This window comes from Mya arenaria, chromosome 17 (genome assembly GCF_026914265.1).
Source record: "Mya arenaria isolate MELC-2E11 chromosome 17, ASM2691426v1".
Taxonomy (NCBI): domain Eukaryota; kingdom Metazoa; phylum Mollusca; class Bivalvia; order Myida; family Myidae; genus Mya; species Mya arenaria.
The window spans coordinates 32097428-32241606 of NC_069138.1; the positions used below are offsets into that span (position 1 = coordinate 32097428).

At 34.3% G+C, this 144179-nt stretch overlaps 4 protein-coding genes across 11 annotated transcripts in view; all 4 read right to left on the reverse strand.

Annotated features, from left to right (window-relative positions):
* Positions 1-11034: 11034 nt before the first annotated feature.
* LOC128222973 (uncharacterized) lies at positions 11035-71733 on the reverse strand. Of its 3 annotated transcripts, none has more exons than XM_052932173.1 (48): positions 71717-71733; positions 67748-67832; positions 67156-67247; positions 65741-65825; positions 65437-65528; positions 63768-63862; positions 63297-63423; positions 62485-62607; positions 61703-62188; positions 60432-60515; positions 60031-60155; positions 59009-59150; positions 58624-58731; positions 56213-56410; positions 55887-55969; positions 55576-55750; positions 55240-55322; positions 54782-54965; positions 54264-54464; positions 53811-54068; positions 52063-52152; positions 51615-51710; positions 49851-50084; positions 49310-49498; positions 47914-48002; positions 47551-47677; positions 44982-45076; positions 43550-43664; positions 42320-42523; positions 41909-41991; positions 40581-40701; positions 38389-38480; positions 36193-36304; positions 34641-34723; positions 33682-33886; positions 33374-33456; positions 32091-32268; positions 31589-31773; positions 31214-31373; positions 29479-29643; positions 29020-29187; positions 27716-27906; positions 26283-26445; positions 21110-21274; positions 20655-20822; positions 19375-19565; positions 17941-18103; positions 11035-12934 (listed from the first exon to the last, which is right to left on the reverse strand). In XM_052932173.1, the coding sequence occupies exons 2-48, from the start codon at positions 67786-67788 to the stop codon at positions 12756-12758; spliced, it is 6876 nt and encodes a 2291-aa protein (XP_052788133.1). In that variant the 5' UTR covers positions 67789-67832; positions 71717-71733; the 3' UTR covers positions 11035-12755. The 3 variants fall into 3 exon arrangements, with proteins under 3 accessions (XP_052788133.1, XP_052788132.1, XP_052788130.1); XM_052932172.1 differs by lacking the exon at positions 71717-71733 and adding an exon at positions 68692-68808 and having other exon boundaries at positions 63339-63423; XM_052932170.1 differs by lacking the exon at positions 71717-71733 and adding an exon at positions 68692-68808.
* Positions 71734-78115: 6382 nt separating this feature from the next.
* Positions 78116-115516, reverse strand: LOC128222974 (uncharacterized). Of its 6 annotated transcripts, none has more exons than XM_052932175.1 (31): positions 115395-115516; positions 112746-112840; positions 110241-110349; positions 109155-109352; positions 108716-108798; positions 107881-108196; positions 107598-107680; positions 106411-106585; positions 105981-106181; positions 105540-105797; positions 104623-104712; positions 104121-104216; positions 103536-103631; positions 103239-103334; positions 102942-103037; positions 96532-96627; positions 94969-95064; positions 89268-89363; positions 87659-87826; positions 87254-87438; positions 86906-87050; positions 84731-84895; positions 84276-84440; positions 83823-83987; positions 83367-83531; positions 82914-83078; positions 82459-82623; positions 81994-82170; positions 80695-80885; positions 79679-79841; positions 78116-79063 (listed from the first exon to the last, which is right to left on the reverse strand). In XM_052932175.1, exons 1-31 carry the CDS (start codon positions 115456-115458, stop codon positions 78816-78818), a joined length of 4611 nt encoding a protein of 1536 aa, XP_052788135.1. In that variant the 5' UTR covers positions 115459-115516; the 3' UTR covers positions 78116-78815. The 6 variants fall into 6 exon arrangements, with proteins under 6 accessions (XP_052788135.1, XP_052788136.1, XP_052788134.1 ...); XM_052932176.1 differs by having other exon boundaries at positions 82003-82170; positions 105981-106184; XM_052932174.1 differs by having other exon boundaries at positions 105981-106184.
* Positions 115517-133969: 18453 nt separating this feature from the next.
* LOC128223387 (uncharacterized) overlaps positions 133970-144179 on the reverse strand; it is a 10784-nt gene continuing 574 nt past the window's right edge. Inside the window, exons 2-6 of the mRNA XM_052932668.1 lie at positions 140002-140169; positions 138996-139177; positions 138688-138844; positions 135479-135636; positions 133970-134026 (exon numbers count right to left, since the gene is read on the reverse strand). Coding sequence (XP_052788628.1) covers positions 133970-134026; positions 135479-135636; positions 138688-138844; positions 138996-139177; positions 140002-140169 — 722 coding nt within the window. The remainder of the gene's footprint in view (positions 134027-135478; positions 135637-138687; positions 138845-138995; positions 139178-140001; positions 140170-144179) is intronic.
* Positions 142501-144179, reverse strand: part of LOC128223388 (uncharacterized) — a 37423-nt gene continuing 35744 nt past the window's right edge. Inside the window, exons 37-39 of the mRNA XM_052932669.1 lie at positions 144082-144179; positions 142964-143053; positions 142501-142559 (exon numbers count right to left, since the gene is read on the reverse strand). The exon at positions 144082-144179 is cut by the window's right edge and continues 160 nt beyond it. The gene's annotated coding sequence lies outside the window, so the exon portion shown is untranslated. The remainder of the gene's footprint in view (positions 142560-142963; positions 143054-144081) is intronic.

Here is a 144179-nt window from a genome sequence, read left to right on the forward strand (position 1 = left end):
CCACAATTGATAGAATTGTTTAAATTTACCAAAAAGATGAATAAATATCGAATTTCCCATGAAGGATACCGTGTTTAATTTTAAAGGAAGGTACAGAAAACACGTAATTTCTACCAGATGATACGATAGTTACAAAATAAATACTTTAGGATCTACCAGTCATTGTGTAATTTGTGCTTTTTTAGCTATTAAATACACGATTACAAAACTCTTATCAGCAATTATAATTTTCCATAAATGCATAATTTAGTTTTTAGTGAAAGGTTTATTACTCACAACTTATGTTTGTTAAACAGGTGTATGTATTGATTTTAAATACGAGTGCTCCTTTAAACATTGTTGAAATTTAGTGATCGTACCCTCTGTATGTAAACTAACTCAATAACGTTTTTTAACGATTTTCGAAAAACATAGCACTTTCTTCCATATACTTTTGAATAATTATTAGACAAAGAGCTGTTATGTGGAAATAATGATAATATGTTATCCTTTAAAAATAACCATATCGTTCTCATTTCACACAAAATAAACGAAACATGTGCTGTTTTTATGTTTGACCGTTTAAAACAGATACAGAGAGAAATAAACTCTTGTTTCTTATTCAAAATAATTTCTCCACACATGTTGTAAAACCGTGTAAAACAAGTGTTTTCTAAATATGAAGGGATATCAATTAGTATGAAGTTGTTTTAATGTTAAGTGTTGTCGTTAAGTGGATAATCTTATGGAAGGGCTTATCCATTAGTATATCTAAGATCTGTCACGTGTCGTCATATAAAAAACAATTTTATTCAACGAGTACAGTTAATATGTGAGTAAGCGAGCCTATGATGACAAGTGTTAGATTTTTTATCACATGCTTTGCCAGTAAAGACGTAATTGTTTCACCTGCTCTAGCGATAAGCCGAATACCACCATGTCTTGCCATTTCCCGCGCTAAATGCAGAAATGTACTACCCGGAATAATTTCAAACCAAAGATACATCCGATTGTTTTAATTCTGTTAATAAGTTTAATGCATACATGATTATCCAGAAAGAACTATACTTTTAAAGAAATATGCTGCTTTTAAATCGTGAAATCATTTCTGATAAGTTGACGTCATTATGTGGTAAATGTCCATGACGTCAAATTATGATTCAACACATTTAGAACCGAATGCCATCAATATTTTTACGAAATAAAGACTAAAAATCACGCTTTCATCCTAAGATTTCAATGAAAAATGTACAAGTATATTCAAATGAATATTTGTTAATTTCAGAGTAATATCGTATTGTATTTCACGACCCATTATTAACGTTAAACGCCGGTGCGTTTCAAGAATAACGCTAATAGCCTATGGTTGGATCGTACCAACACTGACTATTCTTTATCGCCACAACCCCTTCGGATAAAAATAACTGTCGAGTTTTCTTTATCATATCAACTCAAGTTATTTGTCTAATTGGCAATTAGAGGTCAACGGCCTAAAATACATTGCATACAATATATATATACAGAGGAAGTCGTGTCACGGGAAGGATAAATACAGGCATATCATTTAATACATTTATCATAATTACTCCCCATACCTATTCAAGTTTCATGAAATATGATATACATAAAATGTTTATATGTGCACTGTTTCGGAAATGCTTGATTTCAAAAGCGTATCGATGGATTTTAAACATGTTCCACTAATTTATTCATGAGAGTATACATATACTGTCAATTACCTTTCTTTAAAGCATGACATTGGCAGCAAACATTGGTGTATATAGTAGTTCAACCAAATAAAATCTGGCATTAGTTCCAAACCGCGCCATATCGAAGGTCGTTAAAATTGTACTCCCTCGCCTAGTATTGGAAAACAACAACAGCTGTTGTGCGTATATATTTATATGTACCTTATGCCAGCCACATCAAAGACCTACGGATATAGGGCCCGGACTTTTTGCTTGTATCTATCTGTTTCTATTAAAAACAGTTGTCCTATTGTGATAGGGAAGTGAGGTTAATATTAACTCATTTTACTTATGGCATTTTAATTCACTTTATGTGTGATGGAACACGGGGCAAGTCAAAAAGCAACCAGACCTTTCATGGTAATCACTAAAAATAGCTCCTTTCTGTCATATTCAAATCGAACTCGAAATGTTTTAGATGGAATGGGACGGGACGGGACGGGACGGGTTTTAGATGTAAATATTGTAGATAAATCCAACCCAAATAAATGCAAAACAAAATCAAATCATGATGAGCACACCGTACGTCAGATAAGACTACATGTAGTAGGGATTTTAACAGGTTTTGTGTAACCTAATGTTTACACAACCGTAAATGGTATATGTTATTTCCGGTTACTCATGTCGAGTAACCGAGGTTATCAACAAATGAAATGTTAGTTGTTATTAACCGAAGTTCAAATTAGGGTCAATTCGCATGAGTTGTTTATTGCTCTTCTAAATTTATATTGGTCAAGTAAATTCTCGCTTTACAAGTATTAATCCTTTGTGGTAAAGCTTTCTTTCGAATCAAGCCATCGTCAATACAAGGGGTGTTAAAAGATATGGAATTAATTTCATCGTCATTAAAAAAAAAAAGATAATTTATATTACAACTATTTGATATAAATTATATTGCTTCGTCAAAATTAAGTTTATAAGTGATATGTCAGTATCAGCAAAATATTTATCGGCTTCACATTATTATTGGTTTTCATATGTCTAGTCATGATCGATATCTGCTCAGCTGTTTTTGACAGAGCGCACGTGGTCACCGGTATAATACGTAACTATACCTTGGTTTGTTATTGTAAAGCTGTATCTAAAACAGAATGGTAATGATAGCTCCCGCATAATTATCTGAGCTGAGACGACGCGTTCTGTCATTCGGGTTTTTGTTTTCAATACTTGACTTCAATATGCATCTTTTCAGCTCAGGGGAAATTAAAATTTATAACTGTGTGGGAGTAGTATAATTATTATACAATAGTGATTTAGTTGTTCCGGTCTGGTCATAAAATAAATATTAACTATAAGAACTGTAAGTGATATAAGCTGTGGTTAAAATAGATTTACTCGCTAATGGTTAATCATGCTGTCATTTCCTTGTTTACTTTTCTTTTTCCATTTATTGACATGTCTGAGACGGATCTTCGCGAAATCATACACGAGCTGCGGACAGCCAAGCGGGCCAGGTTCAAGACGGCCACGCCGGTAACAGGGACACAGTCCACGTGCACACAGGTGAACACCATGAACGCACCGCCAGCCAGCCATGTGGCTCAGCCGTCAGGAGTACCGACAAGCGCCGCGACATTTAGTGCCACATCATACAGCGACGCGTTACCCATGAGGTATTCGGACGTGCAGGCCGCCCAGAGCCAGAGTCCGAAGTTTACTACGCCCTTGGTGAATCCGGCACATTGTGAGGAAGGTATAACCCCCATAGTTAATGTACCTTTAGAGCAGGATGCAACCATGTATATGCCGCCAAGCATACACAGCCATTTGGGAGACTCAGTGTCGGCTTCCATTAAATCTAAGATTATTTCTGGTAGCTATGTCGATTTTGCTCCATTTATAGATCAAGAAAAACCCGTAAACGCTCAAGATGATGTGAAACCATTATCAATAGGCCCGAACGGCGAAATTGCGCTTAGAGCCAAACCAAATACATCCAAAATATCAAACATTGAACAATGGACCGACGCCTTTTTTGTTTATAGCTCTTTATTCTTAAACGCTCACCCTAATGTTACAATGTTACAACACAGCATGCAAATATCAACACCCTTGCCTGATATGTAACAATCATCACCCTTCTAGGTACTGTGCTTCGAATGGAAGAGGCTATATGTCATAACAGTGGCCCAGCACAGTTCCTTGGCGCAGCCTACCGCGCGCGGCCCGCTTTCAACCGCGGTTACTTCCGCTCCGCCTTTAAGCAGTACTCTCGCTTCCCCCAATCAGGCAGACCACGTTATTGAATACAAAAAGTTAAAATCCCCTTGCTACTCACCTACTAATGTTGAACAATTATCGGTTTTTCTTTTACAATACCCAAATAGAGAGCACGCACAGTTATTAGAAAATGGTTTTTAACATGGTTTCGAGCTAGGATACTATGCAGAGCGGAAATTCTTTGACTCAAAACATCTAAAGTCCGCTGAAGTTAATCCGGCAATTGTTAAGATGAAATTAATAAAGAAATTCAAGCAGGCAGAATGGCAGGGCCTTTCACTGAGCTACCCTTTTCAGATCTCCATATTTCGCCATTAGGGCTCGTCCCAAAATCGGACGGAGGGCACCGTCTTATTACCAATCTCAGCTTTCCGCGAAAAACCGGTGGAATAAATGGGGGTATTAAAGATGAAATCAAAACAGTGTCGTATACGTCATTCGATAAGGTGGTTGATATGATTCTCGATTTAGGCCCAGATTGCTTATTGGCTAAAAGAGACATAAAATCAGCATTTCGGCTATTGCCTATTAATCCATATGATTTTAACTTACTGGGAATGAAAGTACAAGGGGCAATATACATCGACCTTAATCTTCCGTTCGGTGTCAGCTGCGCCTCTTTCTATTTTGAGGTTTTCTCAACATTTATCCATTGGCTTGTAAAAACATTATCAGGACTACCATTTCTTGACCACTATCAAGACGATTTTATTTTCGGCAGGCCCGATGAAACAAACAATTGTGGTATATTACTAAAAACATTTCATACAATTTGCAACGGTATTGGTGTCCCGATAAATGAAGAGAAAAGCGTAGGACCCACAACTGTTTTAGTATTCCTTGGCCTTGAGATCGACTCTTGCAAAGTTATTATAAGGATCCCATTCGTTAAAATTGAGGAATTGAAGTCCTTGCTGTCACGTTATGTTAACAAGAAAAAAAAATCCCATTAGGTGATCTTCAGTCATTGGTAGGAAAATTGTGTTTCTTTGGCCAAGCTATTCGCTCGAGTAGAGCTTTTTTACGGCGCTTTTATGACTCTATGTCTGGATTGGAAATTCAATTTTACAAATTAAGGATAACGCAAGGCATGCGCGAAGACTTTCTTATGTGGCTTAGTTTTTTGTAAGAATTTAACGGCCTTTGTCCCATTTCTGAAAAGGATTTGTACGAGAATGAAAACTTGCGCCGAGTTGGGCTATGGGTGTTTTTTCAACGGCAAGTGGGCTTTCTTTCAATGGCCCAAGCACTGGATAAAAGATAATGTCATGAAGGACATCACATTTCTCGAAATGGTCCCAGTTGTTTTAGCCGTTTACTTGTGGGCGCCGCAGTTGGCAAATAAGCGAATTATTTTTCGTATAGATAATTTAGCGCTAGTCTCTATAATAAACAAGCAAACAGCAAAGTCAAAGCGGGTCATGAAGCTAGTGAAAAGATTTGTTTAGAAATGCATGCAGTTTAATATTTTCTTTAAGGCAATGCGCATTGATACACATGCAAATGAAATTACTGATTCTATTTCACGCAAACAGTGGCAGAGATTCCACCGGCTAGCACCAATAGCTAGTCACTCAGAAAAACTGCCAGAAAATTTTCTGTCACTGATCTCAGAAATGAAAGTAGACGACTTATATCGTCGTCATTGTCAGTTAACACCTGGAGTCATATAATGTAGGGCTTAAAAGGTTTCGGGATGTTCGATTTCTGTATCAATACCCGGATACTTGTCCTCCGGAGGTTGATCATATAGTTATGTTTTTGTCATACCTTTCTTTAGAAAAGCTAACATACAATACCATTAAGCTCTACAAATGTGCGGTCGGATGCTAATGCAAGCTTTTCGGTCACCAAGACGCCACAGAAAATTTCATTGTTAATCGTATACTTAATGGCATCCAAAAAGGCAAACCGCCTTCTAGAACAAGGCTACCTATAACGTTGGGCTTGCTAGAAAAAAAAATAATTGGAGTATTATCTTTTGTTACCACCAATCATTATGAAAGTTAGTTGCTATCCGCTGCTTTCAGCTTAGCTTTTTTTTTGCCTTTTTCCGGGTGGGTGAAATCAATATTACAAAACAAGAGCTAACAAATAGGGTAGTTGCAATTGATGACGTGTTTTTGGCCTCGCCAGAAAATGCGCTCATTGTGAATATAACTTAAGGGGTTCCAAAACAGACCAAACATACCAAGGCCATAGTATAAAATTCCCGAAGGCTACTAAGAATACATGCCCTGTGTTGGCCATGGACAGTTTATTGCTAGACGGCCTAAAATCAGAGGCCCCTTGCTCTGTCATCTGGATGGCAAACCATTGACACGCGGTCAATTTTCAGCTATATTGAAAAAGTGCCTCTTTATATTAAACATTGAGTATTCTAAATACAATACACATTCATTTAGAATAGGTGCAGCAACAACCGCCGCTTTGGTAGGCTGCCCTGTTGACATAATTAAGGCCGCAGGTCGATGGAAGTCAGAGGCTTATAACTCATACATCAAAACCGGCAACACACAATCATTGCCTTGTTTAAATTAACGTTTTAATTTAGTGCGTAGTAATAGCCGCCATTCCGTTAGGCTGCACTACTATCTGGCATGTGAAGAAGTTTAATGGGTTTTAATAGTATACTGTTTCATTACAATTCGCAGTACCTACGATTTTATCATTTCTCTCATACCGTTGATTACTTTCAATTGATCGATAACAATTTTTAAGTTTGTTTGTATATTCTTTCATATTTAGGTTCTCCTAAGCACGTATGGGTTGTGGGGTCATCAATCGTCAGGAACGCGTTCATGCATGCGTGGATGTCTGATCCTGACTTGAAAATGGAGTCATGCAAGTTGTGGTGGCAGCGTTTTGGGGGCTTAGACATTAAGTAAATGGAAAGAAAGATTAACCTTCTATAACGCGTAAACATGTACCATCCACCAGCCCTGATCATTATGCATTGCGGAGGAAATGATATTGGGAGGATAAAAATTTCTGCGTTTATAAAGCATTTTAAGATGCTTGTAGATAATATTGGCAACATCTTACCTGGAACCATAGTTGTGTTCTCGCAAATTTTACCTAGATTAACATGGCGCTATTCCAAAAATCACATTGCTATGTATAACGCTAAAAGGCGCCTGAACTGCAAAAAATATATTTCAAAGAAAGGGGGGGGGGGGGTGCTTCTTGGCCCACAATATTTCAATTAAGTATCTATTGCAAGATGGCGTCTATTTAACAGACGATGGCAACGAATTTTTCAATCAGAATTTGGCAATTTGTATCAGAAACACGCTTAGCTAAACTCACTTTGCCTGAAATATAACAGTCATATACGAACTGCTGCTTCGTAGGATAATGCTGATCATATTGAAAGCTACCATCTCGTATCAAGAGGGCGGGGCTCCCCTTGTGCTGCCGCCCCAAATTTGTTCTTTGGGGAGTTCAGCATAGATTATCTTCGCTTCACATTGGCGCTCGGCGGCACCTTTCTATCCAAATCTTAAGCAAATTTATCATTAACCATTTTAAAGTGCTTTCCGAACATTGCTTTTCCGTGACGGAATTCACTTACATTTGCTAAAGAATGAATACTTGTAATTGATATTTGATACTGATTTGCATATTTGCTGAGCTGAACTAAATTGTATTGTTTAACTGCTGCAATAAGTGATTGCAGTGCAATAATTGATTGCTTATTTTCAACCCGAGGCTTTGGGGTAGGTCGCCATGGAAGACGCCAATGTTTGGCAGGTGACCAGTTGGCCTTTAATCGGGTCAACATTTTCGGATCATTTTTTTTCAAAATTCATTTTGGGTCAAGTGGGCCCAAATTAGTTGTATTCGCTATGGCCATTTGGGCCTAAATAATTTATGCTGTGGTCAATTTGGGCCAGATATGTATATATGTGGAAGGGGAGTCTCGCCAAAGATTCCAAACCGTTTAAATGTAAATGAACAAATATAAATATAATGAAATGGACAGCTAAGTTGTTTTTCTTCCTTTAAGAAATTTAATGTGTAACATGGAAAAACAATTAAGAAAGCGTCGCCTTATTCAGGTTTAGGAAGAGTATGGTGTCAAGATTAAATTGGTTTTGGTCAACTTTGTTGATAAATACCAATAAAATAAATTTGTTTTACTATGAGTGTTAACGGTGATCTTGAACGTTTCTTCGGATTATTGCCACCCGTCCATTGGGGTTACAGTAGTGTTTAGTTCTAATCTTAATGAAAATTGGTAAAAACTAAGAACAGTTCTGTAAGTTAATGCAATCTTTAATTTCGAAACACAAACATCAGCCTATTACCAGCAGTCAATTTCGTTTCAAGGTATACAAGAACAATTAAGACAAAACAACCCACAGCATATACGCTATGCTCTATGTGTTTTGCAGGAGTGAAATGTTCTTTTTACATTTTTTCGTAAGGTTGTTTTAGTGTATACAAATGTTATCCAACGGTGATCTTCGGTTTTATCAACCATTTGATATACTTCGATGAATAGTTTGCACTTCATGAAATACTACTGTTTGCAGTCCAGATCGCAGATATATTTCGAGAAAAACCAGCCATATTCGCTTGGAACAATTTCTTCATGTTCTCAAGAACGTCCGTGTTTCCCGCTGAAAATATGTCTGAAACAAGCAAAACCGATGTCAAATCCCCGATCAACACTCCGATTTTAGCAAACATCTTTATATAGAAGCACCAATTGTGCATATGAATTGAGGGAAAAGGAAATATGTAAATTTACCTTTTACCGACCGTTCGAAGGCGGTACCTTGATAAACCTACCTAGCTTTTAATATTAGTATATGTGAGTGTGTTGTTTGTGGAGTTTTGTGCTGTTGTTCCATGTTTCGTGTTTGTGATTTTTTGTTTTTGTTTTTCTGTCTTTGGCGTTTACCCTCTGCCATAAAACCGGGTAAATGTTTAAACTTTTGGATACTGAGCTTTTTTCTGTAGTTTTTACATAAATAATCTGAGGTATGCGAATTTCTTTTGTCAGCCCTCAGTTGATGAATATTAGTTTCATAAATTAATAGTTAATGAAAACATAGTCACCGATTCAGAAGGACAAACTACATTTTAAGTATTTCATTAATTAAAGGACAATAACTCGGTGTTACTGACCCAGCCTAACGTAAAGGACTAATGTAAGTGATATCGAACTGAACGGGGTGGGCCAGGGATGATTCTCTCCTCCCATTTTCGTTTTTAAGAATTTCATTCACTGAAGGTGCAATTTGCCGTATATTTCAAGATAATTTGTGTATAAATTGATAAGCATATATATTTTACAGTCATAATATTTAAATATTTGCAATTTCAAAATGTGTAACTCATATCTAACTTAACAGCAACATGTGTTTCTTGAGGTCTACTGCAACAAGCACTATGTGATACTCGTGCAGGTCGTGCACTTATTCGCGCCCAAAAAAGAGGAAATAATTGAGCTTAAATGAATTGCTGTAAAGTTAAAGACACTTCATTCAAAATACCATCTGATAAGCCAGGACAACGTCTGCTACCAGCGATCGTCTGCCATAGTTCTCCGTTGCTTTGATGGCGTCACCGGGGACGTTGGGGCTGACGTCCGATTGTGATTGCTGACTTCTTTTCATAATTTGTTTGTGAAATAAGAATCCAAAGGACCTGAATTTACAACTTTTCGTTTCGAGTTTTGAAGGCGAATGGCCATTCCTCGCAAAACACCGACAGTTGCTCATATATTGTTGTTGCTGTTGTTGTTGTTGTTTATTAACAGCATTTTCTTAATTTCATATAAAGGTGTGTTTTTTTAACTTAATCAAAAGATCAGTAAGCAAAAAATCAACATTATTTGAATTAAGTTAAACACTTCCAAACCTATTTTTTCCCAAGTTTACATATGCTAATGGCACAAATTGTGCTAAATGTTCGATTAACACACCAATTGAATGGAGCACCAAGGATTTATCGGGTAACACCCCGATACTGATTTGAGAACAAACTTTAAGATCAGTTTCACAGATAATTGCATTACTTTTATGACATGTCTCGTGCCTGGAGTAGGCATGTTGGACCTATTAAAGCTTTAGGCATGTCGTAAATCCAGTCTTGAATGTAAAGTGAGGTCGGTACCGACACCCGATCAGGCTCTTAGGGAAATATCAATTCCATTTATTTTTCTTTAATATGTATGATGAAATGGCTTTAACAGAACACATTTATTTCAGTAATTATATGACAACAATTCTAGTGTAACTGATTCGATGCAAACGAAATCTGCGCATTCATTTCTATCTTTTTTCATTCATTTTATAGAAGTTTCAAACTATTAGTTATATCAAAATGGCATTTTGGGGCAGTAATAAGCGTTTTTATTAATTAAAGGGAATTAACTCGTTTGTATCTGAGGCGATGGAAGCGAAGCACGGACGGCCTACGCCAAAACTATTATCTCTTAAAATTGTTAAAAAAGGTTACTCTCCAATGAAGGTAGACGACAAACGTCTATAAATCATCAATTATTATTATTATTTAAAACGTATATCAAAAAGACTTATGTACTTATGTCTGTAGTTTTTTGTACTGAGATTATATTTATGTGCTGTAAGGTTTTGATATTGAATCACACTACTGCATCATATAAAAGTTGTCAGATGAGCAAGGTTGAGTTTAACACTTGGAAACAGCGGCAAAGTTTGCTTGTATAGAGGATGCATGTGGTGGAGATAAGTGCAACTTCACAGCATCATTAAAGCGTTAAGTGTATATATGTAGTTCCATGATTATGAAAATGTTATATATATATCAACCAGCAGTGCACATACTAACGAAATGCCAAATTAGGTGTTATTGATGCTATTTTCGTTCGCCGTCAAAGTAAAAATATGTGAAATTTTCATTTTGTGTATATACTATTGTATAAGGGTGTCCGGTGATGGGTGTGCACACGCCGAGATTCACTTTTGAACCCCAGCACCGATGGCAGTGCTCGCCCTCACGAAATGTAAGTGTTCTTGATATTTTCATTCGCCGTCAACGTCAAAATACGTATTTTTTTCACTCGCGTCATTTAATTATTTCTTCTTATTGTTAACCAAGTTTTAACATAGTCAGACGTACAAATGATTTAACTTGGTGTTACTATTTAGTGGTTCTATTTTTTTTTTTATAAAAACTGTTTTATTACGTAAACCAATAAATTGTTAAAAAACAACAACTCACAAACAAAGTTAAAGTGAAACAAATAATACTAAACACTTTTCGGTTGTTTTTATTATTTTATTTTTTTTTGAAATTCGAAATGGGCCATGAATGAGAGCGCCTCCAGGTGGTATGGCCTAGATGTGTATTAATATTGTTTATTTTCCAATATATTCGCATATGTGTACAATAAAAAGTAGATGCCAGTAACAAATGAATAATGAGTGGGGTTTTATTTCTCCAAAATTGGATTTTACGTCGATTGCCGTACATTTTTCAAACGCGATATCTACTGGATTTGTCTACAAAGTAAGTTTAAAAATAGCGTTGGTAAATTTATTGACATTCATTACGTTGCTTTCATATTCTTACCATACACACTTTATGGCTTTTCAAAAGGACGGGGAGTGCAAGAAAGCATAAACTGCTGCCAAAGAACGTAGACACAGATCATGACAGGCAAACTATTGCGCGCTTTTTTTAAAACGGGAGTCAGCGTGTGGGGCGATATGATCTTTAGTCATGTAAAAGGATGTTTATCGGCTTCCTACTTGCTCGTATTAACTATTCTAGGCTTGTTTTGAGGAGTACTGTATTTGCCGATTTTGGAACCATCGAGGTCTAGCCCCTTTAAATGGTGTTAAACATGATTAGTATACTCGAACAAAATATGCTGCTATTGCTACTGTAGGTCCTTCGAATACGGACATTTTTTAACATTGCTATCGTTGATGAGTGTTGAGAACGGTTGAATGAACATCTGTTTCTAGGCGGTAAACCCTTACTATTTTAACAAGTGTATGTTAGGCATTTACCTATTGCCTCTGTTTGGCTGATTGTCCCTGTAATCTCCATTGTGTTATGGAAGCAATTAGACACCATTATATTTACTTTTTTGTATTACCTAAAGAAATGACATCAATTACAAATAGCTATTGATTTACTTTTTAGAGTATTTAATAAAGCAGTCACAAGCATTTGTTTGATTAACCTAAATGAGCAAGAAGTATAAAGGAGGTCAATATCTCTCAGTCAAGCTAACAGACATGCTATATATGCACTTAAAGTATATCATTTTCAAAAATAATACGCGGTATTGACCTAAGTCATATATATCATAAATAAAGGTATCCAAAATGTTTTTTTTGTATTACTTTACTTACTAGATCGTTAAGTTTGTTACCAAATCACTAAATATGTCGGGTTAATTAGTTAATCATTTTCATGAGTTATCTGCACTTGGTACAGGCTGTCCGAAAAGAAAGGTAACACTTTCATACATCAATAACTTTTACTCGTAATAGTTAAAGGCAGTGACATATGTATCAACGAATTTCTAGAAGTATATCTTAGTCGCAAAAGCATATGCTTGAAACTATGAAATTAAACATTGTAAAAGGATATAAACCTAGAAGATTGACGCGACGTTCATTTGTTTAGTTCAGAGATGACACCACTATGGGCTGGACAATTTTCAGTACCATCTCTACATGTAAAGTTCAATGTTGCAATAACTATTACTATTGCATCTGTAATGATTAAAATACACCAATTTGTACGTATATACATTGTTCATTGTATCACAAGCGCCATTATATGTAATTCTAATTGTACTCAAAGCATATTACTTTGATTGCATGCGACATTAATCGTCCACCCCGTCGCAGTGCACTTCGTAGATGAAGAGTTTGGAATGTAACCTTTGGCACAGTTCGATGAATCCAGGTAGAGTGTGTCGTCGACTATGTAAAAAGGGTTTACATTTCTTAAGCCAGCAGGCGGACTACAGGAAGCTGAAAATATATGTCAAACCCATCTCTGTTTTAAAACATTGAGCATTCCTTTATCATAGTTCATTAAGGCATATATCTAATGTTACGTCTATTATATGTCCTTGGGAACAATTGTATATCTGAGATTAACAAATTTGAACTCACACATTGTATAGCATGGACATATAATCAGAAGAACAGCTTAAACTTAGACCTGTTTCGAGGACTAAAAACAAAGTCACGACGGCTTGTATTGAACTTTTAAAACTGCTGGACAATTTATCTCCAAACAGCGCTTCAGCCGGTGCGGTTTATAAATAGACAGTGTCATATAACATGTTCTGTGCTATTGCTCTTGCACGTGAGTTTTATCGAACATGTGTTTTTATCGTGCTATTTGACACAAGTCGAAAGTTGTACTTCAACTATTTTAAGCATTTATAGCAATGAAAAGTATTGGTTCATATTAAGATAATATTCGTCAAGCAATGGAAAAAGAGTCCGTACTACTGATACAAATTACTATTAACCATGCATGCCTAATTGAACTACTTATTTTATCGTATGTATGTATGCATTGCCATGATTCATACTATCTTTTCGTCATTGCTTTTCATTTATAGATGTACGTTTTGCTCTCCAATTAGGGAAAATAAAATTAACGGTCATCTAAACAACAGAATGGGATAACAGAACTTGTAACTATATCTTTGATAATATAACAATTGAAGTCCTTGCAAGTTGGCACTGAAGACATTTCAATACATGTAATACTAGCATCAATGAAACCTCATACTTAATTCATATTCACATAAATGGATGTTATTTGTTTCATGATCATTTCAGTAAGTTTTTCATGAAAACAGCAAACAAATTGACATCAACAACAAAAACAACAAGTACAATTACAACAACAATAAATACAACAACAAGAAGAACACATTATAACCTCATTTTTATTATAATTATTATTATTATTATTATAATTGTTTTATTGTTCTGTTTTTTTTTTTTGCAAAGTTGTTGTTAGATGATTTGTTTGCGTGGTTTTAATACGTAACAGGTACACGATACACTGTATAAGTTTAAAAGATGGCCTCAATACAAAATATATTTTGGGGCGAAACCATTTCCTAATCAAAATGGAAAAAGTGGCCCTATATCGCTCACCTGATTAAATGCCCATCAAGTCAGTGGTTAGGAAGCTGCTTCTTGCCAAGAAAGTAAGAGGTTGCCGAGAAAGGGGAAATAAATAGTGTTTCTAGGAAAGTCAAGGCATTTTCAGATAGTTGTTTCAAAGGACAATGGGTGTGATGGCAATGGAAGTCGTCTGTTGCTACGGAAGTCAATAGTTCTTAGGGAAGTCGTTAATAAATAAGGTGAAGGTAGTTGAAAAGGAAGAAAGAAGTTGCTAAGGAAGTCATTGGTTGAAAAAGATAATTGGTTGTCATGAATAAGGTAGAGGCTGAGGAACACATTTGTTGCTAAAAAGTCATTTGCTGCTAAGGAAATCATGTTTTTCTAAGGAATTCACTGGTCGTTATGGATGAAGGTTGTTGACAATGACCTCATTGCTTGGTTGCTAAGGAAGTACTTGGTTGCTAAGAAAGTAATGTGTTGCTAAAAAGTCATTCGTTGATGTAGTTGCTAAGTAAAAGAGTAAAAATGATGTCATTGGTTCCGAATAAACTAATTGGTTGTTAATTAGGTAATTAGGTAATACGTTGCTACGGAAGTTACTGATGGCTAAGGTAGTTTGTGGTTGGTAAGAAAGACATTGTTTGCTAAGACAGTTAATGCTTGCTAAGGAAGTCAATAGTTAAAAATGATGTCATTGGTTGTTATTGATGAAGGTTGCTGCCAATTATAATCATTGGTTGCTTAGGTAGTCATTCATCCCTAAGGAAGTCATTGGTTGCTATGTATGATTGTGGTTTGTAAGAAATGTATTGGTTGCAAAGAAAGTCAGTGGTTGACAAGGAAGTTTTTGCTCAAAAAGTAAGTGGTTGCTAAGGTTATCATAGAAGTAATAAATTTCCAAAGAATAATTGGTTTAAAATGGTGTAATGTGTTGCTTAAAGTAAGTGGTGTGCTATGGAAGTAGTTGGTTGATAAGGAAATAAGCATTGGTTGCTTAGGTAGTCATAAGTTCCTTAGGAAGTCACTGGTAGTTAGGAATAAATGTAGTTGCTTGCTTAGGAAGTCATTGATTTCTAAGAAAGCAAGTAGATGCCCAGGAATTACCCAGTTGCCAAGGACGTCATTGGTTGCTAAGGAAATAATCATTGGTAGATAGTCAATAGTCCCTAAGGGAAGAATGGTTGCTCTGGATGAAGTAGTTGGTAAGGAAGTTATTGGTTAGAAAGAAAGTAGTTAGTTGCATAGGAAGACATTACTTACTAGGGAAGTCATTGTGTACTATGAATGAAGGCAGATATTAAGGAATTCATGGTTGCAATGAAAGTCATTGGATGCTTAAAAAGTAAGGGTTTGATTAGGAGGCCAATGGTTGTTAAGTACGCCATTGGTTGCTAAGTATGTCAGTGATTTCTAAGAAAGTAATTACAAGGAAGCAAGTGATTGCTAAGGAAGTCATTGCTTGCTAAGCAAGTCATTGCATACTTAGGATATCGATGGTTGCTAAGGCAGTCAAAGACATGGTTGCTTTTTAAGGAGTCATTGGTAGCTAAGGAAATCATTAGTTGCGTTGGATGTTTGTTGTTACTCACCACTACACGAGGCTACAATTAACTTTGGTGATAGGCTACTACATGTGTCAAGATACCAAATATTAATTGCCTGGCACATGCAGTTTCAGAGAAGATTTTGAAAGACATTGACTCCAGTGATATAATTCAAACAATCTTGGTGAAGGCTTCATACCAAATATAAAGGGCATGTACCTTGCAGTTTCAAAGAAGAAGATTTTCAAAGGGTGTACTATAAGCAAATGCATAGAGAAAACATCAGACACCCGAGGCGGAGCCAGCTTGGACCCAAGGGTTATTATGTGAACACTGTTGGTGACGAACTACTACAAACAGCTGCAAACAAAAGTCATAGGTAAAGGCCATGACGTTTCAGAGAAGTTATAAAAAAATACTTAGTATAATGAACTCCTTGGACCCCAGGTTGGGTACAGAAAAGAACATAAGATTTTCTTAAATATAGAAAAACTGGGATCCCCAGGGCGATGTCAGCTTTGACCTCAAAGACATAATTAGGACAAATTGTGTTAAGTGCCACTACATGAGACTACAAATTAATATAATTATAGGTCTAGGATTTGCGGTTTCAGAGCAGATGTTCTTGTTCAATAATAATAATGAAGAGAACCTGAGACCCCTTTGACGGGGCCATCTTCGACATCATGGGACATTATCTGAACAATCTTGGTGAAGAACCACCACGTAAGGCTACAGACCAAAAAGGTCTGGGCCAAGCGGTTTCAAGGAAAACATTTTTTTTAAAATATATAAATATATAGAAAATCTTTGAATATCTGGGGTGGGGCCAGCTTCGCCCCAAGGACACGATACGAGCGAGTTTGGCAAAGGGCCACTCCAAGAGACAGCATATACATGTCAAAGGTATGGAATTAGCAGTTTTAAACAAAAGAATGTTCAAATGTATTACTATATATATAAAATTCTATAGTCATATTAAAAAAGCTAGTCTCCCCATGTCGGCAAAATTGTCAACGAACTACACGGCTTGAAGGAATTCGATAAAATGCCACTATAGAAATTCAACAATTCTGTAAAATAATAATTTGAAATCTGGCAAGCGCTTTCTGAGGAGAAGGTTTTCGAAGTTTTCCATATAGTCATATTGTGAAAACCAGCCCCTTCCCTTTCGACAAAGCCTTGAACGAACAAACATGACTTGAAGGAATTTTATACAGGAACACCTTAGAAGCATTCCTGTGAATTTTGTCTTAATTGGCCTGGCAGATTTGGAGGATAAATTGATTTAAGGAAATGTTGACGACGGACGATGGACGTCGGATATCTGACGACGGACGACGGACAGTCATCAATCACAACGGCTCACCCTTGAGCAATTCGACGATTATTCGAGAACAGCTTTGTCAAGTTATTGTTATATGCACTTCCGGTTGAGGAAAAATGCTCCCAAAATGTGTTTTATTTAAAGAAGAAAAAAAAAGAAAAATCTCCGAAAGTAAGCATAAAAGAAACAGACAGAACAATTGTTGATTTCAGTGCAAAATCGTTATTCGTTCCGCCACCCGTAAAATATTTTTTATCATTTTTCGTTAATGAAAATAATTTCCTACCCTAAAATCAACATAAATATACCACAAAAACTTGTGTTAATGGCGTCTAAAGTTCCGGTATGCTCGAACAATAACTAATATTCGATTTGGAGTCATAAATTTGTCTAGTCTGTAAAACAAGCAACATAGTTTTAAACAATGGTCACCCAAGAACAAATAGCTTTATCACACGATTAATGTTGATGTTTTATATCATCTATATATATTATGTTTATATTTTAATTTTCGTTATCGAACGTATGCAAAATGCCATTTAACTAGATACTTTATTACAGACGATATATAACATTTCCATTTTATCCAATGCAACTACACACTTAAAGTTGCAGAATCTCACATAAAAGCAGAAAAAACGTGTTTTTGTTTTCAAAATATGATCTAGTTAAGTTATGGCACATTGATTGTATAATTCACTTTTCGGGACGATTCATTTCAAACATTACGTTGCTATTTATGAATGATGTAAAACTGTGTTATAAAAACCTGTTTAAACTTAAAATGAAATCTTTAGTTAATCCTTTACTCCAATTTTCAGTGATATTATGTATTAATTATGTGTGTTTTGTAAACTTTCTATATTGTTCCTTTTTTGCCTTCCAACAATATCATATCAGCTTTTTTGGTACTGGACTTATCTTCTAAGTTCCGCCTTACTCTTTGCTGTTGTAGTCTAAAGGCTGCTGTATATTATTATACAAGTATTCATAATATTTAATATGGTTAAATATACCTTCTGGGTAAATGATTGTTGCGTTGTTGAGCAAGTATTCTTCCTTTGTGTATCGAAATACGTATAACTCGTCCGTGTCTTCAACATAAATTGTAACGTAATCTGGCTTCCATTTCTCTCGAACGTCAACGTTCCCATAGGCCTTCAGATGAATCTTCTCAATCTGAAAATCGCAAATGAGTGCCTATTTTTCAACAGAGAATTAAGAGGAATGCATCTTGTAAAAGATTACATATAGCATAAGTTATGCAGTAATTAAAAAGGAAATAGAATTGAACGTTTAGTAAAACATATTGCAATCTGACATTGGTTTTGTTTCTTGTAACTCATTCAATTTAATTCGAACATCGTTAAATTTGAAGTTGATAACGGCATACCAAAATAAACTGCTTTTATGGGAGGCACTGTGGCCACTTATAGTAACTCCCTATATGTCAAACACAGTTAGATTATGTTATTTTTCCTATTATGAGAAATTGTTTTGTAATTTCAATGTACCACCAAAAAGCATTAAGTGAATTCAATTTAGGGCAAAAATTCTTCGGTCGTTTATGCATTGAGCTGACGGAGTCTTGTAGTCGTCTTAAGTGTGCATCGTCAACGTCTTGGTGTGATCGAGAAAAAAAAAAACGTTTGCACATTTTAACAAACTTTGTTGATTTTTTTTTTCAGCAATATTTTTTCCGAAACATTTTCTCATTTTACATTATTGACTCTGCTCAACACTATTACGCCTATAGGGTAATCTGTCAGTTTTTGAATATTGGTTTCGGATGAAATCATTTCTTTGCGGGACGAAAACAATAAAGTTATGTTAAGCCTCAAACAAGTAATTAAACTTTAAAACGTTTCGTGCTTATACCATATATTTCCATGTGTGATATTGTAAGGTATTGGCATTTTTACTTGAAGTAACAGTAGCAGCAAAAATGCTCATTGGTGGCGTTGAAGTGTCACATGTTATGTGTACCTTTAAATTATAAAATGCAAAGGCCTAACTGCTAAAAGTTTTATGTGCATCTATAAATGAACCATAAACAAATATAAAACATTACGGAGACAACTTCTATGACTTAAGCATGAACTATTTCACTCGTTATTAAAATTGTGTATGCATATTCTTGATTTTTAGCTTCATATGAAGTTAATGACTCCCTTTTTGTACATATTGATAATAAGTGGAAAACTTAGTGATTGTCACATGTGTGATTGCATATAATAACATAAATACTTTCGATTTTAATAATGTTAATGATGCCTAATATATTATTGGTGTAACTGTTCTAACGTATTGCTTCTATAAACATAGTATTTATTTAGTGAATATTCGTTTGTGTCAGCTTAAGACGGCAATATTTCGTCAAATTAGCAAAAGCCACTTGTGAAATATAAAAACTGGTATACACGAGGTTAAATATATCATTATAGTATAACCTGTTCAATAGTATTGATTGAAAATCTCGTTTCCGATATTCGTCCTGGAAAAAAATCACGCCAAATAGGTATCCACGTGGTTTCTGCCTGTCTTCCTTGAATTTTTACACGAACATTCTGTCTTGTCCCACCCCAAGGGTCTTTATCATAATCGATGGTTTTTACACGGATTCTGTACGTTGACGTTGATTCTGTAAAATTGTTCGATGATATGTATACAGGAATCCAAATATTATATGATTAATTATTGGCGTGACCATAGAAAGTATATGTCATTCTTGTTATTGTTCATGTTCTTAATATTCAGGTAAATATTAAGATATAATTTAATAGATATTTTCTACAGCAATGAAGAGCAAAACATCCATGCAATACGCTTACCGGTATTACATAAATGAATCAAGTATATAATATGCACTTACAATTTCTATCAAAATATTAATGTCACAAACAAAAATACATTACAGCTTCGTCTGTATTTTGGCAACAACGAGCCTATCAATTATCAACTATCAATTCAGTTTCATGTCTTAAAGTATATCATAGTGTTGTTATGTCCTTAAATAAAGTTGTTGATTTGCAACAGCTAGTCCTATCAATTTATTACCATGTGAACAAGTATTTTGCAGTGTTGCAACAAATATTCGAAACAAATACTCTACCATGTCTTCCAGTAATTTGTATTGATGCAACAGCAAGTCATATTAATTCATTATCATATATACATGTATTTTACATTATGTAACACTTAGACTTATAAATACAGTATCATGTCTCTAACGATATTGCAGCGTTGTAACTGCTAGTCCTTTCAATTCAGCACCATCGCTTTAAGACATTTTAGACACCACTGAGGGCCATATGACATTATAAGGACCGGCCAGTCAGCCTCCGAAGTTGTATATGCTAATTGCCCGAAATGTTGTGTTATATTCCTTATATTATATCGAACACTTAATATTTCCATTCACTATATTCAAAGCACATATCCATATTTTGGCAAGGTCCGGTCCGGCAGAAAATATTATATAGTCCGCTGACGTCATTAAAAATGGAATTTCATTACAATAAAGTGATATACGGATCGATCAACTTTAAACGCACAAAGAAGTGACGTACTTAATATGCAAGGTATTATATACATGTATGCAGTGCAACAATTACTATTACTTATTCGTCTGTAATAATGATTAAAATACATCAACTCGTACGATTCGTACAATGCCCATTGTATCACACATGAGCCATTCTATGTAATCAGTATTGTATACTACGCATACTTCTTTGATTGCAGACGACATTAATCGTCCACCCAGATGCCGTGCACTTCGTAGATGAAGAGTTTGGAATGTAACCTTCCGCACAGTTAGATGAATCAAGGTAGAGTGTGTGGCCGTCTAAGTAAGATGGGTGTACATTTCTTAAGCCAGCAGGCGGACTACAGAAAACTGAAAATAAATGTCAAATCCATCTCATTTTTAAAACATTGATTATTCCTTTTTCAAAATTCATTAAGGCATATACCTAATATTACGTCTATTATGTTACCTTGGGAAATTGTATATCTGAGATGCTATCGATTCAGTACCATCTCTACATGTAAAGTTCAATGTTGCAATAACTATTACTATTGCATCTGTAATGATTAAAATACACCAATTTGTACGTATATACATTGTTCATTGTATCACAAGCGCCATTATATGTAATTCTAATTGTACTCAAAGCATATTACTTTGATTGCATGCGACATTAATCGTCCACCCCGTCGCAGTGCACTTCGTAGATGAAGAGTTTGGAATGTAACCTTTGGCACAGTTCGATGAATCCAGGTAGAGTGTGTCGTCGACTATGTAAAAAGGGTTTACATTTCTTAAGCCAGCAGGCGGACTACAGGAAGCTGAAAATATATGTCAAACCCATCTCTGTCTTAAAACATTGAGCATTCCTTTATCATAGTTCATTAAGGCATATATCTAATGTTACGTCTATTATATGTCCTTGGGAACAATTGTATATCTGAGATTAACAAATTTGAACTCACACATTGTATAGCATGGACATATAATCAGAAGAACAGCTTAAACTTAGACCTGTTTCGAGGACTAAAAACAAAGTCACGACGGCTTGTATTGAACTTTTAAAACTGCTGGACAATTTATCTCCAAACAGCGCTTCAGCCGGTGCGGTTTATAAATAGACAGTGTCATATAACATGTTCTGTGCTATTGCTCTTGCAAGTGAGTTTTATCGAACATGTGTTTTTATCGTGCTATTTGACACAAGTCGAAAGTTGTACTTCAACTATTTTAAGCATTTATAGCAATGAAAAGTATTGGTTCATATTAAGATAATATTCGTCAAGCAATGGAAAAAGAGTCCGTACTACTGATACAAATTACTATTAACCATGCATGCCTAATTGAACTACTTATTTTATCGTATGTATGTATGCATTGCCATGATTCATACTATCTTTTCGTCATTGCTTTTCATTTATAGATGTACGTTTTGCTCTCCAATTAGGGAAAATAAAATTAACGGTCATCTAAACAACAGAATGGGATAACGGAACTTGTAACTATATCTTTGATAATATAACAATTGAAGTCCTTGCAAGTTGGCACTGAAGACATTTCAATACATGTAATACTAGCATCAATGAAACCTCATACTTAATTCATATTCACATAAATGGATGTTATTTGTTTCATGATCATTTCAGTAAGTTTTTCATGAAAACAGCAAACAAATTGACATCAACAACAAAAACAACAAGTACAATTACAACAACAATAAATACAACAACAAGAAGAACACATTATAACCTCATTTTTATTATAATTATTATTATTATAATTGTTTTATTGTTCTGTTTTTTTTTTTTTGCAAAGTTGTTGTTAGATGATTTGTTTGCGTGGTTTTAATACGTAACAGGTACACGATACACTGTATAAGTTTAAAAGATGGCCTCAATACAAAATATATTTTGGGGCGAAACCATTTCCTAATCAAAATGGAAAAAGTGGCCCTATATCGCTCACCTGATTAAATGCCCATCAAGTCAGTGGTTAGGAAGCTGCTTCTTGCCAAGAAAGTAAGAGGTTGCCGAGAAAGGGGAAATAAATAGTGTTTCTAGGAAAGTCAAGGCATTTTCAGATAGTTGTTTCAAAGGACAATGGGTGTGATGGCAATGGAAGTCGTCTGTTGCTACGGAAGTCAATAGTTCTTAGGGAAGTCGTTAATAAATAAGGTGAAGGTAGTTGAAAAGGAAGAAAGAAGTTGCTAAGGAAGTCATTGGTTGAAAAAGATAATTGGTTGTCATGAATAAGGTAGAGGCTGAGGAACACATTTGTTGCTAAAAAGTCATTTGCTGCTAAGGAAATCATGTTTTTCTAAGGAATTCACTGGTCGTTATGGATGAAGGTTGTTGACAATGACCTCATTGCTTGGTTGCTAAGGAAGTACTTGGTTGCTAAGAAAGTAATGTGTTGCTAAAAAGTCATTCGTTGATGTAGTTGCTAAGTAAAAGAGTAAAAATGATGTCATTGGTTCCTAATAAACTAATTGGTTGTTAATTAGGTAATTAGGTAATACGTTGCTACGGAAGTTACTGATGGCTAAGGTAGTTTGTGGTTGGTAAGAAAGACATTGTTTGCTAAGACAGTTAATGCTTGCTAAGGAAGTCAATAGTTAAAAATGATGTCATTGGTTGTTATTGATGAAGGTTGCTGCCAATTATAATCATTGGTTGCTTAGGTAGTCATTCATCCCTAAGGAAGTCATTGGTTGCTATGTATGATTGTGGTTTGTAAGAAATGTATTGGTTGCAAAGAAAGTCAGTGGTTGACAAGGAAGTTTTTGCTCAAGAAGTAAGTGGTTGCTAAGGTTATCATAGAAGTAATAAATTTCCAAAGAATAATTGGTTTAAAATGGTGTAATGTGTTGCTTAAAGTAAGTGGTGTGCTATGGAAGTAGTTGGTTGATAAGGAAATAAGCATTGGTTGTTTAGGTAGTCATAAGTTCATTAGGAAGTCACTGGTAGTTAGGAATAAATGTAGTTGCTTGCTTAGGAAGTCATTGATTTCTAAGAAAGCAAGTAGATGCCCAGGAATTACCCAGTTGCCAAGGACGTCATTGGTTGCTAAGGAAATAATCATTGGTAGATAGTCAATAGTCCCTAAGGGAAGAATGGTTGCTCTGGATGAAGTAGTTGGTAAGGAAGTTATTGGTTAGAAAGAAAGTAGTTAGTTGCATAGGAAGACATTACTTACTAGGGAAGTCATTGTGTACTATGAATGAAGGCAGATATTAAGGAATTCATGGTTGCAATGAAAGTCATTGGATGCTTAAAAAGTAAGGGTTTGATTAGGAGGCCAATGGTTGTTAAGTACGCCATTGGTTGCTAAGTATGTCAGTGATTTCTAAGAAAGTAATTACAATGAAGCAAGTGATTGCTAAGGAAGTCATTGCTTGCTAAGCAAGTCATTGCATACTTAGGATATCGATGGTTGCTAAGGCAGTCAAAGACATGGTTGCTTTTTAAGGAGTCATTGGTAGCTAAGGAAATCATTAGTTGCGTTGGATGTTTGTTGTTACTCACCACTACACGAGGCTACAATTAACTTTGGTGATAGGCTACTACATGTGACAAGATACCAAATATTAATTGCCTGGCACATGCAGTTTCAGAGAAGATTTTGAAAGACATTGACTCCAGTGATATAATTCAAACAATCTTGGTGAAGGCTTCATACCAAATATAAAGGGCATGTACCTTGCAGTTTCAAAGAAGAAGATTTTCAAAGGGTGTACTATAAGCAAATGCATAGAGAAAACATCAGACACCCGAGGCGGAGCCAGCTTGGACCCAAGGGTTATTATGTGAACACTGTTGGTGACGAACTACTACAAACAGCTGCAAACAAAAGTCATAGGTAAAGGCCATGACGTTTCAGAGAAGTTATAAAAAATACTTAGTATAATGAACTCCTTGGACCCCAGGTTGGGTACAGAAAAGAACATAAGATTTTCTTAAATATAGAAAAACTGGGATCCCCAGGGCGATGTCAGCTTTGACCTCAAAGAAATAATTAGGACAAATTGTGTTAAGTGCCACTACATAAGACTACAAATTAATATAATTATAGGTCTAGGATTTGCGGTTTCAGAGCAGATGTTCTTGTTCAATAATAATAATGAAGAGAACCTGAGACCCCTTTGACGGGGCCATCTTCGACATCATGGGACATTATCTGAACAATCTTGGTGAAGAACCACCACGTAAGGCTACAGACCAAAAAGGTCTGGGCTATGCGGTTTCAAGGAAAACATTTTTTTTTTAAAATATATAAATATATAGAAAATCTTTGAATATCCGGGATGGGGCCAGCTTCGCCCCAAGGACACGATACGAGCGAGTTTGGCAAAGGGCCACTCCAAGAGACAGCATATACATGTCAAAGGTATGGAATTAGCAGTTTTAAACAAAAGAATGTTCAAATGTATTACTATATAGATATATAAAATTCGATAGTCATACTAAAAAAGCTAGTCTCCCCATGTCGGCAAAATTGTCAAGGAACTACACGGCTTGAAGGAACTCGATAAAATGCCACCATAGAAATTCAACAATTCGGTAAAATAATAATTTGAAATCTGGCAAGCGCTTTCTGAGGAGAAGGTTTTCGAAGTTTTCCATATAGTCATATTGTGAAAACCAGCCCCTTCCCTTTCGACAAAGCCTTGAACGAACAAACATGACTTGAAGGAATTTTAAACAGGAACACCTTAGAAGCATTCCTGTGAATTTTGTCTTAATTGGCCTGGCAGATTTGGAGGATAAATTGTTTTAAGGAAATGTTGACGACGGACGATGGACGTCGGATATCTGACGACGGACGATGGACAGTCATCAATCACAACGGCTCACCCTTGAGCAATTCGACGATTATTCGAGAACAGCTTTGTCAAGTGATTGTTATATGCACTTCCGGTTTAGGAAAAATGCTCCCAAAATGTGTATTATTTAAAGAAGAAAAAAAAAGAAAAATCTCCGAAAGTAAGCATAAAAGAAACAGACAGAAAAATTGTTGATTTCAGTGCAAAATCGTTATTCATTCCGCCACCCGTAAAATATTTTTTATCACTTTTCGTTAATGAAAATAATTTCCTACCCTAAAATCAACATAAATATACCACAATAACTTGTGTTAATGGCGTCTAAAGTTCCGGTATGCTCGAACAATAACTAAAATTCGATTTGGAGTCATAAATTTGTCTAGTCTGTAAAACAAGCAACATAGTTTTAAACAATGGTCACCCAAGAACAAATAGCTTTATCACACGATCAATGTTGATGTTTTATATCATCTATATATATTATGTTTATATTTTAATTTTCGTTATCGAACGTATGCAAAATGCCATTTAACTAGATACTTTATCTTTACAGACGATATATAACATTTCCATTTTATCCAATGCAACTTCACACTTAAAGTTGCAGAATCTCACATAAAAGCAGAAAAACGTGTTTTTGTTTTCAAAATATGATCTGGTTAAGTTATGGCACATTGATTGTATAATTCACTTTTCGGGACGATTCATTTCAAACATTACGTTGCTATTTATGAATGATGTAAAACTGTGTTATAAAAACCTGTTTAAACTTAAAATGAAATCTTTAGTTTATCCTTTACTCCAATTTTCAGTGATATTATGTATTAATATTGTGTGTTTTGTAAACTTTCTATATTGTTCCTTTTTTGCCTTCCAACAATATCATATCAGCTTTTTTGGTACTGGACTTATCTTCTAAGTTCCGCCTTACTCTTTGCTGTTGTAGTCTAAAGGCTGCTGTATATTATTATACAAGTATTCATAATATTTAATATGGTTATATATACCTTCTGGGTAAATGATTGTTGCGTTGTTGAGCAAGTATTCTTCCTTTGTGTATCGAAATACGTATAACTCGTCCGTGTCTTCAACATAAATTGTAACGTAATCTGGCTTCCATTTCTCTCGTACGTCAACGTTCCCATAGGCCTTCAGATGAATCTTCTCAATCTGAAAATCGCAAATGAGTGCCTATTTTTCAACAGAGAATTAAGAGGAATGCATCTTGTAAAAGATTACATATAGCATAAGTTATGCAGTAATTAAAAAGGTAATAGAATTGAACGTTTAGTAAAACATATTGCAATCTGACATTGGTTTTGTTTCTTGTAACTCATTCAATTTAATTCGAACATCGTTAAATTTGAAGTTGATGACGGCATACCAAAATAAACTGCTTTTATGGGAGGCACTGTGGCCACTTTTAGTAACTCCCTATATGTCAAACACAGTTAAATTATGTTATTTTTCCTATTATGAGAAATTGTTTTGTAATTTCAATGTACCACCAAAAAGCATTAAGTGAATTCAATTTAGGGCAAAAATTCTTCGGTCGTTTATGCATTGAGCTGACGGAGTCTTGTAGTCGTCTTAAGTGTGCATCGTCAACGTCTTGGTGTGATCGAGAAAAAAAAAACGTTTGCACATTTTAACAAACTTTGTTGAATTTTTTTTTCAACAATATTTTTTCCGAAACATTTTCTCATTTTACATTATTGACTCTGCTCAACACTATTACGCCTATAGGGTAATATGTCAGTTTTTGAATATTGGTTTCGGATGAAATCATTTCTTTGCGGGTCGAAAACAATTAAGTTATGTTAAGCCTCAAACAAGTAATTAAACTTTAAAACGTTTCGTGCTTATACCATATATTTCCATGTGTGATATTGTAAGGTATTGGCATTTTTACTTGAAGTAACAGTAGCAGCAAAAATGCTCATTGGTGGCGTTAAAGTGTCACATGTTATGTGTACCTTTAAATTATAAAATGCAAAGGCCTAACTGCTAAAAGTTTTATGTGCATCTATAAATGAACCATAAACAAATATAAAACATTACGGAGACAACTTCTATGACTTAAGCATGAACTATTACACTCGTTATTAAAATTGTGTATGCATATTCTTGATTTTTAGCTTCATATGAAGTTAATGACTCCCTTTTTGTACATATTGATAATAAGTGGAAAATTTAGTGATTGTCACATGTGTGATTGCATATAATAAGATAAATACTTTCGATTTTTATAATGTTAATGATGCTTAATATATTATTGGTGTAACTGTTCTAACGTATTGCTACTATAAACATAGTATTTATTTAGTGAATATTCATTTGTGTCAGCTTAAGACGGCAATATTTCGTCAAATTAGCAAAAGCCACTTGTGAAATATAAAAACTGGTATACACGAGGTTAAATATATCATTATAGTATAACCTGTTCAATAGTATTGATTGAAAATCTCGTTTCCGATATTCGTCCACCAGAAAAACCACCCCAAATAGGTATCCACGTGGTTTCTGCCTGTCTTCCTTGAATTTTTACACGAACATTCTGTCTTGTCCCACCCCAAGGGTCTTTATCAAAATCGATGGTTTTTACACGGATTCTGTACGTTGACGTTGATTCTGTAAAATTGTTCGATGATATGTATACAGGAATCCAAATATTATATGATTAATTATTGGCGTGACCATAGAAAGTATATGTCATTCTTGTTATTGTTCATGTTCTTAATATTCAGGTAAATATTAAGATATAATTTAATAGATATTTTCTACAGCAATGAAGAGCAAAACATCCATGCAATACGCTTACCGGTATTACATAAATGAATCAAGTATATAATATGCACTTACAATTTCTATCAAAATAATAATGTCACAAACAAAAAAACATTACAGCTTCGTCTATATTTTGGCAACAACGAGCCTATCAATTATCAACTATCAATTCAGTTTCATGTCTTAAAGTATATCATAGTGTTGTTATGTCCTTAAATAAAGTTGTTGATTTGCAACAGCTAGTCCTATCAATTTATTACCATGTGAACAAGTATTTTGCAGTGTTGCAACAAATATTCGAAACAAATACTCTACCATGTCTACCAGTAATTTAGATTGATGCAACAGCAAGTCATATTAATTCATTATCATATATACATGTATTTTACATTATGTAACACTTAGACTTATAAATACAGTATCATGTCTCTAACGATATTGCAGCGTTGTAACTGCTAGTCCTTTCAATTCAGCACCATCGCTTTAAGACATTTTAGACACCACTGAGGGCCATATGACATTATAAGTACCGGCCAGTCAGCCCCCGAAGTTGTATATGCTAATTGCCCAAAGTGTTATATTCCTTATATTATACCGAACACTTAATATTTCCATTAACTTTATTTAAAGCGCTTTTGAAGCAGCGCTCACCATTTATGTGACGCCAGCGATCCATATTTTGGCGAGGTCCGGACCGGCCAAAAATATTATATGGTCCGCTGACGTCATTAAAAATGGAATTTCATTACAATAAAGTGATATACGGATCAACTGTATACGCACAAAGAAGTGACGTACTTAATATGCAAGGTATTATATACATGTATGCAGTGCAACAATTACTATTACTTATTCGTTTGTAATAATGATTAAAATACATCAATTCGTACGATTCGTACAATGCCCATTGTATCACATGCGCCATTATATGTAAGCAGTATTGTATACTACGCATACTTCTTTGATTGCAGACGACATTAATCGTCCACCCAGACGCCGTGCACTTCGTAGATGAAGAGTTTGGAATATATCCTTCCGCACATTTAGATGAATCAAGGTAGAGTGTTTGGCCGCCTACGTAAAATGGGTGTACATTTCTTAAGCCAGCAGGCGGACTACAGACAACTGAAAATAAATGTCAAATCCATCTCTTTTTTTAAACCAATGATTATTCCTTTGTCAAAATGCATTAAGGCATATACCTAATATTACGTCTATTGTGTTACATTGGGAAATTGTATATCTGAGATGCTATTAATTCAGTACCATCTCTATATGTAAAGTTCAATGTTGCAATAAATATTACTATTGCATCTGTAATAAGGATTAAAATACAACAATTTGTATGTATACACATTGTTCATAGTATCACAAGCGCCATTATATGTTATTTTAATTATACACAACGCATATTACTTTGACTGCATACGGCATTAATCGTCCACCCCGTCGCCGTGCACTTCGTAGATGAAGAGTTTGGAATGTAACCTTCCGCACAGTTAGATGAATCGAGGTAGAGTGTGTGGCCGTCTACGTAAAATGGGTTTACATTTCTTAAGCCAGCAGGTGGACTACAGGAAGCTGAAAATATATGTCAAACCCATCTCTGTTTTAAAACATTAAGCATTCCTTTATCATAGTTCATTAAGGAATATATCTAATGTTACGTCTATTGTATTTCCGTGGGAACAATTGTATATCTGAGATAAACAAACTTGAACTCACAGATGGTATAGTATGGATATATAATCAGAAGAACAGCTTTAGTTATTTAGTTATTTCATCAGTTCCTATCTAGCTGAATTTTATCCTACAGATACATTCTCGAAATCACACTGCAATATATCCTTAAATAAAATTACTATATTGAATTTGGTAATACCTGTGTACAAGGCACATTTTTGTAAAATTGTGTGATTAAACAACAAAAGAGTCGCCTGGTAATGATTATCAAATAGGTAAATTTATAAGACATCCATATACTATGAATACATTATGTTGGTGTCAATTTAATTGAATCTTCGTTGTTAGGGTGACGACAAGAAATAGACAAGAGTCGGATGATGTTGCTAAAATACTCGTGAAAACAATATAACAATTTGTTCTATGCTTTCCAAGGAAACTGATATTTCACTCTGTGAAACAGTGAAAATATCAAATTATATTATTTTTTCTTTAATGCTTTTCGATGAAATGTGGAGTCAATTTGAAATTTTCACTGTAATACAACTTTCAAAAATACTTTTTAAATCCAGTGTAGTTACTTTCCCTTCCTTAAAACAGAACACTTTACTTTGGACCAGAAAATGTTTGCAAATGAAATACTTAATTAAAAAAATGTTACAAAAAGTTAATGATATTTAAAGATATATTTGGAAATTAACAACTACCGTTTATTAGAAAAAGGGTTATCCCGTTGTTCAAACGTTTTCTTGATCATGAAGCTAAATGTTCGAACATTTGCTTTCATACCAAACAAATTACAGACGAAAACAACTTTTCGAACATAAATAGAATGTTATATCACCGTTCAAAAATATTTGGAACTGTTTGTCGTTGTAATACGTAATACGAACTTCACGGAAAATCCACTCAACAATTTCAGATTTACCGACTGATTACCACACCCACGCCTCAAAATTTGTCAACAAACTAGCGCAGTCCTCATCATTACCTAGAAATCGATCTGTCTTCAAGCAAAACAGACTAGTCTCTGACAGTAAGATGACTGAATGTCCATGTATCATGAAACACACATTTAAACTAAGAAAAATGTTTTATATCCAATGAGTATCCGCATTTGTTTTGCTAACACATTCGATCTTTCAAATTTTCATTCAATAAATGGCAGCGTAGTAATTTGGTTTTGTATTCATGCCCGGCTTAAAGTAAAAGCGTTTTCGTTATTCATTTTTTTGGAACATAGATGCACTAATAAAGCTTCATTGATTATTGTTCATAAAATATATGTACTAAAGAAGAGAAAACAATAAACTTTAAAAAGAATAGCAGAGAACATTTTCTCAACACTTTATATCGTGATCATAGAAAGACTATATTTTCATTCGTGGCTTTGTGAAAATATGTTTTTCTATAACACTAAATGCTTTCTTTTTTCAGATAAAGAGCATTTGGAATTGAGGAGCCTTACCGACTCGATGAAGAAGGATGCTGGTATTGTCAATTTCACTCAAATTGTGTATAAAATTGTAATATGCACTTCTGGAAACATCTTCAATAAGTACGGATTCCAGTTTCCAACCATCAAACCTGCTGTGAAGGGCCTTCACACCGATTTGAATTTTGTTGATCTGAAATTTTAGTTTAATATTTTGTGGTTTCATATGTTAAAAAAGTGATTGTAAAATGTCGAGATTTACGCAACTTACAAACAATATTTGAGGCCTCCTTTTTAGCAAATATTTTTCTTGCTTTCAGTTTGATGTTAAAAATATTATCGGCATTTTTAAACACTGTAAAAAAATAAAAAGGTAACTTAAATCATTTTTGTTTAAAGAATACCTACCTCTCCGACATCAACAAAATCGCCAACTATAATATCCTTATAACCAGCCTCAAACTTTCCATCTAAGATGATTTTGCCGCTGCTCCCTTTTGAACCGTACATATACAAGTATACCTCTCCATCTGTGCCCTCACCCGTCCACCATTTGATGTCAGCAGTTTTTACAGTTATACGGTACCTTGCTCCTAAAATGGCGAATATCATCGCAATAATAAGTCAAACATGCAAAACATGTGAACGACAAAACATACAGACGATGAATAAAGATATATCATGGCAACGGCAGTATCGGAAGTGTCCACTGTTAAAAGAGATAATTCTTTAAAAGCACATAGCTTGAATATATTCAATTTAAATGCACTCATTATAAAATACATTGAACTATATTACCATGTCTATGAAAAATAAAATGCCGTCGGCTTTATCTTTCCTTCTTAAAAACTTGCTGAATGTATTTCCAAATCGGTATTAGCTCCTTAAAGCCTATAACGTTTTTCCTTACCATCGTCACAAACCAGGGTATAATCTGAGAGCACACCATCTGTACAATTAACTATCTTATGAATAGGTCTTGTTGGCGGACTAATTTCTTCTCCATCATCGTCATCGTAATTAAGGTAGTAACCTTCGTAGTAATCCTTACATTCCTTCTCCGCTCTAGCCTGTTTGCCATTAGGTATCTACAACAATAGAAAATACAATTATTACTACATTACTACACACGATGATTTGTTTCACATCATTTATATATTATTAAATATATTTTGCATTTTGGCTATGAATGTTATATCATTTAATGCAAAATAAGAGTTATGTTATGTTATGATATGTTATGATACATCGTCCAAAAAGACCAACTATACTGCGCTATGGGCATGTAGGCAGTTTAGTGTGTCGGTATTTGATTGTTCGTATACACGTCTAGGGTTGCCCCCCCCCCCCTCAGAATGATTTATTTTACCGAACGTCCCAAGGCGGCAACACCATCATTTAGTGGTATTAACGAAATTTTGCATTTTGTCACTGAGGTTTGTTGGACTTTGTTTCTTTTGCCTTTGAACAAGTTCATAATCGTTGATTGATGCCTGGTCCCAATATCACAAATCTTGGCGCACGTGAGTTGGGTTAAGGGTCACCAAGCCGGCCAAGTGTTGTATAATGTTGTAGTAACTTGTATGTCAATCATTGTAATATAAATAAGTTTGAACTTATATCGCAAATAAAATCTTAATTTCAACTCATTTTTTACGAAAGATCAGATCATAGCATGGTTATATGTAAACCTTTGTCATTGTCTTAAAGACCAGTTATTCTTAGGCAAGAAATATACTTGAGCAATTGTTAAAAACAATAAATTGTACTTTTGGCTGTAAACTTTTTTTTCAGAATCTCGACCAATGTTTTAATTCATCACTTTCTATGAGTGAATGTACATTTAAAACGTGTAAAACGATAAACGAGATTGAGATTGCACTGAAGTATTTTCTATATATTGGAGCATCGACCTCTCCTTTAGTCTCCATGATTATATTATTGCTATCACGTGGTGGCCATTGTGCCTAACTGTTCATAACATATATTTAGAAACCATTATATTCGAATTAATAACCCTTAAGTTTATTGCTGTTGAATCAGTAAATGGACCTTTATGTAGATCATAGAAATACTCTTTTAAACTATGATCAAAGTCTTAATATTCCAGAACATCCCTAGTCACACGACGAAACTAACTTAACTACATGGCACGCTCGTTTATGAGTTTAACTCGTTAAGCAATCCCCTTACCTTCGTCCCCTCTTTTAATTTCTCGCCGGAAAGTGTCACAAAGTGTACATCGGTGGTCTCAGGTATGGTGCAGTTAAGCACGCCTAGATGAAACACATTTTATATTCAACCAAAACGTTTTTGTAGACAGTTTGAAGGTGATTGATAGAATAAAGCACACGGATATGGATAACCGAAACATGTATCATAACGTGTGTATGATCTTAGTTATATGCGTGACATGCTTGTATCAAATAAAGAATTAGAATGACGTAAATGTATTAACTTGGATATTTTGCATTCCGATTTATTGAATTTTTACAGCTTACTTGGTTTCTTCTTAGGATCCATGTTTTCTTGTTGATCTTTACTGTCTTGTGATAGTTCACATTTTTTGTTTCCTATCGTACCGTTTTTGCATGTCAGATTGAAGTGTGCGTCATTGCTATCATCATCAAGGTAGTCAAGATATAAATAATAGTCATCGACCTCACTGTTTTGGACACTGTATCCTTCATGGCAAGTAACCGTGATCTGAAATGATAATCAGACATTTCAGGTGTCCAACACGCAAATATGTAAATTATGGATGCAAGGTGACCCCATGTTAGTATTGTATAATTTGAAAGGGTTATGTGTGCATAAAAAGAACGTGTTAATAACATAATTTAAAGAAAAAAGTTAAACAACTATTTCTGTTTGTTCTTTGCTTGAAAAATATGTCGTTCACGTCCGATTTCATTTTGAGCAAAAGAACAAGTATGCAAACTGAAATAACTTTATGAATTATGTAATTTATTTTACCAGTACACTCAAGCAGTAATCAGAAATAATACCTTTCAAATGCTACTTTAACTGTATGTGGACATCAGACATCTGCATTTAAAAATATGGTTAATGGAGCTATCAGAGAGAGAGCCTATATGTGGGCCAGATACCTTATTCAATAATTGCCACCATAATTTTTACGTATTATAAATGCAACTGGCTTTTATATTTGATATGGGAAATGGAACATATTTGTGTAAATAATAATGGTTTTGTACAGTAATAACTACTACTACTACTATTACTGCTACTACTACTACTACTACTAATAATAATAATAATATTCCAATTAAAACTACATGGACCAGACAAGAAAGGCTTAACAATCTACTAACCTAACAGTGTTTACCCTACATTGTAAGCTAATCAGGGGCGCTAGAGTTATTCACACAGAATTACTTAATAAACTCTATTTTATACGCACAAAGCAGTACAAAAGTATAAAGTTATTTTCACTTACGTTTTCTCCGTGCTTCAGCTTATCTGTATGTTTGCCATTTGTTCGTGTGATGTTCGCATTTGGTATATCTGGGATGGCACATCCTAAAAAGAGTACAACAACGCAATTAGTACTTGAAAACATAAATGGAATTATTATAACACCACATAATTAATCATTGTACGTCAAATGTCAAAATGATAGTAAATACAGGTCTTTTTAACAAAGAAGAGTTTTTGCACCAACATTTCATCATCTCCAAATGATAAATAATATCATCACATGGTTATACTTTGTGTATGGTTGAAAATAACCATCGCGTATTTTTGTCTGTAATTTATATGGATACTTCTGCCAAAATGTCAAATGTATAAAGTATACAAAATAGAAGGTATTAAATTGGCTATATTTTGTAAGTTCCTTTTACCTAATGTCAAATAGTCATTCTCCTTTAAAACAATACGACTTATTTGTCTTAGTATTTCCTATTATAGGAAACTGTATGTAACATATGTCTACATTGTTTATATATATATGTTTAATTAATTATTTGTTAAAGTGTTATTGTTCTGATCACATGGTTGTAATAACCCATGATCTAAAGAAAGCTTGTTACGTTATCACTCCGCATGATTGTAAACAATTCAAGTTGAGACAATACTGGCTTATTCGGTAATATTACAGCAAGTGATACGTTAATTTCACATGTGTTATATATCATAAACAAATATTTGAATAAATCAGTATTTTTCATTCAAATCATAAGAGGAAAACGTGATTTTGTTTCTCTTGATTTTATGAAAACAAGCTTTAAAACCATCTACACCTTCTGTATATAAGCAGCTAACTGACATCATGAACATATTACATAATTAATAACGAGGGCGTCATCTAACTGGGTGTGACGTCATCATTTAAAAGACAGGAACAAATAAACGTTTTGTGTTTATCTTGTGATTCTGACTAGAGACAATCTCAGTATTCTTTCTACTTATAAACGAAATTAAAATAATCGGTTTTAAATTCTTCGGGTACTTTCTGCAAAACATCTAGTGCGAGAAATGGCATTGCTTTGTCAGCTTTTCTTCAGCGCATGTGCAACCGGTAGGTAATTTTCTTATGTATTATCGGAATTTTTTATGTACAATTAATAATCATATGACACACATGTTCATTCAACTTGTCCAGGAAATGTGTTGGAGCATACCTAAATTGTTATAAACCATATGCCCGTATTTGAAAAGTCTTTCTTATGTTTTATGCAATATGCATTTTACGAGTTCAGAGCGAAGGGGTGTATTGTAACCCTCCCGTACGAAATAGGTATTATACAGAAGCCATCTTTCAAGCATTTTAATTATTCTAAACGCCAATGTTTAGTGAGAAAACGGCTGATTTTAACCAGAAAAACGTAACAAGTTTATACACCATCTTAGTCTCTGAATGGTTTTCCTTATGCTTCGATATTTAAACAAATGCAATTTCTGGGAAACCAACAGTTATTTGTACCATTGGGTGTATTCGAATATGCCTAGATACGTTGCTGACTATGAATCACGTGCACATTCAGTACCTTGTACACAGACTGGGAATGGTTCTCTTGATTTCCAGTCACCATTCCTGCATGTTCTGACGTCGTCCGAGGACACTATTAAACTAGTACCGTTTTCACATTCGACATGGACCTGTGTTATAACAAAATAAATAAAAAAACAGTTAGTAGGGTGTTTAAGCTGCTCACTCACAGATTGACAGTTTTGGCCATTATTTTTTTTTTGTCTCAGAAACAGCTTTTTTGCATCAATGTCTTCACTCTAGACATAAACCTCACTATAGTTTCAATTGTCTTGAAAACTGTCGAAAATATCATTTCTCTAAAACCGTTATTAACCTTCTTTACCATAGAACATTAATTTGGAACATAAATATGGAAACAATCTGCGATCTGCTCATTTATAAGCAGTTTTATATCACTTTTTTCCTAGCATTTTCACTGATTTGGCTCATCACAAGACAGAAAATGGAACAAATGGCAATTCTGTCAATCTGTGAGTGCAGTTGTGAAAATACATATTATTTTCGTTTCATCTTGTTTATAGTAAAGTGTGTACATTTTACTATTATCCTAATAAACTTAAATTAACACGGCACCTTGTTATTGGACCGATTTGTATGCAAGTGGCAGGATAAATTATGATAGGACGCTTTTCTGGTGACCTGTATCACGTCGAGTTCGGTGTGTAAACACGTATCCGCCTCGACCTGCGGTCTCGACGGAAACATGTTTACTCACCGAACAAGACGAGATGCAGGTCACCAGAAAATCGTTTTATCGTTATATTTCATTTTTTATATACCTGCCTATAAAATTATTTTTCGGTTTCAATTTGATTTAAATTTACCGCCATCTGTATAATGCGCGTATGAATTCTTATGTGTTACGTAGTTTTTTGTAATGAATTCTAAGGAATTTTTCCTTCTTCTTTGTATTGGCGAGATGCCCATATTTATGATTTATAAACATGGATTATGCAACATTTTATGAACTTCGAAATGGCAAACAACTAGTCCACTGAACTTAAGTAGCTGTCTAGATAGTTTGGAAGTTTAACGCTGCTTCGTGCTTATTCGCGTGGTTCTTTGAAGAACATGAGAACCATGTTCCTGAATATTTACATGCAGCTGGAGAGTTAGTAAAGTTAAATAATTTTATGTAATTAAAAGTTGACAGGTTTTATCAGGTTTTTTTTGGTGACGCTATTTTGAGCAACGCGAAAGTAGTTCCGAGGTTTCACACGGTACTTGCATGATACGGTATCAGAAAACGACAGTATCATAATACAGATTCTCAATCTCAGTGCTGTATTTTCACTGTTGGATATGGAATAGGAATTTGATAGGCATAAAATAAATGAAAAATAATGCATGGGTTATATCACTCCTGCGCCGTATGTTATGTTATAAACTGCATTATTATAATATACAACCAATTATACAACCCACAAACATCGTGGTAATGAGCTATTTAAGTCGATAATTACAATGACTTTTCCAGACCAATGAGAATATATGCTTTCTCTCAGAACTGAACATGTTGACTTTTGGTTTGTAAACGTTTTATATATCCACCCTACATCCATCTATTCCGAGAATACGTTTATTTGTGGTTCAAAAAGCTATAATGGAGCTATCAGAGGACTAGCCTATTAATGGTTAAGATACCTTAGTGGAGCTATGGAGAACTAGGTTATTTGTGGTTCATATACCGTAAAGGAGCTATGGAGAACTAGGTTATTTGTGGTTATAGATACCTTAATGGGGATATCGAATAACTAGCTTTTTTGTGGTTTAGATACCTGAGTGAAGTTTTCAGAGAACAAGCTTATTTTTGGTTCAGATACCTGAATGGAGCTATTAGAGAACTAGCTTATTGTGGTTCAGATAACTAAATGTTTCTATCAGAGAACTAGCTTATCGGAGGTTCAGATACCTGTATGAAGATATCATCCATCGATCTATATATCTATCGATCTGTTACGTTAAAGCCTTGTTCGCAAATATGTTAACAATAATTAATATTATCTTGACTAAACTTATATTTACTGACCCCCCCCCCAAAAAAAAAAACAAAAAAAACAACAACAACAACAACAACAAAAAACACACACACGCACACTCACACGCACACACACACACACACACACACACACAAAAACGGATGTTATTCCATCATGCATTATATAATATATTCAGCATTTCTACAACATACCTTGCTTTCATGTAATATTGTGGCTCCGATATGCTTTTCTCCGTTGACATAATATAAGGCATATGGATCACGTGGAAGCGAACAGTTCAACGCTGAAACGGAAATTGTTCAGCCAATAAAGACGATTCGTATTATTATATTGAAGAAATATCAGTGAATTTTCTTTTCTTTTCGTCTGCTATGATTACTATGGTCGTGTATTATTTATCTATGTGCCATCAATGTACATATTATCAAGAATTACGTACATGGTCAATAACTAAGCCATTCGTTCCATAAAAAGGGTTATTATGCTTTTCAAAATAATTAAAGAACCACGTTTTAATGGTTATATCTTGTCTGAAAACATAGATTATCATATTATTATAAACACTTATTGTTTATATTGTTATAATTTTAAAATAAACAACACGTAATAAATTCTCGCGAATGTCGTTAACTTTGTTTGGCGAAATCAGTGAACGACAAATATATTATATTGATATCATTACTATAAACTCAAATTATTCTGGGCTCATCAATCTCCAAATGCCGAGCAAGATTTAACGTATCTGTCGATTTTAATTTTGATTTCAGTAGATCAATCTAGCGGCGGTCTTACTACCGATTCTTTTATTCAGTTCCACTGGCTCCATCTGGCGGCGGTCTATCTACATATTCTCATTTTGATTCCCGGAACTCCTTCTAGCGGCAGCCTTACTTCTGATCCTAATTTTGGTTTCAGACGCTTCTTCAAGATACAGCCGCACTACTGATTCTAATTTTGCTTTGAGTAACTCCTTCTGGCTGCATCCTGACTACTGATTCTAAATTTGATTTCAGTAGCTTCTTTTAGCGGCGACCTCACTATTGATTCTAATTTTGATTTCAGAATCTTCTTTCAGCGGCGGCCTCACTACTGATTCTAATTTTTATTTCAGTAGCTTCTTTTAGCGGCGGCCTCACTACTGATTCTTATTTTTGTTTCAGTAGCCCCTTCTAGCGGCGGCCTAACTTCTGTTTCTTATTTCAGTTTCAGTAACTCCTTCTAGCGGCGGCCTAACTATTCATGCTTATTTTGGTTTCAGTAGCTCCTTCAAGCGGCGGCCTAACTTCTCATGCTATTTTTTGTACTTAGGAGCTTGAATGAATAGTATGTGTAGGAAATGAAAAGTGATTTTTTTTACAAAAATTGTTCATCTGATGGGCCAGAAGAAATCACAAACAGTAGATGTAAAAGGCAGACACAAACAATATAATTCTTAACACTTAATTCTATTTTGCGGGTTAACCACTCCATAGTTTAGCATCAAATATCATTGGGCAGCTGATTCGATATTCTATGTAATCCTGCTTAAGATTTTATTTTACAAGTTTTCTTACCTGAACCCTGGTGGCATGTGCCCATTTAATGGCTTTAATATGTGTTGTTGATTTTTTTGCAAAGAATCACTCACTGGCCGCTATGTTACAAAACAGGTTGAATGGCATGATACAAGACGTAAGCAAAAGCCAAAATCTACACAAAACAGTGTTTATAATACAATATCACTAGCAAGACCTTTTGGAAAATACATGCATGTGAATGAAACAAATGGTATATTACTAAAAAATACGAAACCTACCTTTTTTATTTTTTCAGACATGTCACAGGAACAATCCATATTATTTATTTTTGTATTGTCAGAGCACGTAAATAGATCAATAACATTTGTTTCCCTCTTCCCTTACCAGAATGGCTGCAATTTACTAATTTTCCACTAAATGCCTGTGATTATATTATAGGAGGTCTGTTGTAAAACAACATATACGTAAGGCTGGTTTAAGATGCTAATTTGAGCTTAAAAATGTCTCCTTTTGCCCTATAATGGCTGTATTATGACATTTAGGGGAACACTTTATGTTTATATATATATATATATACATTTTTATAGTCATTAATTAATTTATTAATTACATAATTCATTCATTCATTCATTCATTCATTCATTCATTCATTCATTCATTCATTCATTCATTCATTCATTCATTCATTCATTCATTCATTCATTCATTCATTATTCATTCATTCATTCAATCATTCATTCATCATTCATTCATTCATTCATTCATTCATTCATTCATTCATTCATTCATTCATTCATTCATTCATTCATTCATTCATTCATTTAACCTTTTATTTTACTCTTTAGGCTGATGAGCCGTATATTTACCTTTTCTACATGATGGTATGGACGGTATTTTTCCGGATGCACATGTCATAATAAAGGAACCTTCCTCAATGAACTTCTTGTTATCATAAAAAATGAATTCGTCTTCGCATGATACTGACACCTTAAACAAATGCGTAAAATTTAGAAATATAAGTTACTATTTTCTATAAAGAAACATCTACAGTAATTTAAGATTCAAATGTTTACACAACAACGCCTGGGCATAGGTCATTGGTGTTAGACTTTTACTCATATACATCATCGTTAATACGCGTGGCATACTTTTTCTCCTCTTATATCGGTTGTTCAACTCGTTTAAGGCATCTGACCCTTCAATATGTTAGTAACCAAATATTTTTATGGTATCATTTGAAATGTGGTTTTCTTTGTAGTAAAGAACATGTAAGACATTTACCGAAAATGTTTTAACAAACTTGTCTGTTTGTTCTTCAAAGAACGCATATAATGTCATTTTACGTCCGACCTTAGTTGAAATAAAGAGCAAATATGCAAACTGTAATAACCTATTAAAGGTACATCTGAGTGCTTGTAGTTATCAGAAAATGAGAAAACATTCAAATGATATAAAAATAGTATCGGGCCACCAAGCATAAACATTTTACATTATAGTTAATTTAGCTATCAGTGAGAAGCTAATTTGTGGTTAAGATACATAAATTGAGCTATCAGATAACTTGCTTTTTTGTGGTTGAACTATCTGATTGGAGCTATCAGAGAACTAGCTTAATTGTGGTTCAGATTCCTTAATGGAGCTATCAGAAATTCAGTCTCATTGTGGTTAAAAAAACTTTAATAGAGTCTTCGGAGAACTAGATAATTTGTGGTGTAGATACCTTAAAGGAGCTTTAAGAGAATAAACTTAATAATGGTTCGGATACCTGAATCAGCTATAAGAGAACAAGCTTATTTAAGGTTAAAATACATGAATGGGATATCGAAGAATTTGCTTTTTTGTGGTTCAGATATTTTCATTTACCTATCGGAGAACTAGGTTATTTATGGTTCAGATACCTTAAAGGAGCATTCAGAGAGCTAGGTTTATTTGTGGTTCAGTTACCTTAATGAAGCTATCAGAGAACAAGCCTTTTTAAGTTTAAGATACCTGAAGGTAAGTATCAGATAATTATTTTTTTTGTGGTTCAGACACCTTAATGGAGTTTTCAGAGAACTAGAATGGAAACTACATGGACCAGCTCAGTAGACAAACATCTAATACAGATCCTGTTAAAACGGCACAATGAAAGGCTTAATCAGCCTCTTACACAACGTACAAAGCAGTACAAAAGTATTCAGTTATTTTCACTTACGTTTTCTCCGTGCTTCAGCTTATCTGGATGTGTGCCATTTGAGCGGGTGGTGGTGGCATTTGATATATCTGGGATTGTACATCCTGAAAGGTGCAACACAACGCAAATAGTAAATGAAATAATGGGATTATATTGACATCACCTTATCAAGGTAGGACTCCTGTTGAAAAACTTTTTACATGGTTTAAATAATAATTAAACTTTTAGTATTTTATTAGGTGGAAATCAGCCTTTTTAACAAAAACGTACTTTCACCGGATCTTCATCATCAACAGATGATCATATTTACTCGTACAGAATAAAACAGTTTGTATATGTAACTTTGTTAATCGTTCTTTTCAATTCTGTAATAAACATTTCAAAGTTTAAATGATTAACTGGCTGATAAAATACAAAGGAATAGAAACTTACTCTCGACGCAATGGTACATTTTATCAAACTTCCCTTTCAGACACTGTATTTCTGAATTAGAATCCTCATCGTTTCCGACTATATCGTAATCTCCATCATCACAAACGACGTTCACTTTATTTCCATGCGCGACTTCGCTTTCTACTTCCTTTCCATTTATGCTAATAAAATGTCGACCATTTTCCTCATTTAAACCACATGGATCTGAAAATAAAGTGATTAAAAGACCATATTTTAACACACAAATGTAGCCGATTTGACATGCTAGATATTTGCACAATAGATGTTTTCAAATTAGACTACGCATTTATTTGATAATACCAGCCCAGTTATCAACAATTTAAACAAAAAATATGCCTATCATAAACTAAATCAGGCACAAAACGTCACAAAAAAAAAACCATGGAAATGTAATGCATGCTTTTATCTACATGTCTTTAATTCAACATGTATTTACAACTCTGAAATCAATCACAATAAACCAGTTAAAAAAAGTTGTGTAATCGAGCTAAACATGAATGATTTCAATATAATCCAAAAAATACAAAAAATACATGTTTTTATCATTGTCTGTGTTTAACGAAGACACGTGTTTTGATGCTCATCTTCGGAAGGAAATCGGCATGAATTTTTTGCTTTGTATTAAAATGCATATATGATTGACTTTGATTAATTTAAAAATCTCTGCAGCCAAATTTCAGAACTTAATTATTATGTAAGCTGTAAACGTCATCTTACTAGGGCAGATGTAAATTTCAGGTCTACCTTTATGGTCTGCAGTTTTCCGATCAATATTTAATACAAATGTTATAGATGTCCTTTTTAGATGGAAACATGTCACCTTTATAAGTTAACAACCATGTCATTATCACGTTGTTAATTTTGTAAAGATCTGGACCTGTATTTATAAAACATTAACTTAAGTCATTTTATAAAGTAAAATATGTCAATAATCATATTATATAATTGCTTCATGATATCTGAAATACTTTATTTCCATTATTTTGATTCAAAATAATAGTTTTATGTTAAAAAAACCCTCTTATACCTTTTAGTTTGACTAAGAAATTACTATTTTTATGAATATTGATAGTTTTACACTAGTAAGATTACCCTGTCATCTTTAAGTACCTGTATATGTAAGAGTTATCCTCCTTGTATTATGCTTACTGTTCTTCCTGAAATATTCATCGCGTAGTCTGCAAGTCGTGAAAAATACATGTACATTACCTGGTTCACAAACTGGTAATTCCGCTCCTAATTTCCAGTTGCCATCCCAGCATCTGTTTTTGCCATTTAATGGCTTTGTTAAACTAGTACCACTTTCACACTCGACACGGTCCACCTGTTAAATACCATAATACATAAATAACAGGTAGTAGGGTTTGAAAAAAGAAGAAGACATCTTCGTTACATTTGGTTGAGGGTAAAGAGTGTACATTGTTCGTTTAATAATGGTCTGTACGTTATCATCTTTTATTTAAAATACTTGTATAAGGTCTCCGACCCACACTTATGTGACTCCATATAATTAGGTAATTAGGTATCACTTAAAGGTATTTGGATTGAATAAAAGCAAGTGTTAAACATTTACTACAAACAATAAGCAAGTATGTTTTTGGTCTTCAAATATTGCACAACATGTAATAAATTTCCAATTTTGATTTAAATAAGAATAAAAAAAACCATATATACAAACTGCAATGACTTTGCGTATGGTAAACCGTTGGTTAAATTATTTAACGTATTTAACAATATAAGTATTCAGCAAGCTACTCCCTTTCAGATGATTCACAAATAGGCATAAAACATACTATTAACATAGATGACGTTATTAAAAACAAACGAGCTTATATGTGGGTCGGGTGTCTATAGTATAGTCAAAACGTTTAGTAAGTCTCAATACTCAATACTCGTATATATCATAAAATACATCCACGGACACAGCCCACGAACATTGTTGTCATGAACTATGTCAGTCGATAGTGTCAATGACTTTTTCAGACCAATGAGAATATATGTTTGCTCTCAGTACTTAACATTTTGACTGTTTATGTTCCTATACCGATTGCTGTGCTAAAATGCTGCGTAGAATATAAAATTAAGTAACGAGGAAAAATTATGTTTGACATAAGTAATAATGAAATCTCTTCATGTGCTATTTGTATGTGTATTACTAGTAACACTTTATCATGTTAGTTGTTATATTCTTTACATCTTGGTTCATTTGACATTTTAATGGATTTATTCTAACACATACTGTTAATGACTATTTATTATTCGACATCTGTGATATTTGTTTAAATTGTTGGATGATCTTTGTAAATATATGTCTAAACATGTATAATTTTATATTTGTGTATTTTGTTTTAGTCTTTACACTTATGGAGGAAAACAAAGCATATGCATGTCTGTCTGTCCGTCCGTCCGTCCGTTCGTCCGTCCGTCCGTCCGTCCGTCTTTCTGTCTGTTTGTCTGTATTGCATGTCTGTTTGTCTGCCTACCGGCCTGACGGCTTGCCGGCCTGTAGGTCCGTCCGTCTGACCTACCGTCTGTCTGTCTGTTATTTTGCAGCAGTGTTTACAATATATCATCTTAGGAATATGATCTTTCATAAATCGTGTTTTAAGTCTTCATGCAATACATAATATCTACAAGATACCTTGTCTTTGTGTGAGATTGTGTTGTTTCCTCTATATATTTCACCGTTGACATAATATGATGCGTATGGATCGTTTGGAAGCTCACAACGTGACGCTGAAAATGGGATGTTTCGTAATTAAAGAAATTGATTTTGATTCGATAGACATCAGTGTATTCATTTTACTTTTCGTCTTCTCTGATAATGATGGTGGTATATTATTTAGTAACATGCCATCGATGTATATATCTGTTAAGTGTAACCCGCATTAACAACTAAACCAATTGTGCCACTTATAGTTCATATAAGGACCACGTTTTGTTATAAGCATATCTTAAATATAAATATAATTAGATATAACATGTACACACACAAATTTTATTTCGGTCTTATTTTAAAGCAAATAATATGTAACACTCTTAGCGTATGATTGTCCAAGCGTACGGTCAATATCCTGTGATGCGATTATATGTTTTCATTTCATTGGAGGATTTTTTATTCAATAAAACGTTCGCCTAGCTGTTCTAGTGTTGTATGTTTGTTTTCCAGAACGATCTCAAAATAAACACACTTTATTTTGGCACATTGACACAAACGTTAACGAGCCCATTCAACTCAAGCGTTAACGAGTCCTATTAACACATTGCGTGTACAAGCCCGTTGAAGAAAAAAACGTGCTTGAGCCCCTTCAACACATTCGTAGAGGAAGGCCATTTACACAAGGTGTGGACGAGCCCTTAAAAATGTGTGAACGGGTCCCTTTAACATGAACCTTGTACAATTCATTTTTACAAAAATAAAAAAGGAGCACATTTAACTCATAGCGTGAACAAGTCCTTTAACAGGCAGTTTGAACGAGTCCCTTAACACAAAGCGTGAACGAGTTCATTAACACAAAGCTTATGAGTATCTTAACACAAAGCGTGAACGTATCCCTTTTACACCAAGCAAGAACGAATCCTTTAACACAAAGCGTTAACGACTTCCTTAATTATAAAACATTAACGAGACACTTTAACACAAAGCTTGAACGAGTTTCTTTGACACTAATGTGTGTGAGTTCCTTTTACATAAAGCGTGAACGAGTTCGCTTTACATAAAACGTTTACCAGCCCCATTCAAAACAAAGTGTTAAAGTGTCTCCTTAGCAAATAACGTGAAAGAGTCCCATTGAGATTAGCGTGAATGAGTGCCTTTAACCTAATGCATGAACGAGAGTCCCTTTAATACAAATAGGTGATCGTGTCACTTCCACAAAACGCTTGAAAATTATCTGTTATAAGTAATGTGAACGAGTCATTTGATTGAAGTGTGAAAGAGTCCGTTTGACATAAATCGTGAATCAACTCATTTTATATCAATTGCAATCGTTTCCCTTAAACACAAATCATGAACGAAACCCTTTAATATAAAGTTTGAACGAGTCACTTTTGCCAAACTTTTAAACAAGCACCTTTTAAAAAAAAAATGTTGATCAAATCTCTGAACACAAAAAGTGAACGCGTCCATTTGACATCAAGCGTAAAAAGCAACCTTCATTAGAAGCGTTAACGTGTCACTTTTACATTTTTCTTGAACGAGTACCATTTACACAAAACGTGGATCACTCACTTGAAATAAAGCTTGAACGAGTATCTTAAATTAAAAAGAAGTCAACAAGTCAAGTGCCCCTTAATCACAATGAGTGAACAAGGCTCTTAAAATAAAGTGTGGACAAACCCGTGCACGAGTCTTTTTGACACAAAGCTGGAACAAGTCCCTTAACAAAAAGAGTGAACAAGTCCCTTAAACACTAAAGGTTAACGAGTCCATTTAACAATAAGCGTCAATGAATATATTTAACATAAAGCGTGAACGAGTCCATTTAACATAAAGTTTGAACGAGTCCCTTTACATAAAGCGTGAACGAGTTCATTATCAAATGGCGTGAATGAGTCCATTTGACATAAAGTTTGAACGAGTCCCTTTAACAAGCTCATTTAACGGAAAGGTTGAACAAGCCAGTGCAAAGACTCGTCCCGTCCTTCTTCATCATTAAGATGGTGTACAATATGTGCAAACTATTACTTAACGGGCATGACGTCATTATTTGGCTAGACATTTTATACTGTAAGTCAGTTAGAACATATGTAGTCAAAATTGTTTCTGTCGCTTTGCCCGCATCGCCCTTCATTATCATAAGGATGTTACACAATGCATGGTTAAGTTCAGCTTTGCTGTTCATATTATGCCATGAACGTGATTTAATATTAATAAATATAAAACATGCATACAATTTTAAGATTCCAAATTACGTATCGTTGAACTGTTGTCATGTTCTGTATAATTTCATATCTTTGAAATTGTGCTCAAATCAACTTGTCTTAAACCATTCGTATCATTAATACAATATATCACATTAGTTCTGAAACGAAAAACTAAGGCTGAAGATATTTACTCTTACAGCAGATATTGAACTTAAGTGAATGCACGTTTATGACTATGAGTGTGTTTGTTCGTGATACTTTAACAAAAAATACCTCTTGTCGTGAAATGTATGCGGTGCCATAGCGTGTCAAATACGCTTTAGACTGTAAAGCGGTTTGGTTACCTTTTTTACACGATGGTATGGATGTTATGTTCCCGCGGTAACATTTGATGCGAAATACATGTTCCTCCATGAACTCGTTTTTGCTGTTATCATACAGAAAGAATCCTTGACTGCATTGTAGTAACACCTTTAATTAATGCAATAAAATGAACAAATACATGTGACTATTTCGTATTTTTCATTTTCATAAATTAAGTTTTATCTAATAGTTAGAATTTCAACACACTACAATTGTTATTTGTATTAAACCTTTACAAAATCATAATGTTTACACGCGCGGCGTAAATTCAATGTGCATGAGTGCTAACATTCAAACTTCTGCAAATAATATGACTTAGAAAAACAACAAGAAAGGGTACGTACAATGTCGCCGCTCACAATGGTTGGTTTGGAGTACTTTTTATGAAAATTTCGCAGTACACCATTTTTTACGGCAGGAGTATCACAAGGCTCTGAAATATGATACATTTTAATTATAGAATTATGAACATTTCCCGATCTTTTTGCATTCCGATAGAGATAATGATCAGTATACTCATGTCATTAGTGACTGTGCAAAATATAAAACTGTTCATCGTAGCCTTTTGAACATGTGGCTTAAAATTGCATATATTTAAATTCATTTGTAATAGTTACTGACCCCATAAACCAGCGTCACAGGGGTAATAGTTGACGAAACGTTTTGTTACCATGCTGTTAAAGACAACGTACAATAACTAGAATGTAGTATTGTTGAATAGCGTTGTAAGTCACCGCACGTTAGTTATTGAACGGTGGAGCTTCATCAACTTGCTATCTCTCCGGTCCGGGAGGTAAACTTTATATATATATTGCATGCCATCCTAAAGAAATACTTTGTTGTTTCAACCAAGTATAATTCAGCCTGATGTACCGTTACAAAGATTTATTCGTTATGTTTCATAGACCTATATTTTAATTCTAAGAAACTGTACGAATGGTTGTAGATAACAGCATCGTTAACAGCATTTGAAAACGTGGCACAGTCTATGGACATACGGCGTTCCTGAAAGCTCGTCACACTATAACATGATCATGTCGTAATACGTGATTTATGCACCAGTCAGTTGTAACCACGCCCCCCCCGTGTTCAGGGGAATAGCGGGGACTTTGACTTTCGGTCCAGCAAACCCCGGCTAAAATCCCCGCCCTGCGGGGACGCACATATGGTAAAATCCCCGCATAATGGCCCCGCACTCCAGGGACGGTAGGTAAGGCCCATTCCCCGCTATGTTTAAAGCGAAGACAAAACCACCGCATTCACCCGGCACTGCGGGCCACCTGAAAGGTTAAAACACGGCCCATTTCCCCGGCTATCCCCGGTATACCCCCGGACCTGGGGGTGCCGTAGTTACAATTGATTTCACGTAACAGAACCAAGTCTTTACTCCAGAATTTTGATTGTATGTGTTTGGAATATGATTTTTGAACTATAAATGAATTGTTTCCAATTAAAATACAAACTCAACTTTCAATTGGTCTAATTCAAACATCATGAAAGTCAGTCCAATTTGAAGAAAAAGGGATTTTAATATTTTCGTTGTCAAAATGGAGGCTTCATGGTAAGAAACAGTCATTCAAAATATATTTAAAAAACCGACTCATATACTAAAAAATGAATAGGAATAGCGTTTAACACATATTTCCATCTTTATGACATTTTAATAAAACAATTATAATCTTTAATCTTGGAGCTACAGCATGTCACACAATCATTTACCAGTTCTCAATGCTAACTTACTTTCTGTGCAGTGAGGAAATATCCCATTAAGTTTACCAAAGCTGCACGTCCAATCTGGGTCGCTTTCCAGACTGTGTTCATAGCCGTTCTCGCAAGATAAATGGTAAGACTGTCCATGCTCTACATATTTTGTCTTCGGTTGAATGATCACGTTGGGATATTTCGATTGATCCATTTGAAAACACCTTTCTGGAATATTCAAAGTTTCATGGTCAGATTTTCGCAATTAAAATGTAACACTGCGTTAATGAAAGCATCTTTTGAACGGTCATATTACTAATAAAATATAATATACTCTATTTTAAACATCTTAGAATTTTCAAAATACAATGTACATTGGTGTTAAACAGACATTTGATTTCTGCTTTTCTAAAATTAAACGCAACAGATATTACAATAAGCGAACATGTTAATTACACCTTACCAGACAGTAATGTGTTCCCTCCCAGTCTTAGAATCATTGCAGATAGATGTTTAACAGGTGTATCTAGAATTCATAAATAGTAAAAGCATGATGTTTATACTCGCGAGCCTTACTCACTTTCAACACACGACAGCGTGTTTGCATCCTTTTTACCGTCGTATTTCAAACCTCCATTTAAATTCTCCACCTCAACTTTACGCGTGTTATATTTGTTTTCACTAAGGTAACGGCCATTTTGCTTCAGTTCAAAGTTCGAGTTACAGCGGAATTTGTAAGTTTCATGATGTTCAAGATATTCGTCTTTGTTTCCCAAATAATAACTGTTGTCAGGTTTCCATGGTTTCAATGTCTCTGGAAAGAAATGTAACACTGCTGAAACATATCTAACCTGTCGAACAAGTAATAGGACAACATTTATAACAAGTATGAGTTTAATGAAAAGTCCCTGAAAGTGTTTCGAAATATTCATAAATCAGAAAAGGGCAGTCAATTCATTTTTAATGTCTGTATCTCCGCTTTGTTGCTTAAACCCTCACATAATTATGTTTTGTGAACATTTCTAAATCAGTTCTAGAAGCTACTATGATGTTGGATGCAATGAACCCTTGGACTATATCTTTTTAAATCTTCTTGGGCGAGTAACCTCAAATGTTTTAACATTTCAAACTATTTAATATTCCGTTCTTAGGTAAGAGCGAATGTCAAAAATATTTTGCCACTTTTTTACGCCTTGTCTTACGTCAATTTGCTGATGCGCCCTGGTATATATTAAGCCTGATTCCTTTATCTAGCTGTTGATGCTTAACATGTATGATTATACATGTTATGCTTTACCAGTCATTTACCTATACCAGATGTTATGCTTATTGTAAGGATACCAGTCCATATACTCAACGTTTGCACATATACCAGTCTTTATACTCAAACTTTATAATAGTACTAATATTTATGCCTCGTGTGTATACTAATACCAGACTCCTACTAATGCCAGCCTTATTGGTTAACCTGTACAATAAATATGATACCATTATGTGTGTTAAGTATGTATACTAATATATGTCTTAATGCTTAATATGTCTGATGTCATAAAGATACTAGTCTATGTATACGAATATATGTATGTTTTAATTATACTAACAACGTGACCTAATTGTTTTTATTTAATTCATCCTGACCATGCCAAGAGGTTAAACATTTTAATTATGTTAAAATGTTAGTGGGTGCAATAATGGTCATTCATTTTGAGTATTGATGCATGTTTCAAACTTGTCATACGTCATAAAACATGTTATGATGTATGTGCGTACATTCAAGGTCCTTGGTACTTGTACGACACTTACTTCCGCTGAGAACTGAAAATAGCTAACTCGTTTATTTAACAGTATCCTTACATGATTGCGATTAATTCGCATTTGACAAATAGCTGCTTTCATCGCGTTGCTCCGCGAGGAAATGTCTTCTATTGAAATGAATGCATAATACTTCTCTGGGAATACGACAAATTGAGGATGGAAATGCTTGCCTTAACACCTATTGTATTTTTCGTACAGCGGAATGTGATTCATGATATAAACAATTAGCCATGAAGCCCTTATTTGTACTTAAAATTACTTAAATATAAATAGGAAATCAATAGTTGTGAATGGAAAAAACAACAACAACACTTATTGAGTGTGTTCTATATACCGCCTCTTAATCTCTTATGTTTTAAACATACAGTACAACATGATACAATGGGAACAGCAAATTGTACAGACTGAATGTTAAATGCGTTAAACAGGATACGAACAACGTTACAATTTACAGTTTACATAGATACGCCATAATATAAGCCACTTACATTAATAGAAAAATGATGCTTTGTAACACTTAAGGACTTGCCTGTTTGGCAACGAGTGCCAGAAAATCTTTCCGGACAGCTACACGTGTTTGGAAACGTACATGTCCCACCATTTTGACATCCAATGGGACAAAGTGCTAAAACATATATCATTGCCTTCTTATCAGTCACAAATAGTAGTCAAATATAAACGTCACTTTTCCTCCACATGTTCAATTTCGAGAACACTTATAACTGATTTGTTATCCTAACATTTGTTTGTGATATAAAAGTAATTTATACAAACACGACTCATTTTCGCAGACGATGTCACATATCATTCATAAAAATTGCAAAATAAAAACAAAAGATATAAAATTCAATGGAAATCAACAGATAATCGAAACATGTTCATGAGTAATGGTGAAAATGTTCTCATATCCGAATACAAATATACATACAATGAACTGATGCTAGACGTTTTCAATGGCCTATCTCTGCGTTACTTACGTGTTTCACACTGCTGTCCGGTTGAGAATGATGAACATTTACACGTCTCATCTCGAATACATGTTCCTCCATTCTGACACTCACACTTTGCTTGAAATAGAAGGGTGCTAATGTCAAAGAGCCGCTTTGTTAAACTTATAAAAAAGTTAAGTTGTCTTTTTTTTACAAAATCCAATGTGTTTGACATAAGCCAGTCAACGATGTCTTGTGTATTCTGTTGATTGTTTCTATTTTATCAAAAACGTATCGAATTTTCGAACGTTGTACGTTTAAGCTTTTACACCACTTTGAATGGTGGAAGGCCTTTGACTAACAACTGTAAATTTATCAGTGGTTATGATTAAATATGAACATAAAAACATAGTTATCACTCAATCACATAGCATGGCAGTGATAATTGAGGCCATAAGGCAGTAATAATTGAGGCCACAAGACAGTGATAGTTGAGGCCACAAGACAGTGATAATTGATGTCACAAGACAATAACAATCGAGGCCACAATACAGTGATAATTGAGGCCTCAAGACAGTGATAATTGAGGCCCCAATACAGAGATAATTGAGGCCATAAGACAGTGATAATTAAGGCCACAATACAGTGATATATGAGGCCCCAATACAGAGATGATTGAGGCCCCTAAAGAGTGATAATTGAGGCCTCAATACAATGATAATTGGGGCCACATGGCAGTGATATTGATGCCACAAGACATTGATAAATGAGGCAACTACACATTGATAATTGAGGCCACAAGACAGTGATAATTAAGGCCACAATACAGTGATATATGAGGCATCAATACAGAGATGATTGAGGCCCCAAAAGAGTGATAATTGAGGCCTCAATACAGTGATAATTGGGGCCACATGGCAGTGATATTGATGCCACAAGACATTGATAAATGAGGCAACTACACATTGATAATTGAGGCCATAAGACAGTGGTAATTGAGACCACAAGACAGTGGTTATTGAGGCCAAATGGCAGTGATAATTGAGGCCATATGGCAGTGATAATTGAGGCTACAAGACATTGACCATTGAGGCCAAAATACACTGATAATTGAGGACACATTACAGTGATAGTTAAAGCTAGAAGACTGATAATTGAAGGCACTAGATAGAAATATTTATAGGTATATAAGAGGTCACAAGACAGCGCAATCGAGACCAAAGAACCGTGATTATTAAGGCCACAAGACCGTGATAATTGAGGCGATGAGACAATTATATTTGAGGCCATAGGATTGTGATAATTGAAGCCACTGGACAATAATAATTGAGGCTACAGTACATTGATAATTGTCGACACAAGACAGTGATAATCTAGGCTACCAAACAGTAATAATTGAGGTTCAAATAAATAAATAATTGAGGCCACAATAAAGTGAAAATTGAGGACCCAATACAGTTGGAATTAAGGCCACAATACCGTGAGTATTGAGAACAAAATACCGCGATGAATGAGGCCACAAGGCGATGATAACTGAGACCACACGACTCTGTTAATTTAGACCACAAAACATTTCAGAATTGAGGCCACACAACCGTGTTAATTTAGGCCACAATACATTTGGGAATTTAGGTCACAAGACCCTGAGTATTTAGATCACAGGACCGTGATCAATGTGGCACGCAGTAATGCGTACGACCTACACTGGCCCAATTAACAACATGACATTTGGCCAGCGTCGGAAAATGATATCGCACCAACCAACAATGCTTTGAAACTATGTTTCTGGTGTATACCTGGTCGACATTCAGGAAACGATCCATTGTTACCTAGCGACCATGATTCGCCTATCCCGTTTTCTACTACCCAGTTGCCAATGTCGCATTTAAAGATCCGCAATTTTGGTTCGTATGTTTCACCGTTTCCGCCACTTTCACAGTTAAATACGGCTGATTCTCCATGATCTATCGCTTCTATTGCAGTGGCACTGATTATCAATCCTTTATACATTACAGTCAACCCGTGCTCAATCGAACCGTTTAACTTACAGTTAACTGCAACATTATAAAAACATATATTCAGGTTTATGGTTACAATAACTGTAGTTTGATAATTGAACATTTCAAAGTCATTGAACTGACTGAAGTGATGTTTCTCAGATCGATTTTAGGAACTACATTACTGTATTATTGTGTATTTACATGGTTATTAAGACGAGTAACAAACCAATAAACAAACAAATAATGTACTTGGTTTGCACTGGGCCTGCTTTCCACTGCACACCAAGGCAGGAATCTCTCTGTTACAAGAACAACTGTATCTCTCGTACAAAAGTCTGTCAGCGTATGCGTAACCATGGTTGCACTCAAATGATTGACCACTATCTGTGACCGTGCCATTTGGCAGAATCTTGCACTCATTAGGATTTATAACTTGTGGGTCGGTTGTCCCTAATGGATTATATGTTAAATTGAATAATGAGAAAGGGTAGAATAAATAACTAATAAGTAAGTAATGAAAATCGCATATACCATGAAATTAAAATTAAAAAGCATATTTTCAATGTTAAAATGTTGGTTTTCATAAAATACAATACAAACGCATAATACGGCTATCCGAATGGCTGTACAATTTATTTTTACGTGTTTGCAAAATGCCGTGAATGTGCATTCTAACTTTGATTCGCATGTTTTCAAAAATATCAATTTTAAATACTCCTGTTATATAGGGGTATCTAAATATTAAAGACAGTCATAAGTGAATGTACCTGCCGAACAAGAAAGTGTATCATAGTCAGGAATAACACCGTTTGTGCATGTCAGCTGCACATGAACTTTTGTTTGAGAAGGGTTGCCATCTTCGTTTGGCTGAAAATTCTCAATATGGTTGTCCAACTCTTCGTCTCCATTTTCACACGTCATTTCCGCAATAATTGCTTTTCCGTGATTTATCTTCAATATACAAACCTCATATTTCAAATATCATTACTAGTATCATTCTCTAATAAACATTCCAACAACATATCACTCTACGCCCACTTGAATGCAGTAGTATTGAGCATTGTCCTTCAACATAGTGCTAAAAAACTGTTTGGTGAAACTCTTGTCAATGTACAGTTATCAAACCACGCTTACAGTTGTAATATGATTATGCATGCATCACCAAATGAAGTAAATAAGCAATTTTTAGACCTAAGCAAGTGTTTTTGATTGCATTAATTCTTACCACCGTTCCTGCCGCCAGTTTCTCACTAGATAGGCTATACAATTGAACGTCATCCGAATGAGGTGCGGTGCAGTTAAGCTTACCTTTGAAAAAAAGTATTCCATATATTAATGATGAGCACCGTCGAGTGACTATTCTTAATATGTTTTAAAATTGTAAGATCAGATATGAGTTATTCTTCCATCGTTATGTTTGTTATTCAAATTAAAATAATTAAAAAAACAATGTTGAAAACAACAGAGACATTCGAAATGTAATACTGAATTCCAAAATCTTATAGCCTACTACCACTTCCGGTATTAAACAGTGAAGTATTATTCCCTGAGTTCACCCGACCTTTGTGACTGCGGTTTTCTAGTTGGTATTGTCGTAAACACATTATACCCTCCATGCCAATCAACGTGCCATTTGTGCAAGTCAATGTTAGTTCCGAGCCGTTGTGAGTTCCATCGTACCGGCCGTATGCATGTGGATTGGAAAGAATGAATCCTTTTTGGCAAGTTACTTTTATCTGAAATTTCAAGCATGTTATTAGTGGACTCAGAAATCTTTGAATAAATAGGAAATAATGTAAATGTTAATACATATAGTCATCACAATTGGTTATTGTATAATATTAAGTGTAAATATATAATACACATGAATACCGTTTCGCCATGTTTTAATGCGCTTCTAGATTGATTATTGAGTTTCGAAACCTCCGAATTTTCTATTTGTGGGATTTCGCATCCTAGAAAAAAAACGGAAATAGGAGAATTGTTATGCAAAGCAGGCTAATGGCTATCAAAACATATCCTGTTTCATATATCTAAATAAAAATGCAGCTTTTATGTTTTACGATCAACATTTACAATTAACCTTAGCAACATGAAGTAATTTGTTCACTCAGTATTACATTTTCTAAGAATTTACTCACGAATTAACGATACATGTAATGTATTTTCAAATCAAAAATACATTTTTTAGAACCTACTCTCGAAGCAATGATACATTTTTTCAAACTGTCCCCTCAAGCATTGGATATCTGAGTAAGAAGCGTCATTGCTTTCGTCTTTGTCAAAGCCGTTTTCGCAGAAGACAGTCACAATCGTTCCATGCGGAGCCTCTTTGACCAGAACATTTCCGAATTGTAAAAAATGACGACCCTTTTCATGGTTCAACCGACATGGTTCTTAGTTAAAAAGAGTAAAAGTTATAATTAAGCAGTTCTTACCAAAAAACACACACTTAAAATGGCTATATAGCAAACACGCTTTCATTTCAAGCATAGTTGATATCCAATTTCCTCAAGAAAAATGAATAGTACTTTGCATAGACTCAATGTTCAGTTAAAATGATGACACTTTAAGTAAAGACTCTTAAAATAAAGAAGGGTAAAACATTTACTGGTATCATGTTGATCAAACTCGTCCTATAGGAATTTATGATAATGAGGGAAAATATTTATACCAAGGACATATAAACCATAGATTGGAAATTTCAATGTATGTCTTTGACGCGTTAAGAGCGCGATATTACTCGATTTCATATTCGAGTCGTGCCGTCAGCGATCTTGTTTCGGCTCGAGAAATTGTGAATCAATTATCCACTGCTTCCTTGTTTCTACTTTTGTAACATAGTTTAGTTTGTATCTTATATTTATTGAGTTGTGGTATTTGTTTATTCATGTTTTCTTGTTTTTTTCCCGATATCACTTCGATTTGTCTCTGACAATCGGGAGGGAAAAAATGTAAACAAAATCATATGTATTTTCCAGTATTCTAATATTTCAAGTTTCCGACATTAATACAATGGTTTATTATGATAATAAATAGACGAACCATAATATTACGCCAAAAGCTTGTGTAACACAATGGCCCTCGCCAATCTGCTAAGGTCATTACTCATTTCTTTAGCTACTAAGTGGTCTAAATGCCATAGCGTTATTTTCATTGAGCTTCATTACCGTTACCGGCAGGTGTCAATTAGGTATCCTAAGAATAGATGGAAAGGTTAATCTCTTTATCATATGTTAATAACGGCTTGAATAATAATTATCAAATGATCTGCTTTCTGATAAACTCATATATTACTTGGTGCCGTCGAAGATCTATCAGCAACGGCCAAGGTCAACCGCTAATGGCTAATTTAATTACTGTCCAGAGATGAGCTTAATTACCTTGTTTATTAAAATCCTATCAAAGGGGTTTGGCCTAATCCATTTTGACGTCACTAGACATATTGATTGACAAGCTTCTTTTTGTGGCGATAGCCAGTAAGATACTTTGGGTATGGTCACGTGAGGTCAAATATATCACCTGATATCATTAAACTATTAAGGAAAATTAGGAAACACTTCTGAATGGTCAACTGCAATTCGGGTCAATTTCGAAATATAAAAACACTTACCCAGAGCTTAAGATATAGTTTTAGAGTTGGAGAGTTCTTGAGTAGTCCGCTTCTGGTTAGGATTCTGATAATATACCTGGTTAAGATTAATTGGAACGAAGAAATAAATAATTGCTAACAATAAAACTTGTATTATCGGACGTGGTTGTTTTGACTTTGTAACTATACGATAGAACGGCAAAGTGTATAAGACACAGTTTAATAGTGAGGGTGTTACACTTGAAATATGATAGAACGAACGAAGCTGAACGAATGTTCTTCAGAATTAGTTAATTTCGACATGATACAAGATTTTAGACGACAGAAAAAAAATCGGGTCGCAAAATTGTCAATATTTTTAGCCTTAGAGGTGTCATGTTTGTGTTGGATTAATGTCCAATTTGTACTGAATAAATGACAAGTGTATTAATGTTTTGAAGAATATGCAACTGTTGCATAAACAATTTTAATATCGTTTTTTATAGTTATAATTAAGATATACTCTCATTCACATTTCTTTTAAGCTAAAAATAATGCAATGTAAATTTATTAACAAACACAGTTATATATTCAATTCAATTGAGGTTAAACAAGGTTAACTGTGAGCTTTATTATAGAAATCTCCGTTTGATGACAACCGGCTTTTACATCACTGTATGATGATTAGTTGAATTCTTAGGTCAATTATTATACCTATTCAAACTTTTCTAATTATTTCTTTTAAATTAAACTTATCGATTATCGGTACGTGATAACATACAATAAACGCAAACACATGAATCAAATGTGTAACGTATTGGTGCTGATTATCAGCAGAGCTGACGGAAAAGATCGGATTTTACCGATTATCGCAATTCGAAAAGAATGGAGTAATTTTCCGATTCTTGCCGTATGCGCGCTGGGAATTGTGGATAAACTAAATATGATATCGATTCAACGAAATCGGGCAGTTTCCAATCCATGGTTTATAGGTCCGTTATAATATATAACAAACTTCCAAATGATCATTAAACACACTTTCAGGACAATTTTCGAAACAAGGTTGGCATATGCTGGTGTTAGGGTTCGCTGACTTGTATGCTGGGCACTCGATCACACATGCATCATTTTCTTTCACAAGGTAAGCTGAAATCACATTTTTGTAGCATTTTGATATTTTAAAGATTTTCAAATAGATTAGATAAAAATAATGACAGTAATAACGTGACATATCATTATTGAACCATTTTCTATCGATAACCTCAATACAGTTCTTTTATAGAAAGGTACTTGAGAGGTATACGTTACGTAAATAACGTATTTCTGTTGTTACGTTTTTACTACTATATAACCATATTCATGGGTTTTTATTGCTTTTTACAGACGGTACAGGAAATCATCAACAATAGCACATCAGTCTTACGTGGGCAATCTTTTACGCAAAGGGAACCGAAGGCGTAACGTCCATCCGGGTTATTGACAACTTGATGTGTAGATGGGTCAAACATTTTCATCCTTGGACAGTAAGGATGGCAGGAACCCTCGAAGTAGAAATTCTTACACGCCTGTAAGGCATAAATCGTATGTATGTTTTTAAGCATATAATTTCTGTTGTTAATGACTTTACGATCTATAAAATCAGGGATTAGTTATTGTAGTCAAAATGTTAAATATTATGTTAATGGAAATTCCTAAACACTCGACCTAGGCTAAGCCGAGTCTAAAGTGAATATGGCAAATATCCTGTCAACAATTTAAGATTATGAACCGTAACTCGCAGCTCTTTGCTGTGACCTTCCGTCTCGTATGATACGGATTCTCCCACAAGCAACTCGAAGTGATATAATACCACGGATCAACCGAACATAATTTACCTTATGGATTTGATAATTTTGGTTCAATAGCTTACATGCAAATCACCAGTTTCTGTGCTTAAGACCAATACTTTTTGCAGTTCATAAAAATACAACGTAAATTTCGTGTTAGAACATAAACTCAGTAAGGAAAGTCATGCGCCTAGTTTGGAGGCTCAAACCAACTGACGTCAGCTATGTACGGTACCAACTGACACATGTTTAAGCCGCACTTTACTTAGAATGAAGGTCAACATGTTTGAATAGATCTTACTAAAGAAAGAAGATTAATACCATCCACCATGAAACTTTATTGACCGTCTGCTCCATCTTTTATGTTACTGTAATATATGAACCTAAACGAGGTGAGAAAAATCTCATAATATAAGTGTCCGCCTCTCACTCAGGAGGACGCGGATTAACTCCTAAACAGATTCTTTCCAAAATGGAACCAGTACTGATTTCTACACAATACCGTTGATTGAATTATAAATATTTTCTACAGTTGAAACAATCGAGCTAGAATTAATTATTACATTCTATAATATACGATCCCAAGAATATGATATTAGGTACAAAAGTGCCCACTTACTAGACATTGCTCCCTTCCGGGTCCTACACAACCTCCTGTGCATTCAGGATGACAACATTCATCCTGCTCTTTACCAAAACATCTCCCATCGCATGAACTGTCACAGACCGCCGATATGAAGTTCACTGGAAAACATGAACCATATAATGTTTTGACACGACACAAATTAGAAAATACAAAATTGGTTATATGACAAACCTTTTGTTAAAGAGCTTAGTTTTTAGAAAACTTCATAAGTATACATTATATGCTCAACTTAAACGCAAACAACACCCATCGGGACATAGACTAAAACAATAACGTACTGCAGATTAATGCCAAAGGTCGTCTGTTTTTCAGCAAAATGAATACTAAAGCCAGAGGTATGGGCTAATGGAGTCCCCTACGTTGATAATACCTACGTTTTTGACACATTCCTGGTGCACTTCCCCAGCAATGACTGTCTCCTGTCTGCCTGTTATAGCACTCCTCCGAACAGTCGGGGCCTGCAATTGCACGAACAAATGTTGCAAATGTAACTTGTGTTCTACTAAGTATCGTTCTTATATTGGTTTCTGTTTGTAAACAGTAGCTTATCTCGATTTCAAAAAAAATAAAAAAATTCGAAATAATTCTTTCGTTTCAAACCCTACAGACCTATTGTGTTTTTTAAAGATTTTTCTACTATTGTTTGATATTTGGTAAACAAAAATTAAACGGACGCTGGATGATAGATGAGGTTTTATTGTATGTTGTTTTAAAAGTCAAACCAAGAATGCCTGAACTGTGTGCTAAATAAGCTGCAAAACTGTGTAGATCTTGCCAAATTACTGAAATATGAAGATTACAAAACGGATCCAGTGTATGTCAAGCCTATACAAAATAAAAAAAAATCACATCACTTGTTTACATGAGGCTGAACATTTCTTACATTTTTTACAGCCTTTGGACGATCTCCAAAAGCATATTATCATTGCATCTGGCCTTACGAATGTAATCTGCAGTGTAGGATTTAAGTAACATAGTGTGATATATTTATTTGTAGGATATATGTAACACAGGACGTATGTTACATAATTTAGGATGTATGTAACATAGTGTATGATGTAGGTAACACAGTGTACAATGTATGTAAGACAGTGTAAGATGTTTGTTACCCATGTATGGTATATGTCACCCAGTGTAGGATGTATGTAGCACGGTGTATGATATACGTAACAAGAGGTAGGATGTACGTATCACAGTGTGTGATATATGTCACCCAGTGTAGGATATATGTAGCACGGTGTATGATATACGTAACAAGAGGTAGGATGTACGTATCACAGTGTGTGATATATGTCACCCAGTGTAGGATATATGTAGCACGGTGTATGATATACGTAACAAGAGGTAGGATGTACGTATCACAGTGTGTGATATATGTCACCCAGTGTAGGATATATGTAGCACGGTGTATGATGTACGTAACATGGGGTATGATGAACGTATCACAGTGCATGATATATGTCACTAAGTGTATGATATAGTTTACATAGTGTAAGATTGGTGTAGACAATGTAATACTTGTTATCAGGTACGGGATATATATTGAAAGAGAAAATTAAATACACACTAAATACAAATAGAAGCACTCGTTTTGTTTGAAAACTTACTGATATGAACATTAACAACACCGTTATCGAATACTTACAACGCCGCTTGAGTTTGGAAATGAAAGCAGCGTTAACAGATGTTCTCGTCAATGAATTAATATCGTCCCAGCGGATTGTATTTTCAAAACACAGCAAGTTGTTATATAGGAAGAGAACCTTTCCCCGACTGATCTCAGTCAAACTGATCAACTGCAGTTCTAGAAGGCCATGTGTATCGTTGAATGGGTCATAATTGTTTGCTACAAACAAACTAAAGTCCACCCCTCTATAGTGAAATAATTCAGTGCCCCGTACTATCCGTAACTTCGTAAGATTTAGGTAATATGAGTAAACGTTGACAATGAACACATATCCGGATATTTCTTCAATGTCTGAAAGAAATCCAAGGTCGTACGGTCCTTTCAGATAGGTTAACTCGAGATTTCCGTGGACGTATGAGCAGTTTGTATATCGGTCTTTGTAGCTATCGTAATGGGCATTAGATGTCCCATGCATATAAAACCCGTCATTTGTGCCGCGGCATACTAAAACATACACATAAATGAATGTATCATGTAACGGTATATTTGTGCAGTGTTGTACCATCTATAAGAAATATAATAATGATGATATATATTACGTTTATTAAGAACGATTAAATACGTTTCAAAATAAATCAGATTGATTTTGAATGGGTTAACTGACAGAACGAAGGCTGCCACCCTACGTTTAATACCATGTGTATACGGATAGTGCTGTCTCTTCATGTTTGGCTTGGTAATATAAACAAGTATTTTGGCATTTATAGCAATATAAACTCATGCCACTTAATTGGACATACTCTTCTTGCAGGTGCGTGCTTTCAAATCATAAGTGTAAGATTTGTCGCAGCGGCATTTTCCATGGAAGCAGACTAAACCGTGGTGGCAGTCGCTGTTAAAGCTACAGATATATCCATATGCACCTGAAAGTATTCAAAGTTTGCATTTGATCAAAATTACATCTTATTGTGCCGACTACCTTCGTAAATTACTAGTATACAACGTAATCTAGTCATATGCAAAATAAGTCAATCCGACATTTGGGGATAGTTGCTGTTACATTGTTTTCCATACTTCACTTTATAAAAGTTGTTTCGTTGGCTTAAAGGACGCATTAAACTGAGATTTACTTGTATTAATGCCTGGTCTTGTTTATTCAGATAAATTACGCATACACATTGAAACTAAGTCAGCCGAGAGCTGTTGTTCTGCGAGATCCCTTAAATCATAGTTAAATAATGATATCATACATACAAATGGAGTGTTCTGAAGCTTTGACTGAAGCAGCTCTGTCTCAAAAATTTCTTTTCCAATTACATCGAAAGTTACAAAATAAAAAAAAGCAGGAACATTTATTTATCTTGTGTATATGATCACGCTTTGTTGAGTATCGGCAGTACAAAGAACATTAATTGCTGTTGCAATGGCTCGTGGCTCAATGTTGTTGTATTTTTGTATATTACTTTTGCATTTTGGCATTGTCTTATGTTTTTCATTTAAAACATAATATGTTTATTTAATCAAGTTTTGATGATCATGTGCATGTCAAATTCATATGTAGCATACTTTGTACTTTCTGCAGATTCGGCAGATTGACAGAAGGTTTAATTACCTTTCTTACAAGACGGTACGAACGTCATTTTTCCAAGCTCACATTTTATTGGCCAAGTAGATTCTTCTAGGAAATCATCCTTCTTATTGTCATAAAGAGCATAGCCGGCTTCACATGATACTGACACCTAAATAATTGCATGAAAAATATTCCGTTTATCATTTATTCCGTGTATTATTTGTTAAAATACCTCAAACACTATTGTACACAAACAATCGATGTGTGATTATAATCTGATTGAGGAATAATCAAGCCTTATAAAGATAATAATTCAGCTATTGAAACAGTATACATTTTTTCACCGAAAACAACTGTAACTCTTCCATTGTTTGCATAAGGATCAATGCCGTGACTTCAAACGCGCTCAGTCTTAAATTACAATTAAGTGTAAGAAAATCTATGTATCAAATGCATGATATGTTTTTAAAATGATTCATCCAATATGCAATGTCATTAAGAAAGGGTACGTACACTTTGTCCGCTTTTGATGGTTGCTTTTGAATACTTTACGTTGAATATGTCACTCCGAAGTATACCATTTTCTATGGTGGGAGTATCACAAGGCTCTGAAACAAGTTTCAATGATGATGCGATGCAATTTACATTATCGTTTGCATTTGTATAGAGAGAACACACAGAATTAGCTCATTTTAATGGTAAATCTGTACAGGTTAAAATGTTTTCACAGCCTTTTAAATGTGACTCGATTACGTCAGAAATCGATTCTGTAATCCTTTTACAATAAACTTCTAAGGCTTTTATGGTTTTATATTATGTAAATAAAAGAAGTCGATAACGAATACGATTCATTGGTTTATACTAATTTGTTTTAGCTCTATGTTGATGAAAGCTAACAGCCTTTAGAATCATGATCGACTCTGTTTAGTGGGCATAAACCAGTACTGGTGTCTTTTTTAGAGGCTATGAGAAGGTACCCCTGGTGGGGATCGATCCACAACCTGTTGAGTAAGTAGCGGACACGAATACCACTAGACCACTCTCTTTCTTTTAATACGACTTAAGCATATAGAGTTATGGAGCAGCAATTTCTAAGTTGATTTCTAAGCAAATCGCTTATTTCGGCGAATATCAAACGCTTGGAAATATAGTGTTAAATAAGAGTACAAAAGTAGATTACACGCGGTCGATTGAAGACATCCTGAAAGTCTAAAAACAATTAATCATTCAGTCCAAATTGAAGATATTTATATATATTTTTTATTTTCTTGGTTAGAATGGTGGCTGGATGGGAAACACCAAAATTAAAATGATTTACACGAAAACAATTGTTAATATGCGTATCTACTCTTTATTTTGTTCTTGAAAATTGCTTAAATTAACTAAACATATTACTGACAAATAAATAAAATGCATGGAAAATATGCAATGTACGTGAAATTTTAGAAACAAATCAAAACCCTTTAACAGTTAAAGGCTGAATCATGGGAAGGCATCCCCTGAGTAGGAAAATGTGAGGGGAACGAATAATTCACGACAACGGGCTTCGGACGGTCAAATAACGACATACAAAACTCCATTAATAAACATGTGGTCATAAACGATAGGCATAATGACCTGTAGCCTATTGTTTAAAACTTTGATAAGTTGTTTATTGATTACCTATTGGCTAGATGACTATTTCAAACGGTTGAATTGGTTAGTGGTTATCTTTCCCAATCAATAAACATTTTGGATAACTTTGACCATACCAAAAATAAATAGCTTTATACAATTGGCGGCTATAAGAGGACCGGTATAAGCAACCTCCTACTCAGCCAATCAAGGCATTATTGCAAAATAACAAATGAAAAAATGCTGTTTATATTTAAAGCTTTTTGCGATCCGATTATTTTATCTAGCTCTTTATTCTTTGCATGAAAAATAATCAGTTTTGAAATATGCTCATCCTGTACAGTGTTCCACTTTTGAACTAAATTATGCTCAACCTAGCAATACAAGTTTTAAAGTATGCTGATACTTACCTAAATAATGATAGTAGTTTAGCATTATGCTAATCCTGTACAGTGATGCTTGTTTCGAATTATGCTAATCCTTGTCTTAACAATGCTACCAGTTTCGAAGTAGGCAATATTCTCATGGAAGGAGTTTTAAAAAAAGACAACGCCTAGGTTTTACTCACTGTAACAATTTAAGTTGTTCTCCCATTGAAGACTTTGAAGACATTCAACTGTTTCAACCCCATCTTTATCAATGCTGTAGCCTTCATTGCAACTGCAAGTAGGGTCAATCGCGGGATCAATAAACGAAATAGTTGTGTATGTCATGGTAAAAATTCATATAATGCCTAGCTTGTGGTTTAAAATTCTGAACTTTACATGACTGCTATGTGTATTCTACCTGACGTTTCTAAGATTTTGTCATTTTTTGTAGTGACAACAAATCGATTTAGTACGTTACGTTAATAGTTGTGTTACGAAACCTACGTAATATGTGCAAAAGTGTATCTCTCTCTGCCTCCAATGTAGGTCACTTCTCCATTTTCTGTCATAAGTTCAGGGCATTTCGGCACTGAAAGTTCAACCAGTTGTTGTAATTGCAAAAACACTTGCTTAACATGCTGGATCTGCTTAAGTTTGTGTTTTTTTTTTTACCGAATTGTAAGTTAAAGTAGTGCTATTTCGCGCATAAGTCGGCCAATTATCTTTATTGTATGTTTTTAGTGGCCTGTTACATTAAGATTATGTAAGGTTCTTTTCTATCTAAATCTTTAAAAAGCCGGATATTAACGGCACACATGATTTTGCACATGCAGTATAGCTCCAAGTAGCATGCCTCTATTTAAACGGATCAATCATATGTAATGTATAAACTATATCATTATATGAATCGTTATACTTAAATCAATAGCTGACAGGACTGATAGCTCGAAAATAGCAAACGGTTTAAAAGTGTTACATGGGGTACTAAGTATTAAACAAGTAAACCGACTGTGGTGCATTCCATTTTTTATATAAACTATGTAATGCATTTTTTGTCTACATTTGGCAAATGTTTTCATGGATAAAAATATTTAAATCTCTAATATTTTTTGAATTCATTTATGGTTAGTTTTGATTCTTTACAATAATACTTTTTTAAAAACCGATAACAGACAGGGACATTTTATGCAATATTTCCATTTAAAACATGTTGATTAAGAAACCGTAAATACGTGTATAGAGACACACCCAGCAGGTATCATATTTATTACACAAATATTGTGTGAAACATTTTTGTCTGATGTTGCCCTTTTTCTATGCCGCTAAGTTTGTATTTAATGTACATTTAAGCTGAAACAATGATTAAATTGTTTCTACCATAAATATTCATTGTACAATTAATTGCTTGTTAGGAACAACAGAGCAGATGTTAACTAAGTCTTATTCACAAGTACATCGTCTAATCACCAGCAATTACATTATGTATGTCAAGTGTATGGGCACGATAAGTGAAAACATAAGCAGTCTTATTAGTCGTATTTGTAAGTATTTCAACATCATGACTTATTTAATTCCATAGTTTAATGTCCTAATTTTTTTTCTCATACAATTTGAAATATCAAGTCACCTGTGCCTACACATGGTTCAACATGCTTTTGTTTAAAAAAATGTAATGGCTTTATGTGTAAGTGTAATATTTACCTTTTTACTTCGTCCACGGTAAATTTATTTATTGTTTGGATATCTAGTATCATTAAATCTATCAAACTGGTGTTTCATACTGTAAATGTAGTTCATGCTTTCAAGAGATCTACCGTCGAGAACGTGTCTTACATTCCCAATGTAACATTTCGTATTGCTTAATACATAATTGTTGCAATTGTAATGCAAGATGAAAAGTGTATTTTACTTCCACTTACATGTCTTGATGCAACGTAAGTCGTTGTCCCATCTTAAGGTAGGAAGGCACTCAGCCACTTGAGACCCATCAAACGTATAACCATCTGCGCATCTACAAGGTTAAATGCGTTAGATAAATTGTAGGAAAAAGAACACACCCACGCACACACGCACACACACACACACACGCACCCACGCACACACGCACACACGCACACACACACACACACATATATGTAAAGTATATTATTATTTTTATTATTATTATTCTTATTATTATTATCATAAGTAGTAGTAGTAGTAGTAGTAGTAGTAGTAGTAGTAGTAGTAGTAGTAGTAGTAGTAGTAGTAGTAGTAGTAGTAGTAGTAGTAGTAGTAGTAGTAGTAGTAGTAGTAGTAGTAGTAGTAGTAGTAGTAGTAGTAGTAGAATTAGTAGTAGTAGGAGTTTGACATCAATTACCAAACACAAGAAATTACCTAAGAATTAATAGTATTTGGCTAGAACAAGAACTTACTCCTTGCAGTAAAACAGCGTTGGTTATATTTTTAGCCTTATGCGTATGATTTAGTGATACGTTGAAAATATATTTCTATGATTTAATACAGACTTACTTCTTAATATATGCCATATGGTATATCTCTCTGTTCCCCATGTAGCCAATTTCTCCGTTTTCTATCTGTATTTCTGGGCATCGTGCTGGAAAAGGCAAATCAAGTGAGAATTACACTTTAAACTACTTTTGACGGACATGATGTCGAATATAGCGACATCAATGGAATACTTGAATAAGTAGTTTAATGCGAAAAAAATACTTGATTAAATGGTTCTTTGTTCGTAAACGAACATTCGTAAACCAAATGGGTACTTTAACTTCAATGTTTGTTTTAACACATTTTTTTCAAAAACACATAGATGCTTTTTCAGAGCCATATGCCCTTGGGACGCATAACTTCAAAAAGAGCTATGTTCATGTTTCGGAGTGATCAGGAGTATGAATCACGGCATGTAACATGTCAAATAAAATGTGTCAGACGCACGATTGCTGTTACATTATCGTTTAGATTGAGGAGAGAGCTGGAATATTATAGTAGTACCTCTTTCCTCAGAATATATGTGGATGTAACACTTTTTAAATTAATTATTATAGAAGATAAACAATTTCGAACTTCAATACGTTTAGTCCGTACGTTTTAAAAATAATCGAAACATTTTTTACAAATTGAACAAAAATCGTTTTGCTAAAAATCGTATCAACCAACGAATAAATGGGAATCCTTGAGTAAAATATTTAAATAGTTTGGTTGCTTGAGCTTAAATACAACTTATATTCTTAAGTTTAATAAAGACACGTTTGCACTGCTGGAGCAAACGCCATTTGAAGTCAATGAGGTGCTCCGCCTGTTTCCACCTGGTTTACCTTAAAGACTGTCAGTGTGTGACGAGAAATTGAATATATTCGGCTGAAATTTCGCATTTAAACAAACATAAATTAGTTTTCCTTCGTCCATCTGTTCATGAAAATAAACAGGTTTAACTAGGTTAACAATCCGCTTACCTTGTTTAGACTTGGTTATACAAACACTTAAGAAAATTAAGCTTAAAACTACCACACATAACATGTCTATCAGTTTCGAATAAACACAAACGTTTGGCGAATATTAGGCAAACTATGCTGTTAAGGCCGACCAAAATTATTTTGTGCAGACCATAGATAACATAGCGCTTTAATGACAGCAGCAAACCAAGTGGTGATATTATTTTCTCACAGTTTAACCTTTAATTTATTCTCCCAAGTTTTATGTGTATGCGCTGTTGCAAAAAATGATATGTAAATTTCGTAATTACTTTATTAATTTTAGATTATACTCGGATTATACGTTCGGCTTTGTTGCATTTGTTATTGCATTTTTAATCATTCTTGGGGTTAAACATGTCAGAAAGGTGAAGAGTAACCATATGGATATCCATACAGTAATAAGTTTACACCACTAAAACATAATGGAAGTTTAAGAAATTATTTTTTCCCATAAATCTGGATAAACATTTGCGTTTTGCAATGTTATTTTGGCCATTTTTATGCAGTTTATTTTGGAATGGTCATTGAACACATTTAGTCAATCAAAGGAAGGTTAGTTTGCGTAATTGTCGGTGTATAACTGGGTGTTAAACTTGTAGAATGGTCAAAGCATAATTGGTATTTAAGCCTGTGGAATGGCTTGTGTATTGCTTGTTGACAAGCTTTTGGAATGGTCAGTGTAAAACCTGAGTCAAACTTGTGGAATGTTTAGAGTACAGTACAACAACAATTACACTTGTGGAATGTTCAGAGTACAGTACAACAACAATTACACTTGTGGAATATTCAGAGTACAGTACAACAAAAAATTAAGCTTGTGGAATGGTAGGGAAAAACCTGTGTCAAACTCGTGGAATGTTCAGAGTACAGTGCATCATAAATTAAGCTTGTGGAATGGTTAGTGTAAAACCTGAGTCAAACTTGTGGAATGTTCAGAGTACAGTACAACAAAAATTAGGCTTGTGGAATGGTTAGTGTAAAACCTGAGTCAAACTTGTGGAATGTTAAGAGAACAGTACAACATAAATTAAGCTTGCGGAATGGTCAGTGTATAACCTGAGTTTTACTTGTGGAATGTTCAGAGTACAGTACAACATTAATTAAGCTAGTGGAATGGTCAGTGTATAACCTGAGTTTTACTTGTGGAATGTTCAGAGTACAGTACAACATAAATTAAGCTTGCGGAATGGTTTGTGTAAAACCTGAGTCAAACTTGTGGAATGTTCAGAGTACAGTACAACAAAAATTAAGCTAGTGGAATGGTCAGTGTATAACCTGAGTTTAACTTGTTGAATGTTCAGAGTACAGTACTTTAAAATTTAAGCTTGCGGAATGGTCAGTGTATAACCTGAGTTTAACTTGTGGAATGTTCAGAGTACAGTACAACATAAATTAAGCTTGCGGAATGGTTTGTGTAAAACCTGAGTCAAACTTGTGGAATGTTCAGAGTACAGTACAACAAAAATTAAGCTAGTGGAATGGTCAGTGTATAACCTGAGTTTAACTTGTGGAATGTTCAGAGTACAGTACAACAAAAATTCAGATTGTGGAATGGTCAGTGTATAGCTTGTTGACAAGCTTGTGGAATGGACAGTGTATAACCTGAGTAAAACTTGTAGAATGTTCGGCGTACTGTACAACAGAAATTAAGCTTGTTGAATGGTCAGTGTATAACTAAAGTTAAGCTTGTGGAATGGTGAAATGTTTACTGTAAAACTAAAGTTGAGATTTTTGAATGATCAGTGTATAGCTGAGCGTTAAGCTCTCGGAAAGGTCAGTGCATTTCTAAAGTTAAACGTATGCAATGGTCAGTGGAATGGTCAGTGTAAAATTGGAAGTTAAGCTTGTGTAATGGACAGTGCATTGCTGGGAGTTGGTGCTATATGCGGTCAAAATTTGAAAAACGAAATCAGTAAAATAATCCACTAGTTATATAATTCTTTTAAAATGGCCTTAGTTTATCGACGTTTTACATTAAGAGTCCGTTTCCTATTTTATGATTCAACGTAGATTAATCATATGATAAGTGACTTGTTTTTTGCGCAACGTACAGCCCGGTTTTATGCTGTTCTGACTGTATTTATAGAAATATTGCTAACTTTGATTTAAATCAGAATCAGATACAATTATACGTTGTATTGCAACAATAGTAGGTTTGTTTACACCACTATTAAAACCATGTTGAAACACCATTAAAATAGTAAGGCCTCAATGTTCCGTTCAAGTTACAATATACTTATATATTTACACCTCAACTTCCATTCCTTAAATGAACTGCCTTTCGGAAATTGCGGTTATCATCCGGCGAACGCAACATGTTCGGATATGTTCGGATCGCGAATCACCGCATAACAATATATATGGACTCTTTTTATTGTTTGTATTTGTCCCATAAACATTTTAGAAAGTGTTAACTTATGTAAAAATTATTGTTGCCATTAGCGTTTTAATTTTACGTTTAAAAGTACTTTTAACATCGGGGTTATGAACGCAATTTGGCTGGTCAAAGTACGCATGGAGTCCTTCCCACTTAAACCACCACGACTGTGTTCATGCTCCGCAATTTATTCCTTAAAACCATGCAAAGGAAGAAACAAACACACTACACTAAATGACCTTCACTTAAAATTTATTTTGTTGGTGATTCACCGAAAAGTTTTGAGTGTGTACGCAAAGAGACTTGTTCAAATATTTAATGTCGGCATTGATGTTTAAAACTTTGTTGAACTTGAATAAGTGTACTCAATGCTTCAAATCACACCGCAAATAATTCAAATATCAAAGCGTAACTAACAATTTGAGGAATATAGCGTTTCCTGTAACATTCCTGTAATTATTAAAAAGAGCTCTAAATTGAGCTGTTGAAGATTATTTTTTTCAATAAAGTAAGCATTTTGAAATCATGTTTACATTAAGTATCAATATTTCATTTATACTAACTTCTCCACACACATGTTGTGTTTTTAATTCTAAAATAAATCAATTCGTATCAAGTTATACCTACATCAAATTGATTTCTGCCTATTTGTAATTGACTCCCTTATTTTTTAAGAATCTCTTTTTCACTCGATACTTTAGAGAGCACCATTAAAGAAACGCGACGATTGCCTGACACTGCCAAAAATATTTAATGATTAATACACCACCACTTTCGTATTAACGTATTTCAAGTAAACTCACGACAAAACATCGCGTGTTGTAACAGTATAGTTTTACTTGCAATATGATGAGTTAAATTCTCTCTCTTATGTATATACGAAGTTATTTTACTTCCTGACCACAGGTAGCTACGCCGTTACGTTTTGCATGAATATAATACTTATTATCGATCTGTTTTGGGGTCAAAATTGTTTTAACATTTGATATATTTAATTTATTTCTTATAATTTTATTCATTAATGATTAACATCGTTTTATCCACATTGCAAGTATTTCTTGAGATAATCATTTCAATTTAAAGTATCAAAGCGCGCCGTGGTGGCGTGGAACAGATATTGTCATTCTATTTTTAGCAAAAACTAGTTCACAATGTTGTGTTACATTGTACTTATGGCTTTGTTTGATAAAGTGTTAAACGGATCCGCCAATCAATTAATTTCCAACTCGAAAAAATAGGTACACAACTTCTTTCTTTTCTCCTCCGTAAAGTAGGATACATTTGATGGAATTGTTTTAGTAATAGTGGCCATTTTCGTCTACTAATAGATTATTCATACGGAATGACGACAAACCCGAATTTTACTCATATGAATTCAAATGGCAACAAACTCTCATTTTAGATAAATTAAATAGCAGGAAATAACAGGAGGTTCAAATAACTTTGCCCAAATCAGAAACTGGAGCTCATTTATATTATTTAACGAGGAATAACAAAGAAATGTCCTCCAACAGTATTAACATTTATTTAATACACGGTTTGTAATTTTGACCCTTCTGACTATCAATAAATACATAGGATACACAATATATACAGAGGAAGTCGTGTCACGGGAATGCACCAATTCAAGCATAAATAATCATACAATCATCATAATTACCTCCCTTTAATAATAATTGCTAAAAAACATGATATACAACATACGTTTTGCATATAGCAAATAATGATCTTAGGGGCCTTCTGAAGCATATATGAATTGTGGGTCAAATAAATCTAAGCAGACCCTTTAGGTAAAAATATTGGAAAAAAACAACAACTTGGACTAAAATACATTTGTTTATTTAAAATTTAGGGGCTAGTAGTAGTAGTAGTAGTAGTAGTAGTAGTAGTAGTAGTGGTGTTGGTGGTGGTAGTAGTAGTAGTAGTAGTAGTAGTAGTAGTAGTAGTAGTAGTAGTAGTAGTAGTAGTAGTAGTAGTAGTAGTAGTAGTAGTAGTAGTAGTAGTAGTAGTAGTAGTAGTAGTAGTAGTAGTAGTAGTAGTAGTAGTAGTAGTAGTAGTAGTAGTAGTAGTAGTAGTAGTAGTAGTAGTAGTAGCAGAAGAAGTAGTAGAGTAAGTGGTGAGGGTAGTAGTAGTAGTGGTGGTGGTGGTGGTGGTGGTGGTGGTGGTGGTGGTGGTGGTGGTGGTGGTAGTAGTAGTAGTAGTAGTAGTAGTAGTAGTAGTAGTAGTAGTAGTAGTAGTAGTAGTAGTAGTAGTAGTAGTAGTAGTAGTAGTAGTAGTAGTAGTAGTAGTAGTAGTAGTAGTAGAAGTAATAGTTGAAGTAGTAGAAGTAATAGTTGAAGTAGTAGTAGTAGAAGTAGTGGTAGTGGTAGTGGTGTTGTTGGTGGTGGTGGTTGTGGTGGTAGGGGTAGTCGTAGTGGTGGTGATAGGGTAGTGGAAGAGGTAGTAAAACACGAGTTTTTTGTAAACATATTGCATTTCTGTATTCAATGCAGTCATTTGTGGCAATGTTTATTGTGCTAGAACCGATTTACTAGTTTTACTGGGCGATTTTACAGACGCCATAAGAGGTATGCGTTTTTGTACGCGGTCGTGGATTTCCAAATAAGCGCACTGGTGCTAAATAGCGCAATATATTGACGACGCAGTAGATTGAATTTTACAAATTACAATTCATGCGTAACACGACCAATTTATTGGCACAACAACGTTAACAAAAACTAGACATATTTTCCAAACATAGCAAATCAATATAAATTTTGTAAAGACGTAACCTGTTGTCAATAAAAAGCTTCAAATATGTGCGGGAATTCCTAAAACTTACGCAATGATAACACTGAAAATCCAGACTTTAGCGTTATACACATTAAGCTATAGCAAGTTAAGTAAGTTTCAGACGACACGATAGTATGTTCAGAGCATCTTCACTTACATCCATCCTATGCGGCACTAGATTCGCCGCATTTTAATTGAACCTTGTATTAACCTGGAAAAGAAAACAGAGGCCGTGTTCGTACTCACTGTGTTCCACTAATTTGTCCTACAACGTGAGACGCATTTGAGCGTTTTACAAGCATTACAAAATCATGTGGCTCCGATGATTGTCGGCCGTTAATAAACCATCAAACACTGCACAGTACGGTTAAATTCTAACCTAGACGCCCGCCCTTGAGTTTGGTGGGCCAACGGATATATTGTATCTTATCGTATTTCTTTTCAACAACAGTTGTCTTAATGTGAGAGCGTGCGGTTAATATAAACCCATTTCATTTATGACATTTAAATTCACTTTAAGTTGTGATGGAGCCCTCAAAAATGATTCAGATGGAACGGGCCAGGACGGGTTGTAGATGTAAATATTGTAGAATAAGCGAACTGAAAACAATCAGTATCATGATGAGCACCACTTCCGATAGGACTAGTAATGGTTAACTGGTATCATGTAACATACTGTTCACACAACCTAATGTGCTATATGTTATAGACCAATTAAACAATTTGTAATATATTCTATAGTGAATTGAACGATTTGCACGGGAAATAACACTGATTTCTACTGTTTCAACACTGTAACATTATTATACAGTATGAAAAGTCCACTAGTCTTATGCACTTTACACTAAAACATAAACAAATAGAGTTTCTAATACACAAATGGTTGAACGTAACCACTATGTATTCGATAAAACTACGTTATTCCGCTTAGGAGTACAAGCAATGTTGTGAAGATGTAAACAATACAGAGTAAACCAAGTAGTTACAAAAACTAAATATTCAACTTGACAACAGATATACACAGATGAATAGTATCCAATTGTCTGATATTCATTTATTTATAAAAAATTTGGAACTTTAGTGATTTATTTACTGACCTGCCTTGTGTCCTGCAACTTGTAACCAAACTTTAAGTAAATAAAAAAAATCCACGAAAGTTTAATCTAAGCATGGCGCTATTCGTCATTATTTAATTAGTTAAGTTCTGCAAGGGTTCAAAAACGGAAACGGATTAGGCGACAATTTATACAACAATATGCATGCACGCTCCGTGAGGAGCACGTATTTAAAAAAAAACCCACATATTTAAATACTTGTAATTCTACGGTAGTTTATTTAGGACACTCATATAGTTTTATTTATTCTTATGCTTGCTCGGCTTATGCCATGATTTAGTAAACCTTAAGGTTATAACAACTTATGGCGTTGAGGCAACGTAACATTGAGTGCTCATAAATATCTCCAGTGAGTTTTTACTTAGCGCCTTCCACTTACTGAGCCAAGGTGGTAGCATTTATGCACCAGTCAATTGTGACCACGCCCCTCCCACACAAAGGTCCGTGGAATAGCGGGTGCTTTGACTTTCGGTCCAGCAAATATCCAGGTGAAAACTCAGCCCTGCGGGGACAAACTGCTGGTAAAATCCCTGCCAAATGCACCCGCACCCCGGGGACATCCTGTAGTTTGAAACTATCTTTATTCAACTTGGGAGAGAATCAGGATGGGACGCAACCTTTTTTATATATCTCGCAAAACTCCGGTAAAACCTTGGCTAAAATGTAGACAAATCCTGTTAAAAGAACGGATATTTCTTGGCACAAAGCCACGGTCCATTCCCGACAATATTCGGCGCAAAAACAAATAACCGCTTTCACTCGGCACTGCGTGGTAGGTAAAAAAAACCGGTTCATTTTCCCCGCTATACCCGATGTACCCCTGGACCTGTTGGCGTGGTATCAATTGATTTGTGCATTACCACTGGCGATAATATGACATTCGTGTAATGTTTTTTATGAGTTTCTTCTATATATAGCTTTGTCGCATTTGCATTAATTTATTATAGAAATTTGCACAAGTTTTACAAGACAAAACACACTACAACAAATATTCAATGCTCTTGGTGTTTTGCAGGAGTAAAAGGTTCTTTTTACATTTTTTCGTAAAATTGTTTTAGCGTATAAAAATGATATCAGATGGTGACCATCGGTCTTATAAACCATTTGATTAAATTGAAATTACCATCTGATCAGCCAGGAAAACGTCTGCTACCAGTGATCGTCTGCCATAGTTCTCCGTTGCTTTGATGGCGTCACCGGAGACGTTGGGGCCGACGTCCGTTGGAGGTTGCTGACTTTTGTACATATCTTGTTTGTGGAATAAGAATTCAAAGGACATGAATCTACATTTTTCGTTTCGAATATTGAAGGCGAATTGCCAGTCTTCGTAAAACACCGACAGTTGTTCATATTTTTATTGTTGTTGTATATTTACAGCATTTTCTAAATTTCATATAAAAGTTTGTGCTAAATGTTCGATTAACACCTCAATTGAATGGAGTACCGAGGATTAATCGGGTAACACCCCGATACTAATTTGAGCACGAACTTTAAGATCAGTTTCACAGTTTATTTAATTACTTTTATGACATGTCGCTTGCCTGGATAAGGCATGTAGGACCAATTAAAGCATGTCGTAAATCCAGTCCTGAATGTGAAGGAATGTCGGTACAGACACAGAGATTATATTTATGTTCTATAAGGTTTTGATATTGAATCGCAATACTGCATCACATAGAAGTTGTCAGAGGAGCAAGGTTGAGTCTAACTCTTGAAAACAGCGGCAGAGTTTGCGTGTAGAGATGATTCATGTGTCGGGGATGAGTGCAACTACACAGTTTCCGATGGTGTCCGATGATGGGTGTACACACGCCGAGATTCACTATTGAACCCCAGCACCGATGGCAGTGCTCACCCTCACGAAATACCAAATCAAGCGTTCTTGATATTTTCATTCGCCGTCAACGTCAAAATACGTATATTTTTTTTCGCATCATTTCATCATGATTTATTATTGTTAACCAAGTGCAAACATAGTCAGACGTACAAATGATTTAATTTGGTGTTAATGTCATTTAGTGCTTCTTTTCTTTCTTATAAGACTGTATTATTACGTATACCAATAAAATGTTTAAGTAACCACACAAACAAAGGTAGAAGTGAAACAAAGAATACAAAACATTTTTCGGATTGTTCTTTTTAATAAATGACATTCAACATTCAAAATGGGCCATGAAATGGTTGTATTGCCTATATGTGTATTGATATTGTGTATTGCCAATATATTCTAATATGTGTTCTATAAAAGTTAGTTGCCAATAATAAATGAATAATGAATGGATTTACTTTCTCCAAAATTGGATTTTACGTCAATTGCCGAACATTTTATAACTTCATAATTACTTGATCAATTTTGTTAAATTAATTAAAAAAAAACACTTTTTGAAGCAAACGCGAATATGGGTACGATTTCTTTTTATTTGTAAATATTAAATGAGTAATGAACCGATTTCACTTCATTTTCGTAAAATCCTTAAACTTTCTAATTTCTTCATGAAATATTAACTATTTATGAAGCATATTCGAATATGTTTACAATTAAAAGTGATTGTTTAAGAAATTAGTTCACTTTTGATGTAGTTTCACGTGCAATCAGCTGGACTCCTGTATCCCCCTGCTCCCATTCAATGACTGCAAATTAAAACGGGAAACACTGTTGGGACATCATGTTGGACGATATGATTGTTGAGCTTATTCTTAAATCATGTAAAGTGATGCTGTATCGGCCACACACTGGGTCGTATTAACAATTCTAGGCTTGTTTTAAGGATTACTGTTTTTGCCGATGTTGCGACAATCTGGTGTTTAGCCCCTTAAAATGACGTATAACATGATTAGGATATTCGTGCAAAAATACGTTGTTATTACTATAAGTCCTTCGAATAAGGTTACTTGATAACATTGCTATCGTTGATGAGTATTTCAATGGTTGAGTGAAGACTTGTTCCTAGGCGGTAAACACTTACATTATTTTAGTTAATTTGAGATATGTATAATCTGTACTTGGTATGTGTCCCTCTTTAACTGTATGTTAGGCCTTTACCTATTGACACTTAAATTATTAATCTGCTTGTCTCCGTTGTATTATTGAAGCAATTAGACATCATGATATTTGCATTTCTGTATTAAGTAAACTATGACATATTGAGCAATTGGCTATTTATTTGATATTACAGTCACAACATTTTTTTTATTAACCTAAATGAGGAAGAAGAATAGATGCCGTCAAAATATCTTAATCAAGCAAACAAACATGCTATATATACAAAGAATAGAACATAGTAACAGGACATAAACCTAGAAATTTGACATTGTTCATTTGTTTCATGTTCTTAATCAGAAAAGCATCTAATCCTTTCTTCTGATATCAAAAAAATCAATAAGCAAATTCTCAAAGTATTTTTCACTCTTTTTATTCTACCATTTCATTTACAACGGCAAAAAGCGTTTGCAATCAATGATGTTCCAGCAGTCGATTATGATAGCCATAGTATTTTTGATGGATCCGCTTTAATCATCAAAACCTACCCTGTTTTATATTAAAAATGACACAAATTAATTCAACAAAAACGTTACGTGGATATTTACTGCCTCAAAAGATGTCATCACAATATCCCAATTGTAGCAATTAAAAACACATTTAGCATACAATAGCTGTTACATGATAATTGTGTGTGAAATCCAGTCTCCACCAACTTCTTTAAAGTTCTAAAGCGTATCAAGCTAAAGACGAACTATAGCATAGTTTAATCCTGCTGTAAGAAACATAAGATGTTTAAAGAAAAAAGTCCCTATACAATATCAAAATGTTTAAAAAGCGAAGCACAGTTTCATCCTCATCAATTTCTTCCATAGCAAGGCATTAAATCATAAGCAGTCCACGTAGAACGACTGTAATGCCTCGTTTTACCATAAAAGTATCCTCTGCAATATCCGGAGTTTGTTTCATACACACTCATTTTACATTGAATGTGTTCAATGCATTGAATTTTGCAGTCTATTTCGTCTTTTGCTGGTTTTCTTTGTAAATAGTACCCATATACATCGATCTCCTGGCGATAATTGGCAAATGGTCTCGAACATTTTCCTAGAAAGGAAAGGTATTGTTATGTTATTAACTGGATGCCCATATATACGTTTGGAAGTTGAAACAGAATAAATTGTAGATGCAAAGTGAGCAGCATTGATTATTGGACCCTTTAAAAACATGTGCTTGTTTTAGCAAGTTAATATATGAAGAAGAGAAATTTGATCGAAAGAAAACCTAACATTTAAAGTACTTTGAGGTTTCAGGAAAAAATGATTCATTGATATTGAAAAACATTACTATTTTCTAAATTCTTTTTAAACTAATTGGTTGCTCATTTAATTTAACATTTCAGAACAACTGACTTGAGATATTAGCCTTCTATATGTATTTTCTTGGAAACGTGTGAGACTGAGCAGTGGAAAAAGACATGTTTAAACCAAAAATGAAGTCGTCGAAATTAATTTTGCTGACCGTCCAAGGTGGTAACCCCAATGTCACTTAAGTTATGTATTTAAATTGCTGTGCGTCGTGTGTGTTGTCATTCTTTCACACAAAAATGTCATAACAGGATTTGGGCAACTGCACTAAACTGCATTGTTTCGTCTAAATGATTGTCTTTGTGTAGTACGGCTGTTTGTAAATATTCATAAAATAAAAGATGATTATAAATACCTTCTGGATAAAGGCTTGTTTCGTTTTTAAATAGGTATTCACTGCTCTTGTATCGAAACACGTATAAGTCGTCCGTGTCTTCAACATGAATGGTAACGTAATCTGGCTTCCATTTCTCTCCTACGTGGACGTTTCCATAGGCCTTCAGATGAATTTTCTCAATCTAAAAATGGCAAAAAAGTGGCTAGATTTTATCAGAGGATTAAGATGAATGTATCTTGTTAAAGTGTACATACAGCATAATTTATGCAGTAATAAACAAAGTAATATAATTCTACATTTAGTAAAACATATTGCAATTTGACATTGGTTTTGGTTCTTGTAACTCATTTAATTTAATTCGAACACCGTTCAATTTGAAGTTGATGACGGCATACCAAATTAAATTGATAAATTGATTTAATGTCAGGCACTGCGACCTCTTATAAAACGTTTCGTGCATACACCATATATTTCCATGTGTGATATTGTAAGGTATTGGCATTTTTACTTGAAGTAACAGTAGCAGCAAAAATGCTCATTGGTGGCGTTGAAGTGTCACATGTTATGTGTACCTTTAAATTATAAAATGCAAAGGCCTAACTGCTCAAAGTTTTATGTGCATCTATAAATGAACCATAAACAAATATAAAACATTACGGACAACTTCTATGACTTAAGCATGAACTATTACACTCGTTATTAAAATTGTGTATGCATATTCTTGATTTTTAGCTTCATATGAAGTTAATGACTCCCTTTTTGTACATATTGATAATAAGTGGAAAATTTAGTGATTGTCACATGTGTGATTGCATATAATAAGATAAATACTTTCGATTTTTATAATGTTAATGATGCTTAATATATTATTGGTGTAACTGTTCTAACGTATTGCTTCTATAAACATAGTATTTATTTAGTGAATATTCGTTTGTGTCAGCTTAAGACGGCAATATTTCGTCAAATTAGCAAAAGCCACTTGTGAAATATAAAAACTGGTATACACGAGGTTAAATATATCATTATAGTATAACCTGTTCAATAGTATTGATTGAAAATCTCGTTTCCGATATTCGTCCTGGAAAAAAATCACCCCAAATAGGTATCCACCTGGTTTCTGCCTGTCTTCCTTGAATTTTTACAAGAACATTCTGTCTTGTCCCACCCCAAGGGTCTTTATCATAATCGATGGTTTTTACACGGATTCTGTACGTTGACGTTGATTCTGTAAAATTGTTCGATGATATGTATACAGGAATCCAAATATTATATGATTAATTATTGGCGTGACCATAGAAAGTATATGTCATTCTTGTTATTGCTCATGTTCTTAATATTCAGGTAAATATTAAGATATAATTTAATAGATATTTTCTACAGCAATGAAGATCAAAACATCCATGCAATACGCTTACCGGTATTACATAAATGAATCAAGTATATAATATGCACTTACAATTTCTATCAAAATATTAATGTCACAAACAAAAATACATTACAGCTTCGTCTATATTTTGGCAACACCGAGCCTATCAATTATCAACTATCAATTCAGTTTCATGTTTTAAAGTATATCATAGTGTTGTTATGTCCTTAAATAAAGTTGTTGATTTGCAACAGCTAGTCCTATCAATTTATTACCATGTGAACAAGTATTTTGCAGTGTTGCAACAAATATTCGAAACAAATACTCTACCATGTCTTCCAGTAACTTGTATTGATGCAACAGCAAGTCATATTAATTCATTATCATATATACATGTATTTTACATTATGTAACACTTAGACTTATAAATACAGTATCATGTCTCTAACGATATTGCAGCGTTGTAACTGCTAGTCCTTTCAATTCAGCACCATCGCTTTAAGACATATTAGACACCACTGAGGGCCATATGACATTATAAGGACCGGCCAGTCAGCCTCCGAAGTTGTATATGCTAATTGCCCGAAGTGTTATATTCCTTATATTATACCGAACACTTAATATTTCCATTCACTATATTCAAAGCACTTTTTAAGCAGCACTCACCATTTATATGACGTCAGCGGTCCATATTTTGGAAAGGTCCGGTCCGGCAGAAAATATTATATAGTCCGCTGACGTCATTAAAAATGGAATTTCATTACAATAAAGTGATATACGGATCGATCAACTTTATACGCACAAAGAAGAGATGCACTTAATATGCAAGGTATTATATACATGTATGCAGTGCAACAATTACTATTACTTATTCGTCTGTAATAATGATTAAAATACATCAATTCGTACGATTCGTACAATGCCAATTGTATCACATGCGCCATTCTATGTAATAAGCATTGTATACTACGCATACTCCTTTGATTGCAGACGACATTAATCGTCCACCCCGTCGCCGTGCACTTCGTAGATGAAGAGTTTGGAATGTATCCTTTCGCACAGTTAGATGAATCAAGGAAGAGTGTGTGGCCGTCTAAGTAAAATGAGTGTACATTTCTTAAGCCAGCAGGCGGAGTACAGAAAACTGAAAATAAATGTTAAATCCAGCTCTTTTTAAAACATTGATTATTCCTTTGTCAAAATTCATTAAGGCATATACCTAATATTACGACTATTGTGTTACCTTGGGAAATTGTATATCGGAGATGCTATCAATTAAGTACCATCTCTACATGTAAAGTTCAATGTTGCAATAACTATTACTATTGCATCTGCAATAATGATTAAAATACACCAATTTGTACGTAAAACATTGTTCATTGTATCACACGCGCCATTACATGTAATTCTAATTGTACACAACGCATATTACTTTGATTGCATACGACATTAATCGTCCACCCCGTCGCCGTGCACTTCGTAGATGAAGAGTTTGGAATGTATCCTTTCGCACAGTTAGATGAATCAAGGTAGAGTGTGTGGCCGTCTAAGTAAAATGGGTGTACATTTCTTAAGACAGCAGGCGGACTACAGAAAACTGAAAATAAAAGTCAAATCCATCTCTTTTTTAAAACATTGATTATTCCTTTGTCAAAAGTCATTAAGGCATATACCTAATATTACGTATATTGTGTTACCTTGGGAAATTGTATATCTGAGATGCTATCAATTCAGTACCATCTCTACATGTAAAGTTCAATGTTGCAATAACTATTACTATTGCATCTGTAATAAAAATTAAAATACACCAATTTGTACGTATATTCATTGTTCATTGTATCACACGCGCCATTATATGTAATTCTAATCGTACACAAAGCATATTACTTTGATTGCATACGACATTAATCGTCCACCCCGTCGCCGTGCACTTCGTAGATGAAGAGTTTGGAATGTAACCTTTGGCACAGTTAGAGGAATCAAGGTAGAGTGTGTGGCCGTCTAAGTAAAATAGGTGTACATTTCTTAAGCCAGCAGGCGGAGTACAGAAAACTGAAAATAAATGTTAAATCCAGCTCTTTTTAAAACATTGATTATTCCTTTGTCAAAATTCATTAAGGCATATACCTAATATTACGACTATTGTGTTACCTTGGGAAATTGTATATCGGAGATGCTATCAATTAAGTACCATCTCTACATGTAAAGTTCAATGTTGCAATAACTATTACTATTGCATCTGCAATAATGATTAAAATACACCAATTTGTACGTAAAACATTGTTCATTGTATCACACGCGCCATTACATGTAATTCTAATTGTACACAACGCATATTACTTTGATTGCATACGACATTAATCGTCCACCCCGTCGCCGTGCACTTCGTAGATGAAGAGTTTGGAATGTATCCTTTCGCACAGTTAGATGAATCAAGGTAGAGTGTGTGGCCGTCTAAGTAAAATGGGTGTACATTTCTTAAGACAGCAGGCGGACTACAGAAAACTGAAAATAAATGTCAAATCCATCTCTTTTTTTAAAACATTGATTATTCCTTTGTCAAAATTTATTAAGGCATATACCTAATATTACGTCTATTGTGTTACCTTGGGAAATTGTATATCTGAGATGCTATCAATTCAGTACCATCTCTACATGTAAAGTTCAATGTTGCAATAACTATTACTATTGCATCTGTAATAAAAATTAAAATACACCAATTTGTACGTATATTCATTGTTCATTGTATCACAAGCGCCATTATATGTAATTCTAATTGTACACAACGCATATTACTTTGATTGCATACGACATTAATCGTCCACCCCGTCGCCGTGCACTTCGTAGATGAAGAGTTTGGAATGTAACCTTTGGCACAGTTAGAGGAATCAAGGTAGAGTGTGTGGCCGTCTAAGTAAAATAGGTGTACATTTCTTAAGCCAGCAGGCGGAGTACAGAAAACTGAAAATAAATGTTAAATCCAGCTCTTTTTAAAACATTGATTATTCCTTTGTCAAAATTCATTAAGGCATATACCTAATATTACGACTATTGTGTTACCTTGGGAAATTGTATATCGGAGATGCTATCAATTAAGTACCATCTCTACATGTAAAGTTCAATGTTGCAATAACTATTACTATTGCATCTGCAATAATGATTAAAATACACCAATTTGTACGTAAAACATTGTTCATTGTATCACACGCGCCATTACATGTAATTCTAATTGTACACAACGCATATTACTTTGATTGCATACGACATTAATCGTCCACCCCGTCGCCGTGCACTTCGTAGATGAAGAGTTTGGAATGTATCCTTTCGCACAGTTAGATGAATCAAGGTAGAGTGTGTGGCCGTCTAAGTAAAATGGGTGTACATTTCTTAAGACAGCAGGCGGACTACAGAAAACTGAAAATAAATGTCAAATCCATCTCTTTTTTAAAACATTGATTATTCCTTTGTCAAAAGTCATTAAGGCATATACCTAATATTACGTCTATTGTGTTACCTTGGAAAATTGTATATCTGAGATGCTATCAATTCAGTACCATCTCTACATGTAAAGTTCAATGTTGCAATAACTATTACTATTGCATCTGTAATTATGATAAAAATACACCAATTTGTACGTATATACATTGTTCATTGTATCACAAACGCCATTATTTGTAAATCTAATTGTACACAACGCATATTACTTTGATTGCATACGATATTAATCGTCCAACCCGTCGCCGTGCACTTCGTAGATGAAGAGTTTGGAATGTAACCTTTGGCACAGTTCGATGAATCCAGGTAGAGTGTGTCGTCGACTATGTAAAAAGGCTGTACATTTCTTAAGCCAGCAGGCGGACTACAGGAAGCTGAAAATATATGTCAAACCCATCTCTGTTTTAAAACATTGAGCATTCCTTTAACATAGTTCATTAAGGCATATATCTAATGTTACGTCTATTGTATGTCCTTGGGAACAATTGTATATCTGAGATTAACAAATTTGAACTCACACATTGTATAGCATGGACATATAATCAGAAGAACAGCTTTAGTCAGTTATTTCATCAGTTCCTATCTAGCTGTATTTTATCCTACAGATATATTCTCGAAATCACACTGCAATATTTCCTTAAATAAAATGATTATATTGAATTTGGTAATACCTGTGTACAAGGCACATGTTTTTAACAATTTTGTGATTGAACAACAAAAAAGTCGCCTGGTCATGATTATCAAATAGGTAAATTGATAAGACATCCATATACTATGAATAAATTATGTTGGTGTCAATTTAAAGCTGAATCTTCGTTGTCTTGGTGACGACAAGAAATAGACGACGATCGGATGATGTTGCTAAAATACTCGTGAAAAAAGATAACAATTTGTTATATGTTTTCCAAGGAAACTGTGAAAATATCAAATTATATTATATTTTCTTTAATGCTTTTCGATGAAATATGGAGTCAATTTGATATTTTCACTGTAATATAACTTTCAAAACTACTTTTTAAATCCAGTGTAGTTACTTCCCCTTGATTAAAACAGAACACTTTACTTTGGACCAGAAAATGTTTGCAAATGAAATATTTAAAATTAAAAGAAATGTTGCAGAAGTTTAAAGATATATTTGGAAATTAACAACGACCGTTTATTAGAAAAAGGGTTATCCCGTTGTTTAAACGTTTTCTTGATCATGAAGCTGAATGTTCGAACATTTGCTTTCATACCAAACAAATTACAGACGAAAACAACTCTTCAAACATAAAAAGAATGTTATATCATCGTGTAAAAGTAATTAAAACTGTTTGTCGTTGTAATACGTAATACGAACTTCCCGGAAAATTCAAACAACAATTTCAGATTTACCGATTGATTACCCCACACCCACGCCTCAAAATTTGTCAACAAACTAGCGTGGTCCTCATCATTATCTATGAATCGACCTGTCTTCAAGCAAAACAGACTGGTGTCTGACAGTAAGATGACTGAATATTAATATATCATGAAACACACACTAAAACTAAGAAAAATGTTTTATATCCAATGTGTATCCGCAATTGTTTTGCTAACACATTCGATCTTTCAAATTGTCGTTCAATATATGGCATCGTAGTAGTTTGGTTATGTATTCATGCTCTGCTTAAAGTAAAAGTGTTTTCGTTAATTTTTTGGAACATAGATGCACTAATAAAGCTTCATTGAAAATATATGTACTATAAACGAGCGTACAATAAACTTTTAAAAGAATAGCAGAGAACTTTTTCTCAACACTTTTTCTCGTGATCATAGAAAAACTATATTTTCATTCGAGGCTTCGTGAAAATATTCGTGAAATAAAATACGCTCTTAAATAAACAAATATCCTCTATATATTATAGAATCGTTTCACTGTTTTTAATTAAAGCCCAATATCAGTTACAAATCAAAGGTCAGCGCGCACAAGGCTGGGACACGATTAAAACGACGTCATTTCCGACATAATGTTACGTGTACATACAAATTGGCGCGTTTTTCTAAAAAAGTGTAATGCAATGATTTTTAACTCCAATTTTAGGTTTATGATAAAAAAAGATTGTTGGTTTCAGTGTAAGATAGCAATATATTTCACCTCGTGAACTCCAAAAGTGATTATTTAACTCTTGGCTACGCCACTCGTGAAATCAATCTTTTGTCGCTCACTCGGTATAATACACTGACTCATACAATTATCCTCTATACAGTCGATCCAGCGACATTTGAACAGTTAAACACATGCATTAATAGGCGATCTGTTGCACTCGAAACAACTGGATAATGTTGGTGTGTGTTTTATCGTATATGTGTACAAAATACTTTCTTTTTTCAGATAAAGAGCATTTGGAAGTGAAGAGCATTACCGACTCGATGAAGAAAGATTTCACTCAAATTGTGTAAAAATTTGTAATAGGCACTTTTGGAAACATCTTCAATAAGTACGGATTCCAGTTTCCAACCAGCAAACCTGCTGTGAAGGGCCTTAACACCGATTCGAATTTTGTTGATCTGAAATTTTAGTTTAACGATTTTGAGGTTTCGTAGGTTTTAAAAATGATTGTAAAATGTCGAGATTTACGCAACTTACAAAGAACATTTGAGGCCACTTTACTAACAAATACTTTTTTCTTTTCTTTCAGTTTGATGTAATTTTAAACACATTAAAACAATAAAAAGGTAACTTAAATAATTTTTGTTTAAAGAATACCTACCTCTCCGACGTCAACAAAATGACCAACTGTAATATCATTATAACCAGCCTCAAACCGACCATGTAAGATGATTTTGCTGCTGTTCCCTTTGGAACCATACATGTACAAGTATACCTCCCTATCTGTGCCCTCACCCGTGCTCCATTTGATGTTAGCAGTTTTTACAGTTATACGGTAACTTGCTCCTACAATGGAGATTATCATCGCAATTATAAGTCAGCGATGCAAAACATCTAAAAACAAAACATACAGGCGATGAATACTGATATATCATGGCACTTGGTGATTCTTAATAAGTCTTAACAAATTAGACTTTCAAATGACTGTTTAATTGAAACTTTAATTTTTCAATTAATGTATGCACCAAAACAAAGTTACATTAGTATTAAAGAAAGAAGAAGTTACCTCCCAAACAGCTGACTTGCTCAGACCAGCGACCGTTTACACAAGTAATCTGTCCTTTAAAACTGGGTATATTTCCACCGGAGCAGCTTTCATGAGAAACAGTGTATGTGGCTCCATTTCGGTATAACGCATCATTTCCTTTCTCAATCGGAGCTTGACATCCCTCCTCTGAAAAGTAGCAATAACAAAAATAGAAATGTGTTATGACACAAGGCAGTAACCGAATCATTTCAATTATGTCAGTACGAGCCGGATATAAGTAGAACACAGAGTTGTGTTACATGTATGACGCAATGTGGTAACCTTTTAAATATATACGATTTGTTTATTTCTGTGTAAACTGTCGAAGTACAATCATATAATACATTTTAAGAAAATGAATCCTGGCTGAAATGGTAAGAAGACAAACGCAATTTTAAAATCAAACGCACGCATGGCAATACACTGCCATCATTTATCAAAACAGCTATAGGCTTCAATCAAAGAAAGTTTAATGAAGAAAGAAACCGCTATGGTCAACTTAATATTATTCTAAGGCCACAACAAATTGATCATTTGTTAGTCGGATTTGCCGCACCCAAAATTCGAAAAACGAAAAAAAACAAACTTTTTTTTTGCGCCCGCATTTACTATTTGGCCGCGCATATTATTTTTTTTGTTTACTTCTGAGTTTTCTCTATTTTCTGAAGTTCTTTTACTAAGAATTTGAGTGCAAAACTTATATTAAAATACACGGACACACCACTTACAAGAATTAAACATGTTTTCGTGAGTTATGTTTTAAATTTTCTAAAATGCATTTCTCAGTTTTCATATAATCATAATCGTTATAAACAGATAAAAATAGTAGGACTTGTAAATGTTTTAGAAACAGCCTGTACATTGTATTTATGAACCAGTCAATCCACGGTAACCACGCCCCCTCCCCCAGGTCCTGGGGTATACTAGGGATAGTCGAGGAAATGGGCCAAGTTTTTACTTTTCAGGTGGCCCCACAGTGCCGGGTGAATGCAGTGGATTTACCCGGGGTTGGCTGGACCGAAAGTCAAAGTCCCCGCTATTCCCCGGACCTTGGGGAGTGGTTTCAATTGACTAGTGCATTACAAACACATGGACAGTATAAAAAAACATCAGTAAAATCAGAAAATAAAACCTTTTATAAGTAAAATGACTGTTTTAATTTTCTCAATTCTTCGTTTTTATCCACTTGTTTTCTTTGATCGATTTGTATAAAATGGCCTGTAATTAAAGTGGCCTGTTTCTTATTGGCATTGAAGCTATGGAGGCCGACATGATATTCTTTTTCAATGCACGGACCTATAAATCATAGGTTCGGGGTAAAGGCGGGTTCTTTAAAGGGAAATATCTTTATTCCACCACCTGCTCTAATATAATGACTGGTGCCACATTTGCAGATTTGTTTGATACTGCTTCATTTATGATGTCTCGCAATTTAATCCGCAGTGTCTTTTTAGATATGTTCTCTGTTTTATTTACATTTTCGATCTTCTGCAATGTCAAATTAAAAGATAATTAAGCCACTTAAATTTGTTAAACTATAATAAAAACAGATAAAAACAATGAGGCCTTCTGACGCATGAGGACTTGCCTGATTCGCAACGGCTGCCAGAGAATCCATCCGGACAGCTACACTTGTTTGGGGAAGTACATGTCCCACCGTTCTGACATCCACCGTCACACCGAGCTGAAAATATTTGTGACGTCGTCATCGAAAGTGAATTTGAGGAGAAAAAAGTGACGTTTACATTTTACTAAACCTCGTGCGTCATAAGGAGGGAAATATAGCTTTTTTACATAATTAATTTTTTTTATTATTACTTTTTAAACATTGTTATAAGTTGAAAATATTCAGTTTAGTTCACGGAACTTTCCTCTATTGCTTTACTTTTTTTTCGCCATTTTTAGACTCAATGCGGATGTATTTTGCATGCTTAAGTATGTTCTAAATGCCGCCACTTTCCTGTTAGAAGTCTAAAAAATAACACTTAATAATATAATGGAAATTATATGTTTTGAGGCACAAGGTTCAATGCACTTTACAAGAGACGAACAACGACACACTATCACACAAAATAGATGCATATACTTGCATGCAGACTTGCCTGTTTGGCAAAGACTGCCAGAGAATCCATCGAGACATCTACACCTGTTTGGGGAGGTACATGTCCCAGCGTTTTGACATCCATCGCCACAAAGTGCTGAAAAATATACGTCACGTCATCAACGAAATTGTACAGCAGAAGGAAAATGTGACGTTTACATATTACGAGGTTTTGTGCCTCGTAGGCAGGCAATTAAAGTTGATTTTACTTACTTTTTCAATAGTTTTGTTTTTTCAATTCAATTTTATACATTGTCATAAGTTCGTTTTCCAATTATATCTTTTGGTGAACATTTCTTTTGTTGTAAACGAGAATACATCAACTCATCTTCGCCGACGACGTCACATATCATTCATACAGATTACAAATTTAAAAATAAGATACCCATTGTTAATGTTTGTTAACATATACAACATCGATTGAAATCAAAAGATGTTCAATCATTATGTTGAAAATGTTTTCATGTTCGAATGCTAGTTCACGGTTTATTTTTTGAGATATTTTTTTAAAGGTCGCGAATGCACACCGACTAGTTAAAGGCATTCGCGGTGTATTTTTCGCTGAACACAAAGAAAGTTAACCTTATTTTTGGTCTTCTTAAAAATAGCAATAAACAAATTGCTACTATTCTTAATAACCATTTAGCTGTAGGCAGATAGTTAAATACATCGTATTCCTATAAGCTCCGTTAATCAAACGCATACATACAAACCTATCACATATACTTAGTTACCGCGAAATTCAAAACATTTACACAGTCGTTGTAAAAAATAAGTTTGAACTAAACATTTACATTAACGATTAACCATAAGGCCCTTAGCTGTTTTTATATTTACTTTTAATAAATGCGACATCAATTGTGGATGGAAATCAAACGGGATTTTGTAAGCCACAATGTGAAGTAATTCTGCATGCTTGAGCATGTTCTATATGCCACCAATTTACCGCTCGTAAAAATTCTTAAAACTTTAACGGCAACTAATCTTTTAGCGGACAAAGCTCATTGCACTTTACAGGAGTCGAATCTGTCAAAATCACAACGTACAATAAATAAAACATTACGGGATACACAGACCTGCTAGTGATTAAAAATTGAGGTTTGTGAGATATATTTGGATAATGTTTTTAAAAGCATTGTTCATTTCCCTTTGTCCGCGTGCAGTATATGTATCAGAGGCGAACATCACCAATTTTCAAAAGTTCTTATATCGGAATTCTAGTACTTGGGTTTAATCAATTGAGTTATTTAAAAGCTCGCCAATGGGTATTGAGTTATATATATAGGCATCAGCAGAGTATTTTCCGTTGATCATGAAGAGAGATAGCAATTCATTTTGGTGTTCTTAACAATTAGCCATCACATGGCTGTGCCAGGCCTGTCGTCTGACATGCCTTGAAGACCAAAAAACAACAACCACCAAGTATTACGTACTACTACATTTGAATATACTTTAGCTGCTGTGAAAAAGGTCAATTTAGTCTTTCTCCATGTGCTCCGTTAATCCTATGCTTGCTTAAACAATTATTTCTAAAACTGAGTTATCACGAACATCAAAATGTGATACATGAACTCAACGATTTAACATTAGGCCGTTAACTGTATTTATTTGAAAAATTGCATGAGGACTTGCCTGTTTCGCAATGACTACCAGAGAATCCTTTCGGACAGTTACACCTGTTTGGGGAGGTACATGTCCCACCGTTTTGACATCCACCGTCACAAAGAGCTGGAACATATACTTAACGTCATCAACGATACTATATGTCTTGTGGGAAAACGTTAAATTGTCTTAACAGGACACAAACAACGTCACAATATTACACAGACAGATCAGATATACATCAAAGATAATCCCCTTTAACTTGCTAAACTACGATAAAAATAAAATATAAAATCAATGAGGCCTAAAACCGAATAAGGACTTACCTGTTTCGCAACGACTACCAGAGAATTTTGCATGCTTGAGCATGTTCTATATGCCACCAATTTACCGCTCGTAAAAATACTTAAAACTTTAACGGCAACTAATCTTTTAGCGGACAAAGCTCATTGCACTTTACAGGAGTCGAATCTGTCAAAATCACAACGTACAATAAATAAAACATTACAGGATACACAGACCTGCTAGTGATTAAAAATTGAGGTTTGTGAGATATATTTGGATAATGTTTTTAAAAGCATTATTCATTTCCCTTTGTCCGCGTGCAGAAGATGTGTTTTAGAGGCGAACATCACCAATTTTCCGGTGAAGGCGATCTTGTCGGAACAAACACTTTTGATAAAAATTGACGAGTTTCTGAGCTCGCTGTGCAAAAAATGTTTGATAATAGCAAGAAAAGAAAACGTGTTCTGTGGTGATGAATGTTTAGGCTGTGTCCGGATGTATCATCTGGAAATATTGGATAAAATTTGTGACTTTTATGGCAGTTTATAATGACCTTATACCAGCTGATTTTGACAGCTGGATCCCTTGTCTATATATAGGGGTATCAATACTCCCAGACCACCCAATACCTTTATGTGATGTACCCCTTTATATAGCCAATTTAATTTGTTAAATCACGATAAAAACGTACGATACAAATATATATACACGCGCATTAGGACTTGCCTGTTTCGCAATGAATGCCCGAGAATTCATCCGAACAGCTACACTTGTTTGGGGATGAACATGTCCCTCCGTTTTGACATTCCTCGTTACAAAGAGCTGAAACATACATGTGACGTCGTCAACGAAATTGATACACATTTATCGAGGTTTACTGCCTCATTGGCAGACATTCATAGCTATTTTTGCATAGTCTCATTTTTTCTTCAAATTGAATTTCAAACATCATTATAAGTTTCGTATGCAATTTTTTGTTTTTGTTAAAATTTGTTTTTGTGAACGTGAATACCTAAACTCAATTTCGCAGACAACGTCACATATCATTCATACCAATTGGAAACTAAAACATTAGATACGCATTGAAAATGTTCGGATACATACAACATTGATTAAAAAAAGATGCTCGTTAATTATATTGGAAAAGTTCTTATATCGGAATTCTAGTACTTGGGTTTAATCAATTGAGTTATTTAAAAGCTCGCCAATGGGTATTGAGTTATATATATAGGCATCAGCAGAGTATTTTCCGTTGATCATGAAGAGAGATAGCAATTCATTTTGGTGTTCTAAACAATTAGCCATCACATGGCTGTGCCAGGCCTGTCGTCTGACATGCCTTGAAGACCAAAAAACAACAACCACCAAGTATTACGTACTACTACATTTGAATATACTTTAGCTGCTGTAAAAAAGGTTAATTTAGTCTTTCTCCATGTGCTCCGTTAATCCTATGCTTACTTTAACATTTATTTCTAAAACTGAGTTATCAGGAACATCAAAATGTGATACATGAACTCAACGATTTAACATTAGGCCGTTAACTGTATTTATTTGAAAAATTGCATGAGGACTTGCCTGTTTCGCAATGACTACCAGAGAATCCTTTCGGACAGTTACACCTGTTTGGGGAGGTACATGTCCCACCGTTTTGACATCCACCGTCACAAAGAGCTGGAACATATACTTAACGTCATCAACGATACTATATGTCTTGTGGGAAAACGTTAAATTGTCTTAACAGGACACAAACAACGTCACAATATTACACAGACAGATCAGATATACATCAAAGATAATCCCCTTTAACTTGTTAAACTACGATAAAAATAAAACATAAAATCAATGAGGCCTAAAATCGAATAAGGACTTACCTGTTTCGCAACGACTACCAGAGAATCCTTTCTGACAATTGCAGCTGTTTGGGGAGATACATGTCCCACCGTTTTGACATCCACCGTCACAAAGAGCTGGAACATATACTTAACGTCATCAACGATACTATATTTCTTGAGGGAAAACGTTCAATGGTCTTAACAGGAGACAACCAACGTCACCATATTACACAGACAGATCAGATATACATCAAAGATAATCCCCTTTAACTTGTTAAACTACGATAAAAATAAAGTATAAAATCAATGAGGCCTATAATCGAATAAGGACTTGCCTGTTTCGCAACGACTACCAGAGAATCCTTTTGGACAACTGCACCTGTTTGGGGAGATACATGTCCCACCACTTTGACATACACCGTCACACAGAGCTGAAAAATATACCTCGTGTCATCAACGATACTATATGTTTAGACACAAAACGTTCAATGCATTTTATAGAAGACGAACAACGTCACAATATTACACAGACAGATCAGATATACATTAACAGATAATTAAGCCACTTAAAATTGTTAAACTATGATAAAAGAAGATAAAAACAATGAGGCCTTCTGACGCATGAGGACTTGCCTGATTCGCAACGGCTGCCTGAGAATCCATCCGGACAGCTACACTTGTTTGGGGAAGTACATGTCCCACCGTTCTGACATCCACCGTCACACCGAGCTGAAAATATTTGTGACGTCGTCATCGAAAATGGATTTGAGGAGAAAAAACTACTGTTTACATTTTACTAAACCTCGTGCGTCATAAGCAGGGAAATAAAGCTTTTTTACATAATTAATTTTTTTTATTATTACTTTTTAAACATTGTTATAAGTTGAAAATATTCAGTTTAGTTCACGGAACTTTCCTCTATCGCTGTTCGAATACCATAAAACATTTTCGCATCGTTACTAGGTTGTCACAAATTGTTGCTCAATGTGTACGTACTGCTTAGTGCGTGATCTAATGGCCAATGTTTTAAACATGGCTGCATCAAAATGTTTTGAAGTAAAATTTATCCTTTATATTTTGATAACATCACATGCGAGCGTGATATGTGCAATAAAATTCAATATATGATCGATAACAAAGTACATTTTGACATATTTTCAGTGTGTGTATACCACGGAATAAATTGCGTCATAAGTCGGAAGGCATCATTTTGCTTTGAATGTGGACTTTAAACAAAGAAAACTTTACTTTTTTTTTCGCCATTTTTAGACTCAATGCGGATGTATTTTGCATGCTTAAGTATGTTCTAAATGCCGCCACTTTCCTGTTAGAAGTCTAAAAAATAACACTTAATAATATAATGGAAATTATATGTTTTGAGGCACAAAGTTCAATGCACTTTACAAGAGACGAACAACGGCATACTATTACACAAAATAGATGCATATACTTGCATGCAGACTTGCCTGTTTGGCAATGACTGCCAGAGAACCCATCGAGACATCTACACCTGTTTGGGGAGGTACATGTCCCAGCGTTTTGACATCCATCGCCACAAAGTGCTGAAAAATATACGTCACGTCATCAACGAAATTGTACAGCAGAAGGAAAATGTGACGTTTACATATTACGAGGTTTTGTGCCTCGTAGGCAGGCAATTACAGTTGAATTTACTTAATTTTTCAATAGTTTTGATTTCAATTTAATATATACATTGTCATAAGTTCGTTTTCCAATGATATCTTTTGGTGAACATTTCTTTTGTTGTAAACGAGAATACATCAACTGATTTTCGCCGACGACGTCACATATCATTCATACAGATTACAAATCTAAACATAAGATACCCATTGTTAATGTTTGTTAACATATACAACATCGATTGAAATCAAAAGATGTTCAATCATTATGTTGAAAATGTTTTCATGTTCGAATGCTAGTTCACGGTTTATTTTTTGAGATATTTTTAAAAGTCGCGAATGCACACCGACTAGTTAAAGGCATTCGCGGTGTATTTTTCGCTGAACACGAAGAAAGTTAACCTTATATTTGGTCTTCTTAAAAATAGCAATAAACGTATTGCTACTATTCTTAATAACCATTTAGCTGTTGGCTGATAGTTAAATATATCGTATTCATATAAGCTCCGTTAATCAAACGCATACATACAAACCTATCACATATACTTAGTTACCGCGAAATTCAAAACATTTACACAGTCGTTGTAAAAAATAAGTTTGAACTAAACATTTACATTAACGATTAACCATAAGGCCCTTAGCTGTTTTTATTTTTACTGTTAATAAATGCGACATCAATTATGGATGGAAATCAAACGGGATTTTGTAAGCCACAATGTGAAGTAATTTTGCATGCTTGAGCATGTTCTATATGCCACCAATTTGCCGCTCGTAAAAATTCTTAAAACTTTAACGGCAACTAATCTTTTAGCGGACAAAGCTCATTGCACTTTACAGGAGTCGAATCTGTCAAAATCACAACGTACAATAAATAAGACATTACGGGATACACAGAACTGCTAGTGATTAAAAATTGAGGTTTGTGAGATATATTTGGATAATATTTTTAAAAGCATTATTCATTTCCCTTTGTCCGCGTGCAGAAGATGTGTTTTAGAGGCGAACATCACCAATTTTCCGGATCAAACCCGATCTTGTCGGAACAAACACTTTTGATAAAAATTGACGAGTTTCTGAGCTCGCTGTAAAAAAATAAAGTTTTATAATAGGAAGAAAAGAAAATGTGTTCTGTGGTGATAAATGTTTAAGCTGTGTCAGGGTGTATCATCTGGAAAAATTGGATAAAATTTGTGACTTTTATTGCAGTTTATAATGATCTTATACCAGCTGATTTTGACAGCTGGATCTCTTGTCTATATATAGGGGTATCAATACCCCCAGACCACCCAATACCTTTATGTGATGTACCCTTTATATAGCCAATTTAATTCGTTAAACCACGATAAAAACGTACGATAAAGATATATATACACGCGCATTAGGACTTGCCTGTTTCGCAATGAATGCCCGAGAATTCATTCGAACAGCTACACTTGTTTGGGGATGAACATGTCCCTCCGTTTTGACATTCCTCGTCACAAAGAGCTGAAACATATATGTGACGTCGTCAACGAAATTGATACACATTTATCGAGGTTGACTGCCTCATTGGCAGACAGTCATAGCTATTTTTACATAGTCTCATTTTTTCTTCAAATTGAATTTCAAACGTTATTATAAGTTTCGTATGCAATTTTTTGTTTATGTTAAAATTGTTTTTGTTGAGAACGTGAATACCTCAACTCAATTTCGCAGACAACGTCACATATCATTCATACCAATTGGAAACTAAAACATTAGATACGCATTGTAAATGTTCGGACACATACAAACATGGTTAAAATAGATGCTCTTTAATTATGTTGGAAAAGTTCTTATATCGGAATTCTAGTACTTGGGTTTAATCAATTGAGTTATTTAAAAGCTCGCCAATGGGTATTGAGTTATATATATAGGCATCAGCAGAGCATTTCCCGTTGATCATGAAGAGAGATAGCAATTCATTTTGGTGTTCTAAACAATAAGCCAGCACATGGCTGCGCCAGGCATGTCGTCTGAAATGCCTTGAAGACCAAAAAAAAAATGTACTGCTACATTTTAGTATACTTTAGCTGCTGTGAAAAAGGTCAATTTAGTCTTTCTCCATGTGCTCCGTTAATCCTATGCTTGCTTAAACAATTATTTCTAAAACTGAGTTATCACGAACATCAAAATGTGATACATGAACTCAACGATTTAACATTAGGCCGTTAACTGTATTTATTTGAACAATTGCATGATGACTTGCCTGTTTCGCAATGAATACCAGAGAATCCTTTCGGACAGTTACACCTGTTTGGGGAGGTACATGTCCCACCGTTTTGACATCCACCGTCACAAAGAGCTGGAACATATTCCTAACGTCATCAACGATACTATATTTCTTGAGGGAAAACGTTAAATTGTTTTAACAGGAGACAAACAACGTCACAATATTACACAGACAGAACAGATATACATCGAAGATAATCCCCTATAACTTGTTAAACTATGATAAAAATAAAATATAAAATCAATGAGGCCTATAATCGAATAAGGACTTGCCTGTTTCGCAACGACTACCAGAGAATCCTTTCGGACAGTTGCACCTGTTTGGGGAGGTACATGTCCCACCGTTTTGACATCCACCGTCACAAAGAGCTGGAACATATACTTAACGTCATCAACGATACTATATTTCTTGAGGGAAAACGTTCAATGGTCTTAACAGGAGACAACCAACGTCACCATATTACACAGACAGATCAGATATACATCAAAGATAATCCCCTTTAACTTGTTAAACTACGATAAAAATAAAGTATAAAATCAATGAGGCCTATAATCGAATAAGGACTTGCCTGTTTCGCAACGACTACCAGAGAATCCTTTTGAACAACTGCACCTGTTTGGGGAGATACATGTCCCACCGTTTTGACATCCACCGTCACACAGAGCTGAAAAATATACCTCGTGTCATCAACGATACTATATGTTTAGAGACAAAACGTTCAATGCACTTTATAGAAGACGAACAACGTCACAATATTACACAGACAGATCAGATATACATTAAAAGATAATTAAGCCACTTAAATTTGTTAAACTATGATAAAAACAGATAAAAACAATGAGGCCTTCTGACGCATGAGGACTTGCCTGATTCGCAACGGCTGCCAGAGAATCCATCCGGACAGCTTCACTTGTTTGGGGAAGTACATGTCCCACCGTTCTTACATCCACCGTCACACCGAGCTGAAAATATTTGTGACGTCGTCATCGAAAGTGAATTTGAGGAGAAAAAAAGTGACGTTTACATTTTACTAAACCTCGTGCATCGTAAGCAGGGAAATATAGCTTTTTTACATAATTAAATTTTATTTTTTATTTTTTTTAAACATTGTTATAAGTTGAAAATATTCAGTTTAGTTCACCGAACTTTCCTCTATCGCTGTTCGAATAACATAAAACATTTTCGCATCGTTACTAGGTTGTCACAAATTGTTGCTCAATGTGTACGTACTGCTTAGTGCGTGATCTAATGGCCAATGTTTTAAACATGGCTGCATCAAAATGTTTTGAAGTAAAATTTATCCTTTATATTTTGATAACATCACATGCGAGCGTGATATGTGCAATAAAATTCAATATATGATCGATAACAAAGTACATTTTGACATATTTTCAGTGTGTGTATACCACGGAATAAATTGCGTCATAAGTCGGAAGGCATCATTTTGCTTTGAATGTGGACTTTAAACAAAGAAAACTTTACTATTTCTTCGTCATTTTTTGACTCAATGCGGATGTATTTTGCATGCTTAAGTATGTTCTAAATGCCGCCACTTGTCTGTAAGTCGGAAGGCATCATTCTGCATTGAATGATGTGGACTTTAAACAAAGAAAACGTTTTCTTCGCCATTTTTAGACTAAATGCGGATTTATTTTGCATGCTTAAGTATGTTCTAAATGCCGCCACTTTCTTGTTAGAAGTCTAAAAAATAACACTTAATAATATAATGGAAATTATATGTTTTGAGGCACAAGGTTCAATGCACTTTACAAGAGACGAACAACGACACACTATCACACAAAATAGATGCATATACTTGCATGCAGACTTGCCTGTTTGGCAATGACTGCCAGAGAATCCATCGAGACATCTACACCTGTTTGGGGAGGTACATGTTCCAGCGTTTTGACATCCATCGCCACAAAGTGCTGAAAAATATACGTCACGTCATCAACGAAATTGAACATCAGAAGGAAAATGTGACGTTTACATATTACGAGGTTTTGTGCCTCGTAGGCAGGCAATTACAGTTGAATTTACTTATTATTCAATAGTTCGTTTTCAATTCAATTATAATATAATTATGTTACTCTCGTTACACTCCTATTTAAAACAAGGAATTTTAACCGGGCTGTTAAAGTTTTAAACTTTTTATTCATCACCGATAGAATATTTCTCTCGTTATACCACGCTTTTAACAGGCAGTTTAAGTTTTAAACTTCTTATTCATCACCATTAAGATATTATTCTCGTTACCTTTTAACCGGGCTGTTTAAGTTTTAAAATTATATAATTATAAAGATCGAGCGTCCGAGTACTCGAGTATTAATTTTACTACTCGTTGCCATCCCTACTATATATAACTCAATACCCATTGGCGAGCTTTTAAATAACTCAATTGATTAAACCCAAGTACTAGAATTCCGATATAAGAACTTTTCCAACATAATTAAAGAGCATCTTTTTTTAATCAATTTTGTATGTATCCGAACATTTTCAATGCGTATCTAATGTTTTAGTTTCCAATTGGTATGAATGATATGTGACGTTGTCTGCGAAATTGAGTTGAAGTATTGGCGTTCTCAACAAAAACAATTTTAACAAAAACAAAAAATTGCACACGAAACTTATAATTATGTTTGAAATTCAATATGAAGAAAAAATGAGACTATGTAAAAATAGCTATGACTGTCTGCCAATGAGGCACTAAACCTCGATAAATGTGTATCAATTTCGTTGACGACGTCACATATATGTTTCAGCTCTTTGTGACGAGGAATGTCAAAACGGAGGGACATGTTCATCCCCAAACAAGTGTAGCTGTTCGAATGAATTCTCGGGCATTCATTGCGAAACAGGCAAGTCCTAATGCGCGTGTATATATTTTTTATCGTACGTTTTTATCGTGGTTTAACGAATTAAATTGGCTATATAAAGGGTACATCACATAAAGGTATTGGGTGGTCTGGGAGTATTGATACCCCTAGATATAGAGAAGGGATCCAGATGTCAAAATCAGCTGGTATAAGATCATTATAAACTGCCATAAAAGTCACAAATTTTATCCAATTTTTCCAGATGATACACCCTGACACAGCTTAAACATTTATCACCACAGAACTCATTTTCTTTTCTTGCTATTATCAAACATTTTTTGCACAGCGAGCTCAGAAACTCGTCAATTTTTATCAAAAGTGTTTGTTCCGACAAGTTCGCGTTCACCGGAAAATTGGTGATGTTCGCCTCTAAAACACATCTTCTGCACGCGGACAAAGGGAAATGAATAATGCTTTTAAAAATATTATCCAAATATATCTCACAAACCTCAATTTTTAATCACTAGCAGGTCTGTGTATCCTGTAATGTTTTATTTATTGTACGTTGTGATTTTGACAGCTGGATCCCTTGTCTATATATAGGGGTATCCAAACCCCCAGACCACCCAAAACCTTTATGTGATGTACCCCTTAGGGCTTATATGTTGATGTATATCTGATCTGTCTGTGTAATGTAATCTTGTGATATTGTTCGACTCCTGTAAAGTGCAATGAGCTTTGTCCGCTAAAATATTTGTTGCCGTTAAATTTTAAGAGTTTTTACGAGCGGTAAATTGGTGGCATATAGAACATGCTCAAGCATGCAAAATTACTTCACATTGTGGCTTACAAAATCCCGTTTGACTTCCATCCACAATTGATGTCACATTTATTAACAGTAAAAATAAATACAGTTATTGGCCTTATGGTTAATCGTTAATGTAAATGTTTAGTTTAAACTTATTTTTTACAACGACTGTGTAAATGTTTTGAATTACGCGTAACTAAGTATATGTGATAGGTTGTTATGTATGCGTTTGATTAACGGAGCTTATAAGAATAGGATGTATTTAAGTATCAGCCTACAGCTAAATGGTTATTAAGAATAGTAGCAATTTGTTTATTGCTATTTTTAAGAAGACCAAAAATAAGGTTAACTTTCTTCGTGTTCAGCGAAAAATACACCGCGAATGCCTTTAACTAGTCGGTGTGCATTCGCGACCTGTAAAAAATATCTTAAAAAATAAACCGTGAACTAGCATTCGAACATGAAAACATTTTCAACATAATGATTGAACATCTTTTGATTTCAATCGATGTTGTATATATTTTCAAACATTAACAATGTGTATCTTATGTTTAAATTTGTAATCTGTATGAATGATATGTGAGGTCGTCGACGAAAATGAGTTGATATATTCTCGTTTACAACAAAAGAAATGTTCACCAAAAGATATAATTGGAAAACGAACTTATGACAATGTATATAATTTATGGATGGCAACGAGTAGTAAAATTAATACTCGAGTTCTCGGACGCTCGTTTGATCGAGTACTCGGGTACTCGACTACTCGGAAAAATTGAATATGTGTTCGCGAAGACAAGATTGTGTATACATGTATCGTCAATGGCGTATATTGTGTGTTGGTCGTATTATTGGTCATTTTCACCTTTAAAGTAAACTTTCATTACGTATTTTAACAACAAATGATGTAAAAAGAAAACAAAAGTTGTTTTAGGCTTTTAATTTGTTTTTTTCGTTTCATTTTATACAAGTATGCACTGCAGAAATGAACAACAATCAGAATGTCAATGAACGAAAATTAATAGCATACATAAAAAAGTGAACGAAATTCAATACGAAGTTCAGTTTTTTAGTTGTTTACTCTACAAATAATTTTTTTACTGTGTAATTGTTGTTTACCTCATTAATATTCATAGTTCTTGATCTAAAATAGTTAAAATACGCCCATTAAGAAATCAATTTTCGTAACGGTCGATACTCTTTCGCTCGTTAGCGTCCATTGTTTGGTGAAAGGTCTCTAATTGGTATATAATAGAATTGTGTAGGTGAAAGTACCGCTATCAAAACTTCGCTAATTGACATCAGTGCTAATTTGAAATAGGGGTCCTTTGTTGACAGTTTGCAACTATCACAACAACTATCAACTAATTGATTGAGGTCAATTGTATACACAGCGGAGATTAGAGGGACCGTAAATTGTCCTATTGGCAAATAACCAGATCTGATATTTTGTCTGTAAATCGTGTATTTGGTGATATTTATAGATTTTTTCCGAGTACTCGAGTAGTGAATTGGTATTCGAGTACTCGGACGTTCGATCGAGTACTCGAGTACTCGGGTACTCGTTGCCATCCCTAATATATAGGCATCAGCAGCGTATTTTCCGTTGATCATAAAGAGAGATAGCAATTCATTTTGGTGTTCTAAACAATTAGCCAGCACATGGCGGCGCCAGGCATGTCGTCTGAAATGCCTTGAAAACCAAAACAAACCACCAAGTATTACGTACTGCTACATTTTATATACTTTAGCTGCTATGAAAAGGGTTAATTTAGTCTTTCTCCATGTGCTCCGTTAATCCTATGCTTGCTTAAACAATTATTTCTAAAACTGAGTTATCATGAACATCAAAATGTGATACATGAACTCAACGATTTAACATTAGGCTGTTAACTGTATTTATTTGAACAATTGCATGAGGACTTGCCTGTTTCGCAATGACTACCAGAGAATCCGTTCGGACAGGTGCACCTGTTTGGGGAGGTACATGTCCCACCGTTTCGACATCCACCGTCACAAAGAGCTGGAACATATACTTAACGTCATCAACGATACTATATTTCTTGAGGGTAAACGTTAAGTTGTCTTAACAGGAGACAACCAACGTCACCATATTACACAGACAGATCAGATATACATCAAAAGATAATCCTCTTTAACTTGTTAAACAACGATAAAAATAAAATATAAAATCAATAAGGCCCATAATCGAATAAGGACTTGCCTGTTTCGCAACGACTACCAGAGAATCCTTTAGGACAACTGCACCTGTTTCGGGAGATACATGTCCCACCGTTTTGACATCCACCGTCACACAGAGCTGAAAAATATACCTCGTGTCATCAACGATGCTATATGTTTAGAAACAAAACGTTCATTGCACTTGTTCAAAGACGAACAACATCACAATATTACACAGACAAATCAGATATACATCAAAAGATAATTAAGCCACTTAAATTTGTTAAAATATGATAAAAAGATAAAAAACAATGAGGCCTTCTGACGCATGAGGACTTGCCAGATTCGCAACGGCTGCCAGAGAATCCATCCGGACAGCTACACTTGTTTGGGGAGATACATGTCCCACCGTTTTGACATCCACCGTCACACAGAGCTGAAAAAAATATGTGACGTCATCATCGAAATTGACCTTGAGGAGAAAAAGTGACGTTTACATTTAACTAGACCTCGTGCATCTTAAGCAAGGAAATATAGTTTTTTTTTGCATAATTAAAAAAAATATTTAAATTAAATTTTAAATATTGTTATAAGTTTGTTTTGTAATCCAATCACTTGTTGAATATAACGAAATTATAATTTATTTAATTGTCTCGAAAAACGGCAATTTGAATAAAATGAAATTACTTATAACCAAAACCAATTCATATCAACATTGAAGATATCTTGAATAAGCAACAAAATTAATATGAAAGCTTATACAAGGTACACTTTAACAGTGATATTAACTGTTTTGAAGTTCCTTTCAACAAAATTAAGCAACGAAGAGAAAATAAATTGTGAAGGTTTACTTACTGAATTGCGATATACATCAATAGGTGATTAAAAAGAATAAAACTATGCATATTAATGCATGAGAGCTTGCCTGTTTCGCAACGACTGCCAAAGAATCCATACGGACAGCTGCACCTGTTTGGAGAGATACATGATCCACCGTTTTGACATTGCCCGGGACAAAGAGCTGAAAAATAAATTTGATGCAGAAATTGAACATGATAAGGAAAAGTATGGTTAACATTTAATGAGGTTTTCGTACCTCATAAGCAGGCAATGAAAGCTATTTTGTTTACATATTTTTAAAAATATTATATTGAAATGTTAACATTGTTATAGGTTTGTTTTGTAATCCTATATCTCGGTAAATATTTGTTTCTGTTGAAAACGTGGATATTTCAACATGACACCGTCACATAACACTCATACACATTACTCACTAAAAATAATAATTATGAATTGAAAACGTTGGGAAACATACAATGTCGATTGAAAATCTTAAGAAAGTCATTGATTATGCTGAAAATGTTTTCATATCCGAATACTTGCATCCGTGCATAACTCTGATAATAGAAGTGTTTCCATTCACTTACGTGTTTCGCATTGCAGCCCCTTCGTGAACCGTGAACATTTACACGTCTCATCTCGAATACATGTACCTCCGTTCTGACACTCACACTTCGCTTGAATTAGAGAGGTGCACATTTCAAAGAGCCACTTTGTTAGACTCGGATTGTTTATGTTCACGATATCGTGCATTGCTTAAATACTCTCAAAAACGTTTTATTTCTTATTATATATCATGGATTGGCTTCTTTGACCAGGAAATATATGATTAATTCCAAATACGTTATTTCACCTAGATGTTTTCTAGTAAAACATGTATTTAAAAAACAGATAAGTGCATATGATATTTTCTTAGATACACGAAAACCCCATAACATATTGCAAATCGACAGTAGCCATGTAATGACCATGACCAATGAGTACCGAGTTACTAACAAGGTATTCAAAAGTTCATCGATCTTAGTCGAAAATGCAACGACGAAAAAAAGGACGCGGACGCCTTAACTTTACAAAGTAATGCCTATGTGTCTGACATGCTTCACAAGCGAATTAAAGTTCGAGGGACGCTGGCATCATTCATCCTTGGATACCGGACAAGTGTCACCGGTCATATGACCAGTGCTGGAAATATATCTCATACTCTATATAAGATGAATCAAGCTTAAAACGAGTCATTTAAAGGCATTAGTCCTTAGTTTGCAATTTATGAAATGGCATTTCAAATTGACAATTAACGGAGCAAGGAAATGCATTACAGAAGTATTTCAACTCTGTAAAAAGACGAGATTGAAAAGTTCATAACTTTGATTTCCATTATTCACGTTATTGCACGTCACATATTACTTCTAACGTTAACTCATTTGAATTGAGGTAGATTATGATGTCGGCATATGTTACTTAGAAACTTACTTATGTTTACATGGAATCATTATTAAGTTTATACCTGGTCGACATTTGGGAAACGTTCCATTGTTACCTAACGACCATACACTACCCCTTCTGTTATCTTCAAACCACTTTCCCCGGTCACATTTAAACATCCGCCTTTTTGGTTCGTATGTTACACCGTTTGCTCCAATTTCACAGTTAAACATGACTAATTCTCCGTGATCGATCGCATCTATGGTCGAAGCAGTGATGAACTTCGATCTGTACTTAAGAGTCATCCCTTGTTCAATAAAACTGTTTAATTTACAGTTAACTGAAAAATAAGTATATATTTTACTTAACAATTTATGCAAGCCTTTCGTTCTATTAATTTTATTTGAAACACTTATTATGATGATGAAATTCTTGTTCCTCATCTTTTTCGCAAAATTCACAACTTAAGTTTTTGTATTTACACGTTAAAGAGTTGACTTGAACAAATAAATATATGTCATACTTGGTTTGCACTTAGCCTGCCTTCCATTGCACACCAAGGCAGGGATGGTTCTGTCACATGAACAACTGTATCTCTCGTATAATAGGCTGTCAGCGTGAACGTAATCCTCATTGCACTGAAATGATTTGCCGTTATCTGTGACCTCGCCATTTGGTACAGTCTTGCACTCCTCCGGAATTGTAACGGGGGTATCGGAAGTTTCTACTGTTGAAAGAATTAATCAACTTTCGCTTGTATATATTTAAATAAATTTCACTTATTATATATTGAACTATATTGTAAGCGGTATTTGTGCCTGTTATATACAACAGCCGTCGGTTTTAAAACATTAGTTTGATATAATGATTCTTAATTATTGAAATGTTTAAGTGTGTTTAATGTATTTCCTAAACGTTATAACCTCCTTACAGCCAATAACGTTTTCACTTACCGTCGTCACAATCAAGTGTATAATCCGAGATCACACCCTCTGTACAAATAACTATCGTACTAAGAAGTCTTGTTGGCGGACTTATTTCTTCTCCATAATAATCGTAATCGAGGTGGTAACCCTCGAAGTAATCTTTACATTCCTTCTCAGCTAAAATTTGTCTACCATGATGAATCTACAATAAAAATAAAAACTATTCCACAAACGCTATAACCGACCAACTATTTCATCATACTGACTGAGTTTGGGCCTTTTGGCAGTTTGGCTCGGTATTCAATCGGCCGTCTACACATCTTATGTTGCTAGCACCCCCCCCCCCCCCGCCTCGCAGCCCCCCCCCCCTCAAAGCATTTCCTTTACCAAAAGTTCAAAGGCGGCAATCCATACAGTTAATTAAAATCACGAAATCTGTGCCTGTTGTTGTTGAGTGTTTTTTGGACTTTGCTTACTTTCCCCTTTTAAAAAGCTGCCTGCAAGTGTTTGAATGCCTGGCCCTTATATAACAAACATACGTCAAATCTCAGTTTCAATCTCAACTAATTTTTATGACGCAGGGTCATGGAATGTATTGATGAATACTTTTGTAAATTTTTGAAAAAACAAACTAGCTCTAAAGCAAAACAATATTTTTATAAGTTTTACAAAACTGCACTCATTTACACATTCTGCTGTAGAATATATTTTCTTTGAAATCTCCATTTTTAATCAATTTAATTAGAGAATGCACATACGATTTTTATAACTTTTGATGCGAGGGTAAATGAGTCGAGATTGAGATTTCACTAATTTTTGTTATATTGGGGGCCAGGCATTCAAACAATTACAGTGAACTTGTTATAAATACAGAAGTGTTTTCGTGATATTGGAACCTGAGCCTTCTTTGAAGTATACATTGTACTATTGCTATAACGTGGCATTTTGTCATTACCGTTCCAATCATAACAAAAACATATCACGAAACTGTGAATACGAAATGATATTTCATAAGTTTATTGCTGTTTATTCTGGTGATGGACCTTTATTTAGATCGTATATGTATTCTTCTTAATTATGATTAAAGTCTTTATATTTCAGAACAAATCCTGTCTTAAGACGAGGAAGAGTAACCGATTTGAAAATGACAGGACGAAACTAACTAAATACTTACATTGCAGACATGTTTTTAGAATTAAAAAACATCCTCTAACCTGCGCTCCCTCTTTCAATTCCTCGCCGGAAAGTGTCACAAATTTTACATCGGTGGACTCAGGTATGGTACAGTTAAGTTCGCCTATATATAACACGTTTTGTTTATAGCCAAAATTGTAGTATACTTAATTTAATAAATATCAGATAAACTTATTATACCTTGTGTATGATCTTAGTGATATGTGAGACTTACAATTGTTATTATTAAATAAAGAGCTAGAGTGCGTTAATGAATACACTTGGATATTTTGCATTCCGAGTTATTGAATCATTTCAGCTTACCATGATCAATATCAATAGGTGATGTGGTCGGTTCACCTGGAACAGTCACTCTTTCATTAACAGGTGACCGCGATTGAGTTTTGTTGGTGTCTGTTTGTCTTCCTATCGCTGATGTTGTATCAGCTGCTGCGGCTGCTGCTGATGATAAACTTGATTTCGCTGTAGGTATAACGTTCTCTTGTTGATCCCTTCTGTATTGTGATAGTTCACATGTTCTGTTACCTATCGTACCGTTTTTGCATGTCAAAGTGAAACTTGCGTCATTGCCTTCCACACTGCTTTGGGAACTGTATCCTTTATGGCAAGTAACTGTAATCTGTTAAGATAACCTGTCATTTGTAGGTATGCGACCCACAATTATGCTAATTTTGGATACCTGGTGACCACATATTAGTTTGGTATATTTAAATGGATTTTGTGTGTTTATAACAAGAACATGTAATACATTTACCGAAAAATATGTACCAAATACCTCAGTTGAAATAAAGAGAAAAATTATGCAAACTGTTATAACTTTATGAATGATGTACTTTCAGTCATTTATTTTACATCCTAGTAAAGAATGCAAACAAATACATTTTTAAAATGATACTAAAATTTTATGAGGTCACCAGACACCCACATCTAGAAATATGTCTAATGGAGCTATCAAAGAAAAGTATGTGTCGACCGGATACCTCAATCAATAATTGCAGTCATAATTGAAACTTATGATAAATGCAACAAGTTTTGATACGGTCAATGTTACGCCTTTGTGTCAATTATAATAACTTATCGTGTGACACACAACGTACTAAACAGTAGAAAATCATTCATGATCATTTTGTTAATTTACGTTTTCTCCGTGCTTCAACTTATCCGTATTCGCGCCATTTGAGCGTGTGATGTTCGCATTTGAAATATCTGGGATAGCACATCCTGAAAGGTGTTACACAACGCAAATAGTAAATAAAAATATGAATGGAATTATAATAATACCACTTAATTCAGGTAGGAGAAATGTTGAAAATAAAAGAATATTATTTTAATCCTTATTATTTTCAGGTGGAAAACAACCCTTTTAACAAAAAAGTACTTGCACCAGAACTGCATTAAGAACATATGAAAAATATATTTACTTTTACAGAATAACAAAAATGTTAGATGTGACTCTGCAAATCGCTCCTTTAGCTTTATGAGTAACAACTAAAAACAATTGTCAATTTTTGAATGATCAACTGGCTGACAAAATGCAGAGAAAAAGACACGGAAACAGAACATTTCTAGAAACTTACTCTCAACGCATTGGTACATTTTGTCGAACTGCCCTTTTAGGCAATGTATTTCTGAATTAGAATCCTCATCGTTTCCCATTTGATCAAAGTTTCTATCGCAAACGACATTGACTTTCTCTTCATGCCCGACCTCGCCATCTAACTCCTTTTCTAATAGGAAAAACCGACGACCCTTTTCCTTATTTAAACGACATGGCTCTAAACATTAATAAAACATGATAAAACATATTGGCGACCATCACAAGTCTAATTTTTAGCTTTTACATTACGCATTGTAGGCAAAGCATTTAAATATAGGAAAAAGAGCAATGATTTAAAACGGTATCATTCCAATGCGTGCACCCAAATGATACCATTTTGGCATATAAGATATTCGCATGGTTCGACATGCATTTAACAATTTATTAAGTCATTATGATTCAATTGAAGAAAACTATTGTGCAGTCGAGATAAAGATAAAGATTTCAAGTATGAAGCAATATGATATTTTAACATTAAAAAATCCAAACCAATTCGGTAATTAAGGAGGCTTAGAGATGACATACCTGGTAAGTGTTCTTATTTTTCTCGTTAAAACAACTTACGTATATGTTTTGAACAATTTAGTTAAAACGTCTTTTTAACTCAATATAACTGCATACGGTCGTTTTATAATAATTGTTTATGTTTGTTACTTTGGAAACGATTATAGTAATTGGAGTTAACTGATTCAGAAATCATTAGAACCAACGGATCCCATGTGAACTTTGATGCTCATCTTTTTGAAGAAAATTGCCATACATCTTCTTTCGCATCAATGTAAAGAGAGAAGAATAGGTGTCTCCTTCTATAGTAAATATGTGAACAATACAGTTATAACGGGACCATTTTAAAGCTTTCTCATGATTTTAAACGCCATCTTTCAGTAAAAAGTTTTTATCAGCGAAAAGTTACATGTTGATAGTCACTCATCAAACTTTATTTCTGATTTCGAGCTGAAAGCAAATGCCATTTCGGTGAAACCAAAATTAGCATGTACGCTCGAGCGTATTGGAGAATGCCCATGTACGCATCTGAATGTCTAGATATCAAGTGCATGTACAGTACCTGGTTCACAAATCGGGAATGATTTTCTTGGTTTCCACACACCATTCCGACATGTTCTGACATCGGAGCGCACTGTTAAACTAGTACCGTTTTCACACTCGACACGGACCTGTTTTATACCACAAAAACAAACAAACATTTGTTACAGTAAGAAGGGCGTTAACAATAAAAAACGTTTTTTATTACATCAGTTTTCGGGTCCCAGGAGTGTACATTCTTATTGTCATTTGTAAGTAAGAATATTTCACGAACTATTAGGAACACGAGTCACAAACTTGTGAATTGTTAGTGTCTGATGACCCCGATACCAATTTGGTATCATTTGAAAGAGTTTTGTGTGAAGAAAAAGAACAGTTAACATTTTGTGACAAAATATTACAAATAAGATTCATTGACCTTTAGAGATTATAATATATTTTCTTTGTTTCAGATTCCGGTAGAAATAAATGAAATATATACAAACTGAATTGTATAACGTATTGGTGTTTTCTTACACTTTAGTTATCAGCAAGCAAGTACCTTCCATATGGTACAAAACATGTATGGAGTTACCTGGTTTTACAATTAACGTTAACGTTAATGGGGCTATCAAAAAGAAACTAGCTTATTTGTGGGTCGGATTCCTATAGAACCGTCAACACTCTTGGCAATTCTCTATACTCGTTTCATACAAACATTCACGGATACATCCCACAAACATTGTGGTCATGAACTGTTTCAGTCGATTATGAATATGACTTGTCCAGACCAATGTGCAATTTTTCTCTCAGAACAGAAAAGTTTTGCTGTTGATTTGACAATATGATCTTCATTATAGAGGAATAGTTGTGTTTTACATTTGTCATGATATTTAAATGAAGTAATACAATGTGCTTGTTGTATGTGTTTCATATATGTATGATTTTGTGTTACAGTGTGGGCCGGAGGAGGCCTTTTGTACAATAAACTGTATGTGTATTACTAGAAACAATGCGTTATATACTAGTTATAATGTTCTTCATATCTTGTATTATTGGATTGTAATATTCACATTTAGTAATATTTTAAACACCATGCTTATAATAAATACATATTTAACATTTGGGATACATGTTTAAATGAGTTTGTATAAATATTTCTATATAAAGTAATAGGTTTGTGCATACTTTAAAATCCATTATGGATGAATAAAACGTATTTATAGGTCCGTATGTATGTCTTTCAACATGTGTATCTGATGTATTACAGCATTGTTTGGAATTCTAGTAACAGTATATCTTTTAATTAAAGTTTTTATCACCTTATATTTACATAAACATTTCATTCCTTAACGATGGTTTGTTGTCTATATATTTCAAATTATTTCTATATAAAGTGCAATGACATTTCCCATCGAAATGGCGTGCGTTTATTCGATACTTCTGTCCTGTCAGTGGGCGCAATAATACAAATGAGCGGGGCATATTTACTACGGAACTATTTTTTCCAATGAAATCGTAGTTAACTTATTGGCAACATGCAAAACTGTAATCCGCAGTAAAGCAGTAAAAACAAAATAAGCAACCATAATTTAATTGATTTTAATTTAGATGATATCATGATGGAAGGAACAGTTGAAGAAATATTACATTCAATGATGACGACTTATTTTGGTATTTGGAATTGGTAAAAATAAAGCATCTGACAAAACATGAAATCGAGGAAATGAAACAATTACATATTGTAGTGCACCCAGCAACGTCAAGAAGAAAGAGCTCAGTTCAACACTAAGTCTTTTCGCGTCCTCTGGCTTTCCTTCCGCGAAAGTCCACGTTACCCCACCCAACGCCACTGTCGTTTCATCAGAGACGTTTCATCCTAATTGAATGTTTACTTCTAAAGAAATGACAATCAACTTGCTGGTTTGTCCAACACCGTATTCCAACATGATTTATACACCAACTGATTCTTTAAAAAAACGCTTAACAAGTAAATTGACTGGAATTTCTCTCCAATTTGAAACCTCTATCGTGACTTAACAAACGCTAGTATCGAGTATCACGCTAGATATAATGAGAATTTGTAGGTGGCAATATTTTTGTTGTTTTCTTGTAACTGTTATTTGTTCATAACTCAAGTGGTATATTTCTAGTTGTAATACAGTAATAGTACATATTTATAATATAATTGACCTTGAAAAAATAGAAAATAAACATATAAATAAGGAACTATTTTATCTGCGCATTCATTGTCGTATAAAGTTAGGTTACCGAAGCTGTTCTAATTTTCCCACCATTGAGAACAACGAGAGAAAAATATAGAGAAAATGCTCTTGCATAATCTATTTATTTCAGCGGAAATGTAGATTTAAATAAATGTTAATATAAGTGGTGCTGTTCAAAATGACTCAACCAGCATTTTGAACTGCGCCATTGCATACCATACCCCCCAAAAATGCAACATGTCGACTTTTAATCCTAATATAAAAAAATGAACGAATATTAATTCACTGTTCTGTATAATCGCTGGTGTTTTTCTACAACATACCTTGTTTTTATGTAAGACTGTACCGTTTCCGGTAAATGCTTCACCGTTTACATAATATGAGGCGTATGGATCGTCTGGAATCGAACAATTCAACGCTGAAAAGAAAATTGTATAGAAAATAAAGAAAATTCAATTGATTTTGATTTAATGAATATCGGTGAATTTATTTTAATTTTTGTCTGCTTTTTAAACATGTTGGTTAAAAATGTAAAATTATGCGCTCACGTTGTTTTAATGAAAATCATAAAATCCAATATAATGGAGTTGAGTGCGGTTACTTTTAAATAAATGATTTTTAAAAAGTCCAGACACATATTCAATCCTCCATTAACCATTGCTACCGATTGCGATTTCTTTTATTAACTTGTTATTTATGTCAAACCCGTTTTCACCAACCAATGTTAGTTCAAATGCCACAACGTCGCGAGGAGCTGTGCAATCTATCTGGTAATTAAACTTGGTCCTCATATAATGTCCTTGGATATTGATACATAGTTAATATGGTTAACCTGGTTAAATTTTTATAACACATATGCCCTAGTTTGTTATCAAACGAGTTCGCATGTTTACTACTAAATATAAGCCATGTTATCAAGATTTCATCAAGAAAAATATGATTAAATTTCATGAATATTAGACCGAATATAATGTCAGTAGTGTGTTCTAAAGATCTTCTGAAAATTTGCCCCAGTCACCTATTTTTTGACCCCACGTGACCTACTTTCACAAACGGTGGATATTTCATCATTGGGAACAACAGCTGCACAAACGTTGTGAAGTATATGTGATGCAATAAATAATGTTTAAGTACAATAACTTAATAACTAATATAAGGGCTGCTTGAAGGCGGTCGTTTAAGTGGAATACTTGGGAACCAGGACACGCATTACAATAACAAGAATGCGTTCTGAGTTGAAACATTTTTACAAAATGGACATATTGACACACGAGGGCCATCATGGCCCTAGATCGCTCACCTGTAAAACGGTCTAAACTGTTGGGCAGGGATAAATTTGACACAAGGGTCAGGATTTGAAGAAAACTTAATAGATGTTTAAGCAGACCTGTAAACCCCTTCCAAGACTTGTCAGTAGCCTGGCAGTGAATTATTATTAGTTTTTTGTAATCAGTCACTGTCTGATAAAATCACTTTATTATAAATCAAGTAATTAAAACAACATTTCCGACAAATTTCTAGGATGTCTGAGGTGAAAATGTAGAATCTAGAGTGAACACAAGGTTTGTCCATATTTGGGCTCTATGACCAAAGTTATTGACCCAAGATGACCCATAATCGATATTGACCTAAAAATTATCAACCCAACCTTACTGACAAATTTCCAGGATATGTGGACTGAAAATGAAGTCCTCAATAGTTTACAAGGGTTTTCAATACGAAAGCCCTGTGACCTAGTTGTTGATGCCAAATGACTCATATTCGAACTTAAGCTAGAAATCATCAAAATAACCTAACTGATTAATTTCCAGGATATTTGGGCTGAAAATGTTACCTCTAGAGTGTTAACAAAGTTTGTCTATATTTGGGCTCTGTGACTTAGTTTTTGATCCGAGATGACCCATACTTGTACTTTTCCTAGAAATTATCAAAACAACCTTTTTGACAGTTGGGCTGAAAATGTTACCTCTAGAGTGTTAACAAGGTTTTTCCATATTTAGGCTCTGTGACCTAGTTTTTGACCCCAGATTATCCATGTTCGAATTTCAGCTAGAACTCATCAAAACAACCTCTCTGACAAATTTCCAGGATATTTGGGCTGAAAAAGTAGCATCTAGAGTGTTAACAAGATTTTTCTATTTTGGGCCATGTGATCTAGTGTTTCAACCCATATTCGAAATCTTCCGAGTAATTACTGGGAAAAACATCCTTACCAATTTTCCTGACAATTGAGGTAAAAATGTGATCACTAGGGTGTCAACAAACTAAGTGTGGATGGACGACGGACGACGGGCGACAGACGACGGGCGACGGACGACGAACATTCATCGATCCTAATAGCTCACACTCAGCCTACGGCTAAGGTGAGCTATGAAAAGCAATGACGCAGAGACAAATGACTAAAACAAAGTTATACGGAGAGCTTTCCTAAAAGTATTTTCCATCTAGAAATATTTTTAATAATGCTATAAAATAACACAGAGATAAGCCATGTTTTTTTATCATCATATGCCATTGAATAAGGTTGATGTACTTGTATTCAATATTTTAAACTAACAAAATCCAATTGCAAACCAGATTTAAGGAGAAGAGTTCCTTATATGAACGATACTATGGTTGTTTAAACTACATTTCAGTTTTATTCAAAAATCTCAGTAAATGCTGTTAATTAAAACCACCAATATTCATAAGATGCACTGCTAAAGCAAACGTCAAACTTTTAAAGAAAGGTGCCTCGCCTGGTGGTACCATTCTCGTACACAAGAGCAGAGCGGTGATGATTTTAGTACAATAATATTTAACATTGCCAAACCCTTGAAGACGTTCTACCTGCTAAGGTTATTTGCAGGAATTACAATAGATTGAACTAAAATTTCACCTCGTATATTTATAAAAATAAACACTAGGTTTTCTTTGTCCATTTGTCCAACAAAAATAAAAAATAATAAATAAATAATAAATAATTCCCTTACCTTGTTCAGTTTTGGTTATCAAAGCACTGAAGACAAATAGGCTTAAAACGCGCACAAATAACATTTCCACCAGTTACAAGTTCACCAAAAGTATTCGGCTAATTAAGGATTAACTGTGCCTTTATAGATACATCTACTGTGTAGGCCGACCAAGAAAATAATTTGGTGCAGACGTTCGTTAACATAGATCTTAAATGACAAAAACATAACATGTGGTCGGCAAGGGCATAGTTTGTTAAGATAAAGTTCTGGCTAGATAATGTTGACACTGTATAAACCTTTAACGTCTGGGTTAATAATCGTGATGCGTGTTTGATCGTAATTATTTAATGATGAGGTACTGTGGTTTGCAATTTGACAAACAGCTGATAAATTGTTGGCACACCTAGCTAATACTATAGCAAGCCCCGCCCGCTTAGTTACAAGTATTTTCTTACATAGACGCTCCGGGTTGTCTTTTTATGCGCTGTTTGAAGAATTACCACACTAAATTTGGAAACTATACTTTAAGTCATTGCTTTTTCGAAATTATATCAAAGATAATGAAACTACAACTAAAGTACAAAACATATCTTCAAACACATCACATTTTTGTAAGTAGTTGATGCTTATTAGTATATTTCAGTTTGTTTTGTGCATCTAATCATGCAAGGAAGACAAGTCGGTTCTGCACAATTTAGTTTATATACATCCTGTGGGCTAAACGGATATCCAGTTCCTCAATCTTTCTGGTTATCACTCCAAAACACGAAACTCATTACCAGCTTAATTTCTGACCAGCGCATGATTAGGGCTAAAGCGATAATCGATAAATGTCGAAAGCCGACCGTTTACGATTTAAGTCGGCGAAAACCGATCGCTTATCACAATCAGATGCAGCTTGTAATATTTTATACCACTTAAATTTGAACATTTTTACGAAATCTTTACTTTTACTGTAAAATGATCGAATGGCTCGACAGAATATTTCAGATGATCGATTATGGTTAAAAGACTGATTTTTCAAACCCGATGAAATAATTAATTTTGGAATGAAAAATGTTACTTTGCACTACAGTTTATACTTACGGTGGTAATTAAAATTTAAGCCATTGATTTTAAGTGATTGGTCACTTAGATAAAAACATCTCCATTTTCTCACAAATGAGTCAAATGCATCCAACGCTTGCAACAACGCCCGTTTCCTACGTTACAAATATTTATGTGGCAAGCAGTTAAGTCTTGGAAAAATACCAAAACTCAAACTCGTAATTTCTCATCAATAATAACAACAAACACAACAATAAGAACAACAATTAATGAGAGTAAAGCATGTAGAATGGTCAGTACATATCTGTTTGTTTAGCTTGTTGAATGATCAATGTATAACCGGAAGTTAAGCTTAGAAAGGTCAGTGATTATCAAGAAGTTAGGCTTCTGGAAAGGTCAATGTTTAGTTGAAATTTGACGCTGTAAATGGTCAGATTTGAATAGAATCCATAAGTTAGATAATAAGTTTAAAGAGGCCTTAGTGTATCGAATTTTTTTACATTAAGACGCTGTTTCCGGTTTTGGCGTTTTGAATATTCAAAATGTTCATGAAACCCAATGAAAGAAAAACAACTTATGTAAAATTGCTTTTGCCTATCGAATTGTTTACACGAAGAGTCGGTTTCCGATACTAGTATTTCGAAGTGGTTTTATGACATGATAAGTGCGTTACTTCAATTTGTGTCTAAAATGGCCCGGCTATGTGCCGTTACAAACAGATGTATAACTAAAATGTTTTCAATATCGTCTAGAAGCAAAGTTTGATTTTAAACGGTTTCCATTCCATTCGTATACATATGTATACGTCATTGCAGAAGTAAGAGGAACAAAAATGAAACAGATTGGCTTCAATTTTTCGTTCATGTAACGATTTACTGTTAACCCTGCAAACAAAGGAACAAACGACATGTAAACTAGCCTTCACTTGAGATTCAGGTTGCTGGTGATTCATTTCGAGTGTGTACTTGACCCTCGTTGACATATTTTATGTCGGCGACCAAGATGCACTCTTACCACCAAATAATACATGAACCTCAATTGATAAAAATGTTTAAATTTACCAAAAAGATAATTATCGAAATAATTGTTTCTCATGAAGGATACCGTGTTTAATTTTAAAGAAAGGTGCAGAAAACACGGTATTTCTACCACATGATACGATAGTTGATCACTGTTACAAAGTAAATACTTTAGGATCCACCAGTCATCGTGTAATTTGTGCCTTTACAGCCACTAAAATATTCTTATCAGTAATTTATATTTCCATACATGCATTATTCAGTAAGTAGTTAAAGATTTATCACTCTTACAAAATCTAATTTAGGTCTTAGGCTTTGAATACGACTGTCGCTTTAAACATTGTTGAAATTGAGTTATCGTTCTCTCTGTATGCAAAATAATTCAAATTTCAGTAACGTTTCAAACGACGTTCGAAAAGCATAGCACTTTCTTTCATATTTTTAAATAAGTATTAAAAGGCGAGCTCTTATGTGAAATAATGAAGATAATTTATCATTAAAACAACCCAACCATTTCGTTTTCATTTCACACGAATTCCACGAAATCATGTGTTGTTTTTATGTCAGACCGTTTAAAACGGATACAGAGATAATTTAGTTAACTCAGTACTTCTTTCTTATCTATAGTAACTTCCCGACACATCTGTTGTAAAACAAGAGTTTTCTAAATATGGAGCTGTAGTAATTTAAAGTGTTGTCGTTAAGTGGTTGATCTTATGGAAGGGCTTATCCATTAGTAAATGTATATCTAGGATCTGTCACGACTCGTCATATAAAACACATTTTTATTCAACGAGTTCATTAAATATGGAGTAAGCGAGCCGGGGATAACTGGTGTTATATTGTTTTATCATATGCTTTGCCAATAAAGACGTCGTTGTTTCACCTGCTCTAGTGAAGCCGAATACCACCATTTACTGTCATTTCCTGCGCTACATGCATTGCAGAAATGTAGTACCCGGAATAATTCAAAACCAAACATACATCTTATTGTTTAATTTCTGTTTATAATTTTAATGCATACATGATTTCCAGAAAGCACTATACTTTTAACGAAATCTGCTACATTTAAATCGTGAAATCATGTCTAATAAGTTATGTAGTAAATGTCCATGACGTCAATTCAGGATTGAACACATTTAGAACCGAATGTTATCAGATATGTTCTTTTACGATATAAAGACTAAAAAACACGCTTTTCTCTTAAGGTTGAGATGGAAAATATACTATTGTATTCAAATAAATAGAGGATATTTGTTGATTTCAGTGTAAGATCGTATTTTATTTCACGACCCATACAAAGGTATTAACCTTATCAAATCTTAACGAATACCCGTTGAAGCACTTCCATTTTAGTGTTGTGACCCTCAGATATTTTTAAGACTACTACAAGTAATGTTTGTGTAAGATTGATCGGCCAATGCGATTCAAGAATACCGCTATAACTTGCTTGGATCGTACCAAAACTGATCATTCCTTGTAATTAATTGGTTTAAAATAGTAATTTATCTCAGGAAGAAATTATTTGACTTTCATGCAGCTAATTACTTATTGTTAAAGACAAGTTTGGGAATATTTATATAAACTTAGCATGAAAGAATGGATTATTATTTTCACAGCGTATATCCTTTGGCAAATTACGTCATGCTCTCTTCCAATCAAAGCGCTATGCTGATACAAACAATAACGCCAACTTTTACCACTTGTAACAAAATATCTGTCCAGTTTTCTTTATCAGATCAACTCAAGATTGTTTGTTTAATTGGTAGTTAATGGCCCAAAATATATTACATACAAAATATACACAAAGGAAGTCGTGTCATGGGATTGCATCAATGCAAGCATATTATATAAATCATTCATCTAAATTACCTCCCTTTAACTATTGCAGTTCAATGAAATATGATAAACATCATCAGTTAATGAGTGCACTGTTTTGGATATGCTTGATTTCAAAAGCGTATTGATGGCTTTTAAATATGTTCCATTATATTTCTTTATAAGAGTTATACAAATATAATATAGCATGGTTATACAATATCGTCCGCACGGTTAACTCAATAGATAGAGCGTTGGACTGTGAATTGGACAACCCGGGTTCGAATCCCGGACTGAGCAGGTCACTTCTATTGTGATTCGTTATGAAAGCCTTTTAACGACCAATCGCACTGTACTACTTCCCCTGGCATGTACAGAAGTTGCTAGTTCCATGCAGAGGTGAAGGCACCTAGTACTGGTTAACCTCCCAGGATAAGTGTGCGGTGGTTGAACTGTCACTCTGGGACCCTTCAGTGTGCTAACGCCGGAATACGCAGTATAAAATCCTAACACCTATATATATATAATAAACTTATTATATATATAATAAAATGTTGTGGCTTCAATGATTGCCGGCCGTCAATTACCATTCTCTCAAGCACAGTTATGTTCCATCAAACATTGGAGTATATAGTAGTTCAACAAGTTGAAATCTGGCATGAACGCCCGTCCTTGGTGTGGTCGATCCCGCGGTAAGTTCCACATTGCGTCATGTCGAAGGTCGTTAAAATTGTACTCCCTTGCCTAGCGCTTTGAATTATAGACCATAACTTGGAAATTTTGAGTTCTCATTGCTGGTTAAAATCTGTGGACAGCAGCCTTTCCTGGTTTTATAGCTACCTTACACCAGTTACATTAAGGATACATAGATATAGCGCCCGGATCAATTCAGCAACAACAATCTTAATGTGAGTGGGGAGTGCGGTCAATGTTAACTCATTTTACTTATGGCATTTAAAATCACGTTTGTGATATAACACGGAACAAGTCGTAAAGCAACCAGACCTTTCAACCTGGCAAACAGGACGATTTGAAAATAAACATATTGTAGATTAAGCAAACCCGAATAAATGAAAAATATAAATTCACGATGAGCACATAGACCAATACAAACTTTTCAATAATTATATTCTTTAGTGAATTGACCGGTATGCACTGGAAAAATAACTATAGTATAGTGTTTCATGACCCGAACACTATACATTGGATGAAATGTCTGCTTATGCACTACACACTAAAAAAACAAAAAAACCTTTACTCATGAAACAAGTGTTTTTCCTTGTGTTGGATAATTTGATATACATTTTGGAGGAAGGTATATAGTTCAACAGTCGTTTGATTCAAAGATCAGTTATAATGTGGTCTAACGGTATTAAGAGAGCCGTAATGGAGAACGAGCCAAATTATGCATTGTTATAAGACCGACCAGGAGGTGCCTTTAGTGCGATCCGATTTTGGTGTCTATAATGATAATAACATTAAGAATACGGATGCTGTTTCATATAAATGTAGTAGCTTTAATAACATGTACGGATGTCTTCAAGATGACTATTTTGTCAAGAGAATAGCCGTATGGTCGTTTAGTTACGAGAATTATCGTAAGGAATGTTCGTCTTTTGCGAGAATACGCTTCTAGTGACTCAGGCCTCGAAATAACTAGGGTCATTTTTTTTTAAAGCAGTTTATTCATTTTATAACATCAAATTTTCAAATTCTGCTTAACCTAAGCGTAGAGTGGAGATACACACGCAATTGTGTTCAGTGAAATTATCTTATGCAATATACTCGCTGATGAATGTATTGGAAAGCCAGGACTATTCGCAAATTAAGACTATATCAAGCAACGCAAATCGCCCTGTATCGCTCACACCGGCGAGTGTGCGATGACAGATGCCAGGTTCCAGCGGAACTACAGTTACTGAAGTACTGCAACTATCCAGACTGACATCTTCAACGTGAAAATGTGTAGACACTTACAGTTTTTCAATCAGACAGAAAACGACTTGTCAATTTGTCACGTGTTTTATGCAATACGATTTAAAGATGCAGTCTTACTCCCAATTAAGCATTACCACAATTAAAACAATTGTTCTAATTTACCGAACAGATGATTAAATATCGAAAACAATGGCTTTCATGAAAGATACCGTCTTTTATTTGAAAGTAAGGTGCAGAAAACAATGTTTTTGTACCTAATGAGACGACAGTTGATCACTGTAAATAATTTTGGACCCATTTGTCATTGAATATTAGTTCGTTTTCATCTATTTAGCACACGATTACAACATTGTTATCAGAAATGAATATTTCCATAAATGCGTTATTTAGTGAGTAGTAAAAGGTTTACGAATCAAAATGTATCTTTGTTATACATTTTTATTTATTTATTTTAAATACCTACAAATATGCCGAATCGACTACTTAAGTATTGCTACCATACAATATATAATTTATCAATATGTTTTTTTGTACATTGGTACAGATAACAACAAGTTGAAGATACTTGGAAAAAGAACTCATACTGGTTTTGTGAAGTTTAAAATTGTATGCCAACAATACGATCACTATCAATGTTAAGCGGCACTATTAAATCATTGCACTTTCTATGTGCATAATTCCGCATATATAAATGCTATGTTTTACAAATGTGTCAACCCGAGTAGTTGCACTGAAATAAATTCCAGTCATAAACCACGTTATTATATTAAATTCATTAACACAATATATATCAGGCATGCACAGCCATTTCAACTAGTCTACTTGTGGATTCGGAGATGTTTCCAGCTGTTCAAGGCAATCGTACTTATATTCGCAAACCGAATTTCGTCTATTTCGCCTGTAACCACTATCGAACCGACCACAACACGCGTTTTCAATCGAGGTGTGATGTGACGATGCCAATCACTTTTCTTGTCCCCGGTGTAGTTTGGGTAAGTCTCATTCCGGGTTGCGACCCTGAGGATGAGGATAACATTTACGGTCCTGGCGTTGGTCTCTGAGGAAGTATCTCAAGTAAATAGGCAATGTTTGCATGTCAATATTTCAGACAAAACACATCACCACGCAGTAAATCATCTGACACAACATTTAGCAGAAACAAAGCCCCTCGGTGACTTATGCACAGTTCAAAATCCCAACAGGTATTCACGTATGAATATATAGTACGTTTAGTCTAAAATAATAGACGTGTTATACGGGATTCTTCCAATCCCAAACGTCTAAACGGGAATGTGCAAAAACGGGGGTGTTTTAAAAATATTGAAATTGTTTTAAGTGAAGTATTTTATGGTTGAAATTGATCATAAAGAGTTATATTCATATTTTACCATGTAAGTGAAATGTTATTTTGCACTAAACAAGCATTTAATGCATTAAAACAAGTTGTTTACCTTTCCAATAAAACGAAAGTTAACTGACACAGACAACAATTATGCGAAGGGGAACAACTCGATACAATCGTAATAACTCGGCCTCCTCCGACAAAGCTTCGAGATAGACCTCGTTAGACAATCGTAACAACTCGGCCATGGCCGAAATGTTCCGAGCGATTTAAAACTGTGCCCTGAAGTCTTGCAGGTGCCCTTCATGAATATATCGTTATGTTTTGACTGAATGAAATGAAGAAAAGTCGTCAAACTCATAATTATAAGTTGGATATTTATTTTTTGTGTACGGAACTAATATTAAATAACATTATCTGGTAATATTTCTTGTTTTTATGATATTTTATAGACGCTATATGCTTTAACCCGGAATCCTGATCGGAACAACTACCCACTTTTGATACTAAACAATTTGTACGTGAAGGAGTTGCCATATCAAAAGTCTAAAAAACATCCGTCAACGTACAATTATTTGGACTTATAGTACGTTCTGCACTGTCATAAATTTGCAATATTTTCCATCCTTAAAATGCCTTGTAAAGCGTTTTGGCACTCTTGTGATATGTTCATCACTGATGTTTGTGTCTATCACCGAGATATGTTTGAATGTCTCGTCGAAGGACTCACGCGCCTTAAGCCATCCAGCGCTGCCTGTGTGACTATCTATCACGTTACTTTCGGTACGACGCTCGCTAGTAACTGAAAGGGTCCTCAATATACGTGATGACGTCACTTCTTGCTACTGTATAACAAACTCTCACCTTAGCCTGTGGTGTCTGTTGGTCCTTAACATGATCATCACCTGATTCTGATTAAAATCAGCAACGAAGCCTCGAAACAGCCAGTATCAGGGTTTTGTTTGTAAGCACCCAGGTTAATATTTCAACAACTACTTTATGCATTGAAATGAGACTTTATACAGCAGTACTCAACCATCTAACCTACTTCAAACACCAAGTTAGAAAACTCTATTTTACATCAAATGCAAATTATGACCCTTTATTATTCTAATTAGGCCAAAAAAACATTGTTTGTTTAGGGTAACTTTCCCAATATGTTTAGGTAGGGTAGGTAGTGATTTTTTTTTCAAAATCTGTCGTAAGTTCAGAGTGTTTCCTTGCACATGACAGTCTTTCCTACATTACTGTCATTGCATGACTTTGTTTTATCATATAAACAATAATTCCGATCGTCTAATTCGCATTTATCCGCCCTTCGTAACTCTCTATTCGTTAACGAATATTTTTTTGCTCAGAAACGGAATAAAATTAGTTAGGGTCGGCGCATTTTTATAGGTAGGGTCGGGTTACTCGAAACAGGCATATTTTTTGTTTAGGCATTTCGAATTCTAGATTGAGCTTTGAAAGGAACCATATTCAAGTCAATAACTAAGCAAGTACATCAAGTATTGCATTGCAACTTAAGACATGTGTTCCCACCTATCCGACCTAATTAATTAATCAAATAAAATAACTCTATATTGCATATAATGCAAATTATTGCCCTTTACATTTCGACATGAACAAATAGGTTAATATATCAGCACCTACTTAATGTATTGCATTGAGACTTTAGACATTGATATTCAATCATCCAACCTACTTGAATAATCAAGTTATATAACTATTTTGTATACAATGCAAAGGAGAGCTCTTTTCTATTCGACTTAGAAATTCTAGTTTAGTTTTGCATGCAGCCCGTTTAAGTCAATTATCTCAGCACACACATCATCTTTCATAGATACCTTGCATAGGTACCTTAGACATGTGTTCCCAGCTATCCAATCATCTGAATTTACAAAAATAGATAAATATGCCTTGCAATTTATCCAATTATTTTTCCTTTTATTTTTCGAATTAGAAATGTGGGTTAAGGTTTTGCATGTAACCACATTTCTGTCAATATCAGAGTCAAAACATCATGTGTTGCATTGAAACTGTATACAACCATCCAACTTCTAATCTTAGCAAGTAAGATTACTTTTTCTTGCATATAATACATTTTGCCACGTTATTCTTAGCCTAAGTAATTCAGGTTAATGGTTTGCATGTAAGAACATAAAAGTCAACAATTTAGCAATCACGTGATTTATTTAATTGAAACTTCATATAATCAGGTATGATAACTTTATCTTACATAAGATGGAAATTCTCCCCCTTTGTTATTTATTTTAGAAATCCCGGTCAACGGTGTGCAGGTAATCTAAATTTACAGTGATCCATGCATGTTCCACCAATACTTTTAAGTCCCCAAACTTTAAAGCGGCGTAATAGCAGGCTGTCTGTATGTAATGATTGTATATACCACAAAATTTATTTCTTGAAGTTGGATTTTCTACGACAAATACATGTTAAAGCTGGTGACAGCAAAATATAGCTAAGTTGTAAGATACGAAAATCATATTAAAACAGATAACGATCTTTTTCATTGTAAGCTGTGAATTATATTAAAATGACATTACAAATAGATGTGGGGTCGGTTGACAGATCTCGTCATGCTGATAATTGTATTTCAAAGAAAATGTTTGTTAAAACTTTGAAACGGTACTGAAATATTATCCTTAAGAATGCACCTAAAATCAAATACGTTTGCTTGTATCGGTTTTATGGCCGGAAAATATATTATTCCCCTACCAAATGAACCTTATCAACGCAAAATGGTTGTTTTTGTATTTGTCAATAGGATAAGGACGCGTTTGCCTGTTATATATCGCTAAAGGTAAACCAAAAAGCGGTGTAAACGGGCAATAACCATGTTTAAATTTATTGAGCCATGCAGATTCCTCCAACATTAACCACTAATGTTTAAGCTAGGTTTATTGTATTGTAACGTGTGTTTCTCGTTTAGTGTTGTTTAGGCCGTGATCTTTATGCCGTGTTACATTGAAGGCAACTGTGCCTGCCGCTGTAGTTTCCGTTGTTTTATTATGACGTTGTACGATGATCTTGAAAAGATCTTCTGATCATTGTAGTCCGTTCAATGGGATTTCAGTAGTGTTTTTTTGCTGTTTTATGAAACTTGATCGGCAATCTCATTTTTTCTGTACATTAGCACAAACCCTGAACCGAATATCAATATTTTCATGATCATAAGATACACAATAAGTTTGAATTTAAAAACAAATAAAAAACTGTCAATTTATGTATTTAACTTCTTAATCTTTGGACATTTTGTGGTACGTTCGTTTATAAAATGACCCCATTGCATTTAACCTTAAATAATGTGTGTCTATGAATGACAAATATGTAATATTGACTCGGGACTAACATATCAAAGCTTTTTTGTTTATTTAGGGACAACAACTCTAGTTGTACTAATCCGGTGAATTATTGGTTTACTTTGTATACCACTTCTGTTTTTTGCATAACACTTCTTTTTAATTATTACTCGATATAGTCTTTTGATGGGAAAATGTAAGTTTTTTTGTCAATCAAAGCCCGGACAAAGGGCAAAATTTATGGTGTTTCTGACCTGTTGTAGCCTAAACGGCTTTTGCTTAACAGCAGAATAGTTACACACACCATGTGAGTTTATTAAATCATGTCTGAATGCAAACATGACTAGCTGTTGAATAAATTCATTTATTTACGGGCATTATCCTCTGAGTTAGTGTTCTTATCCAGATTAAACTACGCGTGTTCACTGCACTTTAGCTGTTCACATTTCATATAAGTTTCATTAAATTTTCTCTATTAGTTAAATATAGTAAACGCTCTGGATGTGCATTATTTATTTATTCTAACATAACTAAAGAACAGATCGTGTAGTGTAGCTGGCCCGTTTTTAACTGTTTTATAGTAACCGACATTCCTTAAAAGCTTTAGTAATTTCAATATTTTAGTTACATAGAAATGGCGGCCATCGAAAAAATCTTTTTCTTTTCATCAATAAAAGGGCAATCACCTTTGCATAACTGATCGGATGCGAGCGAAACAATTCACTCATTATTGAACTAAGATATACGCACTGCATGCACTTTTATAAAAGAATGCATATAAATTGAATAGAAGTGGCTCTGGATAAAGCATGTTGACCTCGAATGTAAAACTGAATCTTTTTTCTTTAATGAGAGTCCGAATTGCTTGTGTTAATGAGCCGATGTAGAGTAATTGCGTGTACTGCACCTATAAGTTAAATAGTTCTGCCTGTTGGACAGGCACATTTATGCTTTGTCGTGACGGAAAGAGAGACATGATGTGTTGACTGGGAGAAGAGTCCTGTGGGAAATATATATGGTTTCTCATTTATGAAAGGGTTCGTGTCTAATACCTAGGTAATAATAGCTAATTTTACATATCTCGAAAAGGCTCTTTAATTCATTATACACACTACTCTTGATTAAATTGTGTTTTTGTTACTTCCCAGGCGAAACTTACGCATGAACCACCGCATTATGAATTCATTATGTTTTGTCTATAAGTAATATAGTAATGGCCCTAGAGGGACGGGCAGATGGGAGAACATACGGTAACTGTTAGTTGTACACCTACAATAGTCGTCTCTAAGTGATCGAAATTGAGAAAAAAAACAACATTTTGTTTCAGCACAGATCATTTATTTGTCTTTTCCAATGTGACAAGCGGGAAACATATAACTAATGAGCACAATACTATATCTATTTAGAAATGTAATCCTATGTTACATAGTCCAAAGGTCAAATCCCACTTGTCCATATCGGACAATTTTATATAGTAATATGTACACCTATTTCATCATTAAAATGTATGAAGATAAAATCCAGTAGCTCAAATACCTCTGTTCAACGTTCAATAGCACTGGGAAAATATTGTTAACCGACAAAGACAGAACAAACACACATACAGTTCACACAAAATAAACTTGATCTGGGACATTGATAAATTCCTTTAACCTTCAAATACCCACAACATGTACAACATCAGATATCATAGACATGGTAATCATCTATACAAGATACACAATGCAAATTAATCGGGTTGCTCATTGACAATTGTGTTAACCCAAAATCAACATATATGATGGCATGTATAAGTGCATCGATTAGTATATTATGTGAAGTGTTTGCTATTGAATCCCAAAACAAAAAGGTTCTTAGAAATAAGGCCTGGCATTGAAGAAAATCGTAATTGTGAATGACACCATACTTGCACTTTCTTATTACATCTAAATGTATGCCTTTCTCAATATAGTCTGTTAAAATGTTGTTTTTGAAAAAAAATAAAAGAAAAGCTTAATCTGTACTACATGTATATAAAAGGGGAAATTCATCAACGTCTTATTGGATTAGTTGTGCACGTGTTCAATGCATTGTTACAGAATCACTGAATTTGGCATTTCAATTTGAATTTAAATGTGTTACGTAGATTGCGTAAAACTGTGTTTCCCATTAACTCTCTTGAAATGTAAAGGGTTAGGGGGTTGAGCCTCCATTGAACATATTTAAACATGAGCAAGCGTGACGTGTGCATATTTATATAATGATGCTAACAAACCCTTGAATTGCGATAAAGGGAAAGTAGACTTATAAACGGCATCATGTACTAAATGACCGAATGGACGCGTAAATGATCTTACGATGAAAGAAATATAAGCATTAAAGTTGTTTTAAGGCTTAATTCATTATATTGATCAGTTATTATAAGCAAGTTATCCGATCCACTACATCGTTCTTAGATCCGATTAAGACTTATATTGAATACCAGCCCAGTTCTTGAATTCCGTAGATCGAAATCAAGTACCTTGAGATTTACATTTTGACATGAAATTTTAAAGGGATTAATGCGTCGGGGTTACAAAATGGTACCTAGGTGTTATGTGTTTTACAAAAGTACAAATTGAAAGACCGCTATATTTAATACGTTCATTAGATTGCAACATTAATGTGCATTTGGAAGAAAGCCAAATAATCTTGAATAATTCTAGGTGAGGAACCTAAGGGGATTTTTTTATAGAATTATATATTAATTTACTGTACACTAGCAATAAACACGCGAGATTAAAGCAATGTGCATATATTTAAGTACAAATATGTTAATCAATTACTGTTATGACAGCAGCTAATTGAATTAAAATATCATCACTTACGAAAGGCACTTATCGATAACAGTTTGGGGCCTCTCAAAATATTACTTATTCGATTTTAATGCCTGTGGTTACATAATTGTAAAAAAGTAAAATCATGCGTGTCGAAAACAGCTTTTCAAGGTTTTCAACGCTTTCATTGATAACGTATTCACCTGAAGAAGTTATAGAGCTGTTGCACCTAAACAGTTTTACATGATACGTTATGAACTATTTAACAAGAAATACTATTAACCAATCAATGTAATATTCAAATAAACTATTCAAACCCATACTCATTGCTATAACGTCAGAAGAAATATTTGTAAATTTCTAAATTGTATTCTTTATAATATTTTGTATTCCTATAAAGCGTGTCGAGTAAATGCTTATTTGGTCTCACAAATTTCTAAACTCGTTTTCTTTTTGATGGGCTTGAAAATGATTACCACAAAATATTCGCCTACAAATAAAACATATAAATAATGTTATATTTGCGAAAAATGGAAACATTAAGAACTAAAAAATAAAGTCAAAAATATAAAATATTAAACAATTTATTATGACAGTTTAATTAATGTTTTACTTGAGAAAGATGGAAACAAGTAAACAACTAAAAAATGAAGTCAAAAATATTAAATACGGAATAATTTATTATGCCATTTTTTCGGAACGGGTCTTAATGTACTGGTATCTTTTAGGGAAATAAATTATAAAAAAAAATAGTTTTTTCTTTAAAAATAGCTTATTTATAGGAAATCATAAATTCCACTTAAAGTCGATTTTATCAGTCCCTTGATTGTCAAGACCATGTGTAGTCGCGTCACAGGCAGTGTGCAGTATTTCAATTTTTGCTGCTAAATGTTGAGATAACTTCATTGTCGGTGGATGGAAACAGAATGCTGTACCACATGTCAATAGAAAGTGTATGTTCTGTAATCTAAACGGCATTGTTGACTGCACTATTTACATATCCGTCTAATTTTTAATCCTATCAGGAAAAATACATATATTGTCGTTTTAACTCAAGGCCTTGTGAAGAATTTTAGTGAAGTTTTAAATTTGTAAGAATCCGGATCCCTTAAGAAAATCTTCATTTTTTGATAAAATCTTGGTTCATCACTTTAAACGAATCGAATCATATCTTAAATAATTTTGTTTGTACCTTAATTCAAATAATATATTTTTTAATTAATACATGTAGTGTGGGTTTACAAAGACGAAACCGCTCAACTTCGGAGTTCGAATATTTATTTACATTGTCGAATGAAACCGGGCACGTCTAAATAATAATTATATGTGAAAGAATATTTCAGCTCAAAGATAAGAGCGAATATTAAATAAATGAGTTAAATATTTCAGCTCAAAGATAAGAGCGAATATTAAATAAATAGTAACAACTGTTATAATTGCAATCTTGACTTGCATCGATGACGATTCAGAACGGAATGCTATATGTGTATATGTAAATAAGGGCGTGTGCAATGAAGCGGGAAAAAGGGGAAAAGGCATTATGAACCAATCAATCACTCTTATAAATTTAGACAAACTCGCATAACCAGTATTCACGCTCTGATGCACTCGGACATAGACGGACATTGACGGACATTGACGAACATTGACGGACAGTAACGCAAAGAGGACAATAACCACGTAGAACAACACTAAACACGACGATACACAAACAATACAAAACAATATACGATATAGAACTATACCAAACACACAAACTGATAAAATACTGAAATATGCACCCCGCTACATACAATTTAAACTAACTACATTCCCCTAACTAACTAATTATAATTGTTTTGTATGATCAATTCCAAACCTGTTATGAAACAGCCATTAATCTTTATACTTGTGCCTACATTAAATAACATTGAGTTTTCACATGCTTTACTCTTGAAACTTAAATGTAAACTGTGATTATAGTATGAATATTGAGTTGAGAACACAAGCGCAATTTATTCAATTAGAAAAAGCACCAAATTTTATCTAGACAGCTTTGCTTTTTTATCATTGCACAGGATGGATTTGAATGGAATGTTTAGGGAATCCTTGGTAAATTGAAATTTTAACGTATGGTTATTTTCTGAACAAAGTAGAACTTATCACTATTTAGAAGTTATATTTCGGTCCCGATATTATACCTTTCTTGTTTAACTCAATTTTTAATCCGAAACCGCTATTCCGAAAGAAATTGCTATATCGAAAAAAATAACGGCCCCGATTCGGTATTCACATTCATTAGCTCAAAGAAAACCCCTTCGACCCGTCTCAAATTTTGGCCATAATCATATGCTGTGCAGTATCCTAAACGTTTGTTATACACAATCATTTTACACTTGGGGTGTTCAAGACACTGTATCTGGCAATCTGTTTCATCTTTCGCTTTTTTTCCCTGTATTTCTTGGACTTTCAATTCTTTAGCCGGAGGGTGATTTATAAACGGCCTCGAGCAGTGTCCTAGAAAGGAAAAGTACTATATTGCTATCAACTATATATCAAATACGAGTGAATGCTCAAACATTATAAATGTTCCATGTACATTATCGTTGTTAAAAAAATATATATTGATAATCAGGCGCAAGCATGTGCTTGTTTAAACAGATTTATCGACAATCAGTCAAGCCGTTGAAAATCAAATTGACAACTGGCAAAATCCCAAAAAACGTCCAGATTTCTGAATTGTATAAGCTTCGAAAAGTACCTTCTAATTCAATCTGAATGAACTAAATTTATTTGTGAAAAGCTTACATTTGTTAACAATAAATCGTTTAGAAATGAATATGAGCCATATAAAGTACAGAGAAAACTGACCATGATATTGCTTGTGGCGAAATGTTTACATGTCTATTAACTGAATTGTCGAGATAAATGTTAAACATTTTTTCCGAATGTTTCCAACTTTGTTAAAGTTAACAACGTTGTTAACATCAACTTGACTGCTGCGTAATTTCTTATGGATAAGCATGCGATTTGCGGTATTCCGACAACTATTTTAGACGTCCTCGCACATCACAATATGTTCACATATCATAAACATTTTTAACTTTTAAAGTTAACATCAATGCCATAAGAAGGTTATAAACTTGAACAAATGATGATTATTCGGCCAAAATGTCGAACAAACTAAGAAGATTGAAATTAAAAGACTTGATCGGAGCCGACATCGACCTACACACTATATGTAGCAAGATCGTTCTCATTAAATACGTTTTGGGATAGAACTCAGCTCTCAAATCGGTGCAAGGGGGCATTAACAATAGAGGTTATAAAAAACTATTTTGCTTGTATATATTTAACACCCTCCCCTTTCATTACCGATCCAGATATCCTCCCGGGTTGATTACCGGGCCCTTCTCCGAATTGTTCGGTAGCGGGTCGAGTGAGTGATGCAGCGATCGAATCTGATGAGATAGACATTTTCGAATAATTTTCAGGTTGTGCTTACCAGTAATTATAAACACACAACATCACCCAAATGAATCGCTCATTTTTTGACATCGATGTTTGTTACTATGTGCGTACTAAATGTCATTCTTTAACAAGCGCGAATTGTGCTCCATTGTCACCTCAAGCCGATGCCCTAGTGCATTCGCAGTATGGGGTGAAAACTATGAGAAAATCGAATTCGAAATAAGAATTGATAAATAGGTGTGAATACCGAATCGGGGCCGTTATTTTTTTCGATATAGCAATTTCTTTCGGAATAGCGGTTTCGGATTAAAAATTGAGTTAAACAAGAAAGGTATAATATCGGGACCGAAATATAACTTCTAAATAGTGATAAGTTCTACTTTGTTCAGAAAATAACCATACGTTAAAATTTCAATTTACCAAGGATTCCCTAAACATTCCATTCAAATCCATTTAAACAATTAAAACACTATTAATCAGGGTTCTCCTAAGGACATTTACTTACGTTAAAGGCAGGCATAGTTAATGTTCTATGAATCAATTTTACATTATGACGGAAGTAAGTCGATTTCTAATTCAGCAGAAGGTATTTTAATCGCTGAGTTATACATGATCTGTTTCTTATTGCAGGTATCGGACTTAACTAAAAGTATAACACACGGTATATATTTACTTTCCTCATACCAACAAACTTGAAACGCCATCTTTGACTCACGCTTTCTGCTCATTTTGTTTTATTTATTAATGAAAACAGTAACACTTTCCGACAAAACAGCATATTGTTATCTTTATTGTATGTGTATTGGTGACTTATTGGCAAAATGTCCGAAGGACTATAACAAAATAAACTCAATCCTTGGCGGACTGATTCGAGTGAATCAAAACGGACCTACACATGGCAGATAAACGCGAAACGTCCGATGAGGATCGGCATCAATATTAAAGCTATTTATTCTCCGATTGTTCCCAAACCTGGCTGTATATCTTCGTAAGATCCAATCATCAAAGAGCATATCGTTCAGTTTAAGGTTTGATTGAACGCTAAGTCTAAAACACGAAGGAAGCCACAATTTTACGAAAGAAAATTCTAATTCAATTAAGTTAACAAAGTTATAAAGTTGCTCTTAAACGCAGAAGTGCTTCAATATTTTAAGCAGATCCCAATCTGTACTCATTTTAACACTTAACACGTCATCCAACATCCTATATGGTTCAACTGTTTTTGAAAGCTGACTCACATATACTTGGTCGACTTAAAGCTTTGGTAAAAGTTCAAGAGAAAAGAATCGACTGCAAAATGTAAGAAAGTACAACTAATTGAGTTAGATCAATTACTCAAATCTATAATTCTATTGCTTCAGAATGAGTTCTCTTCGAAGTATTCAATCAACATCTTTATTAAGAAAATCATCTTTAAAAAAAGGGCAAAACATACAATTTTCTAAGACTAGGAAACAAACTACTGCATCCCCTTGTTATAATTTAAATGAATAATTGAAAAAGTCATTATATATATGAACAACAAAGTTCATAAATGTCAGCTATATATATCAGACCTGCATCCTACATCAGTCATAGGCATAGAAAGAAATATCCTAACACTGTGTTGCAAGGAAAAAACTCCAGGATATCTTTCAGGAAAATGGAATACAATTCAACTATAGGCATCGAGCAATGCATCAATTATCTCGAAAACAGAACGAAAGGTCAAATATTGCGTTTATTTTTGTTCATAAAAGGATGATTCAATATTAATCATATTAGGTAGTACCTTCTGGGTAAAGATTTGTACTTCTGCCGTGTATGTAGTCTCTCCTGTTGTATCGAAACACGTATAAATCGTCCATGTCTTCATCATGAATGGTTACATAATCTGGTTTCCATTCGTTGTTTCTTCCAGCGGAAAGAAAATCCTCTTAATCTGAAGATCACAAATGTATGCAAATAATAATATGGTTGATAATGACAGACAGGATAAATATTACTATACGAGTGACATATTTCTATCAATTAACATTACATTTTAGAGTATAATCATGTCTTTCATTATTTATGATATTATTTTCAAACATAATTGATCAAGCTATGTGTTACTTTACCAAGAACTCGTTTTCAAATTCATTTTACCATACTTGGGTTTCTTAAATATTCGCAGTATCGTTTACTGACTTATATAACATTTAATAGATTGTCTGCGGTGACACAGCTTATAATGTTGTGTTTAGGGGACTGTAGATTCTTCCGATAAAGAATGTTTACAAGACAAACTTGTAAATAATGTTAATATTTGAGCATGGGAAGACGATTTTTCCTTCTTACATATATTTGTTTTTCTTGTTTTATTTGAATTTTCAATTTAGTGCCTTCATTGGAATCAATACCGACTAGTTAATAGATTGTCTTAAATGTGGTTTAAGAAACGTATTTTACAAAGACGACCGTGCGGCGCACTTTTCGACTGCTGATAAGACGTTGTCACATAGAGAAACAACATGAAAATGGCAGGCGCTATAATTTATATTCATTATGGCTTTAAATTTTATTTTTCTTACACTTTTTATAGAGCGTAAAACAAGATAGGGTCGATGATGAATAATACTACTTAAGCAACAAAACCTTCTAAACGTATCAACATGAAATTCACACAAATGAGACATATCGGTACTCTTGAATGTCATGGAAACAGGAATTGCGTAGCTATATTAACACACATCTATTATGTCTCCTTATTAACAAATCGTTATTCAAATTTTTCGAAATATATCCGTAGGACCAAACTCGTGCGTTGCATATATTTAACTGTCGTGAGTGTGTTTTTTTTTAATTTAGAAAATTCTAGCTATCGTAGTAGGAATCCAAAATGATGAACGAAACCCTTTTTTTAAATATGCATTCTGTCCTTAAAGTTGATGCTATAGATATACAAAATTCACCGACTTGAACCGAAAAGGTATGAGATGCAAACATATTATATGCGCATATTGATAAATTAATTAGTCTTTGTACAACCTTTCCAATGTTTCCCGTAATCAGCCATTCTTCTGTAATTCTTCCACGTTCAAGTGTTTGATTCATTTTTGTCCAATCTATTGTATCTTTGGTTCCATAAATCTTAAGATGAACATATTGTTGTGCCCCGTTATGTGTTCTATAATCGGCGGTTTTCACCCGAATTCTAAACGATGGCGCTGAAATAATAACAATAGATGTTCAAATTCCTTATGCGGAAACGACATAATTTCCAAACAATTTTTGGTTTCCAAGTTTGCACACTGCATTTATAATTGTTTCCAGTAATTTAAACACGAAAACCATATTCAAGTGGTTTAATGATAGAGGTAAAGTAAAATAATATATGATGATTACGTCTCACGCAAACAACATCAGCCGTCCACCCCCTTTCTGTGCATGTGGTGAGTGATGGTTGAGGTTCGTATCCTTGCGCACAGTTTGATGGTTTGAGGCGCTGGTCATCTCCAACGAGGTAAATAGGGTAAACATGTCTCAATTCATCAGACGGATAGCAAGAGGCTGAAAAATATAACACAAAAAAAGCATTGTATTAGTTCTAAACATAATATATACTATATCTCATACAAAATGACCCATATTGATCACTAGGTACTCGATATGGCAAATTGGACAATTTACTATAACTTTCGAGGAGGTTTAAGATATATTTCTGATTTACCGTGAACACGTGCTAATTAAAAATATATTAATCAAAATCATAAGACGCATGATTCTATTGCATGCTATGATCTATGCACGTGAAGTCAATAAAATACATTTATTGAGGAATCCCCGTATATGGACTATACTGGAAATGTGTGTGCAATATGCGGACTATACTGGAAATGTGTGTGCAATATTCGGACTATACTGGAAATGTGTTTGCAATGCTTGGGATATACTTGATGCACGCATGATTCTATTGCATGCTATGATCTATGCACGTGCAGTCAATAAAATACATATATTAGGGAATCCCCGTCAAAAAGTAAGTAATTATTTATTTACCATATTTCGTTTAATTACAGATCTTACTAGTTGAATATTTTTCAAATATTTGAAACAAAATCCTGCACTTGGACCCTTTTCTCGGTATGCAATTTTAAGCTAATACCTCCAATGCAAACCAGTATATTTTCATCAATGTGAATCTGCATCTTATATCTTCATGTTTTCTTAGGAAACAGTTTTCTAGAATGATATCTAAAATCTTGTACAACTTTAGCTCACAGAAAGAAAATACTGGAACTGGAAATGTGTGCGCAATGTATGGACTATACTGGAAATGTGTGTGCAATGTGTGGACTATACTGAATATGTGTGGGTAGTGCGCGGACTATACTGGAAATGGCTGTGCCATGTGTGGGCTATACTGGAAATGTGTGTACAATGTGTGGGCTATACTGGAAATGTGTGTACAATGCTTTGGCTATACTGGAAATGTGTGATCAATGTGTGGGCTATACTGGAAATGTGTGTGCAATGTCGGACTATGCTGGACTGGAAATGGGTCTGCAATGTGTGGTCTATACTAAATTGTGTGGACTATACTGAAACTGTGTATGAAATGCTTAGGATATACTTGAAAAGTGTGTGCAATACGTGGGCTGTACTGGAAATGTGTGTGCAATGCGTGGGCTATTTTGAAACGGTGTTTGCAATGTGTGGACTATATTGGAAATGTGTGTTCAATGAATGGGCTATACTGGAAATGTGAGTGCAGTGTGTGGGCTATACTGATCATGTGTGTGCACTGGGTGGACTATAATGGAAATGTGTGTGCAATGTATGGGCTATACTTAATATGTGTGTGCAATGTGTGGGCTATATTGGAAATGTGTGTGCAATGGCGAACTATACTGGAAATGCATCTGCAATGTGTGGTCTGTACTGAATTGTGTGTACTATACTGAAACTGTGTGTGCAATGCTTGGGATATACTTGAAATGTGTGTGCAATGCGTGGGCTATACTGGAAATGTGGGTGCAATGCGTGGGCTATTCTGAAACTGTGTATGCAGTATATGGACTATACTGGAAATGTGTGTGCAATGTGTGGGCTATACTGAAAATTTGTATGATATATTTGGACTATACTGGAAATGTGTGTGCAATACTTGGGATATACTTGAAATGAGTCTGTCATGTGTGGACTATACTGCAAATGTGTGTGCAATATTGGGACTATACTGGAAATGTGTGTGCAATGTGTAGACAATACTGAAATTTTGTGTGCAATGTGTGGACAATACTGGAAATGTGTGTGTGTAATGTGTCGACTATACTGTGGACTATTCTGAAAAAGTGTGTGCAATATGTGTACTTTACTGAAAATGTGTGTGTAATGCGTTAACTATACTGAAAATATGTGTGCAATGCATGGGCTATACTGACAATGAGTTGGCTGCACTGTTTGTCCAATTGGTGGAATATGCTTAAGGACCTTTTTCTGACCATGACTTAAAGGTGCAAATTTTCTCTAAGGGCCATTGTTAAAATTCACATATCCGGTGCCAATATTCACATATCATTTAAACGCCTTCACATCCTTACATTTACGATTTGCAACGCATTTTTGTTCTGTACAGCGTGGTCTAACGGACACGGATCTCTTGTGTACACAACACGAGGTAGGGCATTAGGAAGTGCTGTGATGTAACTGACCTTTTCATTTCAATGGTTTGTGATAAGTGCAGCCAGACAACTGATTTGTTTTTACTTACTTTTTCGATGCACTGACTTTATCAATTATTGGTATGCGAGTTGTTAGACTTGTGATAAACTATGTAATTTACCGCAATTGTGAGATGGTTTCCTGAAAATGATAGAAGTTACAAAAACACATAGAAATGCTTAAGTCTAAAAAGTAATAGGTGAATAAAGATATGTTTTTAAAATTGACCTTTCCCATTGCTCAGATACATGAAGTGAGAATATGTCTCAAAGTTTAAAAAAACTACAGCATAATCTGTAACCAGTTGTATAAAACTGGTAATTTACGTGGCTAGGACAAAACGTTTACTGGTCAATAGTTATCCTTTATTAGCCTTTAACCAATCAATGTGTTTTAACCTCGCACACTTATCTATCTCTATCTCTGTTAAATGTCAACTCCTCTTCCGAGTGTTACTGACATGAACGGTGCGCGCCGGCATGTTAGTAAAAAAAAACACATTAGAAAAGTGAGAACTGGGGTATAAAAGAAAACACAATTTAGGTAACATGATAAAAAGTGATTGGTGAACTGGTAAAAAAGATAAAAAAAAATGCTCGCTTATCTAATGCTTAATGGTTGCCACAGCCACCTTGAATATCTCAGGGGTGGGGATAGTGACAATATGATTTGGCAAACTGTTCCTAAGTACAACCGAGTGAGGATAGAATGAAAATTTGTGATATTCAGTTTTTACTTGAATTTGTCTGAAACATAGTGGGTGCATTAGTCTGGTAATCTTATTGTCAAGGGATCACATACGGACCACTTCTATACACAAGTCGTATACACATGGGTGCAGCATGTTATAAATTAAATCCATACAACAATAAATATTCAGTCATAAAGGAGGCTTACCAGCTGGATTAAGAAAGATGCTTGTATCGTCGATTTCCGCACCGTGTACAAATTTGTAATACTCTCTTCTAGATACATCTTCTATTAGTACGGAAGCCGGTGTCCAACCATCTCTTGTAAGTGATCTGGCTTTTACACCAAGTTGAATTTTGATGATCTGAAACGTTAAAAGTTATTTAACTAACATATCTGTATCCCTCTTCAGATTTCGTAAGAACTACATCAACACTATTTTTCAGTGAATGAAAACAATAAAGACAATCAGCATAAATTCGATAAGAAATTAACTTTTTTCAAAGAAGAAATACCTTTCCGACGTCAACAAAATAGCCATACGTAAGATCCTCATCACCAGCCTCAAACTCTCCATGTAAGATGATTTTACCGCTGTTCACTTCAAAACCATACATGTATAAGTACACCTCCCCGTCTGTGCCCTCACCTGTGGTCCAATAGTCAGCTGTTTTTACGCGTATACGATAGTTTGTACCTACAATCGAGAATGTCATAAGCTTTCTTTAATAGCTGAAATCACATAATCGAAAACATCAATTAATAATCATTGAATGAAATAATGAATGAATGAATGAATGAATGAATGAATGAATGAATGAATGAATGAATGAATGAATGAATGAATGAATGAATGAATGAATGAATGAATGAATGAATGAATGAATGAATGAATTATTTTTTTAATTAAACAATTAATAAATGAATTAATGAATGAACGAATGAATGAATGAAAGAATGAATGAACGAATGGATGAATGAATGAATGATTGAATGATTGAATGAATGAATGAATGAATGAATGAATGAATGAATGAATGAATGAATTAATTAATTAATTAATTAATTAATTAATTAATTAATTAATTAATTAATTAATTAATTAACAAACTAATTAATTAATTCATTCCTTCATTCATTCATTCATTCATTCATTCATTCATTCATTCATTCATTCATTCATTCATTCATTCATTCATTCATTCATTCATAATTAAATAATTAAATTATTTCATTCATACCTTCATTCATTAATTAAATAATTAAATTAAATTAATATTAAATAATTAATTAATTAATCCATTCATTCATTCATTCATTCATTTAATGAATAATTTATTCATTCATTTTTTTATTTATTTATTTATTTATTATGTTTTAAATGGTGGGGGTCGATGATTTTAATATATTTCTGTGAAACATGTTGCCGACTTTATTTTTCACTCATACGAACGTTTCATAAGATATAGTTTTGTTAAAAGTTACATAAGAAATTACACACAACTTTCAAAAACGAGATACCTCTCAAACAGCTGACTTGCTCTGACCAGCGGCCACTTTTACAAGTAATCTGTCCTTTAAAACTGGGTATATTTCCATTGGAGCAGCTTTCATCAGTAACATTGTATGTATCTCCATTTCGGTAAAACGCATAAATTTGTTTATCAATCGGAGCTTGACATCTCTCCTCTGGAAAGAAACACTTACAATTTAAAAATAGAAATGGGTTGTGAAACAAGACAGTAACTGTAACAATTTATTTATATACGATTTGTACACTTCTGTCTAAACTGTACGATTTGCTCCTTTATGTGTCAAATGTCAACGTACAATCATACACTGCATTAAGTTGTATGAAAGAATGGCAAGAAGAAACACTAAATAATAAAATCAAACGCACGAATGGCAATACACTGCGTACATTGTTCACATTCAAATAAATCATAGACCACAACAGTTTTAAGCTACAATCATAGAACGTTTAATGAAGAAAGACACCGATATGGTCAACTTATTATTTTAATGCAAATGGTATATTAAGGGCGCATAATATAACTTTTGAATTAATAGCTACGTGGCCACAGATGAAAAAAATGTCAAAATAGCGTTAATATTGTTTTATCTGATCCTAAATCATATGTTTTTGATTTAATCATTAAAGAAAAAAAGAAGTTAAATGTGACAATGCAAATAAAAAAATACAAAAAATCGGCATCAACCTATATTAAGCGCCTTTCATAACCATCTCGTGTTTTTCTATATTACACATATGTAGTATTACCATTACAATCCGCTTGCTTGTTAACAACTTTAATCTGAAACAATTGCTGAATTGGTAATACTCCAGCATGGCATACGTTAACTTTCATTCTGTCTTAGTTATAAAGATTTATTTGAATAAAATATTTCTTTTCCATTAAAATCATACGAGGGGATCGGTATGTTGACTCTTGATAACATGTGAAACATTCTTAAAACGTTCGCCACTTTTTTCATTTAAACAAGAATTGTCGTAAAGAACATATAGCAAATGTATGACATAATTTAACCGATCGTGACGTCACAATTTAGATGAAAGCAAAATCGCTAAAAGTAAAGTGTTTATATTTTGATTCTTACTGGACATTATGTTGGTTTTCATTTTAGTTAGAAAAATAACGATAAAATACATATTTTGTTTTAAATGCTTCCGAGTACTAAATTTCTGGAATGTATAGAGAGCAGGAACGGCTATTCAGTTTATTTCACGGAAATATCGACTACCAATGTTAAAATAACATTTAAACGTATAAGCATCATTAAGTTTGTGACTTGTGAAACGTTTGACTCAAAAGGGTACGTACTGCTTGGGGCTGGTCTAACGATCAATGTTTAAAGTACGGAAGAACAAAAGTGTTTCCAACTTGGCATTTTACCGTCATAAGAACGTTATGTTGTGTCTGTGGACATTCAACGTTCTTGCTACTGGAACAACTCCTACTTCCGCTTATAACATCCATACTGCATACACCCATTTGTTTTACATTATCTTGATTTATATGTTAACGTAAAAATAGCATTAATCAAATAACGGCTTCCAATGCGATGAATCTAGTGAAATGAATACATGTATATTCCCCGGAGATGATACTTGACAATTATGGATGTCCTGATTAATAGTCCATAACATAATCGCATTGTGAAATAGTTCGTTTCAAAAGATTTTATTGTATAAACTTAAGAATAAGTATGATTCATGTAAGGGTGTTGTATTTTTTTATAAAAATAATAAAAATCCACGCAAAACTGTTGTCCATAAGATGATAGAACGATTTTTTTATCTGTTTAAAATAAATTTCGTATTGAAGGACCGCTCATGAAATTCAAAATGAGCTAATTGTTACATTCAAGTTATAGAACTGAGCTTTTGAAACTATGTAGACTTGTTAAAGATTCTTAAAATCAGGTCTTTTATAATTAATGGAAACACTTAATAAAGTAAAATTTGATCATCGTCTGATTTAGATAGATTATGACAATTACAAGAGAGTTACCCAATTCGTTGTAACATATTAAGTCTAGTTTTGTTTTGTACATATACTCCTTTGTGCTAAATTGTTTGTTACGATGCACACACGTTGACATTGATCATTAAAACAATTGTGTTGTTGACAATGTACATAGTACAAGTCGAAAATCACTGTCCGTCAAAACCAAATCCTCTTTAGGGAATTAGTTTCAGGTTCATGCTTCTGTTATGCCCCATATTTTGTTGCATATAAGTATAAAACAATAATGAAATAGTATTACTTACAAATATTGCAATTATGTGCGCATATAGAAGTATTGATAAAAACCCACAAACATAAACATTGCTTTGTTTCAAATTTATCCTTTTTATTTATGTTTAAACTTCAGATAAGTTTAGAAAGTTTTTTTCAGTGACTTAATATTTTAAGAATTCTCTTTAGTATTAAGACAGACCATCAAGAAAGTTGACTTGCCCGTTTGGCAACTATTGCCAGAGAATCCTTCAGGACAGCTACACCTATTTGGGGAGGTACATGTCCCACCGTTTTGACATCCACCGGGACAAAGAGCTGGAATATATATCTTAAGTTATAATTTCTAGCTAACGAGGCACGATACCTCGTAAAATGCAAACGTCACTTTTTCATCCATAGGTTCAACTTCGCTGACAATTCTTAATTCAATTATAAGAATTGTTTTAATTTTGTTTTTCAATTCTATCTCTTGATAAACATTTTGTTTTTGTTTTTACCATGGATACCTTAACACAACTTATTTTCGCAGATGACGTTAAATATTATTAAAAAAAATACAAACTAAAAACAGTAAATATATATGGGAAACATACGAAATAAATTGAAAATCCAAACATGTTCATTAGTAATGGTGAAAATGTTCTCATACACGAATACGAATATACATGCAATAACCTGATAAAAGACGTTATACAAAGGCCTATCTATGTGTTACTTACGTGTTTCACACTGCTCTCCAGTAGAGTGTGGTGGACATTCACAATGCTTATCTCGAATACATGTTCCTCCGTTCTGACACTCACACTTTGCTTGAAACAGAGAGGTGATAGTTTTAACGAGCCGCTTTTTAAACTCTTATTGTTTAATTTATCGATGTGGTTTATCCTTTTAATCTTTCGAGAAACATTTTATTACTATTTCTTTATCACGTCTTATTTGACTGAAGATTGTGTCTGTCATGCTTCGCAAATGAAACAAAAATCAGAGGAACAATATAAACATTTGTTCAAGCATACTGACCAATGCTGGAAATTGATCTTAGACCCCTATGATGAGTCACAGCTAAAAATCGCGCCAGTTTTAACTATTGTAATATGTATTTTTTATGTTGCAATTACACAAAATCAACAACCATTTTTGGATCAAAATATAATAACAAACTCCTTAAAAATTAGATACACACATGCGATTTTAGATAAAATGACCAACAACTGTGTTTTAACATCATTTTTTGTGACATTTAAAATTTAGCAGACATGCAAGAAAAGGTTTCAATCACGTGTTTCAGGAACGGGAGAAAATACCCCGAACTCAGGCATGTGCATCCGCGCATGCACTAAACCTTTGCTTGAATTGGAGGTCTTTTATCAAATATCCACTTGGGCAAGCAACGTTACCGACTTTCACACGTCCCCTCGAATCCGCGCAAAAAATACACGGGCTATACATATATGATGCTTTAAGCACGTTTCTAAAGAAGTAAGCTCCATGTGATCACGTAATAACCAATAGAATACGCCAAATCGACAGACGGCTTTTTTCCTTTGGTGTGTGTAGACGATTGACAGACTATGAATGTTGCACCACATTCGAAACTCAATCCGGAGTAAATTTAATTATCAAGCAATGCTATAAAGCCTTGAAATACTAATTTGCATACAGTAAAAAATATAGTTGGAAAAATACCACCAAAATCAAAGAAAACCATAACTTAATATGCTTTAAATGATTGTCCAAGCATTTCCGATGTGCTTAACCCCGTCGATAGTTTAAGATGAAGGACTATGTTTCTAAGAAAACTTATTTTAATAAAATAGTGCAATTATGTGGTTTATACCTGGTCGACATTTGGGAAACGTTCCATTGTTGCCTAACGACCATGAATCACCTCTTCTGTTAGCTTCTAACCATTTTCCCCGGTCACATCTAAACCTC

Bases quoted from the DNA above. Each gene is read 5' to 3' on its own strand.
- LOC128222973 (XM_052932170.1), bottom strand. From the start codon at position 68,755: ATGTTATGTGTGGTAGTTTTAAGCTTAATTTTCTTAAGTGTTTGTATA. The intron at 60,156-60,431 runs GTAGGTATTATC...CATGTTTTCCAG, and splicing joins ACCAGGAATGTGTCAAAAAC to TGAACTTCATATCGGCGGTC. The intron at 43,665-44,981 runs GTATCTTGTAGA...GGTATTTAACAG, and splicing joins CAATCTCACACAAAGACAAG to GTGGACCGTGTCGAGTGTGA.
- LOC128222974 (XM_052932174.1), bottom strand. From the start codon at position 115,458: ATGTTATTTGTGCGCGTTTTAAGCCTATTTGTCTTCAGTGCTTTGATA. The intron at 108,799-109,154 runs GTAAGTTTCTAG...AACACCTTTCAG, and splicing joins AATGTACCAATGCGTTGAGA to GATGTGCTATCCCAGATATT. The intron at 108,197-108,715 runs GTAAATTAACAA...TTATCTTAACAG, and splicing joins AGTTGAAGCACGGAGAAAAC to ATTACAGTTACTTGCCATAA.